This window comes from Onychostoma macrolepis, chromosome 14 (assembly GCF_012432095.1).
Source record: "Onychostoma macrolepis isolate SWU-2019 chromosome 14, ASM1243209v1, whole genome shotgun sequence".
NCBI classification, from domain to species: domain Eukaryota; kingdom Metazoa; phylum Chordata; class Actinopteri; order Cypriniformes; family Cyprinidae; genus Onychostoma; species Onychostoma macrolepis.
Window position 1 is genome coordinate 20,777,608 of NC_081168.1, and position 128,937 is coordinate 20,906,544.

General features: G+C 36.0%; 2 protein-coding genes across 7 annotated transcripts; both read left to right on the plus strand.

The window, feature by feature from the left end:
* Positions 1-14,678: 14,678 nt before the first annotated feature.
* Positions 14,679-39,105, plus strand: tlx2 (T cell leukemia homeobox 2). Of its 5 annotated transcripts, XM_058797035.1 has the most exons (6): positions 14,679-14,791; positions 23,017-23,439; positions 27,315-28,505; positions 34,812-35,049; positions 37,133-37,313; positions 37,814-39,096. In XM_058797035.1, exons 3-6 carry the CDS (start codon positions 28,025-28,027, stop codon positions 37,823-37,825), a joined length of 912 nt encoding a protein of 303 aa, XP_058653018.1. In that variant the 5' UTR covers positions 14,679-14,791; positions 23,017-23,439; positions 27,315-28,024; the 3' UTR covers positions 37,826-39,096. The 5 variants fall into 5 exon arrangements, with proteins under 5 accessions (XP_058653018.1, XP_058653013.1, XP_058653015.1 ...); XM_058797030.1 differs by having other exon boundaries at positions 37,133-39,105; XM_058797032.1 differs by having other exon boundaries at positions 23,017-23,233; positions 37,133-39,105.
* Positions 39,106-44,979: 5,874 nt separating this feature from the next.
* Positions 44,980-108,357, plus strand: LOC131553083 (nucleophosmin-like). Of its 2 annotated transcripts, none has more exons than XM_058797451.1 (13): positions 44,980-45,131; positions 45,519-45,601; positions 46,180-46,299; positions 51,496-51,589; positions 52,720-52,829; positions 53,915-54,000; positions 54,098-54,164; positions 56,611-56,691; positions 69,634-69,741; positions 72,194-72,268; positions 100,091-100,253; positions 105,310-105,416; positions 106,730-108,357. In XM_058797451.1, exons 1-13 carry the CDS (start codon positions 45,083-45,085, stop codon positions 107,006-107,008), a joined length of 1,422 nt encoding a protein of 473 aa, XP_058653434.1. In that variant the 5' UTR covers positions 44,980-45,082; the 3' UTR covers positions 107,009-108,357. The 2 variants fall into 2 exon arrangements, with proteins under 2 accessions (XP_058653434.1, XP_058653433.1); XM_058797450.1 differs by having other exon boundaries at positions 100,091-100,262; positions 106,730-108,356.
* Positions 108,358-128,937: the final 20,580 nt, after the last annotated feature.

The following is a 128,937-nucleotide window of genomic DNA, read 5'->3' on the forward strand; positions in this document are numbered from 1 at the left end:
CCCGCTGCACATACCTGCTGCCTGATTAGCTCTTCCTGCACCGTGCAGACTAACAATGCATGCTGTAGTTGCGCTTACAAATTACACAGCTATATTTAAACACATTGAAAAGCGTGCAAACGGTACATGTTACAAACACACCTGCTGCGAAGTAGAAGCAACGTGTTATTAGCTTTGAATATTTTGCTCTCAGGCTTCAGGTTCTTGTTATGAATTCCTATAAATGTTTTGTTCTATCAGGTGTGCTTTGGTGGAATTTATGCATCGGCCATTCACACAGTGCAGCTCAATCCGGCTGTTACTTCGCTTCTGCTGAATTCTGTTCTGTACACCAAGAGTTCAGTTATTTATGACAATAACAACAAGTGACAGAATGGATTGTGCACCATTCAGAATTGAAATGAATTTCCATTTAATTCCTGATTTTAAATTGAGGTAACAAACAAGATGTAGAATTTAAGGAGGTGCAGTTAAGGCTGGCCGCACGGATTTTAAGGCCGATTTGCACCCCCGAACTATCGGGGGGTGTGGCCCGATTTGCGGCTTGTCGCAAGCGATTTTTTTTTTTGTCCAAAAATCCTCTATTGTGTGGTGTCATTACGATTATTTATCTGTTCCCGATCGAGACGGAGCGTCGCCGAACTTAAATGGTAAATATCAAACATGTTTGATATTTTTTATTTATTTTATTTTATTTTATTTTATTTTTTTTCATGTTTTTTTTTTTTTTTCATGTTTGATATTTAGGACTCTTCATAGGGCTGCCTCTGAGGTGATACCCGCGATAGCATGAGAGCGTGTCACCTACCGGATGTTGCGTGCTTCTGCAGCTAAAACCTGGCAGCCACAAACATGACATAAGAGCAGAGAATACGGGTGCGCAACAGACTTCCGTATTCTGCTAACCAGGTCTCGTTGCTTCCGGTTCACGCGTTTTGCAAGTGCCCGTTAAATATGAAGCTTTTTTACTCAAGATGCCTTCAAAGTAGACACTAAAGATAATCATAACCAATGTCCATCACATATGTGGATTGATATATAAAAGTTTAAAATTTTTATTCTTTTCAATAACATTTATATACAAAAGTCGAATAAAACGTCAACAATAAAAACAGCTAGCTGATTTAACTGATTACCTTAAAAGTCCATTGATATCGCCATTTTTTAATACTGCTATCAATACGTTCTCCGACAAGCGGAAGCGATGAGACCTGTTTTCCGGGTTTGGTTAGGTGACTTAGGTTTTAAAATCGTTTAAGATTTGAAAATCGTCTAGTGTGCAGCCAGCTTAAAACAGACTGAAAAACCTTCATATAGCCTATATAATTTTCATACCTTCATAATATATACCTTTATTTTTAATCTTTATATATATAATGTTTTATATAAATTTATCAGTTAATAAAATCCTATTAATGTTTCATTAATATTTTTTTTAAATTATTATTTTTATGTTTTACACATACTATGAAATATTCTGATACACTTCAACATGTGTGTGGTTTTAGTCACATAATATTGAAATTTCCAAATTAAACATTTGTATTAAATAAAATATTCATGATTAAATAATATTGTTTGTTTATTTCTTTACTTTTCACAGACTACAACTTCGTATTTGTGAGGTTTTAGCCACACAAATAATATTTAACATAACATAAATTACATATTTGTACTAAATAATAAAATAACATTCTTATAATAAAATAAATAATAGTAATAAACATAATAATGTAATTGCCTAAAAGTTAATTATTAGAAAAAAAATTACTAAAATGTATTATCTAATATTATTATTCATGTTTATTCATATTTATTTTTTGATATCATAACATTTTATAAAATTATGCCAATATTTATATAGCTGAAATTGTTTTACATTTGATGGTGAAAGAAATTACAGTAAAACTATGATGGCTTTTTCAACAGCATTAAACTGTTACACATTAAATCTTATCAGAAATATTGGATTCTACATATCAGAGAACAAAAATTAATTTGTGACCCTTTGTAGACTAACGAAATTGTGTTCTTTTTGGTAGCGACTATGTTGAGTTTTTTTGTAATGTGGCTGATTCCATTCGAATTGACACTCATTAAAGGCATAGTTCCATCTGAAAATTTAATATATAACGGAAGTCAATGGGAACAGAAAATGTTATCAACATTCTTCAAAATATCTTCTTTTGTCTTCTACAGAAGAAAGAAATGCATATAGGTTTGGAACGACATGACAGAATTAAAGGTGCAGTAGGAGATCTTGGAAAATGCTAACTTTAGCCTGATAGCACTGAAAGCAAACGTCCCACCCTCCCTGCAATCGCTGTCCAAAGCCACGCCCCCTGAACGCATACACTCATCACTACATCAGCGGATCCCAATTCCAGTCCTCACTAAACTTCAACGGATTTCCCCTGCTCAGGGAGTAGGGAGCAAAGAACACTGTGTAGGTAGCATGTCAATCGAAACACAGTTCATGCACGTAGCTCTCTTCCAACGAGCTGGTTATCTGATTCAGATGTGTGCTAACTAAGTGAGACATGCTAAATATGTGAGGACTGGAATTGGGAACTGCTGGGCTACATCATGTGTCATTCACCGGTGAGAAAACTTTACAGCACAGTTAGTAAAAGTACTACAATACCAGGAAGGAAGATCGGGTTGTTGATGTTTGTCTGCCATTCTCGCTCTGTTTGCAATAGCGTACGTGAACGTGCTGATGATGTATCCTGTCTGTGCGAACAGGGTGCGCAGAGGTATGCAAATACATACGTTGACAGGCAGTTAGGAAAGCAAATTAAAACACTCGGACCGAGCATTTTGATTGGACAAACATTTCTTGGTCCTACACCTTCCACAGAATATATAAATACAGATAAATTTAGACCACTTAACTTAATGATTGCTATCGGGATGTGAAGAGACTTTCAACCAGCATAACAAAAAATGTTTCTGAAGACAATCACCTATTGCACCTTTAATATAATTTAATATAAACATTCTGAAAAATGTTTTCCCAGAAGTAAATTGCAATTTTATATTTCAACCACAGATGTCGATAGAGAACCCCGAATTACAAGTCTGATTACTGGCTATGGTATCAATCACTGCAGTGTTACCAAAGATATAATTTAGGGGATTTACTATTCCATTCAGATGCGATAAATGTCACGCCCAAAACTGTGTACATGACCTCTAAGACGCCACTCAAGTGCCCTCGAATCCATTCCACGTAATATGTCACTGACAAATGTGTCTCTTTCTGCAGCGGTGGTTTTCTCTGACCGTATCCAGGTGATAAAACAGAAAAAGGTCGGTGTCAGAAGAGAAGACAAAAAGATCTGACAGTTACTGCCATAACATGAGAGGCATCTTAACTTGCCCATAAATGTGTTTGCGTTGGAGAGAATAGCTTAATGCTATTGGAGCTCTGTCACTCTGGCTGCAGCACCGTGAGATGAAGCGTTTAGCGCTTAGCCGAGGTGTTTCATTTCTGACAGCCGAGCCGCAATCAAAACCCCAGTGTGAGAGGGATGACTGACAGCTTTTAATGAACAGAGGCCGGGAACAGTGTATGAGAGAGTGAAAGAGACACAGAGAAAGAAGGAGAAGGGATTAGAGGTCTTCATACTGAACATGGCCTTGTGACATATAGCGATGCACACGGCAGCCGATCATAACACCATTACCATATTAACATGATGGATGAACAAAGACGACGAGCGGCGACCCTGGTGTTAAATAACTAAAAAGAGCTGCCCAGGTGAAAATAGGACCTTTCAAAACATTCAAAAGTTTTGGGTCAGTAAATTGTAGAGAAATTTATACTTTAATTCAGCTAGAATGCATTAAATAGAGCAAAATTGAAAGTAAAGAAATTTACGTTTAAAAAAGATTTCTATTTCAAATAAATGCTGTTTTTGTGAACTTTCTATTCATCCAAAAATCATGAGAAAACTCTTTCTGTCTCTCTGTGTGAATGAATGATGCAGACGCGCTGATTTGTTTACTATACAGAAGCATGCATGACACTCGCTGTGTTTTTAGTCTCTGCTGCCTCAGTGTATGAGCAGATGAACACATGAACACAATCTCCAGAACTGCTCTGAGAGTCACTTCATGAGCATTATACCATTTCTTTTGAGAAAAACTATCATCATAGACAAACAGAAACTTAAAGGTCTTCACAAGACCAAAAAGGTTCGATTTAACTTGAAGAAACTGTGACAGAAATATATTACTTAATGTAATGATACTACTATTATTACTAATAAAATTCTTATTAAAACATTATTTTTAAAGGAATATTTACCAGAAAGAAAAAAAAATTCCCAGAAATATTTATAAAATATTAATTACCATAAAATGTAAATAGCCTACACAACACAGTATTTCTGAAATAAATAAAAAATATAAATAAATAAATAAAATAATATATTGTTTTTTTATAAAAATCAATTAATTACAGATGCTTTTGATTATTAAAATGTAATGAAACCATTAAAATGGAATTCAGAATTTTTTTTTAAATTGTGTATGATTTCAATGAATTAGACATGCTTTTTGATTAATATTTTTAATTTAACAATTAAAACAGAAATATAAAAAAACTAACCGACCACAAATGCTTGAACTGTAGTGTATATTAAAGTTTTGATATTGTGAAATCTGAACAGATCTCCTCTGAAACTCTAGTGAAGACAGGTATTTTTCTCAGGAAAAACATCTGAGAAGAAGATTTCATCAACAGTCTTAATTTAATCTCATATCAATCAGGAAAGAAAACTGAGAAATTAAAGAGATTTCATTTGCGAATCATTTGTGTTGTGCAACGTAGGAATCACAACCAAACATTAATAGCTAAAAAGGAGGCCAAGAGGTTGGGGTTTGGGTAAGTATGGGAGAACCTAAAGTTCATGCTGAAACATGTCTTTTATCACACAATGGGATTTATTCACTAACAGCAGCATCTAATGGCTTTTATAAAGATGAGGCCTTATTCTGAAAGAAAACCTGTATATCTTTGAAAAGAAATGAGATTAATACGCACATCAACACCACGAATAAGCTCTAAATATTAAACGTGGAGTTTGACAACTGATAGGAGCTCTGGGCGATTTCATCTTTAAATCATATTGAGACATTTCATCAGGTAGAGATTAATCTGAACATCAGACAACACACACATGGGCCGCCCACCATCTCTGACGGTATGACGCATCACAGGACATACAGAGCTAAAGGAGAGCACTTATCTAACCTGCTTCTAATTTGCCTGGATGTTTTTTCATAACCTGGCCACCTGGAAATAAACGTTTACAAGATATTAGGTTGATACAAAAAGCTTTTGAGAATGAAATAATTATTGAAGTTAATAATATCAAATCTCAGTTAAAAGATACTCAGTTTTGTTTGTAACGTAATCATTTATTCATCCATTTATGTATAGAGCACATTCAAAACAACATTTGCATGCTAAAGTGCTATACAAAGTCGATTTAAAATCTATTTAAAATAGATTTATATATTTTTAATTTTATTTAATTAAAAAAATACATGTAAAGGGTCAGTTCAATCAAATAAAGATATTTTGAAGATTGTTTTGTCCATACAGAGAAAGTAAAAGTCATATTTTTATTTTTATATTTTTAAATATAATCAAATTGGCTATACAATTCATTTCAACATTACTTCTTTTCTTTTCTGCTGACTTAAAAAAATTCAGGTTGAGTCTCGTAAATAGTTGAAATTGGTTACATTAATTTGTGAGGTACAGTTTTCTTTTTATCTTTCCTTTTTTTTTTTTTTGTACAGTGAAAAAACACAAAAACAATGCATAGATGGTCTCTTCCTGTCTTAAGTGATCGTTTTGGCCATAATAAGCTACAATATGGATAAACCATGTGCCATTGTGAAGAGTGTGTGACTGTATGTGTGCATGATTGTGAGTGCGCTCCATGTTGGTAGGTGTGTGGGATGAGGATGGTACAACACAGCTGCAGGAATATCATGTTTCAGACATAATCAGAACAGATTGACTCCTGATTGCCTCAGTGTTGGATCAAACACATTTCAGCTCCCATTCACACACACACACACACACACACAACCATGTGCACAAATAATATGCTACAGCAAATAATTCAAACTCAAAAAGGTTGTCACTCAAACACCAAGATTTTAAGTTTTTCACTACAAATGCACCATTTAGTTAATTTCCTCACAGGAGTCTCACATCATCAGGACTCTAATGAGTTCTAATTATCAGCATATGCATCATTTAGTCATCGCTCGCCTGGATTTAATTCTCTCATTTTTTATTTCTTGCTGTTTTATGCTCTTTCAAACCTGTGTGTCAAACAGCATTTACCATTTCATCCAAGCATTTACTCAAAATGTTACAGAGGATTAACAAATAGGAGATGGGATTGTAATGGATCATCAGATGAGACATGTTCAGACTCATCTTTAACACACCATCAAAAGCATGTGAAGGCTCTCTTACTCAGTTTTACCAAACTGCTGAAGATTGTTTGCATGACACGCTGACACCAGAGTGGCTAACGACCAGCACGGTGAAACAAAACCATGGTGGTGCTGCTTGGATTTCTGCAAACGCCCCCAGCTTGGGACCTTCGGGGCCGGGCGTGAAGGTAAAAAACCCCGGGCCTCATCTATCAACCAAACCATCACAAAACATCGGGGTTCCTCACATCCTGAGCTTTCATCTGGAGATCATAATCTTCCCGTTTCCCAAGTAACAAATGAGGGCGCTACAAAAGACAATTGGTTTTGCGGATCTGCGCTACACTGATCATGGCAAAGCCTCCCGGGTGCTGAGCTGTCTTTTAATTCATTAGGGCCTAATGGTTGTGAGTGTGTGAAGTCAAATGTGTGGAAAAACAGCTTTACGGCTCGGTAGTTAATGGCTGGAGATGATCAATCCGTCAACGTACAGAACAACTTCTCCTTAATTAAGGTTAAAGGCCACAATCATGCATATACAGTACATACTGCATATGTTTGTGCTACAGACAAACATTTGACCTTAAAAGTTATGCTTTTATTTTACTAAGTGATATTTTTGTGCAATAATAAAACAGACATAAACAAAATACCTCAGACGTACATCAAAGAAGGGAGATGAGCCATATCTAGAGACCAGAATATCACAGAAACTTGAGGACAGGCTCTTTTGACTTAGACCAGTAAACAAACACCTAGGCAAGTTTTGTCTTTATTTGAAAACATCTGAAGTCATCTTGAGGCCCCCTAGTGGGCCCCGGGCTTGAGAACTACTGGTCTGATAGGTCTAACTCAATCATGGCGCAGCTGATTGGTTCTTTTCTTATCAGCAGCCAATGAGCTCGCTGCTCAACATTCAAATACTCAGCTAGTGTTTGCTGTAGTTGCAGCACACTTCAGAAACCCTCCACCTTCCCCAGCTCCACCTGTATAGATCTGCTACAGGGTAATTCATGTATGCTATATATATGTGGGTTATTCATACATGTAATATGTACAGCAGCATGTCTGTGGATGTATTGGCAGTAGCAAGTCTCGTTACTTGTTAGCAGCGTAGCAGATCTATTCCATCAAGACCAAAAACATTAAAGGGTTAGTTCACCGTTTCAACTGTTATAAAATATGCCAATCAAAGACTCACTTTGCATAACACTTTCTTTTAAGTCTTGATTTCATATTATTAATATGATTAACCATTTCTTCAATTCTACTTTAGAGACAAGCATCAGCTTAAATTTCAGAAAATACAAGTGCAGATGATTACAGGAAACCAGCATATGTGGGTGCTGCCTCCAGAAACTGAGGTTCCCATTCTCACAAAAAAAGACAACAACCCCAACCTTCTCTAATCATCCCTTTATAACGTGAGTGAAAAGACGGAAGAATGACAAATCCAAAGGCTTTGTGAAAGAAGTGATGTTTACATTCCTTCTCTGGCTTTTCTTAAGTGCTTTAATGATTTTAAGGTGTGTGTGTGATGAGGGTGTGTTGGCGTTACACTTACTGGAAGCAACTGTATAGAGGTATCATGGTACAGTGATGGTATCAGAAAACACTGTAATATAATGACAGATACACACCATGATACTGAATGATTACCAAGGTACTTAATTTATATATCATGATATTTACATAGTACTCCAACTATGTAATCATAAAGATGAATGTCAAAAAAAAAAAAAAAAAAGAAAAAAAAAAAAGAAATCAACTAAACAAAAATTAAAATACATAAAAAAATAAATAGTATTTTCAAATAAATCTGGATATTTTTAAAACTAATATTTCACCTGTAAGATTGATTCACTTACACTTTTTGTGTTTATTTAAATATGCTATACATTTGTAAATTGCTTTATTTTTTTCCTGTTTAAGTTGCCAAATACAAAAAAAAAAAACTAATTCAGCCATAATTGTTTTTCTTTTCTTTTTTTTTAATTATTATTTTTCCATGCTCTCTGAACCTCACAATTATTTGCATCAAATTGTTTGCTTCCTTTACTTCATAAATTACATCTTAGTGAGTTTTAATTATTATTAAAATAAATTCATTTATAATAATTATTAAAATTAATTATTTTCCTTGTTTTCTAGGAAAAAAAAATCTCTAAAAAATCCTTAAAACAAGATCAATTAATTTAAGAAGCAACACTGCAGGAGATAACTTGTTTATAATTAAAGTGAAAAATATGCCAGTGTGATAAGACAAAATACATTATACAATACACATTTCAACTGTTTTTAAATATTTTAACTGGAAAGTAAGACAAAATAAATGTATAATTAACTTTTTAAAAATTCAGCATATACTGAAACATAAAGGCGACAAAATGTGTGCTAGAGGTCTTACTGTTCATAATTCATGTAGAACAAAACATGAAAGTCTATTGAAATATTGTGAACAGACATTATTTTACTCCGAAATTCAAACCTGCTATTTTAAAAATCTAGGTCATTTCAAGATGAAGAAAATGTCAAAATGTCCTTCCAAGCTTCTATCAAACACACTAAAGTCATTTCACTATGACATACTTACAGAGCCACGATGAGGGTGTATGAAACAGATCATGCCTCTATTAGTCATTCATTACTTTCCTCTGATCTCTGACACTACAAAAGACAAGCAGCTTCCTTACGTTTCACTTGCTTGCACACAAGCACACATGTACATGCATGCACACGTACACACACACACACACACACACACACACAGACTGACGAGCACTCAGCATCCTCAGCTGTCAGCACAGGGTCTGCACGGGTTCGAGGGCTGACGAGTGGAAGAAGATATGGAGAGAGGTGCAGGGGGGTGCTTTGGAATTAAATTGTCAGTAGTGGGACCGACAGGCGACGAAACAACTGGAGAGGTGAGACAGCTGACAGGGTGAGACAGCAGAAGTCTGAGCGGCCCTCCTACAGCTCTCAACAGACCCGTCAGCGTGACGGAGGATGAAAGAGTAACAGAGAGAGGTTTGCATATAGTGTCTCTGATTTCTATATTGAATCCACTCAGTGTCTTTCATTTTATATGAACCTGAAGACGTGTGAAGTTTAAGAGCACAAAAGGTTGAGTTACAGACTTTAAGCTGCTACGAGATGACAGGTCATAAACCTGCTTTTATACATTTTATGATAGTTTATTCCACTGTTATTTTATTATAATCTACTTTATTATTAAATCCACCTCTGCATGCAAAAACAGAATGAGCCATGACTGGTTGCTTATGCAATAAGCAAAAGAAAAAAAAAAGAAAAAAAAAGTTACATTAAAGATAGATATTAAACCAAATGCTAATATAATTGATTATACAATGAGTCAGTATCTAAAATGACTTTTAAAATAGGAGTTCTGATGCTATACAAAAAGATTTTTTATGATTATGAAATTAAATCAAGATTTATTGGTGGTTTAGATTTTTCTGGCTATTAGTCTACATCTTTTAACTCTGAAGTCATATATAAGCTAGTGTACTCTTAAAAGCTGGATACATATATATATATATATATATATATATAGCAAATACACTATTTGAGAGAGAGAGAATATATTTTAAAATGTAATTTATTGCTGTGATGCAAAGCTGAATTTTCAGCATCATTCTAATATGCTGATTTGCTGCTCAAGAAACATTTCTTATTATTATCAGTGTTGAAAATGGTTGTGTTGCTAAATATTTTTGTGAAAGTGTGATATATATTTAGAAAGTTCAAATAGAAAGTATAAAGTTCAAAAGAACAGCGTTAATTTGAAACAGAACTCTAATGTAACATTTTAAATGTCCTTACTTTCAGTTTTTATCAAGTTAATGGATCTTTGGATTATTTAATTATTTAATTAACACCTCAATCATAATAATAATCATCATCACTAATAAAGCAGCTATTTCCAGGTAAGGATCCTGCAATGTCACATCAGGAATTCTTCAATATGCAATGAACCAACTCGATAGTACTAAACGGCAAAAATGTTTCCTGTTAAAAGAACCATATTCTGTCGGTTTTAATCAAACCACAGCACAGCTCTCTCAGTGCAGCGCTCATGCAGCTGTGTGACTGGGCTTAGTCAAAGAATGCTGGTAGTGTCTTGCAACACCTGCACGGATCACTGACCTCTCTTTTAACAACATGAGACAGACGAATCAAGCTAATCAACTTGCCATATTTAAAACCTCTCATAAATCTGCAGGCTTTATATTGAAGGTACTTCCTTTATTTTGTATCTGGTTACCGAGGCGTGTTCTGCTGCTCTCTCTCTGCCTTTGCAACTAATGCATTTTCCTCCTGGACCGAGCGAGGTCTGCACGACTGGGCAGCTTCACATCAATGTGTTGAAAATGAACACTACTTCACTTGGGCTTAATCCAGATATTTCTTCCTTGACATTTTTATGGAAGGTCCAAGCAGAAGAGTATTGAAGTTGCATTACACTGGAACAAAACAAGCCTTTAGCTACAGTAGCCAAGAATCTGGGCTCAGAGAGCAAGCGCAGATGTGCGAGATCAGATTTCAGGTGAGGCTGGAAGCGCCTGTGAAGAAACTGCATGTCTCCACAAACACGAGAGGTGAGAAAAGCTTAAAGTTTCCACAAATGGGATCCGTTGGCCTGTAACAGTAGTAGCGCTAATAGCTAAGCCAGTTGTAGAGCAACAATGGATTCAGAGGATTAATCTTCAGACTCTGCAAACACAAACATGGCTGCCAAATGTAAGCCCAGACACAGATGAAAATGCCCTTCGGCCAGCGTGAGATCATGGCGGCCCTGGTCTCAGCGCTCCAGTGCAGTCGGGACAAGTGGATTGACCTCGTTTCTGTAACATGAGAAAGAGCAGCACTCTGGAATCCACAAACTTTCATCTTGCCAGTCAAAGCCTTTCACCGCAGTCACCTCAAAGGGTGCGTCAGCCGTCACGTATCTGCTGAGTGGATGAGCAGAGACCTGTGCTCTGACTCACGCACGCCAACAAATCTCTGCACTCAGGAAAGAGAAGATACTTTGAATGTTGAATGTCTTGCCTGAAAATGTAAAACAACGTTTACAACTACGGTTAAAGAACGGTAGATAGAACGATGGACAGAATGATAGATAGAATGATAGAACAATGGAACAATCGATGGCTAATATATATAGTAAAAATAACAGTTTAACACACAAACACGTTTTACCCTCTCTCTCTCTCTATATATACATACTCTCTCTCTCTCTATATAGGCCTATATATACAGTATATACACATATACACATATACACACACATACATATATACAGAATATATATATACACATACATATATGTATGTGTATATATGTGTGTGTGTATATATACATATACATATATATATATATATATATTGTTATATAATGTTAATATTCTTAAATATAACTAATATATTGTGAAAATTGTCAAATTTATTATATATATAGGCCTACACACACAAACACGTTTTACTATATGAAGAGTTCATTTGCAAAAACCGATAAACGCCTCTTTAAAAAAAAAAGAAAGTCTCCACATATAGAGCGATCTGAACCCTAAACACGTTTTATCAAAAAAGCCGGTATTGTCCACTTCCAAGGCATCGCGAGTTCACATTTTACTGCAGAACAAGCGCCCTTGTTGTTTTTGAACAGAAGTCGATAAATCCATTCTAGCGAATCAGCGCACTGTATTCATTTGAACTCTTCATATATATTTTACTTCATATATATATTTGTCAGCTCTAATAAAAAACACAAGAAATAAAGTCACAATTAAAAGTATATATAGTTTTCATGATAACCTAGTAGAAAGTTAATTATTAAGTTAACAGTCCAAAAACATCAAAAATAAACACTAAAACTCACGATATTAGTGCCATCACAAGAACATGCATAAATACACACACACACACACAAATCTCACAATATGACTTTGTATCCCACATTTTCATAATTGCAACTAGCCTATTTCTCACAATGTGACCATTTCTTGTTTTACACTTTATCTCACAATGACCTTTTTTTTCAAAAGTCTAATCTGAGGCAGAAATGGACTTCTATAATTTAGTTTTACAAATACGTTCATATTAAAAAAGAAAAACCGCTCACGTATTTAATTTTTTGTGTGTCTTTGAATAAGCAGAATGAACTTTGACCTCACTAACCCTCATCACTCATAACCGAGGTCAAATGCAGTCCAAATCGTGTTAATTCTTTTCATCAGCAACATTTCTGTGTGGTTTTGCATCAATAAACAACATGTCTTAAAAATTGAAAAGAAAAATGGCAATGACAGACATACAGTAAAAGTAAAACGGTTGTGATTCCCCTTCTTGAGCATGTTTGGCATTCGTCAGATTCCATCGAATCGGTTCTTTCCGAGGCCGATCAGACCTGTTGATGTGCCGAGATATTCTGGCAGCTACAGGTCCGTTTTATGAGTATTTGTGTGGTGAGGTGAAGCGTGAAGCAAAAGAGCTCAGACTCACCCTTTAACCGCTGTCAATCCACTGCTGTGTCATCACTCATCACTCATCAAAGTTTGCAACAGCAGTACAGTTCTACAGGGTTCACCTGCAGTGAGAAGCTTCTATTGACATGAGTTACCTGACTGATCGCTCACACGTGTGCAAACACACAGAGGCTTGTACACACATTCACAAAAGTGCAAACACAAACATATAATCTCACGCACCTAAAATACAAACATCAAACATTCAGTTACAGGCAAACAAGCACATACTCGCAAATGACAAGGGTTTTGATGCCATCTGAGAGATTTTTTTTTTTTTTTTTTTAATGAAGGATAAAAAATCCTTAATGTGCTGGTGTTTTCAACAACCCAGTAAACTATGCTGAAAATTTCTTTAGGTCCCAAGGCCCACAGGCCACATTCAGTGTGTGAGATGTTTTCATTTGACATGTAAACAGTTTATCCTTAAATCTAGCATGCAAATTAATTTCCACTTTCTGTACTGTGGTTATTCTGTAATTTACTTAAAGGATTGCTAGACTGTAGTCAGATAAATAAATTAAATTACAACAGTATGACTTTATATATTTATTTATATTATTAATTATAATTATAATCACGAAGAAATGCCCAGATGAAAATCACTAACTGGATTTCTGCACTTTAGTTTACCTGTAATTTTCTTAAAGGTTTCCTTAACAGTAGCATAATAAATATAAGAATAAAAAGTAACATTTATTATAAAAAATATACATAATATACATATATATTTCAAATATATATATATTTCGTATGTACTGTATATATATCTGATTGAAATTTACTTTTTCACTCACCAGCCAATTTGGCTACTAAATTTTTAAGTTGCCGGCCATTCATAATTTCTACTAGCCAAAAAAAAAAAGAAAAAAGAAAGAAAGAAAGAAACCAACAGCTTGAGGCTGTCTACACTGGATGTGACACAGCGACCGTTGCAAATCATTTCGTGTCAGTACTAGGGGTGCGTGATATTGACAAAAAAAAAAAAATCTCAGTATTTTCTGTGATTTTATTGATAAAGATAATTATAATTATCTTTATCAATAAAATCCCAGAAAATATTGAGATTTTTTTTTTTTTTTCTATAGACGATATTTTGCTGAGTGTTATTGTGCTGGTATCTTAAGGACTACCGTGGACAGCTGACTCCTTAATTTTTTGATATTCTTCATATTCTGTGTGGTCAGTGATAGAAATTAATCTTTTCCAATAAGTTTAAATTGATTTTTACCTTTTATGGGCATTTTTATTTTTTTATTTTTTTTTGATGAAAGTGCGCATCATCTCTTGAGTCAAATTCTTACATTTAATCAGTCAATAATAATAATAATAATAATAATAATAATAATAATACATTTAGGCTGTTACTAAAATGATATCAGCATCAACAAAGTTCATCTTTGCAGAAGTTGCATATGAAGTGGCATTTAGATGTATTTACACCTTAATGCAGCTTAGAGGGACATGGAATGCTTTAACCTGCAGTTACAAATGCATAAATAATGTTTTGATATTTTAAACATGAAATGTTGAATACTGATATTTGAAAATATTTAGAAAAATGAAAAGATACTTTAAATGTAAAATTAAAACCACCAGCAGGTGGCATCAAGTCACTGTTAAGTGAGTCATTGCGATTGAACTGAATCATTTAAACGGTTGATTCATTCAGGAACGAAACACTGTCATGTTGCTCAGAGAACTAAAACAGTGCTGTGGCTGTGCTTGGAATGATTTTTGTTGGCGAAATAGAGCAAAAACAGCCAATATGGTGTCTAAAACGTAAGTATCTTGATATTAACCTGTTTTTTTATTTAACTGTTTTATAAAATCAATATCACATTTGTAATCATGCTGAGTTTTTAAGAAAAAACGGCACTCTTCGTGTGTCATTAGCAATATGAAATGATATAAATATATGCATTTTTTGCCCCCTTATCTTGAATTATGTGATCATTCATATTAATAGACTGAATCATGCAGTGAAAGAACGCACTCTAGCGACTTCATCACGTTGCGTGTTTTATTTGGCTTTTGCAATATACTCGATAATGTCTCACGAGTTCAGTATTTGCGCTAAACATGCGCAGATTTGGCTTGCATGAACTTCCCCAAGACATTAATGAGTGAACATAATTTTCAAAAAGTAACCTGCCAAATCGTTACCCGCCACAGCTGCATGATTTTTACCCGCATTTGGCGGGTGTTAATTTCAAACCCTGTATATATATATATATATATATATATATATATATATTCAGTGGCGGCTGCTGGTCTTTCAAAGAGGGGAAGCTCATTTTCGGCCTACATCATAAAAATTGTCCATTTATTTATATGTAAATTCTGCCCTATGTTCCTTTTCAAGAAAATGCTCTGTGACCCTGTCGTACCAACTAGGCGTCTTTTCCAGTGACGCTAGCCTAGCCTACTGTATGAATGAATGAATGAACAAACAATCTAAAAAAAAAAAGATATTAAACTCGATGGAGGAAATGTGGGAATTAGGTTAAACTGAAACAAGGAATATGGTGTATAATAGGGTTGTCACGATACCATAAAAATATCTTACGATACTATACCAGCTTAATTTATAATTCAATTCTACAAAATGAATCAAAATTTAATAAATAAATAGATGTAAGTGAAAACAGACGATATTATTCTCTGAATACTTAATTAATGTGAATGAATGACTAGCTATTGTTATCCATGAAATGATCTAAACAAAACTCATCTTAGCACTGAATAATGCACAGAAGCTGCATGAAGTGACATTTAGATGTGGCATTTATTCATTTAGACTATATTTATGATTGCATAAATAATGTTATGAGATTAATGTTTTAAATACTAAATTCTGAATATAGAAATATGTTGGAAAATAATGTAATATGCCTACTTTTAGACGGGAAACTTAAAAACGGCCAGCAGGTGGCAGAAGTTCGTGATTGAATCACTGAGTCATTCAAACGATTCTTTCAAAACGGCTGAATCCTTCAGGAGCGAATCAAATGACTGTTTTTATGAATGGCTCAGTGAATCAGTGATTCGCCCAAATCAGCGTGGATTTGGATCAAACACAGAAACGAAACAAAAACAGCACTCTTTCTCGTGTCATATTGCCAAAGTGTCAGGAGCATTTTTTGCTCGCATATTTTGAAATTTCCGAGTTAGCAGCATGTATATTAAAACATAACATTATAAATGAATAAAAATATATATAATGATTGATAAGAACCAAGTGCAAAGCCGCGATGGGACTGAGCTCCAATAGCTTCAGCGTCAGCGACTTTTTATAGAACAAAATCGCTGTCAATCAAAAGGAGATACAGACCGTCCAATCATCACGCAGAAGCCCGGAGTCCGGGCCAGCCCACTCCTCCATTCACTCCCAGAGACGAGCGTCCGGGGGCGGGACATAATCGCAGCATTTATCCAATGACCGTCTAGTTTGGAAGCACTGAAAAAAACTGTTCAAAGCAGCCCCATTGAAGTCAATGGACGCTCGGCTTCAACAGAGAAATACACTGAAGCTACGGGAATGTATGAGAAGGAAATCGAGTCCGACCTGCTATATGTAGCTGATTCTGAACGAACTCCTCTTGGAGATGAACGTGTTCTAACGCATTTTTAGTCAAATAAAATGTTAACACAATAGTACCTACATATTTGACCATTAATTTCTTGACATTATAGGGGAAGCCGAGCTCCCCTTGCAGTCTTAAAGAAATCCCCACTGATATATGTTACTATATCTTAATGTTACTTTTTATATTCTTATATATATATATATATATATATATGTGTGTGTGTGTGTGTGTGACCATGGACCACAAAACCAGTCATAAGGGTCAATATTTTTAAATTGAGATTTATCCTGAATTAATAAGCTTTCTATTGATGTATGGTTTGTTAGGATAGGAACATTTTTGGCTGAGATACAACTATTTGAAAATCTGAAATCTGAGGGTGCAAAAAAAAAAAAATCGCCTTTAAAGTTGTCAAAATGAAGTTCTTAGCAATGCATATTACTAATCAAATATTAAGTTTTGATATATTTACAGTAGGAAATTTACAAAATATCTTCATGGAACATGATCTTTACTTAATATCCTAATGATTTTTGGCATTAAAGAAAAATTGATCATTTTGACCCATACAATGTATTGTTGGCTATTGCTACAAATAAACCCGTGCTGCTTATATGACTTGTTTTGTGGTCCAGGGTCACATATATTATAATGGCCCTCATAAAAGAGCCATACGACATTAGAACGGTGTGTCGTCTCTGACTACACCAGTTCAGTCTTCTGAGCTGCAATCATTTCCTCGTTAGGCGTTAATGCATTCCTTTCCCCGTCCCACTGCAGGGCTCAAGCTGAGTTTATTTTAACTCTCTTAATTAGAGAGGGGACAAAATATTCCGTACCAGACACTCCTACAGAGCAGCAAAGCAAGCCTAAACACAAATACTGTTCATTAGATTTGTCCTTTTGCTTCCACCACGACTGGTTCTGCCACTGCAGGGTGACCGGATCGATTTGGCGGTGTTTGTGAAGACATAATGAAGTCCTCAGACGGTGTGTTCTTATAGAGTTAAGCAGGGCAGAGGCCACTAGCAGACTAGCTGTTACTCTCAGATTTATTAGACTCAGCCTGGAGGTCCTACCGTGAACCATAATAAATGATATCAAAGCGGCCGTATTTCTAGATAACTACATTATCAGCTAAAATCTCACCTCGGGATCTCCAGGATAATATATATTATTGATCTGCGCACCTTTTTAATCAAACATACATGAAATGGACTGATCAAGAACTTTGCTAACACACCTTTGGGCCTGTTCTAAAACGGGTTGCAAATGTTGGCCTGCATGAAAAACGTCTCCTCAAACGACCCTTCTTTTATCTGATAAAATATATATATATATATACTACCACTCAAACATCTGGACACTCTGCTCATACTTCATTATTACTTTTGATAATAAAGGTGTAAATATTTAATTTTGGGCCATTCAGGATGTTGATGAGTTTGTTTCTTCATCAGAACAGATTTGGAGAAATGTAGCATTACATCACTTGCTCAGCAATGGATCCTCTGAAGTGAATGGGTGCCGTCAGAATGTTGTCATTCATAATGACAGCTTTTGTACCTTTTTTTCTGAGAGTTTATAACACAAACGGAATTAAAACTCTTACATTTGAGCTTCTTCCTTGTATTGATCACATCTCTGAACATCATGCAGTGCGTCCTGGCATGCTTTTAAAAACTGTAATGAAGTAGTATGATGGACACTTGTATCTTCTCAAACTCATCCAATAAAAATTATAATAAATAATTTTACCTTTGTAAAGAAATTTTTACTTGTGGAGAGATTATCTTTGACTCTTTTGGAGTTGTAAGGTTTTTAAGACCACGAGAACCATAAATCCCAAACTAAAATCTCTCTCTCTCTCTCTCTCTCTCTCTCTCTCTATATATATATATATATGAGTGTGTGTGTGTGTGTGTGTATGAATATATAAATTAAATTAAATCACAGAATCACACTATTTTTTTTAATAGAAAACTGAAATAGCATTTTCTTGTTAACTCTAATAACCTTTGTTTTACTCACTTTACAAGTAAAAAAAATAAAAAATAAAAATTTTCTGCCAAATTACTGTATGATGAATTATCCCAAACCATTACATCAAATAACAGCACTTTTTAAACTACTTCAGAGCTAAATGAATGATAAAATGAATTTGTTGCATCAACATCATGCAACAACACTACAGCGCATTTCATTACAGTATAACTAATACCCGTTGCATGCTTAAAATGCAGGTGGGGCATGTGGAACATTCTTCCACATGATTGAAAATGAAGTGAACATGAAAGTAAAGCGCATTCATTTACTTTAAATCCATTAAAATGGAGGGAAAATGCTTGTGCTTGCAAGTTGTAAACTCTTCCACTGCCTCTCTCTCTCTCTCTCATGATGCATGAGGGCTTATTTGCGCGAGCTCATTATGATTAATAACACGCGCGCTGTGGATGCTCCCATTGTCGTGAGAGAAAATGGAAAATGCAATTACTCGTTTGAGATGGCTGGGAAAACAGGACTCGCCAAAGACTGACTGTAGCTATTGGAAACAGCAAGATAAAATGGCACGAAATTAAACAGCGTAGGACCCTCAGACGACAGGGCCAGATTATTGAAGTCCAGTCTATAACCATTACAGTGGGAGTCTACATTAATGTTGGGTAACACTTTACATGCTGAACATCTAAAAGCATGTTGCATTAATTAATGATTATAGTAATAAAAATAACAATGTGCAATTAAAGCAACCCCACAAAACAATTGCCTATATAGTGTGACCTAATTATAGGATGATACAGGATTCTACTAAAATGATCCATGAAAACGCAATTAAGAGTGAAGTTATCAAAGAATGGTCTTGTGAAATTAAATATTTAATTTTGGGCCATTCAGGATGTAGATGAGTTTGTTTCTTCATCGGAACAGATTTGGAGAAATGTAGCATTACATCACTTGCTCAGCAATGGATCCTCTGCGGTGAATGGGTGCCGTCAGAATGAGAGTCCAAAAAGATGATAAAAACATCACAATAATCCACAAGACTCCAGCTCATCAATTAATGTATTTGAAACTAAAAGCTGTGTGCTTATAAGAAACAAATCCATCATTAAGGTGTTTTTATGTACAAACCATTGCTTCTGGCAAAAATTTGAGTCCTATATCCATAATATTGCTTTCTGCAGTAAAAAAGTTGTCTCGTCTGAATCAGGAGAGAAATATGTACAGATCAGTCAGTATTTACAAGTCCAAACAGTCCAAAATGGTTCTAAACGATCGTGTTTTTAATGTGAGAGGACAACAGGAAACAAACTTTTCACTGGAGGAAACACTGTTATGGATTGTGGACTGGTGCTTAAAATCTCTTAATCATGGATTTGTTTATTACAAACATGCAGCTTTTTACTTCACAAGACAGATGGACTGGAGTGGTGTGGGTTACTTGTTGATTCTTGTGATGTTTTTATCAGCTGAACTCTCATTCTGACGGCACCCATTCACTACAGAGGATCTATTGGTGAGCAAATGATGATGAAACATCAACCTCTGTGATGGCCCGAAGGTACATACATTTTAATTTGTGGGTGAATTATTTCTTTAAGGTGTTAATTTTACTTTTTATTTACATATTTACTGTGCAAAACTAACTTACTGCATATTCGTAATCTGTATTTTGAGTAAATGCTTGTAATTATAGTGACACGGACACTGTCTTACCCAAATATAAGTCATATTATGAAGTACCTTCACCTTGATATATAGGCAAAAAATAAAATAAAATCGTAAAAAATTCAAAGACAAAGTGCAAATGATGATGTATTATTCTTCACCCCTATTTTACCCTGAGATATATGCACTGTCTTCCCAATATTTCATGCAAATGCCTTGTAATTAAAGTCATTCAGTGCTGTCATATGATTTGCTATAAGGCCAGTTTGATAGACACCTTATTGAGTTAATGCTGCTAGGACTCATTCCAAAAGCTGTAAATTGCAAGGCCATCAATCTCAGCTAGTGTTTTTCCTCACTCAAAGGGAGTCATCAATTAGGAGGCTGGTGCTCCCTGTGTTTTGGCCCAGACGCTGGGTCCCCCCCCCACATCTAATACAACAGGCCTGTCTGTGCTGAGACTGTGCAGGGATGGAGAAGACAGAAAGAGAGAGAGAGTGCAAGAAGAGGGGGGCTGTATGATAGACAGCACTAAGCCTGAGGGTACATCATTATTACCAAAACCCCTCTCTCCCTCTCTTTCTCTCTCTCTTCACTCCTGCTCCACCATGTATATATCTGTATTTTCTCTCGGTTTCTCTCTTGTAATAAATAAATAAATAAAATAATATATTTAACTATTACTACTAAATTAACTATTTTGAAAATAATCAAATAAGAAGAACAATAAGTCTACAGGTTTGATTTATTATTAAGAAAATTAAATCATTAATAATAAGAATAGTTATTTTATTGTTATTATTAATAATAAAAAATTTAAATTATATTTTATACTAAGTTATACAAAGTTATATATATTTTTTTTAATATCTGAAAGGAGTCGATGAAGACATTTTGTGTGTGTGTGTGTGTGTGTGTATCTCTCTCTCTCATATACACAATAAACTTAATTTATCAAGTTTATTAACACAAATATAATAATAAATAAAAGTGATCAATTATTATTATTATTATTATTATTAATAAATCATTATTATTTTACTATTTTTTTAATTGTATTTTATAACAATTTATACCCTTTTTTAATGTCTGAATATGTGTTTTTTTTTTTATGACCGAAAAATTCAACACAATGGCGCAACACTTTTTGTAGTTCAGGTATTGCGTATAAATACTTTTTGAGATGCTTAGCATTTCATTTGCACTCATGGTGTTTTAAATTGGATATCATGTGCCATTTGAATAGTAACAGAGACAGGCCTGCACGTGTCACGCGCAAAATGCTTAGGACGCGCTTCTTGCAGCAGGAACAAAAGAGAGTGAACAAACTCTTATTGTTACATACATTTGAACATTTCCCGTCTGTTTTGATTAAGCTGGCCCATGCCACCCCTCCCCCGGGTTACCACCCCCGCAGGTGGCTGGCAGAAGGTCCCTCTCCGCGCGGAGCCCGTGGGCATCAGCGCTGAGTCCGTGCCGGTGGCGGCTGGTGGACGAAATTAAATTACTGCTCGCGGTTTGTAAACAACACAAAGCCAATGATACGCTTAATTACGCTTTTGACACTTCAACGAGACGCTTGTAGAAACGCGATCGGAACGAAAGACACAAAAGATGGATTACAAGACACACAATAATGGTTGAAGCAGATGCGTTTAAATTAAACAAGTTTCATTGTCTTGCAACTCTTCAGGAAAAAGAGCGACAAGATCTATCTATCTATCTATCTATCTATCTATCTATCGATTCTGTTTACCCCTGCTTTCAGAGAGCCATATCAAAATAGGTTTGATTAATTTCGTTATCAATAAGTAAACTAATTATAGTCCTTTTAAACTTTGGTTTCGTGTTCAATGCATATTTTAACCACGTAGACAAAACTTAACCCAATTAAAATGAAGCAACAATCACTCTTATATGGGAATTGTGTCCTATATTTCCTAACATTTCAACTTTTTCATACTTAAAACGCTAAATGGGGATTTTCATTAAATATGCAATCATGAATATATATAAACTTGAACAAAAGAATGCATGACACGTTTAAATATGCTGAAAACAGAATTCATGTCTGTGCAAAGATTCCATTCCATAAGATCACATTTGAAAATTAATTTAATTAATAAACCAAAACACACAAATAATTACACAAATACATATATTTTAGTGAGGCATGTTTTCATTTGTTTACACGAGCTGTACAAGAGGAATAAATTTACTGCCAGAAATGTCCTGAACTGTTTTAAGGAAATGTGGAATGCATGTTTAAAAAAAAATGTTTATTCGTTTTGCTTTTTTTAAACTGTATTTTATTTTATTTTATTTTTTTATTTAAATCACGTGCAATTATCTCCCCTAAATAGTTTATTTATCGAACAAAACGAAAAGCTTGATTTAAGTGGATAAAAAAATGATAATATGTCAAGTTAATCAAAATACAACAACAACAAAATAAATAAATAATAAATAAAAAGACAGTATAGCAATAGAATTCCGTTTTAATGTCAAGTATATTTTCTCTTATTTATTCCATTCACTCATTCGGCAATAATAATAATAATAATAATAATAAAACAGAACGTGAAAACTACTGCTCGAAATAAACTGGCTACATCCAAAAACGAAACAAAACTATTTTTCTTCTTCCTTTACCATCTCCTTTTTTTCCCTCAACGCCCTCTGCGCGCAAAATTCATATCGACAAAGCGAATAAAACAATTCATTATTCCAACACTTTATCTGTTTCAGGTCACACAAGACCTTGCGATATTATCCTGCTCCCCTGCCCTCACACCTCTCATTTAGTCCACATTACCAGATGACGTATCGGAGATCCCCGTGCGCTCCTAGCGCTTTTCCCTTTTGGCGGTCCGTCCAGTTGAAGCCGTCTGATCGGGCAAGGAGGCGCCAGGTTCTCCCGGGGGAGAGAGAAAGTCAAGGACTGCAGCTCGAGATGCAGAATAACGTAATTCAATCTGCTCTGAATTCAACCTAATTACAGCAGAAAGCACAACAGTCATGGGAAGGATGGAGAATGGTGCAATGGATGCGAATCCCCACTTTGACAGGCTCATCGGCGCGCGCATACACATAAGCAAACACACACAAGCGCGCGCACACACATGCATTTGAGGGGCACAAGGCCAAGATGCACACGAGGAAATGCTGAAGGTAAAAGGATGTACTGACACTAAGAGGCGCTGGGATCAGCCAAAGCTGTTCCGCCATTTCTCTGTTGAATGACACCAACTCAAGACCTGAAGTGTCCATTTACAGCTTAACCTAATTACATTAAGAACATTAAACCAAATTAAAAAGAAATAATAATAATATGCATACTACAACTACTACTAATAATAATAATAATGTTACATTTACAATTTCTAAATTATAATACTACATAATAACAATTCTAATACAATCATATATAAATTATATTGTTTATTAATAACAGTAGTACTAGTAGTAATAATAAAAAATAAACAAAATCATTTTTATAGGACTGATAATGCAAATAACATTATTTTTTCTAATTTATATTATAATATATTAGTAATAGTTTTGAAATGTTAATAATAACAATTTTATAATAATATATAAAATACATTATTTAATACTAGAAAATTATATTATTTATTAATAGGAGTGATAGTAGCAATAATAATATTATTAATAGCATTATATTTATTATTTATTACAAATATAATGTATAAATACAAATTATTTATAAAATACCAATAATAATAATAACAACACATTTTTTTTAGACTTTATTATAAATTATATTCATAATAATTTATAAATATATGAATAAATTATATTATTAATGTGGCTTGTTCCGCAACAGATTGCAGTGTTTATTAAAAAACGGCAAAACCAAACTAACAGTAGCAGTAAAGTGTAAAAGATCGTCTTGCATTTAAAGTGAAAAACAGATGCATTACACAGTCAATCCTCATAATCTATAGATGGATGCAGCTGTGATGGGTGGGATTTTCCTTTCAAACACACGTGCCGGGTTCATATTGAACACGGCCGGCAGGTGTTCAGGCAATACATTTAAATGGCTGTTTGTCACGTTGTTTTTGTTTGATTATTTCCCTTTTAAAATCTAAAAAAATATCTCGACATCAATTTGCATAGATTGACAGCCAGTGTAAATAACTGGCAAAAAAGAGGCTGTGAGTAGCTACTTTGCTACTGACTCATCTCATTCTTTATGTAGCGTTGTAATCGCCATTTGTCATGAGCTGTGCTGCTTGGTATCGCCTTCCAATCCCTGTGGCACCATATTGAGCAAACACTATCGCAGTTGTTTGCAAATCTCCAAAAGCGCACTGAAACAGGTTACACCCGGGAGGGCGGCGGGTCACCGAATCTGTTGAAAGGCGAACTGTGACAAATTCTTTTTGTCTTCGCTTTGTCTTTATACTTTATTATCAGCACCGCCTGGAGATTCCGATTTATCAATGACCCTATATACACTCAACAACCTTGCCAAGACATCACCTGCGGGCAACCAGCTATAAGGGCTTTTATATTAGGCTTTCAACCCGGAGACCACGGTAGGAAGGCCGTTTTAGAAAGATTTAGGCACCAACTAAATTAGGTTTTAAAAACCAAGTTGTTCGTTTTAGACACATACGGTTTCAAACATCATTAGTAGCTATCTACAAAAGTTAGCCTATAGATGACATGTTAGCCGGTGTGTGCTAACTAGCATTGCGGGGTAACCATGGCAACCGCAGCTCGATCGGTTTCAGTAGCTAAAACGTAATTAGCCCAGGTATTATATCAAAATCACAATATACAGAACTTAGTGACTCTTAGAAAGTTTGTTTTATAGGCTTTCACAATATCCCGGCATGCATTTCGGATTTTCTCGTCTGCAAATAGCGATTTGATTCTTGATTCTACATTGCAATGTTTTAACAGGACATTAATTGGATGGATTTTAGAATAAACACTCCTTTGCACCTAATGAAATGAAACAAGAGTTGGGTAGGCGCGGTTTGTCAGGTTCAATAATTTGAGCGCTTCTTAGTGTTAAAAATAATTACAATTTAAACCAATTAGTAACCATTAGATAATATTTTGCCTCCGCGCGAAAATGTAATTGTATTTAACATTCAGTGCTGACAAAAACAACTGGAGAACGCTGGGTACCGTTTGCTTCTGGAATTTAATTCAACTCAATAACAGGAAGAGAGAAAGCAATTAAAATATTTTCAGCACAGTTCATTTAGTCCGATAATAACTGTGGTTAAAATAAAGCAATCTTCGGGAAAATAACTGCTGGAGGAATATGAATGTGCAAGAAATTAGATCTACAATTGCGTATGTGTGTATAGAACACAAAATGGCATTAGGGCGAAATCATGGAAATGAAAACCAGGGAATAATAGTTAATCCTGACTGTTAATTATGATTGAGTTCGTTCTTAATTTCTTAACTGCCTCGTGATGAAGACAGACTCGGTCGTGTCTGATCATTATGACCTCAGATGGGCCTTTAAGACCGTGATGCTCTAGAGCTGCACGTCTGAGCGCCATCATCACTCTGCCCAACGAAACCTAATCATCGTTTCTGAAAAACGTCTTCAATCAAGGTTTAGATATACAACGATCATCTTTTTCGTGTTTGAGAAAACCCCCCGCGTTATGATAGGCCTGTAGCCTAACGATGAGATGCTGTTGTTGCACAACACGACCTCGTGCTGTTAAAAAGCCACGACTCCGGGTTGCTTTATTCGATATCATTGAGAACCAACAACATGTTTTCCTGCTATTGAGACACACACAAGAGCGCTTATTATTGATACAGCTCTGTATTCAGAAAATTGATTTTTATGCTTCCCTCTAGCCACTTGGTGCTGTGGAGAAATATTTTTATTTGTGCGAAAGCTGAAATAAGTACGTAATAAAACGATGATATATTAAATTCGTTTTCCTTGCTTTCAGGTTTTATTATGCGCCATTTTTCATTTTTATTGAATTGAAAGCGGAGAATCTTCCACTGTAGCTTCGGGCGAAAAAAGGTTAAATTATTTGCGCCAATCACACTGGCTTCTGCATCACTAAAGGCAACTGATGCTTCTCTGGCTTCACCCTTTTATTTTACGCAGCCAAAGGCTAGTGCACTTCAATGAAATTCAGTTTCATTTGATTAAGCAAACGCATTGCCATGTGTAAAGCTGCATGTTTCTGTACCCTTGACAAAACCTGAAGAGCTTTTTTCTGAATTGATCTAAACATTTTGGCCTTTATTCCTTGGGATAATTAACAGCATCAACCCTGTGGTTTACAAGCTATTTTGATGTGTTATTTTCACAACATTAAAGAAATGAAGCTTGCTTTTAATTATTATTATTATTACAACAACCCAATGTCAATAGTATTCCTGCTCAAATTCAGTGTATTTTAACTTGACAATTCACTTTCTTACAAGAGTCAGTGTAAGGTGAATTGGCAGGTGAACTGTCCCTATACCATATTCTATAAAAATTCGGATGTAAAAAAAAATTAATAAAAAACTAAATAAATAAAAATAGTTAGTGAGTAGGCCTACACAAAGTGGCGTAAGCATGAAGTAAAACAAAATAACCTGCACCTTTAAAAACGTAAACTGTATAATACAAAAATGATTAGGAAATTAATACAAAAAAATATATAAATACTAAATAGATATCATCAATAGCAATACGTTAGTCAATATGACTTTTCATAAAAAAGTCAAAATGTGATATTGTATGTGATAAAATTGACCTTGGCTCGCAGTCATGTTGTTTTTCCTGTCACATGACAACAAAATGGCTTCCTGCAAGTTGGTTACACCACACGGACTTTACTTTGGCATAATTTTTTTTTTCTTTTCTCCAAAATATTAATGTTTTTAAAACACCAAAAAAGAAACTTCACTGCTTATTCTTAAAAAAAAAAAAAAAGACAAAAAAAAGACAAAAAAAAAAAAGATTATTGTATATCAAACTACTTATGTCACATCTGCTTACATTTTTTTTATAATTCCACCACTGCTCTGTTTTCTAGGAACATGAAACATTATGTTTTTCAACGTGAACGACAACACAACAGCCCTGGTGAAAAACAGAAGCGGCTTCTTTAAGAGAGGGGTGCGGGCGCGAGGCATTGTCTCTACAGAAGTGCGCAAGAGCCAATGGAGAGGCGTGTGACAGAGTTTGGGCAGAAGGGGTTTGTCTCACCTGCTGGAAATCACTTCAAGAGGAGCGTGAACAGGACATTTTCAGCTCACGACAATTAATATGCACGTATCGGACAGTTAACACTTCACTTTAGATAACAGTGATGAGCTCAAGTCTGGGCCGTGCGCCTTTCTGAGGTACGGCACCACTCCAGAAACGCGTCCGGTTTGTTTGCTACAACTTGGCAACTCATCACTTCGGGATTTAACTGAGCGCGGAGCCCTTTCTACTGTCGAGTTGCTTTTTTTTTAGGCATCATCATGGAACTGAAAAAGATGCAAGACGCACTCAATGCAAGAAAGTGTTGGATAATGCTGAATTAATCGTGAAGGAGTCAATGTGATTTCTGTTCTTCACTGTTTTTGTACATCAAATGGCAGCGATATAAAATTGCATGGGCTCTCAGCACTCCAAGGAAGAATATTTGTTTGTTAAAAATAAATTCTGTACCTTTGGGAATAAATCGTGTTGCGTTGAAGTTTTAGGAATTAAACATCGCAACCTTCCAAGCTGTGCGCAACAGAAAGAACCGCGACGATGGAGCACACGGGGATCGAAGAGGTGAACCAGACGCACCAGCAGCACGAACCCATCAGCTTTGGAATAGATCAGATTCTCAATGGCTCGGACCAGCCGAGTAGTTGCATGCTGCCGAGCAGAACCGGAGACCCGGACTACGCGCTCGCGCCGAACGTCTATGCCAACGGCTACAACAGCGTGTACAATCCGGCCTGTTCGATGGCGGCGGGACTTGCAGGTTCCTACAACGTAAACATGAACATGAATGTCAGCATGAATATGAACGTTAACGTGAACTCAGGGAATGCAGGTGGTGTCATCCGCGTCCCGGCCCACAGACCCATGCCACCCGCACCTCACCCGCCGACTTCTGCCCATCCACCGGGCATCGCGGCGGGGATACCCACCATGCACACGGTACCCAGCATGGGCAGCCCCGCCAGCTTCACGTTCCCCTGGATGGAGAGCAGCAGAAGATTTGCCAAAGATCGGCTGACCGGTAAGACAGCACTGCCAAAAGTAGGCTGAGTCTTGCTTATGTTAGAGAAAAAAAAAGAAGGTATAATTATGACCAACATCAACAAAGACGGACGATTCATTTGTTTCTATTTGACTTTTAGGGTCATCAACGTTATCTGCTAACAATGAGAAAATTGCTTTATTTTCTCGGAACGTTTTTTACGTAGCCAAAAGATTATTATTATTATTTTTAAATTGCAGATTTCGCAGTGATTTTCTTATAGGCTAAATTAAGACGACAAATTACAAAAAAAATTGCAGACGTTGTAAAAGCAGCAGTGGTCCAATTAACAGAAACAAACAAAAAATAGGCCTATATATAAAATAACTGCTACGGTATGTTTTGAACTGAAATTACTTGCACTGTTACTTTTAAAATAGAAAAAATACGTCTCAAGATTACAAGAATAAATGATATATTATTACTGTAAGATATAAAGGATTTTAAAACTAAAACCTCTTATTTTTCAAACCTCCATTTCTACTAAAATATTTTTTTGACTCAGTGCCGTATCTATAAGAAATAGTCGGTCTCATGCATTTACATTTATTTATTTAGTAGAAGCTTTTAATCAAAGCAACTTAAAAATAAGGAATACAACAAGCGATTCATTTTACGTATTCACGTTTAAATAGGCTACAGTAATATGTAATGGCATATATAATAATTTTGTATACGTAGAAATATATTTAATATGCCCATATAATTTTATTTTATTTTAGAATACTTTTTTTGTTTGTTTTTATTTTTTAGAGCCAAATGTATTTTACTCTAAAATTAATTTTCATTATTATTATTATTTTAAGTCTAGAATGTTATTTTTTATTGCCATTATTAGGTGTTTATATTTAAGTCGACGTTTTTCTTTTTCTCTGCTAAAACACATCTCTGCATTGTGCTTGAATTAATATCGGAAATCCTTTAAACACTCCAGTAGCTTTACCCCTCGACACATCTGAAAATTGAGGAGTAACACTAGACAATCTCTTAAAGCAGCACAATAATTAATTTTATTTGAGAGAGGCCATGATGTTGGATTGAACTCAGGCGCACAGTAGAACCAACATCATCTCGGCCTGTGGATATTACACGTGTGTATTGCTCATAAAAACACAGTGGCTTTCAAAATCACAGTTTCTTGTGGAATGGTTTTATGACACCAAGTCACGTCTATATTCTTGAGCTACTGTCTCTGTGGGCCTTTAGGACAAATGAATCATGATACAGTGGTTGCAGGGAGCTAAATGTTGCCACAGCCAGTGGTAATGCGTAATGGCATGTTGACAAATCGTTTTAATCTACGCAAACGTAATACCAATAGAGATCCAACAGAGGACGATTTTGGATAACATTTCCAAGTGGGACAAAAAAAAAAGAAAAGAAAAAGAACGTTTCTGATAAATAGCATTGCCTGTGCTTGATTACAGAAAATGAAACAATTATATTTGTATTATATTAATGCTCTTTTAATATATACGTTTTAATATAGAATTTTAATGCATACTTTAGTAAATAAATTCCAAATCATGAATAAGAAAATATATGCATCACGTTATTTGTGTCTCGTCTGTATTCGTAACATCCTCCTCCTTTTGGTCGGTTCGCGTCTTCAAATGACGTCACTCATAGTGAGATGAAAATGAAGAAGAATATGGATTTCTGCGCATTAAATATTCAGAATTCCGCTCTATTCTCATTAATTATTCAAATGAGAGAATGATATGTCAACTGCAAAAGCTCTTTTGTAAATATGCTTATCAATTTTACTCATAGTCACTTTGGGCCACTCGTTTATTATATTTTATCTCTTCCGTGCCTTTGAATTGCGCTGGATACAAGGTAACGCAGGACATATTTCAGATTTTTAAACAAAATTGTATGTATGCTTAATACTGTAAATGTATGTAGCCTAACTATAAAAATTACAAAATATAAATAAACATATCTATAAACAAAGAAAAAAAATTGAAATCACTTTTTCTTTTTTTCTTTTTTTTCTTTTTGCATCAAACACCCCTAAGACGGTCTTTTAATTTTCAAGATATTTACATTAAATTGTACTAAATTTATAAGTTACAGTAGTAGTTTAAAAATTGCAATTATTTTGGTGCCTTTCTCCAAGCGTCATCCAAAGGAACCAGAGCCACTTATTAGTAATAATGCACAAGTCACGATGCCTGTCTGAAATAGGTTTCTCTTTTTCCAACTATTTTCTCCGTCAGCTTGAATTGCATGTCTGCATTACACCACAAGTGTCAAGGCGCGTAAAGGTGCACGGACAGGCCTGAGACTCGATATGCACTGCAGGCCGGACATATCATGCCGGATTGGGAGGCGATGAAAGGCTATACCACATGTTTTTTTGTTAATTGACTCCTTGGCAGTTTGCAAGTTTATAAAAATCCAGAAATGCATAAACAGATCAGTCGCTCTCCGGTCAATAAACACAGGTGCTCTGGTGATGGTAACGGCCTTTACGCACGGCTTTTCTGTTCCTGTTAAAGAGCACTGGTGACAACTGCGGCGTGCAAGGAGGTGTAAATATAACTCTGGAAATACAATAAATGCTACAATCGACCATTTTCAAATATACCACAATCTGCATTGACACGAGAAAACCGCACGTGTCGGTGTCTTAATTCAAACGGTCTGCATTTGTTTCCCCGCGTGCTCTGAAAAGACACAGTTGCTTGCACTGATTCGCATAACAGTATATTCATCAGTAGGTAAATTTATTTGTATTACCGCTGCTGGTGGGGGCTGTTGGGTCCAGCTGCATCACAACAAGGGGCAGGTGATGGTCGTAATCTGATATCACTGGCCTTGGAGAAATTGGAAAATGAAATTGCATGTGGATGCCCCTCTATCTGAAATGACAATAATGATCTTTCCCACCCATAAATACAAATGATTATGAAACTGAGACTAGGCAGCGTAGCCATGGTGACAGTGTCTGAAGGGACGACGAGGCTCTCGAGCGGACGGTTTATGGCTTTTCCTGACAATTATTTTATTTTATTCGATATTTCAATTCCCAGCATGAGAGAAAATTTAAAGGCACATTCTGTTTTGCCTCACTGCGCGTAAATAGCGACAAATGCCCATGTTATATTTCAATATCGCGCTTTGAATCCATTACATGTATATTTATTAGATTTCTACAAAGGTAATATGCGCAATGGGAAAGGCAGGCGCTGTCGCATGAAGGTGATATCACGTATAACTGATTTTATTACTGGCCGAATATTCTCTAAGGCAAGCTTTGATTTTTTGATGTGCTCACCATAAATTTTATTACACAGACTTATCATTTAGAATTCCCTCTGCTGTCGAGACTGAATACGGGGATTGTTTTTGTTTCTATTTGACCCACATATGTATCTGCGGAGGAGTGTTCCTGGGAAATGTGTTATTTGTTCGTTCGGCAATCTGCATACCTGACATATAGTAGAAAAGAATAAATAAATAAATAACTCCGATTAAGCTAAGCTGTGACCACGTCGAGAAACATTCCACTTTAGCTACGGAGACATAAACTAAGTGTATCATCTAAAACACATTTTAAAAACATAAATGAATTAATTGCTCTTGATAATGTTCATGTCAAACGTTCTAGAATCATTACCCGTGTGCTTAAGTGATGATGACGCGTGCCGCCTGTCACTCAAGATCAGCGCTTTAATTAAAAGCAATCAAATCTAATTACGCAAAGGAATGAAGAGTCTATGCGCTTAATCCAATCAGAAGCCTTTTTACTTGCTCGTCTAATAAAATATGACAAATAAACGAACGATCTCAGCATAAAATAAAATATCTAGCCTAAAATAAAATAATGACACCTTTTTTTTTAATTATTATTATCTGTTATAACGATAAATTCAGTTGCATCTCTGAGGTTGCTCAAAACAGATTCAATGTCAGACTGACTTCATGACAGACCTTGAGGAATCCCAATGTGACTAGTGTGAACTGCTGAGAAGTTCTTCTGAGAGCCACCGACGAATCTTGAATTACACAAGAACGTGAATGAATGTAGTTGAGTAGCCAAGAACAGACTTTTACAGATCTCCAACATGGTATTATCTGAACTCCAACCTGCCAAACAGAAAACTGGCTCTCTGTCTTCACACATGGCCAGCCAACCATTGCAAGACCCAAGTTCAGCCACAAGAATAACAAAACACATTGAGCGAAGGTCACTCTCTCGGTTTACTCGATTAAAAACAGGTTGCACAGTGAAGTGAGTGTTCTCCAATTATTTTGTTATTCTGGTCTAATTCCTTAATTTCATTTTCTCATTTTATAAGATTTGTGTCTATATAAACGATGCAATATAATATTTTGTTAATCTCTCTGCTTTATTTATTTATTTATTTATTTTCTACAGAATCGCATCTATACTGTCCTTGTAAACATTTTCTTCAGATGTTCAATATTAATTTTGGCTTCTGCTGAATCAAACAGATATTTTTCCATACAGAATACATACAGTGCAGCGGAAGCCAAAATTAAAATTATTTTTAAAATTGGACCCCCCCCCCCATTTATAGCTTTGCAGAACATATCACACAAAATCATATTTTACTTACTACTAAATTGAAAAAAAAAAAAATTTTTTAACTTTTTAATAACATACTGATATATGAACATAGAAATTTATATTCAGGATGTAACAAGCATATGTGAGGGGCAAAATTCATATTAGAGCTGATGAATGACTTTTTCCAGTGGTTGATTCTTATATTACATTTGGTCCTATTAATCTTGAATGTGTACATCCTTATTCACCAAATGGTAAGGATAGTTTGCCACACGCTGCTAATGTAGCATCAGAATTCAGATGCTATTCGAAATGTGCAAATTAACATCCCTGTGCACTATAAACATGTGCAACCTGTGATGTACCTGTTTATGTTTTTTTTTAATTCAGGTGCACAAACAAAACATTAGGACAACATACCGTCACCAAATCAATGTTTCTTAGACACCTATCCGCCACTTAGTGGCCTTGACTGGGTTCCAGTACCCTTGTGGTCCCCATAAATACTTAAAAAAATAAATAAATTTGATATATGTATAGCAAACAGTATTTGGTTTAATGCTTATATACTTTTATAACGTCACATAGGCTATAGTGTCAAATTGGGCTCACATGCATCTATGAAAGGTGCCAAACTGTTCACATTAGTTATTCACAGCTGCTTCTACTAGGAACATTGGTGGGGGAAAGAAAAACAGGAAGGAGGGGAAAGGTGAAAGAAATTCAAATAAATGCATACAAAGAATTCTGAATACAAAAATCAAGACCTCTGTTGTAAAACCATGAATAATGGATAAACAATACAGAAGGACTGAATGAGAAATGAGCCCGAGTTGACTGCTGCTAGCACTTTGTGTGATATAAACCTGAAATGCAATTTGTCCATGTATGTGCTGAAGTTAAAGGTGATGGACATCATGACCGCCCTTTAAAAAAGACGCTCAAAATTCAAGTTCGACTGAGGAAACCATAACAACGGAACACTATGTTCAGTTCAGGAAACGAATCACAAATTCAAATCACCTAAAACGCGCATTGTTAGAAACGTATTTAAGTGTGCATCGAAATATCGTAATATGTTTGTTTTGATCTATCACATTAAATACATATTACAGAATATACACGTGTATGTTGAGCCCGGTCTCATGAAAATGCGTATAAATAGTATGCCAAATAAAAACGAAAACTCGTGGTATTGATACGCAAAAATGGACTTTGGCGTGCATATGATACGCATCTACCCCACAACCCTAATCCTACCCATCGCGTAGCATATACACGCCAAAGTCCATTTTTGAGTATCAATACCACGAGTTTTGTTTTTATTTGGCGTACTATTTATACGCACTTTCATGAGATCGGGTTGGTATGTTAATAGACTCAGAAAGACCACCACCAGGAATGATCCTCCTGGCGTTTGTTTGTTCTTGCCCTAATGACCATGAATTTACTTCCACTGTTAAGACGGTATAGTCTATCTAATGCCATTAAGATTTCCAAAATACATTAAAGACACTGAAAATAAAAACTTTGCAATAACGTTCTTTTTTTTTGTTCCAGAAACTGATTTGCATTTATATAATATAAAATTATAATTATATTAATATAAAATTATTTTAATCAAGATTTCATGACATTACTAATTCTACATAAATATAATGGCTCTTCGTGAATATTCTTCTTCTCAGTGTTATTGAATGCAAGTGTTTTTCACCTACACTCACACCTAAATCCTGTTTTTTCAGCTGCTCTTTCACCGTTCTCCGTGACACGACGGATCGGTCATCCGTACCAGAACCGAACTCCACCGAAACGGAAAAAGCCCCGCACGTCGTTCAGCCGCGTGCAGATCTGTGAGCTGGAGAAACGCTTCCACCGGCAGAAGTACCTGGCGTCCGCGGAGCGCGCCACGCTCGCCAAGGCCTTGAAGATGACAGACGCTCAGGTCAAAACCTGGTTTCAAAACAGAAGAACAAAATGGAGGTAAGTGAAAACATGTTCGATTTAAAATGGATTATTTTAAACACAACCTCTCGTCCAAGTATAGAAAATAATAGCCATATAGGAGTAGTTTTTTTTTGTGTTCAGGAGACTAACCTATATTAATTATTTCGATTAGGCTACATCTGAATCCAAGGCTTTCAAATTCGTTTTGTTGGCAATATCTGATGATAAAATTCCCTAAAGCAGCTAATTTAAGTGAGAAGGGCGTTTAAGGCCTAATGGAAAAATGCTACTGTAAGTTTGCAGAGGTTTGCATTTTATTTGTTTATTTATTTTGCATTGGACACCAATTGTCTTGACCAAGCAGAAACGTTCCAGCTCTTAAAAGGCTGTGTGGAAACTTGCTGTCCATGCAGTACTGAACCTATACTTCTGAATAATTGAGAGCATGTCCATCCTTTCCCCATAATCTACTCAACCTTTTGCTGTTGGCTCTTTTGGAGCAAATAAGTGCCCAATCTAATTAAGAGCAGGCTTACTTACCTTTGGTTTTACCAACAGGCTGCAATAGGCAGACGAGAGCTGGCTGATCGTGATTTATTTATAATGAAGCTGAGTCATGGCCTTTAACAAATAAAAATTTATTATGGTTGTTTCAGTATGCCTACTCATCAATATTTATGGGGCTCAACTTAATTCAGCAGTTATCTGTATCTGCTGAAAGCTGCTGGGAAACATTCATTAGCGCGGTCACTTTGCTTTTAGATTGCCTCTTAGGAATGAAATTCTGGTAAATCTTACCTCACAACTGGATACCAACCAAACCTGAATATCAATAGCAACACTGAAAACAGTTTGTTTGAGAATTAATTCAGATGTCACGAATGCATGAAATCATACATCCTGTCTTCATCCTCCATGACAAAATCTGTCCGCCATGAGGGTCTCCATACCTGCCGCCCGGCGTCCATTAGCCACACATCACAGCTAAATGCATCACTGTAATGTGATTGCACTTGGCTCATTTGATCACAGGCTTGTTACCCGTAAGATCGACACACAAATACATCCTTCATTCTCAAAGTGTCTCTAGACTACAGTTGAATATTTTACATCACAACAAACCTGGAAAACCTGAAGTGGAAGGAACACAGTTTCTGTTCGCATTTTCCATGTCGTTAGTGATCAGTGAACCATTTCTCATTTTAAATGTGATAAAATATTAAAATAGGATATTATAAGTATGGTAATTCTTTAATTTATTTCAAGAAAAAAATAACAATACACATTTGTATTTGAATGACAAATTACCCTATATAATCATCCCAAACAATTTACAAAAATCCTTTTGATGGTGCAAAAAAATAAGTAAATAAAATAAATAAATTTAATTCATGTTTCCTGACAAAATTTGGCTGTTTGTTGTTACTCCTGTTTCGAAATTCTGAAAGTCTGCCCTAGCTGTGTCTTCTAACCTTGAAAAGGGGATAACAAATCAACTTGTTTTCATTCAAATTGAACAAACTTGTGGTAAATTTGACATTAAAGGGACCCAACAATTAGAATTCTGTCTTTGCTTTGTCGTCATACAGTTTTTTTTTTTGTCCATACAATGAAAATCACACTGACAAATGGCACAAGGTTGAGTAAATGATGATAAAATGTTAATTTTTGAGAGAACTATCCCTTTAAGTTATTGCAGCTGGTAGAAGGATTAATCATATTTGATCTATCAAAGTGCATATCAGGTCCCCGGACCAATAAAATAGCATTTATTCATTGTTTTGTCATGTACTGTTATATAATAATACCCACATCTTTACGCTGACAGCTCCAATAGGCTCCTCATGTGTACATTCAAGGCATTATTAAATGTACAGAACCATTAACATTCATGCGTTTCATTCAAAATGACTTTAGTCATAACACACACATTGTTATTTTTCACAAAGGCATGACATGTCTTGTGTATGCGGAGAGCTCAGATCTCTCAAGGTAATTAAAAACAGCCTAGGACCTGCACCAGATAAACATGTTAGTTGACATAATCCGCTTTTGTATTTGAAAAGGGTCTCTGTCACTGCACATCATGTTGACTTCAGTCATGTGTCTCTGATGACAGGAGGCAGACTGCTGAGGAGAGAGAGGCTGAGCGACAGCAAGCCAACCGTCTGATGCTGCAGCTACAACAGGAGGCCTTTCAGAAGACCCTGAGTCAGCCGCTCCAACAAGACCCTCTCTGCCTACACAACTCCTCGCTTTACGCCCTGCAGAACTTACAGCCTTGGGCAGAAGACAACAAGGTGACGTCCGTCACCTCAGTCGCATCTGTGGTCTGACCCACAACTCTCATGTGTGCTAGTTAATTGAGAAAGGATTTTATAGGATGCCAATTAGAACTTAATTTAGGCGGATCTCTGACATTCTCACTTGGACTCACTTCATGAGCATCTGTACCAAGCCATACTTTTTTTTCTGTGAGATGGTAGAAGAGATCTAGCTGTGCAAAAACATCTTTTCCACTCATTTATGGAAAGATTCTATTCAATTTCCATGATTTTTGACAGGATCAGCTTTGAGCCTGTGATAAAAACGGCTAGAAAAACCCAATAACATATTAAACCGAATTGTATTTTTCTGTGTTTGTTTATCATTTTTCAGAAACATGCATATTTAAGTCTTGGCATGGAACAAAAACCCTAATTAAAGTGGAATGAAAACAAACACACATTTTCATTCCCACCTGAATCTGACTGGTCATTTGCTCGTCCCTTACGCTACATTCTCGTTCCTCTTTCTTCAGCTACCCATCTAAGAGAGGGAGGGGCTTTGTCCTTTCCAACCCAAAACCGCAAAGCTGTCTGATGAATTTCTCCCATCAAGACGGCTGTTTGTCTACGTGCCATTTGGCATCAAGGAGACTGACTCAACCCCAGACTCGTTCATTCTTGTTCTTTTTATTTGTGTTTTTTTTTTCTTTCTTTGGACTTTGTAAGATGTGTTTGTGATGCATGTTCTCTACATTTCCTGTATGAAGAGATGGACTAAAAACTGTTAGTTCTGTCAAGCTGGAGTCCTTCCTAAAATGCACTTTGGAAGCAATTATGGAGGCACTCTCTATGGATTCTTCATGACGTGACGTTTAAAGGTGTTTTATATTAAAAAGAATTGTGACTTCTAAGACTTCCGTTTTATCCTGTGTAAAATTAATTTAGAATTGGTGAAATGTGCCCTTTTTGCAGAACTACCGAATATAGAATAGCAGAACTAATGCTATTCCTACACTCTTAAAAATAAAGGCTCATTATTGGCATTGATAGTTCAATATGAGAACCTTTAACATCTATGGAATCTTTCCATTGCGTTTCTAGTGGAAAACGGTTCTTTAGATTTTAGATGGTTGAGAACTGTTCATTGAAAGGTTCTTTGAGGAACCAAAAATGGTTCTTCTTTGACATTACAGCAAATACACCCTGTTGGAACCTTTATTTTTAAGACTTTAAACTCATTCAATTGGTTGAGCCAATATTGAGCTGATTGGGATGCTAAAACAGAACAATGTTTTGATAGTACCACCACCATTTTTCAGGGAAAACAAACAACAAATGGGTTATTTTAACATTGATAAAAACATGCCACTTTGAATTTTACTACTGCCTATATTTAGCCCAAATCATCATTCATTGTCAACTTGTGAAAACCTGCTGGTGAGAACCTGTGAGTACAGTTTGTATACAAAAAACAAGTCCTTGACAAGTATTTTGAAAGCATTCATCACCCATGTCCACCCAGACACCATAAGGGCGTAAACAACTGATGGGATCTCTGTGAGCCAAGACAGCAGTCAAAACAGCAGTTTCCTCATTGGTTATATCACAGTAGAGTGATGCCCATGTGACACAGGGAGGGGACGTGGAATCATAGCAGTTTTATTCGCAGTAAATGAGCCTTTACATTCTGTTCTACACACGACTGCATCTCCCAGGAAATGCTAAAGCGCTAAACTGATTACAGCGCTCTACAGCCTGTGGCTTACAGAAAAGAACCAGCAGTTGCACAAACCCAGCTGCTGGAAAACAAGCGTCTTTCAACAGGAACAATAATTCTGCTGGATTTGTGTGATTGGCCTGTCTTAAAATTCATTACACATAATCATTTTCCAATTTTGGTCTCAGGCAAGTGAATTAAACACATTAAAATCTTGCAAACTGTTTCTGAAATTACTGAAGACATTCAAATAAAACATTTTTTATATTTTAAATAGATTTTTTTTTATAAAAAGTTATTTGTCTCAGGTAACCAAAAAAGCATTTTGTGTTGTGACTTCCAAATGAACTACTTGTATTTAAGACAAAAATATTATTTAATATGATCGAACAAATCAGGTTGCTAACTAAAGTCAGTTGAAGTAGAAATAGCATTTTTATTTAGTGGATTTAAAAATAAATTAATTAATTAAATAAATATATTAATAAATATATAAGTAAATAAAATACTTTTCCTCAGCTTTCTATGAAGAACTTTCTATTCTTCAAAAATAAATAAATAAATAAATAAAATAAATAAATCCTGAAAATGCTTTTCCACATCAATAATAATAACAAGAATCATTATTCATAAATGAGAACCAGCAATAACTGATAATAATTAGGCAGTAAATCAGCATTAGACTGATCTTGTGAAACTGAAGACTGGAGTAATGTAAAATAAATAAAAGCAAAATAAATTACAGTGAAAAAAGTGTTATATTAAATTGTCATAATGTCACAATATTACTGTTATACAATTATTGGTAAGTACAAGAAGCTATATAATTAAGTACACTTTTAAAAACATAAATAAAAACTTTTGAATGTTAGATTTTTATACTTCAAATATTAGATTTCAATGGAATTTAAATAGTAATAAGTATAAGATATTAAGTAATGTATATTCAATCTAAGAAAAGTCCATAAAAACACAGCTCAATGTAGTCTACCATTAATATAAAAGAATTTTCCACATTTATTTATTACAGGTGTTTTACCCGTATTTTGAATTACGCATTGCATTGCATTGTGTTTTGTTTTAGGTTTGAGGGGAAATGTCTGTAAATTTAACGGAAAACGTACTGGTAATTATCTGCCAAAACATTATCCGTTTTTCTATGGATTTTTTTCTTTTCTTACAGTGTTGATCAAACCTCTCTTTGTTTATGTATTCTCTTCTATTATAAAGCTGTCATCAGATTTATCAGCCTATACCATAGCAAAACAACAATTTGACAACTGTCTGTTTTAGCCATCACACTCCTGGTTTGTTTAGCCAAGTTTGATGCCATCTCGCCTGGTTAAGATCCTGTCAGTGTGAGTCGGTTGCCGCGGTGACGCATCTCCTACCCTCATTTCCTCTGTCAGTCTTCCAGTCGCTTTCATCTTCCTGTCTATTCTGCCATTGCGACGTGACTTGGCTCATTTTACTGAAATTCCTTTCGGCCTCTGTTTTCGAAAACTCTCTATTGTGTTTGGCCACAGGTGCTCTGAGCCTCTCTTTCTCCTGCTGATGTGCCTTTATGCTTTTTTGCCCTATCTACCTGATGGCCCCCACCTCAGCCAATAAAATGTTGCCACACAAGATGAGCGAGAAGCGAGAGGTTAAAGTATCACACTTCTTATCTCACTCAATGTTCCTAGACAGGCTCCTGTTTATCTCACAGACGCTACAAACCAATATGACCTATATGGCCTCCAGTTCTTCACAATAAATCTGTGATTTCAGATTACATCGGATGTCCGACGGTTCAAAGATCAACCGCACTAAACAAACAAATGCATAAACACAGTCCTCAAGAAACAACAATAAGCTTTAGGCTGAACACACAAGAAGAGTGAAAACCATGCATCATGCATACCGTAATCTAAATATCTGTGTTAAATGAAATGTCTTCACTCTTAAAAATAAAGGTGCTTAAAAGGCACTTCACAGCGATGCCATATATAGAAACCATTCAGTCAAAAGTTCTTCAAAGAACCATCTCTTTCTTACCTTTTTATAATCGGAAGAGCCTTCTTTCGCCACAAAGAACCTTTTGGGAAACAGATGTTAAAGGTTCTTTATGGAACCATTTAGACAAAAAAGGCTCTTCTATGGCATCGTGAAGCACCTTTAATTTTAAGAGTGTTGGTGTGCTTCAAATAGACTGTATTGATGTTTTATCTTTATACAGATGCAGTGATGGCTATCTATGTGTCTAGTTACTCAAGTCCTTCGAAAGAATTCAATTTCTTTTTATCAAGAAAAGAATGGAGTACTATGGGACACTCACTACTATACAATTTAATGTAACATAATAAGGCTTTTTCATAGCATCTGTGGTACAATCTCTACCAAATGTCGGGCCATCAAGAGCGTCACCACAGTTAAACAACACACAACGCATCTGATATACCTGTAGTTTTACTGACACATCTAAATGGTAGATCTGCTCATCTGCGTTTGTGAAAATCAGATAGCTGGTTCTCTTCCAGAAAGAGATACAGGTCTGCGAAAACATTTCTGTGAAAGCGAGAAAGTTAGGAAAATATTTGAGAGTATAAAAGACACTTTAGAGACTCTGTAAAGCCTGACATATGAAATAATAATCAGAATAGTCAATAGCACATTTAAGTGAGAATAAGAAGCTCATACCTGAAGAAAAATTTCATTCGGAGGCCAAACCGAGCAATTATTTGCAATTTGGTGCAGATGTTGTTATTTGCATGGCCAAAAAATAAGAAGAAATTCTGATTGTCATGTAAATCAATAAGATTTTTTTTATAACAGTATTACAGACTACTTACATAATATCATAATATACATAATAGCTGTCGGCTGACGCTCTATTTCTCTATTTCTCCCAACAATACTAGCCTATATCTTAATAAGAGGATGTTTCACATTTTAACACTATAGATAGATAGATAGACATAAAGTATGGATAATCATGTCACCCTAAGCTGTTTCAGTCCAGAAAGTTATCTTGAAATATTAATAATATAAATTTCAGTAAAGATTTTTACAGAAGAAAAAAAAAATGCATTAAACACTAAATGTATACAATCAGATAAAAGAAGGCAACAGGTTTTTCAGCAAAGTTTTGATTATGTTGATAATTTAGAGGCTATGATAGAGGATAATTGACCCATTTTACTAATTTGGCATTATCTGGCTGGTAAACAACAAACAAACAAACAAACAAAACCACATAAAAGAAAGATTCATATGATCTCAGTATTTTTAAGTATCCCATGTCTCTGCACACCTGCTAGATATCAGCAAAAAAAAAAAACATGTTGGTCAACCACAACAGTACAGATTCCCTAAGTCCTTAGGTTAATATGACAAATCCTCATGGCATATCCATATTTATACTGTTTTAAGCAAACTTTTAATATTAAAGAGCTTGTCAGAGTACAACCAGTTTTCTGTTGGTAAATACCTCATACTAAAGATGTTTATAAAGGTTGTACCCTCCTTTAGAGGATTTATGAGAAATAATTGTTTATGTGAATATTAAGCAAAGTGTTGACAGGGTCCAGCGATACATATATAAATTAGTGGTGTCAAAATTAGCGCGTTAACTAATTTGAACGTGTTTTCAGTTTAATTTAAAAATATTTAACGCAGTTAACGCAGGGGCGGGGCTACGGTTGGCCACCCCTCTCACAACTGCTGCTTCTGTCACTTTTTCTCTTGACAAGAAGTGCATTTATTCAGTCTCAGAGCGTCTTTACGACCACACCAAACGGGAGACGTTTCAGACGCGCGCTCCACTTCACTTCAGCGCCAGGCGCGAGTCAAACGAGCGCGGAAACGGTACTGGGCTCGCCTCTTCCACTGCACGCACAAAGGCGCCGGCGCGCGCTGTAGCCTGTATTCTTTCATATCAAAGCGCGAAATAAACTACGTGCATGCAATGTTGTGGTCAGTTAAGTCATGAAGTTACCAAAAAGGCGATTAAAGCTGCCTTAAAATTGTGCATGCATGTAATATATTTTATATGAGTCACATTTATGAACATGTCTCTAAAATGGTTTTCAAAAGTGTTCTGGAGCAGCCCAGCACTGTCTCCCCCATCTAACACACCCGATTCAACTCGTTAGCTCATTACTAGAGACTTTAAGACCTGAAGTGGGTCAGAAACGTTGATGAGAGTTGAGAGAAAATACTATGCGTGTCAGATCCGTGTCATGTTCAGCAGCCAGCGGCAGCTCTTAAAGAAATAACACAGCCAAAATAACCTAATAACCAGCTGTTGTTCTTTACAGAACAAAAGAAAAAAAAAAAAAAAAAAAGAGGAAATCAATAACTTTTATAGCTTTAAGGATTCATCTGTATTTAATTTAGAATTTAGTGTTTGATAACTTCAATTTCTGTATATTTCTGCTGAAGGGCGCAGGTAAATATGACATGTATTATAATGGGTTTATGCGAAGATTGTTTTAAGTTCACTTAAATTAGAAGTTACTTTTTAAAGTCTAATAAATGTTAAAATTGATAGCTCTCAATTATACTGTAATGTTGAATGGCTATAGTTCATAGTCTATATGACTAGTCTAGGCTACAGTCAGAAGGGCAATTTTATAGATAAATCAGTATTATTGGTGTCAGTGATACCTTCAGTCATAAAAATGTTGTTTGTACATTCATTTGAAGATTGAATGTGAAATTATTGCAATATAAAAGTATATTTAAATACTTTAATGTTAGGTGGGATTAAACGCGATTAATTTCAGAAAAATGTGCAATTATTATAATTTTTTTAATCGATTGAAAGCACTATTATAAATATGTCATTTTTACAGAGCTCTCTAGAGTTGTGTAAAACCCTGAGATCCGACAGGCATGCCTGTGTTTTGGGGTGTGTAATCAGACCGGCATGTCTTTATGTGTATACGGGTCACTCGCGTTAAAGTGCTGCCTGTTTTGAACCGTTTTCTTTCAAGATGGCTGTTTTCACCAAGAGCCTGCATGAAGGGTGGAAGCGATTATCTTCGTACTTTTTTTTATGGCTGTCACCTTTAACAAAGCAAAAAGCTTTGTTCTTGTGAATGGGAAATCAAGTAAATCCTCTTAAGAGTGTAATAAATAGTCGAGAAGCGACAAGGCCTAGTGAACTTTAGAGCAGAGCGTCAGGCGCGAGTTCGAAACGAAGCTTCGAAACCTTAATGATTCTTTTGATGTTTCGATTCAATGCTTCGGAGCGCGTTTAGCTCACTAAGGGTGTTTTCACACCTGTAGATCGATTGCTTTGTTCCGAAACAGGGATTAAAATTATTACAATGTTGCTTTTTTATTGTTGGTGCCGTTTGCTTTCACACGGCAAAGTTTCTAAAGGAACCAAAATTGTTAATACAAGTCACGTGCGAGTAAACTGTCCTCTCATTGGTCCACGGAGCTGGAATGACATGATTAATTTGGAAAGAGGCAAAACAAACTCTCTTGAGTAGAACATTCTATAAAGGTCTTAACATTTTGTTTGTTAGTGTTTTTCAAGCTTGTGAACAAATGAAGTGGTGCTACAAAATACACATTACAAAGACAAATTGATCTTTAATGATATATTTCTAATATAATTTATACTAACAATTATTTTGCAGAATTAAAACAAACAAACAAAAAAACATTGGGAAGACAATATTCTTCTAATTATTATTATTATTATTATTATTATTATTATTATTATTATTTTAATTGGGATAGATGCCAAGTTGCATCAAATCATCACAATAAAGCATTTGGCTCATTATATTAATATTATATATTATTTTGGAAAAAAGACTACAGAGGACAAGTGGTTTGGAGAAAAATGAAAGGATGGATGAACAAACAGAGGCAAGTGTACTGAATAGTTATTATATGGCGTCATCTGGCGGATAAATTTGGTACTGAAAGCAAGATAAAGCAAACAAAAGGGCAGTTTACTTTACCACCAAGGGTGAATGCTATTGGACGACTCGTACAAAAGCCCGCCCACTGTGCGCTCTCATTCGTCCGTTCAAATGTCAATCCACACGCCGGAACTACGATTAACAGGACCCTCTGTGGCGCAAAAATGGAGGATAACATTAAAGATCTCAGCCGACCTCAGATGTATTTATTTGGTGAGCTGAAATAAAACCTCATGTTGCATAATCATATATATGCGATAATCAGTATTATGCATTCATATGACATGCGTCTGCTTCAGTATTGCTGTGCAATAAAAGAGTTGTGGCTAATGCAGTTAGCCTCATGCATAGAGTTTTCCTTTGTTTATAGCCTAATGTTGATGTGAGCGCAGATGTAATTTTCTTTTTAAAATATTCTGGGCAAGAGGAGTAGGAGTATTTCTTTCCCCCTTTGTTTATTATGATCTCGTGTCTACAGCCTTTATAAAGAATTTTGTATAGTATGTGGATGTTGTTTGTAAAAATGTAAATTTTAGTGGAAAAAACATCCATGTATACAACATTAATAAATAAAACATAATTTGTGACTTCTTCCTACAGGTTGCTCGTTGAAAGCTGATAAGAAAGAGCACAAAGTCGAGTTGGATGATGATGAGGCTGAACATCAGTTGTCACTCAAAGCGGTGAGGAAGATGAAATAATGAAATGTTATTAAAATGACTCACTATTACAGATATTCAGTCCTGCATTGAATAGTTTAATCAGTTCTACCTTAAAGATAAATGCAGAAGTTGTGAGGTGCAGTCATTCTAGTCTTAACTAATCTATTTTATTTGTTCTTTATATTCTGTAGCACTTTAAAGAATAATAGTCTTGTTCTCTATAGTTCTATTCCATTCTGTTCTTATATATATATATATATATATGATATTAAACCCTAATTAATTCTTTACTCCTGGAAAAATGAACGATTAAATTATTTTATTTTTTTCATGTTTGCTGAATTCATTTATGAAATCATTAATTATAAATTATTTCACTAAAACCACTTACCTAGTGTTTACTTTAAAGTTCATATAATTATTAGTAACGAACTATTCTATTCTATTCTATTATAACATTGCTTTCAGTTCTGTATTAGGAATATTGTTGTCATTGTTCATCATAAATGTACTAATGAACTATCTTGTAGATGAATCATTTTGATTGTCCATAAACTCACATTAACAAACCAGTTTCCTCTCTTCCCGTGTGTTCTCAGGTGTGTTTGGGCGCTGAGGCGGAGGATAAATTCCACACCGTGGAGATGGAGGGATTGACTTACGATGGTAAAACAACCAAAATCACTCTTGCTGTACTGAAGCCGTCTGTTCTGCCTTCTGTAAGTGTTCTAGTCTCCATTCTTTACAAAGTTTTATGTATCATGAACAGAAACGTGCAATGCTCAACTGTGTATCCATCTACCTAATTATAAATATATCATCCATAAGTTCTTCTGCTAGGCTTTGGTTATTAAAAGTGCAGTGACTGTTTTTGTTCACTTGATTTGGTTCAGTAACTCTTTATTTTACAGCGTCCTTGTTATGCATTTTACGCGTGCTTACTATAGTAGTAGACCTTAGTCAGATTAGACATTATATTGAATTTAACGTAAATGAAAACGAGGCTGTAAAGGTCTTTACAATAGCACGCACTCTACGAAGTTCCTAGATCATGTAATCTTCACAACTTCCAAAGCTGTTTTATGGAGTTTTTGTTTAAATAATTGGTATTGGTATGTTTTAAACAATAGTACACAATCCATTAATGCATAATTACAAGCAACTAACCCTAAACCAAACCCTAACTCTATTGTAAGTACATACTGATAATTGATATTAATCTGCATTTAAGGCAATACACCCCAGGTTAACAGGTTAAAAAAACTTACTAACAGACACCACCATTAAAGACACTTTTATTTCATTTTATTGGCTTGTTAGAGCCAAAAGTTTTATAGAGGGGAATTTGACAAAGGATTCAATATTTGTACACATCTCTATGAATATGGATAGGTATGTAAGCGTTACTGAAAAGGAGATTTCTCGCTCATTGCAGGAGAAAAACAAATTTTGAGAAAACCGCCTTTAAAAATATGTTAAAATCGTAGTTGAAATCATTAGACACAAATAAATTAAGTGAAATGAAATGAAGTGTATTTTCTTTGTTGTCCTTCCGCTAGTCCAGTGTTTCCCAACCTTTTTTCTGCCGCGGCACAGTTTTGATATGTAAAAAAATCTCACGGCACACCACTAAGCATTGTAATAAATATATATAGAAAGAGGGAAAGGTCCCCCAATAATTAAACATTGCGTCTTCAGAGTTGGTATTTGGGGTTTATATATGATCAGACACTTGCACTTAATTTCTTAAAATCATACTCAAATGGAGTTAACAAGGTTTTTGACGACCGATTGACAGAGATCTGTGTTTTGTCCATCATTAGAATGGCCGCATCTGAGCATCACATTTTCATTAGTTTGCAGTTTTAAAGTTTATTGTAGCTATATGGGCACTCAGTTTCTCTTGTTGTTAAATACATTTGACCAAAATCTCACGATAGATAGAAGACGAACCGCTATGCACAGGATATTTAAAACGTACAAAAGTGTATTGGCTACAACTAGACAGCAAATGCTAAGACAGACTGCTCTTTAAACATACAAAAACATTAGCCTTTATAGACATTGTTTCTTGAGTAAAGGAAACGCTGCTCTTATTCAAACATCAGTTATTTACCCTTGCATTGTGAAGAAGTAGGCGTCTGCCTTCAAACTGCGCGGCGCTTCATTCTGAATGGAGGCGGGGTGGAGTTATGAGGTTTGACTGACAATTTGAGGATCCAATGGCATTACGAGGTTTAGTCACAAGCTCTTTTGAATGCTTTTCATTGGTTAAATATTTGTAAACCCCACAAACAGACATAACGATGACCAATAGCACTGATTTACAATAATAATAACAAAATATAATAGAGATATGGAAGTTTTAGATAATTTTCCACGGCACACCCGACAACCCGTCACGTGTGGTTGGGAAACACTGCGCTAGTCTGCAAAAACACGTTATGAGACCAAAATGGCAAAACTGATCAGTGCATGGAAAAAAAACAAAAAAAACAATGTTTTTGCCTGTAGGTTCCCCAAATTAATATTGCAGACAAGACTACAAGTTTACTCTAATTCGTTTTGTAAATAAAAAAGAGATTACTAAAAGCCAGTTGTTATTATGCTCGCAATAACATCTTGTATATGTATTTATACTGTGGAGGGATGCCTGTTATGGGTGTTTTATGGTATTGGAAGAATGTGTCTAATAAAAATTCCAGCTGTGCCGAGGCTGGTCAAGTTGTGATTGACAGATTGTTTTTTTGAAGAGGCTGGGCCATCGTTGCATCATCAGGACAGCAGGCACAAGCTCTCCATGACATCAGCACATATTGGCCTCTGTTTTATATCAGCTATGGAAAATGTGAGCATTTCCAAAGAGCTCTGGGAGGAATCTATGTTTTATGGCTTTTTATGGTTTGCAACTCTATTTGTGTTCTGATAGATACCAACTGCTGGTTTGATTAGTACAGTGGGTTGAGTTTTTAATGCTGGTATGCTCATTTTGACACTTGAGGTCATCTATTTTAGGGCATAGCTGCTGTTTTGTCCAAATCTGTAAGCCCTTTTTGTGTTATTTCAACCCTGTCTGTAAGATCTTGGATTTTGTTCAGTTTATTCAATCCCAAAATTAGAAAACGCCCCGGGATATGTGACTCGAGCAATAATTGTACCTTAATTACAAGGTTTTGTCTCTATTGCTCGGGAGACAATCAACTCATCAGTCAGCGTTTGTGTTGAAACAGATCATCTGAGATGATTTTGGACGTGAGGGATTGTTCGCCATTCAACGTAATTACAACAGTTACATAGCTGTCATTTAAAGCATTAAGCAGACCATCGCGCCCTCAGCTGTTTACATCTGGTTGCCATCGATGCAAGTGCCGTTGCCTGGCGCAGTGGAATGTTCATTCAGAATTTTTGGCTGTGGCTTGTATTTCGCGAGTTGCGCAATTGTACTGATGTTTAGCTGAAGGCCTGTCTCAGATGTACTGGCATGGAGTGATCAGGACAGATCCCAGTCGTGAATTCTTTCTGAGAAACCAATCTTGTTCGGTTGTTTGTGGTGGGAATCATTTAGTGTTGGGCGGTATGAGCAAAAATTTATATCACGGTATTTTTCAAAATTATACCGGTTTTGCGGTATATGACAGTATTTATTTTTTTCATTTAACCACATTTTCTACTGACTGAGAGAGGAAAAACTGCAGTAGATTGACTTGATGAGCGAATATTGTAGAAAAATTCCACACTAAATAGTGACTAAACACGAATATAGTGCTAAAGTCGCGCTCGTGTGTGTGAGACGCGGGCGGTGGATATTGTGGATGAGTTCTTCTGTGTCATCATGTTCTACTAGTTCTACAGCTTCAGAACTTTCACGCTTAGTAACACATACAGCTGTGTCCTCGCCACAATGCAATAGTGAAAAGAGACCCCTCTCAAACAGTGTCGCGTTCCAAAAGTTATTTAAATGACACCGGTATTAAGTATTTTAAAAATTCATATCATAAGAAAAATAAACACCGGTATTCGGTATGAACCGGTATATCGCCCAGCACTATCATTTATTATCTGATTTTAGTACAAAATTGTCTAATAATAAACACTTAGTAGTTTGTTTTAATATTCAATAATTTACAATACTTGGGTTTTCAGTGGTTTTGAAGGAAGTCTGTTATGCTTACCAAAGTTTAGAGCTGCTTAGAGCGATTAAAGGGTTACTCTACCCCAAAATGAACATTTTGTCATTAATCACTTACCCTCATGTCGTTCCAAACCCGTACAAGCTTTGTTTGTCTTCGGAACACAATTTAAGATATTTTGGATGAAAACCAGGAGGCTTTTGACTGTCCCATTGACTGCCAAACAATTAACACTGTCAAGACCCAGAAAAGTATGAAAGACATCGGCAAAATAATTGTACGCAAAGAAAACAAAAATAACGACTTGATTCAACAATTCTCTCCTCTGCGTCAGCATGGCGACATTTTGGAGAATATCCGCTGGATGCAAACTGCGTACGCTGTTCTGTGTCAGCCGCACCGCACGAATACACTGTTTTTGTTTAAATCAAAGCGTAACTTTACTCATAACATTACAGTTGAACCACTGATGGCAGATCTTCAGACTATTCTGAAGATGTTTTTTATACTTTTCTGGGTCTTGACAGTGTTAATTGTTTGGCAGTCAATGGGACAGTCACAAGCCTCCCGGTTTTCATCCAAAATATCTTAAAATGTGTTCAGAAGATGAACAAAGCTTTTACGGGTTTGGAACGACATGGGGGAAGTGATTAATGGAGTAAAATTTTAATCGTTAAAAGATATCACAATCTCGATTCAAACACTCATGCGATCCCATTTTTAAATGACAACGATTCGCCCTTGTCTGTTAAACCTTTGAAAAAAACGGAAAATAAACCCAGCTTCACAAACAGTCTTTAAACTACACAATATTATTTCTGTCTTACAGTCATTCATATTATCACAAAAATACTGGGATGAAAGTTTATAGTTTAGATATAAACATTGATGTCAATGGTAGCGCTCAAATCTTTTGAACGTAGGCCTATCTGGTGCTTCAAATAACATGTGTCGAATGCATTAAGTGACTGTTAAAAAATGTGTTTGTCATTGAATCATTCATTCAAGAGATTTGTTCAAAAATGCTGATTGATCCAGTAATGAAACAAGTGAAGTTTTTATGAGTCATTGAATCATTCGTTCAAACCGCTTTTTGATAATTTTAATATAAAAAATTGGTGTATTAAATATATTTTAAAAACATATATATTAAATGTTTAATGATTCATTCAAATTAATAGACATCAACAATAATATTTTGTCACAGTATTTTGTTTAGTTCAGAATCATGGGAGAATCGTGATCTTTATTTGAGACCAAAAAAAATTATCCAGAATCGTGCAGCTCTACCAAAGCTGCATTTATTTGATCAAAAATGCAGTAAAAATGGTAATATTGTTAAATGTTATTACAATTTGGAATAACTGTTTTCTATTTTAGAATATTTTAAATTGTAATTGATTCCTGTGATGCAAAGCTGAATTTTCAGCTTTGTCACCATATTGTGTTACACCAAATACGCAAAATAATGATCTTTAAAATAGAATCATATGACCCCTTTAATGCGTCCTTGGTGAATAAAAGCATTACTTTCTTTCGAAAAAAAAGAAAATTGCTGCCCCCAAGCTTTTGTATGGTTGTGTAGGTTAAGTTTTAAAACGGAGCCTCTATGTGGCAAGTTCAAGATGTTTGATTTTCGTTTAATAAGCTATGTTCTGTGTTCTAAACAGTTTTTCTTTTTGTTCTAAAAGTAGACCATGAGTAAGATGTTTTGATATTGTTGTGTTTGATCATTCTCACCTAGTTTGGATTACAACAATATGTGTGTCTACATTTTCCATCTAGCTAAGTCTGGGAGGTTTTGAGGTCACGCCTCCTGTGTCCTTTCGCCTGCAGTCTGGAGGGGGGCCGGTCTACATCAGCGGTCAGCATTTCGTCAGTGAGTACCTTTTGTCTTTTCTCATTTGTTAGGACTGAACATGACCAGGGGTGCGTTTCCCAAAAACATCGTTAGCCAACTATGGTCGCAAGTTCCGTCGTTACCAGCATAGTTCAACGATTCAGTGTTTCCCGAAACCATAGTTCAAACGAACGTTCGCAATCAGCGTCACAAACTTACGTGGTTTGAACTACAGCTCTTGACCTGTGGTTAGAAGCATAGTTTCTTGTTAGTAAGATATATGGGCTTAAATAAATATGCTCTTGGGCACAACAAGCAAGCTAACATGCAGCAGTATCTGTATCTTCCATTCTATCTCAATAGAAATGCATTTTAATTATGTATTTTTGCTCATCCATTGTAAGCGCCGTTTTTGAAAAGTGGGCATGTGCATAAACCCAGGAGTATGACGTTAGAGGGAAGCCGCGATGAACCAAACATCAAATAAAGCAAAATGACAGGGAGCAAAAAATAGTGAATTAGTCAGTACGTGCCATATTCAATACAGTAGCATCTTGGAGATCTCTAATCAGTTAAATAGCAGAAGTTATTCCTCCACCACATGCGTGTGACGTCATTAACAATGGCCCTATGTTGTTTAACTAATGTGGTTCAAACGACGGAGATGCGACCGTGTTTGGGAAACAGTCGTGACTAGCTAGTTCATTTCCAAAACAATGCATCGTACTATGGTGGTTAATCAGCGAGTTATGCCGTTGTTGGGAATGCACCCCAGTTTAGGAAAACCATTTCCCAGATGTGTCTTTTGCCTCTCTTGTTTACTCTTCTCTTCTCTCTGATGAAATGATCCTTTCAACCTGTTGCGACGTCCAAGGGAGTAATCCGGCCGTCTGAAAGGGCCCTTCACTCTCCATACGGACTCAAAATGAATTAACCGGCACCATGTGACACCATTTTCTCTGATATAAGCACTTCCATATGCTTGCACATGCTGTTCAGACACTCTCAGCATGTCAGTTCTATTCTCGGGATATTAAATGAGTGCAGCATTTACGCTTCCACTTATATATGTCAGACTGGTTTTGTCACAAAACGTGGACATGTGAAGTTGTTTTGTTTTTATTTAAATCAAAGTTATTGATGTCTGGAGATCTCTGTGGTTTGCTCAGGTGTGAAGGAATCAGAGGATGAGGAGGATGAGGAGGAGGAGGAGGAGGAGGAGAATAATACATCACCAGTGAAGAGACCGTCCAACATGACCCTTGCAAAAGTGCCTCAGGTGAGCTCTCACATCAAACCACTCAATAGTTAATGATGTTTACACACAATTCATTAAAAAACTATGAAATGATGACTGTTTTGTGGTGCAATACACATAAAACTCCCTTAAGATAATCAGACATGGATACTTAATGCGCCAAAAAAAAAAAAAATCTTTCTTGATATTCTTGTCTTGTTTTCCAGTACAATATCTATACATTCTTAAAGATACAGTTACTTTAGTCTTTTTTAAGTCTTTTTTTTTTTTTCTAAAAAATGTTTCAAAATTAAGAGAGTTCATGCTTAAAACAAGAAGAAAAAAAAATCTAACAATAGAGTAAAAAAGAAAAAAAAAAAATCAGGTTTTCACTTTTAAGGAAGTATATCATTTTCTATTTTAAGCATAAACTCACTTCATTTTGATGCATTTTTCAGAAAAAAAGACCTAATATCTTTAGTCATTTTGCTTCTCTAGTAAATGTATCTTGATTTAAGAATGTTTAGATATTTGTACTGGTGATAAAAAAAAAAATAATAATAAGGAAGATGACCATTTTTGTAGTGTATTTATCACAGACAATGTGGTGCTTGCTTTCTTTTGTTAATAAGAAATGAAAAGGGTTTAACTAAGTGTCCAGAAACATTAAAAGAGAAACTATGAGGTTGCCCTGTTGACTTTTGTGGAATCTCAATAAAGAGACACATTGTTCAATACACACTTAATCCTCTAGATAAGTGTCTGAGACAAGCAACAGCTTGTCATCGATGTGATACACAGGGAGTCTGTTTGAAATCTTTTGTCAGAGTGTTGAAATGATCCCAGAATTCTTATTGAAGCAGAAAGCCATGAGAAGCTGTCACAGTGTTTTTACTCGGGTTAAATGGTGTTGTTGTGATTTACCTATGATGAAATCACTGTCATACTTATTTTTAGTGGCTTATTGCTTTAATAGAATAGCAGCAATGACAAGATAAAACACAAATTAATGCATTAATAAAAAATAGCATGATAATACTTGTCTCTAGCATCTCACTAGTCACTTCCTTACAGATTTTACTGCCGGAATGCTCAATGTTTCCAATGATTGTGTTCCGTCATTTCAGAAAAAGTTGAAAATGGACTCGGATGAAGACGAGGATGAGGATAGTGATGATGATGACGATGATGATGATGATGATGATGATGACGAGTGAGAACTCATGTTTGTTCAGTGTTAACTTTTTCATTTATGTTTTTATTTGTTTGAGAAATGTCTTCATTTCTTCATGTCTTCTCTTTCTTTTTAGTGATGACGACAAAGAGGTAAAGGCTGTTGAAAAGAGCCCCTCAAAACCCCTCAAAACCACTCAAAAAGTGAGTCTTGTTCTTTTTTTACCATGCATACAATTAGAAAAGAGGAAAGGTTGTGTATTACAGTGCCGTTCAAAAGTTTGGGGTCGAAAAGATTTTTAATGCTTTGGAAAGGAGTTTCATATGCTCATCAAAGCTGCATTTATTTAATCAAAAATACAGCAAAGCAGTAATATTGTGAAATTATTATTATTATTAATAATATACAATTTAAAATACTGTTTTAATATATTTTAAAATGTAATTTATTCTTGATGCAAAACTGAATTTTTTGCATTTTTTATTTATCTACTGAAACCCTTTGTAACATTCTAAAAGTCTTTACTGTCACTTTGGATCAATATAATGTATCCTTGCTAAATAAAAGTATTAATTTACTCAGGAAAAATCCTACTGACCACAAACCTTTGAACAGTATTATGTTAAAGTGCTGCACGTTAGCACTGTTGTCCTGAATGAAGCCCAGTGACCAGTAGGTGCCAGTCTCTGCCTGAGACAGAAGATTTTGCATCACATATTCATCACCACCTGTTATTATCCCATCAACGTTAAGAGCACATTACATTCTGTCTGTCTCTTCATATAACACACATTCTTCCTCCTTCATGTTACCTCAGTGACTTCTCATCTTTATCATGTCTTGTTTGCATCCTTTCTTCATCCGTCTGTATTCATAGACGCTTTCTCTCTGTCTGGATTGTAATGATCACGTGCACTGGTAAGATTCACAGACAGCCTGACTTCACCTCTCTACCCATCACTTGCTTGTTTGGGGTCAGAAAACGAATACTTTTATTCAGCAAGGATGCGTTAAATTAATCAAAAGTGACAGTAAAGACATTTATAATGTTACAAAAGGTTTCTTTTTCAAATAAATGATCAAATACATTTTTTTAACGTTTCATCAAAGAATCTTGAAAAATGTGTCATGGTTTCCAGTACAGTAGTAGAGCTGTTTTTAACATTGATGATACTAAGAAATGTTTCTTGAGCAGTAAATCAGCATATTAGAATGATTTCTGAAGGATCATGTGACACTGAAGACTGGAGTAATGATGCTGAAAATTCAGCTTTGATCACAGGAATAAATTACACTTTAAAAATATATTTAAATAGAAAACAGTTATTTTAAATTGCAGTAATATTACTATCTTTACTGTATTTGTGATTGAATAAATGGAGCTTTGGTGAGCATAAGAGACTTCTTTCAAAAACATAAAAAAAAAAAATAAATCTTACAAACTTTTGATGTGTAGTCTATTTATAATCTAAAACAGAGATCCACTATCCTGCGACGTTTATTTCCAACCTTCTTCAGCACACCTGTAAGTGTATTTTCAATCAATTCTGAAGAGCTTGATTAGCTGCATCAGGTGTGTTTGATTAGGGTTGGAGCTAAACTTTGCAGGACAGTGGGTCCCCAGGAGCAGGGTTGAAGACCTTTGATCTAAAATGTATGTAAATTAATGTAGTTAAAATCAAAAACTCAACTAATTATGCACCATTAAAACACAGTGGAAATAAACTGAAATTGACAACCACAATAAAAGCTAATAACCCTGCTGTGTGTACGTGTATTAAAATGTTTGAGAGCGCGTGACTGTGTGTGTTTGTATGTGTGTTTAGAGATCAAAGCGGGTACATACCTGCTCTGTGAGGGCTGATTCTTGCCCTGAGGAGAGACGACAGACGAGCACTTCTGTCACACGCTCCACATCCTCTCTCATCCCCCCATCCTGAATGCTTTCTTCTCTTCTCACAGCTTTTCAATCTCTCGCTCTCTCTTTCTTTAGCCGTCTCAAGATCTATCTTTGAACCTGTTCATTTTGCTGGAAACACTTTCTATGAAGTCTGTTTATGATTATTAATTTGTGCTACAGTGTTCAAATAACACATTAGGTCTTATAATGTACTCTAACTTTGTTCCTGAGAAAAATAGCAACCATATAATTAGTTATAAGATGGTGATTTACATTATCAGTGTTGCTTATAAAGCCTAATATTGTGTGTGTGTGTGTATAGATTCATAGAAAGTGTACAGTACCCATTCAAATTTCTTTATTTCAACCTTTTTTACTCGTCTTTCTTCCACTGTTTGTTTTTCTCTCTGGGGTATAGAGTTATAGGGCAATGACAGTGTACTGTGGTCCCATTAGGCCGTGACTAGACAGGCTGCGCTTTCTACAAATTACTGCTCTCTTTCATCACGGCTCTCTGACAGCCGACTGAAATAAACATCTGAGAAGCGTATTGTGTTACATCACTGAAGAGCAAAGCCGTCACAATCACTCAATTCACAAACATTATCCGCTGTTATGATTCTAACACTGAGCATGACAGGTGACTGGAGCGGCTCTGTCTTTGACACGCGTTAAATATTTTCTCTGCACATTTTAACCTGGGATTGCAATGTGTCTCTCTTTTTCTTTCTCTCTGTCCATTTTTCCAGACCCCAGAGAAGAAGAGTGCAGATAAGCAGAACGGCTCTCCAGACAAGAAATCCGGGACATCAGGGAAGCCCCAAACACGGGTAAGTTATGATTTATTTAAAAAAAAATAAAAAAATAGTGTTGTCAAACAATTAATCGCATCCAAAATAAAAGTTTTTGTTTACATAATGTATGTATGTGTACTGTGTATATTTGTTATGTGTATATATAAATACACACACATGCATGTGTATATTAAATGTATTTATTTATAATATAAATTATATGAATATAAATACAGACATGTAAATATTTTCAAAATATATACTGGATGTGTGTGTATTTATATATACATAATAAATATACACAGAACACACATTTTATGCAAACAAAAACTTTTACTTTGGATGAGATTAATCGTTTGACAGCACTAAAAAAATAAAATAGATGTGGTCAGTATGACAAAAATCTTCAAAGCAATCATGTTATTACTAATTTTACTTAATGGTAATGGCGTAATATAACAATACAGCCATTTTTGGCTGGTAAAATGGTTTTAATATTTAATATGCATGCATATATGTGGGTAATTAAGCAAACTTAAGTTTCTTTTTCAGATGAAATGTAAAACCTATTTTTATCTTATTTGGTATTTGATGGATGCAAACCAAAAGATAAGATTATTTGTAATAAATGAAGTCTGGCATTAGTGCAAAAACAGCTTCACATTATGTAACACTTTGGTAAAGAAAACAAACCAGTTCTGATGTACATTGAAAGGTTTTTCTATGGTTATACAGTATATACTGTCATACTGATCAGGTCTGCTTCAGGATAAGTTTGTTTGGGTCACGGCAAGATGTAGGAGCCGTCTGGGTTTCAGGTTTTGGTATTCAGTCCACGTCCCATTTCCAAGCCGTGCCAACCAAAAGCCAAAGTCTACCAGTGGGTGCCAGAGGTAATTCTTACCAAACGTCCAGGTGCAGTTTAGGACGCCGACGACATGGCAGCCTCACAGAGAAATCCACAGGATAATGAGACGGCCTGTCTTTGTTTACGATCCGCCAACACCGCCAAAAGCAAAATGTGAATTAGACCAGCAGTACCCCTAAAGATAGATGTGTGCTACAGCATTCAAAACTCCAGCTGTGATTAGCTGAAAACCGCCCAGTCTTGGGAGGACACGACGATCCTGAAGCCATTATTTCTTTATTTCTGTATTTTTTTATTTATTTTTTGCACTCAATGCACTTAATACACCTTTAATAATCAAGCATTTTAGAGAAAAACATCTTGACATTCAAAGCTTTTCTTTTAGGTCATGGAAAAGGGCCATTGTATTTTCCCATGCAAGGAAATGGTGAAGCGCTCTTAACTAGCTGCTGGTGGCAACAATCCCAAAACGCCCAATTTGAAGGGTCATTTGTGGTCTGCTTTAAAACAACAAACTACTCACAAAGCCACGGCCTTCTGGCAGGGTGACCGATGTTGGGAATCTGAAATGCATTCACCAGACTTTCTTCTAATCACATATTTTCCTTCTTTGACCGGTGCACATGCAGTAGTGTGGGGTTGAATTTTCTTTGATGTAGATTTTTTTTTTTTTTTTGCTGTAATTGTGGAGCTGAATCAGAAAGATAAAGGAGTAGGAACGCTACGCACAGTAAAAGTTCTTCAAAGACATCTAGAGAAATAGCAGTCATCCACACAGAACGCAAGAACAGTGTGAACTTGAGAGAGAAGTTGAGCGCACAAATTGGGTTACTGAAGTAAAAATTCATTTTGTCATAAATTTATTTATGTGTGTGCTTTAAATATATTTTCTATTTTTTTTTTTTTTTCTACACTCCATAGGGCATAATGCCAAAGCAAAAGCCAAATTTGTGATAGCTTAAAAAGAAAAAGCTGAAATATTACTATCATACTCTTTACTATGACATTAATGACAACTGAGATCCCACAGTGTGACATGATCATCATGTTCGTACAGTCTGACATTAATGACAACTGAGATCCCACAGTGTGACATGATCATCATGTTCGTACAGTCTGACATTAATGACAACTGAGATCCCACAGTGTGACATGATCATCATGTTCGTACAGTCTGACATTAATGACAACTGAGATCCCACAGTGTGACATGATCATCATGTTCGTACAGTCTGACATTAATGACAACTGAGATCCCACAGTGTGACATGATCATCATGTTCGTACAGTCTGACATTAATGACAACTGAGATCCCACAGTGTGACATGATCATCATGTTCGTACAGTCTGACATTAATGACAACTGAGATCCCACAGTGTGACATGATCATCATGTTCGTACAGTCTGACATTAATGACAACTGAGATCCCACAGTGTGACATGATCATCATGTTCGTACAGTCTGACATTAATGACAACTGAGATCCCACAGTGTGACATGATCATCATGTTCGTACAGTCTGACATTAATGACAACTGAGATCCCACAGTGTGACATGATCATCATGTTCGTACAGTCTGACATTAATGACAACTGAGATCCCACAGTGTGACATGATCATCATGTTCGTACAGTCTGACATTAATGACAACTGAGATCCCACAGTGTGACATGATCATCATGTTCGTACAGTCTGACATTAATGACAACTGAGATCCCACAGTGTGACATGATCATCATGTTCGTACAGTCTGACATTAATGACAACTGAGATCCCACAGTGTGACATGATCATCATGTTCGTACAGTCTGACATTAATGACAACTGAGATCCCACAGTGTGACATGATCATCATGTTCGTACAGTCTGACATTAATGACAACTGAGATCCCACAGTGTGACATGATCATCATGTTCGTACAGTCTGACATTAATGACAACTGAGATCCCACAGTGTGACATGATCATCATGTTCGTACAGTCTGACATTAATGACAACTGAGATCCCACAGTGTGACATGATCATCATGTTCGTACAGTCTGACATTAATGACAACTGAGATCCCACAGTGTGACATGATCATCATGTTCGTACAGTCTGACATTAATGACAACTGAGATCCCACAGTGTGACATGATCATCATGTTCGTACAGTCTGACATTAATGACAACTGAGATCCCACAGTGTGACATGATCATCATGTTCGTACAGTCTGACATTAATGACAACTGAGATCCCACAGTGTGACATGATCATCATGTTCGTACAGTCTGACATTAATGACAACTGAGATCCCACAGTGTGACATGATCATCATGTTCGTACAGTCTGACATTAATGACAACTGAGATCCCACAGTGTGACATGATCATCATGTTCGTACAGTCTGACATTAATGACAACTGAGATCCCACAGTGTGACATGATCATCATGTTCGTACAGTCTGACATTAATGACAACTGAGATCCCACAGTGTGACATGATCATCATGTTCGTACAGTCTGACATTAATGACAACTGAGATCCCACAGTGTGACATGATCATCATGTTCGTACAGTCTGACATTAATGACAACTGAGATCCCACAGTGTGACATGATCATCATGTTCGTACAGTCTGACATTAATGACAACTGAGATCCCACAGTGTGACATGATCATCATGTTCGTACAGTCTGACATTAATGACAACTGAGATCCCACAGTGTGACATGATCATCATGTTCGTACAGTCTGACATTAATGACAACTGAGATCCCACAGTGTGACATGATCATCATGTTCGTACAGTCTGACATTAATGACAACTGAGATCCCACAGTGTGACATGATCATCATGTTCGTACAGTCTGACATTAATGACAACTGAGATCCCACAGTGTGACATGATCATCATGTTCGTACAGTCTGACATTAATGACAACTGAGATCCCACAGTGTGACATGATCATCATGTTCGTACAGTCTGACATTAATGACAACTGAGATCCCACAGTGTGACATGATCATCATGTTCGTACAGTCTGACATTAATGACAACTGAGATCCCACAGTGTGACATGATCATCATGTTCGTACAGTCTGACATTAATGACAACTGAGATCCCACAGTGTGACATGATCATCATGTTCGTACAGTCTGACATTAATGACAACTGAGATCCCACAGTGTGACATGATCATCATGTTCGTACAGTCTGACATTAATGACAACTGAGATCCCACAGTGTGACATGATCATCATGTTCGTACAGTCTGACATTAATGACAACTGAGATCCCACAGTGTGACATGATCATCATGTTCGTACAGTCTGACATTAATGACAACTGAGATCCCACAGTGTGACATGATCATCATGTTCGTACAGTCTGACATTAATGACAACTGAGATCCCACAGTGTGACATGATCATCATGTTCGTACAGTCTGACATTAATGACAACTGAGATCCCACAGTGTGACATGATCATCATGTTCGTACAGTCTGACATTAATGACAACTGAGATCCCACAGTGTGACATGATCATCATGTTCGTACAGTCTGACATTAATGACAACTGAGATCCCACAGTGTGACATGATCATCATGTTCGTACAGTCTGACATTAATGACAACTGAGATCCCACAGTGTGACATGATCATCATGTTCGTACAGTCTGACATTAATGACAACTGAGATCCCACAGTGTGACATGATCATCATGTTCGTACAGTCTGACATTAATGACAACTGAGATCCCACAGTGTGACATGATCATCATGTTCGTACAGTCTGACATTAATGACAACTGAGATCCCACAGTGTGACATGATCATCATGTTCGTACAGTCTGACATTAATGACAACTGAGATCCCACAGTGTGACATGATCATCATGTTCGTACAGTCTGACATTAATGACAACTGAGATCCCACAGTGTGACATGATCATCATGTTCGTACAGTCTGACATTAATGACAACTGAGATCCCACAGTGTGACATGATCATCATGTTCGTACAGTCTGACATTAATGACAACTGAGATCCCACAGTGTGACATGATCATCATGTTCGTACAGTCTGACATTAATGACAACTGAGATCCCACAGTGTGACATGATCATCATGTTCGTACAGTCTGACATTAATGACAACTGAGATCCCACAGTGTGACATGATCATCATGTTCGTACAGTCTGACATTAATGACAACTGAGATCCCACAGTGTGACATGATCATCATGTTCGTACAGTCTGACATTAATGACAACTGAGATCCCACAGTGTGACATGATCATCATGTTCGTACAGTCTGACATTAATGACAACTGAGATCCCACAGTGTGACATGATCATCATGTTCGTACAGTCTGACATTAATGACAACTGAGATCCCACAGTGTGACATGATCATCATGTTCGTACAGTCTGACATTAATGACAACTGAGATCCCACAGTGTGACATGATCATCATGTTCGTACAGTCTGACAAGTACAGTCCTAAAGGACTTTTAAAAAATCGCACAGTGTGAGCCCGGCTTAGTCACAGAAGGTCATTACTGAAAGGTGTGGCTGTTTACAGAGTGCTGTATCAAAGCATATTAAATGCAAAGTTGACTGGAAGGAAGAATTTGGGTAGGAAAAGGTGCACAAGCAACAGGGATGACCGCAAGCTTGAGAATACAGTCAAGCAAAGCTGATTCAAACACTTGGGAGAGCTTCACAAGGAGAGAACTGAAGCTGGAGTCAGTGCATCAAGAGTCACCACGCTCAGATGTCTTCAGGAAAAGGGCTAACAAGCCACTTCTGAACCAGAGACAACGTCAGAAGCATCTTACCTGGGCTGTGGAGAAAAAGAACTGGACTGTTGCTCAGTGGTCCAAAGTCCTCTTTTCAGATGAAAGTAAATTTTACATTTTATTTGGAAATCAAGGTCCCAGAGTCTGAAGGAAGAGTGGAGAGGCACAGAATCCATGTTGCTTGAAGTCCAGTGTGAAGTTTCCACAGTCAGTGATGATTTGGGCTGCCATGTCATCTGCTGGTGTTGGTCCACTGTGTTTTCTGAAGTCCACAGTCAACGCAGCCATCTACCGGGAAATTTTAGAGCACTTCATGCTTCCTTCTGTTGACAAGCTTTATGGAGATGCTGATTTCATTTTCCAGCAGGACTTGGCACCTGCCCACACTGCCAAAGGTACCAAAAGCTGGTTCAATGACCATAGTGTTACTGTGCTTGATTGGCCAGCAAACTCGCCTGACCTGAACCCCATAGAGAATCTGTGGGATATTGTCAAGAGGAAGATGAGAGACACCAGACCCAATAATGCAGATGAGCTGAAGGCCACTATCAGAGCAACCTGGGCTCTCATAACACCTGAGCAGTGCCACAGACTGATCGACTCCATGCCACGCCGCATTGCTGCAGTAATTCAGGCAAAAGGAGCCCCAACTAAGTATTGAGTGCTGTACATGCTCATACTTTTCATTTTCATACTTTTCAGTTGGCCAAGATTTCTAAAAATCCTTTCTTTTTATTGGTCTTAAGTAATATTCTAATATTTTGAGATACTGATTTTTGACTTTCATGAGCTGTAAGCTCTAATCATCAAAATTAAAAGAAATAAACATTTGAAATATATCAGTCTGTGTGTAATGAATGAATATAATATACAAGTTTCACTTTTTGAATGGAATTAGTGAAATAAATCAACTTTTTGATGATATTCTAATTATATGACCAGCACCTGTATATAGTATAGACATATTTAAAAAAAATAACTAACAAAAATGACAATTTTAAATGAAAATACTAAATATTAAAATTTAATTCAAATTAATAAAAAATATAGTATACTATACTATATTGGTACTAAAATAACAGTAAGGACTGAGTTAAAGTCTGAATACTGATTTGATATTTTAGTGTTTTTTGTGACGTTTTATATTGTACTGCAGTTTCTGATTTGATTACATTATTCGTTGTGTTCCATGGGAAGAGAAGTCTATTACCTTATAAAAGGACACAGCTTTGTCAAATACTTCTTTACAGAAAATAAAATGTTTTTGTGTTGCAGTTCATCACAGAGCTTTCATCACTAAAGGCAGTTTTGTCTTTATGGAGAAAATTAATGGAGGAAAAAGAGTCAAACCAATGACAATTTAAAAAGTGGGCGGTCACTGTTGCGCTCTATTGAGTGCTTGATGAATTACCAGATTTAAATATGCCCAAAAATGTCCATCAGGCTTTGCCTTTCACACATCCCAAAGCGATTTCACAAACCAAATGACCAATTACCTAAGTGGGCAAGTTTTTTGCAGGTGACAAACAAAGGCGAGACTGAACTTTCACCACTTTAAATTTAAATTTGTCTGACCTCTGACCCCTAGAACACACCCCTGCAGGACAGGTTTAAATCTTTACAGGGTGACCTTTGGTCTTGGCATTCAAACCCGGACCACCTTTAACAAGTAAGCACCCACACAATGTGTGAAACATCCCTTAACAATGTCAAAATGAGTTTCCCATCATTCCCGCTGGCAGTTCACTTGACCTAACAATGTAAGACTCAGTAAGCATGTTATTAGCATCTTAGATGCCTGACGTGAGGAGCACTAATTACCTACTGTTATAGAAACACCCGGGGGGCTGTGTGTGTGTGTGTGTGTGTGAGTGTGTGTGTGCACCCACATTTGGCTAATTCCATAATGGCCATGTTGTGGTGCAAGACATGGTTGTTAAAACACCTGACGAGATTAGACAGTCAAGTAGACATCCTCCCATCTTTCTCAAACTATGGCACTTTTTACACTTCTGCTTCCGGTAGGGATACTCCTACTCGTCCTTCTCTGCACCCTTGTTTCCGGTGGCCACTCCTCTGCCATTAGAAATCATTAGGGCTTGGTGTTGGGTGTCCCTGCAGGCCATGAGGCGAGCGGAAATCGAGTGCTCTGTCATTAGAGCATGGCAGACGTTGCATTTCTTAACAATTTGCAATCTCCCAGCAGAGAACTGTATATCTGTATGAATGCATGAAGAAAAATCGCTTGCATTTCACACTGACATGCACTAGCAGTTGTGGAATGCTCTGTGAGACTGTATTTGCGTGTAGAAACAAGTTTAGTACAATAGTATGGAACTGTAAGATGCCTTCATCTGTGAATGGCATGTGCGCTGTCATAAACTATACAAGAATATTCATGCCTAAAGTCCAGTTAGTTTTATGTTAGTCAGCCTCAGCCACAATGCAAACAGACTGCTCATTGAGCATCTTATGGCAAAGGATTCCTCCAAATGGCAGTCTCTATTCTGATTGGCTAATTTCTGCCAGTTTTATGCACATTTGTATTATCTGCTTTGTCAAATTTCAGATTCACCTGCCCATTGTGTTAAAAAGTGAATTGGACAGATGTTGATTTAAATTTGTAACATTTAAAATTAATCTATATGTTAAAGTTCTACTTTTCTTTTTTCCTTTTATTCAGAAAGGATGCATTAAATTGATTAAAAGTGACAGTGAACACATTTATAATGCTACAAAAGATTTCTGTTTCACATAAATTATCCTTAAGAATTTTTAATCAATCCAAAAATCTTTTAAAAAAGGTATCATGGTTTCCATAAAAAAATTTGAAACTATATTTAATATTGATAACAATAAGAAAATAAATATAAATTACTTTTTAAAATATATTCAAATAGAAAGCAGTTATTTAAAATTGTAATAATATTTTACAATATTACCATTTTACTGCATTTTTGATCAAATAAATGCGGTCTTGGTGAGAAAAAGACACTTCTTTGAAAAAGAATGACTCCAAACTTTTGACCACCGGAAATACATTTATGCATTTGGCAGGTGCTTTTATCCATATTACATTCAAGGTATGCATTTTATCAGTTCATTCATTCCCTATGCCATAAAATATAATCATTATATTTGAATCAGAATGAGAAAATGAAGTGGCTGTTAACTGAGTTGTTATGCACTTAGTCAGAAATCTGCCAGAGCATGCAATTATTTGAGAGTGGATGCCAAGAAGAGCCTGAGAAGACGGCTCTATGGACACTTGTAAAATCGATTCCTATTAGGCAGCTGAGACAGTTACCTGTCCTAACATACATAAAAACTGCATTAGTGTAATAGAGCTGCGAACAATTTGCAAGATCATTGGTAATGTCCCTGGTTGTTAAAGGTCAGTAAAGTTTTGAAGTCACACGCTCGATTATGCTCAGTGGAGTCGCGTTTGTGTTTGTGTGTATTGAGGACAGCTGATTACATCAAATGCTAGCGTGCTAATGATTAAGTGCCGTCCCCTGGCATCTGTAATCAGTGTCTGGCGTAGATTAAAAAGCTCGCTGCGCTCTCTGTCTGTCAGCTGTCTTGACTCTACAGCTGTCCTTTCCCAACACACAAAAACGCCCTGCTATATAATGACTGCACCACACCGGGCCTCTCTGGCCTTCTGCCAGTCCTGTGTGTGTGTGTGTGTGTGTGTGTTGTGAGTGCATTTGTCCTTTAATCTGATACCTTTTGATCTATCGCATGCTCGTCAATCGCTACAGAGGAAAAGGGGATTATTTATTTTGTTCTTACAAAGAAAGACTGGAAGACATTGTCCATTACTTTGTTCCTCCTTCACTTTCTTCTTTCATCTAGCAGGACCAAAAGTTCTGGAGGATTCTTGTGGGATGTTTACCTGTTCGCCTTGAAGCTGAACTGGTGCACAATGATGCATCTAGAGATGCTTTGGTTTTGTGGTGTTTTCACCAAATTTAGTCAAAAAAAGAAGAAACTCTGTTCTTTTTGTTTTCACACTGTGCTTGGCCCTAAAACTGGTCTCAGGTCTTATTTTGGTCAATTTTAGTTTCTTTTCACAAACTTTACATTTTTACTGGGAAAATTTAATTTGCATTAATTTCTTTAATGCAAACTGTTTAAAATGTGTTTGTGTGTATAGTGTTGTAGTATTCGTTCATATATTTGTTGATATTTTGAATTACTTTTCATTTTAATTTTAGTTGAAGTTTTAGTAATTATATAATGCAATAATGTATATGTATGTATGAATTTAGCTCGTTTATTTCAGTTTTTATTAATTTTAGTTTCCAAGGCAATAAACTAATTTTACTCTAATTTTCAAGTTTGTTTATATAATATTTATATTTTAGGTTTACTTCAACTTTATTTAAATTAATTTCAATGAATGAAGATTCAATTTATGTATTTATTTATTCTTAACGATAACAATGAATTCAGCTAATGCAGCTTCCATTTGTTCATGTCCTGAGGCCATAAAAAGTAGTAAAATATGTATAAATCAAAATGTATCTTTTAGTAACTTCTTTTTTAAAGAATAGATATTAGAGATGTAATAATCACACCACCTCTCAAGATGGTCTCAGTTGGGTTCACTTTAAAGGGCACTGAGGTCATTTGCAGCATTCATATATTCACATATGCCAGAAATCTTCATGCTTTACGTCTCCATTTCTTTCTTGTTCCATTTTTTTCACTTACTGTGTAAAACAAGGCTCTGTCCATCAGTGTAACCCTACAATCAGTGTGGATTCCTGGCTGGGCTGCATGCATGGACAGGCCAGTGTGTGTTTGCCTGTGTGTGTGTGTGTGTGTGTGAGAGAGAGAGAGAGAGCTTATATCAGTCTGCAGAGGGATAGTATCTCTCTGCTGAAAGCTGGACACACACCTGTGCGCAATGAGCACACACAGACACAGACCCTCTCTTTTAGAGGGTGGACACCAGATTCTTTAGTGAAGCTGTAATAATACAGACATTTACCCTCACAATCTCTCAGACCTTCTGTACTATGACAGAGTATCAGAGAGCACATAAACATTTTACTTTCAAAGCACCAACACAGACACCGTTTACACCTGTAAACTTTCCTGGCTTTGAAAGAAAATTACCATCCGATGTAGTCACGAAATCAGAGATCCGCCCTCCTAAACACGATCACAAGAGGTCACAGGAGACGCTTCTAGCATCTGCTACAGCACCTGTGTGTACTTGAGGTAAACTGACTTCAAACACGAACTGTGTCCAAAACCTGAAAAATCATTCACAGGGACACTCATAAACAGCCTAAATTTAGATTTATGTATTTGAATTGCATATAAAATTTCCATCCATTTGGAATGCATTAACATGAACAAATGAATAACCTTAATGTGATGCATATTTGCCATTCAGTCATAAATGAAATGGGTAAGAAACAGGCAAAAATCATGGCATAGTTTATATTAATAATTTGCATATATTTGATTTTATTTAAATAAGCATATTTAAGCGCAGAATCAGCATAAATCTGTTAAAGGGTTAGTTCACCCCAAAATGAAAATTCTGTCATTAATTACTCACCCTCATGTCGTTCCAAACCCATCGTTTCATCTTCGGAACACAAATTAAGATATTTTTGATGGAATCTGAAAGCTCTCTGACCCTCCGTAGACAGCAACGCAACTGTAATGTTTAAAGCGTGCGGATGCGTTGTGAAGACAGTAACTCAGGGGAGAAGAGTTGTTGAATAAAGGCATTTTTGTTTTCTTTGCGCACAAAAAGTATTCTTGTAGCTTCGCAAATTGAACGTGTTTGTATGTTTCTGGACCTGGGAACATTACAGTTGCGTTGCTGTATACGGAGGGTCAGAGAGCTCTCAGATTCCATCAAAAATATCTTAATTTGTGTTCCGAAGATGAACGAAGGTCTTACGGGTTTGGAACGACATGAGGGTGAGTAATTAATGACAGAATTTTCATTTTGGGGTGAACTATCCCTTTAATTGTGAAAACAATTTCATTTACAATTAGCATCCTTAAAATATGGCTAAAATATATTTATGGAAAAATCAAGATTTAGTTCAAATGTATGAGATTAAAAATAATTGATTTATTGAGGATAAATGTATAAACCAGGTTATTGTGTATTTAAAAAAAAATGTAGTCTGTTACTATTACAGAAATCTTACCTGATTCTTAACAGTTTAATTTATGTATGATTATAAATAAGCATCACAAAGTTTGTTAAAACTGTAATCGAAATGGATGAAAATTTTAAATGCTACTCATACATATTTTCTTCAACATTTTTGAGTGCGATGTAAGGTGCATCCAATATTTTTGGTTTCTGTGATGGAAATGATAAAAATGGCATTGGCCACATTTCCTTTCTTTTTCTTATTTTTACTGAGAAAAAAGCACTGTAGCCAGTTAATATTCACTTAGTTATCTCTAAAGCTCCCTTGCATTTGTACTCACAATTTTTTTCTTCTAACAAAAAAGTCAGTAAATTGCAAAAATGACTCTGAAAAGTGAAATTATGTCTGAAAACCTGCAGGGTCCTTGGTTATTATATTAATGGACATTAATCTAGTTTAAAAGTGTTTTTGTGGCCACAGTGTGTAATCATGTTAATGGTGCTGATACATTAAGTTATTGATCTCTGTATAACATGAGGGTGTTTGGAAATGATAGTCTTGTCACTGAAAAACAAGTCATTTATTCCTCCTCTTGGCAGAGCGTCCCGTCCCCCCGCCACATCTAAGAGCTTCGGGCTTGTCTTCTCCTGCATGGAAGCAATAAAAGGATCATTTGAACCTCTTCCAAATTTGTCAAAGGGTGCTGTCATTAGTGCAGAGGTCTGTGGGCCAGACTAGGCCGCTGGTTATTAAGGCTAAATGGGTCAAGGAGCCTGATGGTGTATGTTACGAATAAGAATAAACATTTTTGATTGTACATGGCCTTCTGTTGTCAATATCTAGCATGATGTTTGAAATCCAATGCTATTAGATGAAAACAGAATTTGAGCTGAATGAAGACAGTGTTGTCTGCTGTTGAGGTGCTTTATACTGAATTGATACATTATACATAATTGACCATTTTTGCAACATCAGCAATGTTATTGAACTTCACTGAATCATCATCGAATAGCAGAATTTGGGTTTGTCTCATATTTGATGAAGTTTGCATAATTGTCATTTTCCTCTTTGTGAATGTGGAGCTGCTGTTAAATTACTTGCATTGTAGAAAGCACTACTATATAAATAAAAGTTAACTTGAACTTTTCTAGATTAAAAGAATTAGCATTTTTCTTGTTTCAGACACCACAGAAAGTAAAAGACAAGTCTGCAGCAGGGCCTTCTGGGAAGTCTCCCAGCACTCCCAGCCTGAGCGAGGTCAAAAGCAAACTTTCATCAGCAGCTAAAGAGGTACATATTCTCTTTCACTTTGATATTTGTCTCTCTGCTGCATGTGAATGCATTTTTTTCTGTAATCACACACATGCTTTAGCCCTGACATATATACATGCATGCATACAAACAAACACACACACACACACATGCTGTGTGTTAACAGCAATAAGTACGCCGACTTAGTAGATGATGAGGTGGTCAAACGTTAATGAGGTGTCTGAGTTAAAGGCCGGAGGGGGGATGACCTCATCGTATCAGGATTATCCAGTCTTTCTGAGTCCACCTGCTCACTTCCTCAATCAGTTCCCAAATGCACCCCTGACCACTAACCCTCTTCATCCTCACATCCTCACATCCTCAGATCCATAAGAGCCTCCTGATCTTTGTGAGTCTCTCATTACATTGCTATGTTTTTGAACCCAGTACTGATCCTTTAAATGTTATATGACTGCATGCAAACACACCATGCAGTGAGATGCTGTACGATTTTTTTCATAATGTGAATTTACCGCACATGCGATATGCCATGTGTCATTCTTTGTTCAGTTTGTCAAAACGAACTACACAAGGTATAAACCATGAGTCTATAATAAATATATGCACGTCAGCACCACCTATATAATTGTTCAATAGTTTGGGGTTGGTACAAATGTTTTATGTTTTTTGAAAGAAATCTTATGTTTAAAGAAGTCTTATGGTCACCAAGGCTGTATTTATTTGATCAGAAATACAGTAAAAAGTAATACTGTGAAATGATTACAATGTGAAAAACTAATTTCTATTTGGATATATTTTAAAATGCAATTTATTCCTGTGATGCAAAGCTGAATTTTCAGCATCATTACTCCAGTCTTCAGTGTCACATGATCCTTCAGAAATCATTCTAATATGCTGATTTCTGCTCAGAAACATTTTTTATTATTATCAATGTTGAAAACAGTGTTGCAGCTTAATCTTTTTGTGGAAACTATGATTATTGATTATGAAAAGGACATTTTTCAGAATGTTTTGATGAATAGAATGATCAAAAGAAGAGCATTTATTTAAAATACACTGGCGTTTAAAAGTTTGGGATCAGTAAGATTTTTAATGTTTTTTTTTTTTATGCTCATCAAGGTTGTATTTATTTGATCAAAAATATAGGAAAAAATAATAATTTTGTGAAATATTATTGCAATTTAAAATAACAGTTTTCTATTTTAATATACTTTAAATTATAATCTATTCCTGTGAAGCAAAGCTGAATTTTCAGCATCATTACTCCAGTCTTCAGTGTCACATGATCCTTCAGAAATCATTCTAATATGCTGATTTATTATCAGTGTTGGAAACAGTTGTGCTGTTTTATATTTTTTGGGACCTGTGATACTTTTCAGGATTTTTTGATAAATAAAAAGTTAAAAAAGAACAGTGTTTATTCAAAATCGAAATTTTATGTTACAATATACGCTACTATTCAAAAGTTTGTGGTCAGTAATTGTTTTTTTTTTTTTAATTAATACTTTTATGCAAGGATGTGTTAAATGGATTCTTTTGAACTTTTTATTCAAAAAGAATCAAAGAAAAAATGATCACAGGTTCCAAAAAATAAATTCCAAAAAATATTAAGCACCACAACAGTTTCAACACTGATAATAAATCAGCATATTAGAATGATTTCTGAAGGATCATGTGACACTGAAGACTGGAGTAATGATGCTGAAAATGCAATATTAAAAAGTATATTAAAAGAGGAAACCAATATTAGAAATTGCAATAAATGTCTCAAAACATCTTACAGTTTTTTTTTCTGCATTTTTGATCAAATAAACACAGCCTTGATGAGCATAAGAGACTCCAATGAAAAACATTAGAATCTGATCCCAAAATTTTGAATGTCATTGTAGATATCTTGGCAACATTATAAATGTCTTTACTGTCACTTTTGGCCAATTTAATGCATCTTTGCTGAATGAAAGTATTAATTTCTTTAGAAAGTATTAAAAAAATTCTTACTGATCTCCAACTTTTGAATGGTAGTGCACATACTGAGGAGACTAGTCAACTATTGTCTGTGACAATCAACAGCAGGTTGAAAAAACCCTTAAGATTCCTTATAGACATCTCTACGCTAGTTGTACACTTCTAGAATGCTAGAAACAGAAGAGCGAGATGAATAGTATGTTGTGCTGTAATATCTAGTTTAAAACTGGAAGGATACAACGGATGGATTGTGTTGAGCAGATATGATGATTTGTGTCCGTGTGATTTCATTCGGTCTGCTGTAGATAAGGGGAACTGGAATTACTGTAAAGGCCACAAAAAATGTGAGTTCACTGAAGTGTGTCCAACACCCAACGACTCACGCTGTTCATCACGGCAGCAGTGCTCTGGCTTCGAATCAGGATGATCTCAACACTTAGCAGAGAGACACAAGTGATGAAAAAGGGCCATTTCATTTCTACAAAAATATGTTTCTCTGAAACAGGGGAAGCCACTTCCAAAGACGGAACAGAAGTTTGAGAACTACGCTAGAAGCGCTTACAAGATCTCCGATAAACAAGTGAGTATCGCTGCTTTCATTAAGCACTGTCACCCTCTGGCTGGAGTATTTCTAGTGTTCGCACGTTGCGTAAAAAGCATGTATGGCCCTGACAAAATTTATCAACACTTCTAAGAGGTCTTTTATGTAAGAAATGTCCACTTAAAAGATTAAGACGCTTCAGCTCAGAAGATGAGACATTCCTCAGCCGGCGAAGAGATACCAAAGCATCAGGCTTGATATATACTCTATTATGCGAAGGGAAACTTAACTATGTCCAGTTCAACATAGTTATATGGGTAGTTGACAAATAAAAATTGGTTCTGTGTCCTATAGTGTGACATAGCAAAATGTAGAAAAAAAAAAACTTAACATACAGCTAACATGAGAAAAAATGTATCTTCATTCTTAGAGTAACAAATAGCTTGAGAGAGGTTTATCTTCAATGTTAGAGTTTTTTTTTAAAAGAATTTCCGTCATACCATAGGACACATTGATACGTCAACTACCCATATGCGTTCTTGCATTACTGGGAAGTAACAAAACTCAAGGCAGTGTTATTGTAGTGTCATTGATATACTAATATAGTTTTTATTAATATTTTGAATAAGTTTTTATTTTTATGTTTTTAATTTTTAGTAGGTTTTATTGATTTTATTGTTGTTTATTAAATTTATTTTTTTATTTTTTTCAGTGTTAGTTATTTGAGTACATCAAGTTAAACTACATGTAAATAGGAAATGTTAACTTGGCAACTAGCTAAAATGAAATAACTTTTTGCTTTTTTATATTTTATTTTATTTCAGGAGTTAGTTAATATTTTATGTTTTTTTTTTCATTTTAATTTTAGTTAAAGTTTTTGTAATTTAGTTGTGTCTTTATCATTTTTATTCATTTAAATTGTCAATATATTTTATTAATTTTTATTTCAGTTTTATTCATTTTAGTACATCAGAATTAAACAAAAAACATCAAATTAAACTAAATAAAATATTAAGAATAAGTTTTAGGTTTTTTTTTTGTTGTTGTTTTTTTTTTATTTTAGTTGGCTTTATTATTTCAAGTAATGAAAATGTAGTTTTTCTGGTTTAGGTTTAGTTTTTTTCAGGGTTTTGACTGCTCATTTGCACAACAATGGCGTTTTGTGGGCCTGAAAATGCAAACTCTTCATGTATAATGCAGTATTTTAGTCGGATCTGTGTGAACGGGTGTTGTACGTGAAACCTTTCAAAAATGTGCATCATTGTTATATAAATATACCATCAGTTACTTACAATAACCCTACCTTAAGAGGGTGATAGAGTTACCTTTAAATAGTGAAATAATCACATCTACATTCAATTTGAGTATATTTTAGGCCTTAGCATCTTCTGTCTTAGTGGGTCGTTTGGGGGTGGCATACTGAGATCTTCCTGCCGCTCTCTTTTTTTTTTTTATCAGCAAATGAAATATGTACTGATTGACCTCTTGGCGTTCAAAAGAACAGGAGAGAGCTGTCATGCCTGACATCTTTAGCTGTGATTTAAATCCCTCCTTCACTCATTCCTTTCTCGCTGTCTCTTAGTCTAGAGCTTTTTTTGCATTCGTATGTGTCAGGCTGGGTGTTGACCTGAAATATTGCAATAGTCTAAAGCAGCCCTCACAAATGGCCACGTTTGGGTCAAAAGAGAAAAATCTCTCTTTTAACTAAAGCGCACGATCATGTCTGCTGTAGCTCCTCTTTTGTCAGGATGAATTACACACGAGAGAGTCCAAATGTCTGTGTGTATTAGTGGTACTAACGGGGTGGATCTTACAAAAACACATTGTACCCTAATATTTTTTCTTTGTGATCTTATTTTTATCCATTTAAGCATATTTTAAATTCAAATTCATTTATTTGGCAGACACTTTTATCCAAAGTGACTTACATTCAAGGTTTAAAAATGGCTCCGTTTCCTGGGAATCAAACCCGCGACTTTGGTGTCTGCTTTTTGAGCTGCAGGAACGCACATTAAAACACATGACCCTTTTTTTCATTAGCCCTAAAAATCAGTTTGTATGTTATACAAGTACTACATCATGCCATTATTTGTTTTATGGCATTGCAGCTGTGAAAATTGGTTTTCTTTTGCATTTACATTTCTCCTGCTTAATGGTCCCAGTATTTGCTGTTCCAAAACCTAGTGAGCTGCATATCTAGACAGCATTTTAAAAAGTATTGTAGATATTTGTCGACCGATATGGTTAAATTCAGTTTCTATATTTATTTTAATTAGGAAACTGTTTGAAAATGAAATAAAAATAAATCTGTACAATAGACAGATTTATGCTTTACTTAGCAACTTCTTGATTCTGTGATCCTATTATACTATAGTATTTTCAACTATTTCAACTTTTTGTGTTTTTATTTTTTATACTCATCATAGTCAAGTCTCCTGTGCACTTCACTCGAGGAGCACTATTTATATGTGTTGCTGCCTATGAAGACGGTTCCAGATCACTTCTGAGGTCCCATTTCAGTTGGGATGCTGCCTTGGAAAGTATGCAGCATGGCAGCTCACTAGGATTTGGAACAGAGTTTAGATGTTTTTGTGTTCTGGTCTGTAATGAGTTATGAGCTATTTGATGCATTGCGCCCTGTGAGTCTGTTCTAGAAACAAGGCTGGAGCGTGCCCTTGCAGCGCAGGTGTCCTTTCAGATGTACAACGGGTGGAGCATGTATGTGTGTGTGTGTGTGTGTGCGAGTGTGCTTTCAAGCAAAAACGGCTTTGGGAGCACAGCAGGCAAAGAGGTGTGAGACATATCTTTGTCAGAGAGAGGCACTAGTCATACCCTCTGGTATGTACAACGACTGCACCCCCTTCCTCTGGTCTCGGCGCTGTAGTTATACCCCAGACGCACCACTAATGTGGAGCTTTTCGTCCAAACTGACTCACACGGCTCTAATTATTAAGCATCCAAATGAGTCGCTACATCAGAGAAACTCTGTTCCAGCTTCACCAACTCATCCTTTTCCCCCTCCTCTCTCTCTCTCTCTCTCTCTCTCTCCCCCCATTTTTTTTCTTGCAGGTGATCAAAGACCTTTGGAACTTTTTACAATCACTAAAAAAGTAATGGCTGCTCTGCGTCCCGGTGCAGCAGAAGTCTGGGCTGAGCCAGTAACGGCACTTCAGCTGTGCGATCTGGCCTCTTCCCGTCTTAACGCGATCCGCCTGCTCTTCTCTCACTTTAAAGATGGATAGAGCAGAAGGAACCTCAGCAATGGCAGAGATAACATGCTTCATGTTTTATATATGTTTTTCTTTTTTTAATTATGGATTTTTTTGTCAAGTCCACAGTGGTTTCTTAGAAGAACATTTAATGGGATGTTGTGCTAAGGCAGTTATAATTTTAAAAGCGAACTAAGGGTGAATCTCACTAAATCTTATCAACTTGTGCAGGTCATATTTCATCTCAAAATTCTAAAGAAATTATATTTTGCATGAAGTAAATGAAGCCTGTTTTGGACTAAACAAATGTTTTTCGTTATGATTTTTCAAAAGACTTGAACACATTTCCCCCAATTATCATAATGCACAAAAAAAAGTAATGTGGAAGAAAAACAAATGGTAAAGTATTTATACGTCATGGATTGATTTGTGTTAGAGATGATAATTTATGGTGATTAAAACATATAGTAATCATGGTAATTAAAAAAAAAATACAGTATAAAATAAGTTTAATTGTATTATTTTATAGTAATAGAAATCATCATTAAAAATAATGTGGGAAAAAGTGATATTAATGCAATAATGTTAATGGTCATTAAAATAGGCTTTGTTTTTTTGAATGCAAAATATAATTTCCTTTATTTTCTTTTGCTTTTTGGGTAAAATTTGATCCTGGGTGTTTTTGTGAGCATCGCTCTTAAATATAAAACCAGTGGTGCTGGTTTATTACAATTTTATTTAATTTTTTTGTGAGGCCATTTAAAAAAAGAAAAGAAACAACAACACTTGAACATTATCTTAAGCGAAATAGTTTTTTCACAGCCCAAGACCAGTTTGCTTCTTGTGCATATTTGAAACCATAATCACTGTAAATCGTCCCCTTAATTTCTTCATATGAAGATGGCAGCTGAAGTGTAATAATGTTAAAGATTCAGTCGGATTCTGAGTGTTCCGTCTGATTGAAGATACCGTCTAGTTCACAGTGTTCCGTGCAGCCCTCAGGATTCTGTCTTGCAGCAATTCCAATGGCCTTCAACGTTTAAACTAGTATTTACAATTATCTTAAGTGCTATAGACTCTCCCATAAAAATCCTCTTGAGAAGCACTGCCAGACTATTATACCTTGTTAAAAAGATGAATGTTAGTCCATGGTTTAGGTCATTAAAAAAAGATGTTTAGTTGATTTCAAACTTTAAAATCATGCTTTCGCTATTTTATGTTTTTGTCATATCAGTTGTTTTATTTTTGCACTAAGCCATTTTAATTTGTTTGCGCTAATAGATAAAACCGTTAAATATATGTAGGTGTTTTTTTGAAAGCAGAAGAATCAGTCCTTGAGCTGTTTTAATTAGTTTTGTTCTGTGAAATTGGTACAAGCGTGATTTTTTTTTTTTTCCCCACAATGTATATGCTGCAAACAAGCAGTGCATTTCAACAACACTATATTGTTCCATTATGATCAACAAAAAACTGTTTATAATGCAGTCGCGCAGTGCTGCTGCTTTGTTGATGTCGATTTCATTGAGAGCAATTTAATTTTGTTGCATCATTCTGCTCGCTTGCAGTGTTAGATTGGTTTCCTTTCTTGGATGGAAATGGAAGTAATCCAGCTTTAGTTAATCTGTGAAATAAATACTGTATAACAACTTTTTGTCTGTGAATTATAACATTGTGAAGTTGCCTATACTCCACCTTTGGATGAACGTAACCAAGTGCACCGCTAAGGTGTTGTTGTGACTGCTAACATCAAAGCCCGGAGGCGAGATCATGTTCTTACCGCATAAAGTTTTCAGAACAAGACATCTGGCTAGACTAACACAAAAAACTATATTGTATACCTTTCTAATCTGAAAATGCTCAGTGCAATGCCTCATTCATATGTATGTTGCATCGCACAGTTGCGCCATGCATCTTTATTTTTGTGTCCTGCTATAATAATTTAATTTACAAATAACAGGTGTTAATTGATTGATTTAATTGATTATTACACCTACATAACCTCTGAACCTTGAATCAGAAGCAGCTCTGATGAACTAAATTTTAGATGATGCTCTAAATTCTTGTAACACTCGCCAACAAAGACCATACAGAGCACAAATTTACAGTTTTTTTTTTTTTTTCAATCTCAGCAATCATTTCTCCTGCTCCTGAAAGTCTCCAACGTGAGGTGTTCACCTGATTGACTTGTTTCAAGAAACAGAGTTTTCTGTTCTATCATTGTCTGTAACAGAAAGAATAAAAGTGTCAGCTGAAACATACTGTTGCATTTTCTTTCTGCGCTTTTTTTCTCAATGTCTGAAACGATTTGTGGGAAAATGTACCATTGATCAACATGTTTCGTAAACTCTGGAACCTGGTCCAGTTCATGGCCATTATGGCTAAACAAACATAGGCTATATGTTACCACAAAATATAAGTTTCTGAATTATACATACAATGTGATTATTTTACAGCTCTAATTTTTCAGGTGCTTTCTGAGGAGAGTAAAGTTTAGAAGAGAAGAAAGTTACATTCATCAGCAGATTGTCTCAAATGAAGAGATCCGTCACAAACTCTCCAAAAGTAAGGTACTTTTACTTGATTTTTAAATTTTTTTTTTATTCTTAATGTCTTTGTATATGGTTTTGTTTGATCCTTCCTTGTAAATTTTGTCCTGAAGTTGCTTTTCTAGTTCAGTTTGGAAATTACTGTTCATGCATTCACCACATGGTGGCGATAATGGCTTATGATGACAGTGTATTTTGATTTATGGAAAGTTCGTTCCCTCTGTACTGTAAGGGACAATTAATCAGCCTCTCACCTGGATGACGCCCCTTCATTATGCCTGCTGACACTTATACTTCCTGTTGTCAGAGTCTACAGCAGGAAGTGAGCTCAGCAGACAGGGTGTGTGTGAGGGGAGTGGAGGGTGGAGGGTGGAGGGGGCAAGAGTTGAAGTATTACTGTGTGGAATTCCCCCTGTTTCCCAAGTGTGAGGAATTCCAGATCTGCGCACACTCCAGGCAGAATCATGGATGAAGGAGAACGTACAGAAATTCCACCTGAAGCTATTCCAATCGGCGGTTGGTAGGAATTAAGAAAGATTTTTTTTCTGATTCAGCTGTATGACTGAAATGTCCAGTCATGACTACACAAACAACAGTGTCAGCAAGATCATGTTGGGAACAGAAATCATTTTGATCCCATTTAATAATGGGACAGATGCAGCTGTCCTGCTTGTTGCCCGTTAGTGTTTAACTGTGCAAACGTCAGCTCTTTACCATCTCTGTGTTCACTAGAACATGTATCAGAAGGATTTATCAGACCCTTTTCCTTGCATGATCTTAGACTATTATGGTTTTGCGCATTTTAGGACATATATACTGTAAGAAACGGCCATTTCTTTGTAAATATTAGTGACACTTGCTAGAATAATTTCTATAATTTGTAGTAAATCCTACTCCACTTTTTCAATATAGGCCTATCCAAGATTTCAAAGGCCCCTCAGATTATCTTTGAATGCAAATTTCCTTAAAAATATTTGTATCTTTGAGCTTTCAGGTGCATGTTTATGAGTGGGTTTTCAGAAATCACCCCAACTCCTCTTGTCATTTGAAACTCCTTTGATTTCTTATTTAAAAAAAAAAAAAAAAGTCATACCATGATAGCATATGTGTGATAGTTGTGCATTAGGTTGGGATTTCAACTCTTGTTCCTTTGTACACTAAATTATATATATAATTCTCGTAAAAGGAGTTATGAAGTGTTTTTGTTTTCTTATTTATGCATTGACTGCCACTGGTGCCGCCTTGTAGTAAAATTAGGGCATGATGCTCCTGCATACAGGTAAGAAAAACAGGTGTAGAATTGAGATTTTCTTGAGATTTCCTTGAAAGAAAGCGGTATGAGAACTCTGAACATCATGCAGATTTTTTGTATGTATGTAATACTCTGATGTGCAATATACAGCCAGAGTTGCATGGGAAGACTGTGTCACAATGATATGCGCTGAAACTTGACCTTCCATCCATTGTGATGAATGAACTGGAAGCGACGTCATCCGACATCTTTAACGTCTCCTTCTTGACTCATTATTTGATCAGGCTGCCAAAAATGAGGACATTTTTGCACAAACTTGGATTAAAAATCGCAAAATATCAGTATTAACTTCTGAGATGGTAACTGAATTAAGCATGCAACATAATGAGTCATGTGAAATTAATGTAGTGTGCTGCTGTTTGAAATGTTTATGGTTGCATAAAGCATACTTTCGCATACTAGTTTATTTTATGGTTACAGGTGCAGTGGAACCAGTTTAGTCCCTTCCTCAATGGGCTTCCATCTCTTCCAAAACCTAGCAAGCTGCTTTTGTAGGCATCATGCACATCACACATACATACAAAGGGCCTAAATTAAAGATTTGTGTAATTGGATTGCATATAAATTTTCCATCCATTTGGATTAATAATACCTAATACGATGCATTTTTAGTCACAAATAAGATTTGTGTATGACTGAATAACAGATAAGATTGCAGCAACAGTAATAATAAACTAAAAATGTGTTTAAAATTTTAAATACACAATAACCAGGTTTATATATTTATCACCTATAAATCAAATTTGTTTCAATCTCATACAATTTAACTAATTGAAGATTGCTGGTGTATATTTGCATTTTCTTACATTTTACCTGAATAAATTTAATGATTTGAACAACTGTATGCATTTTGAAAATATGATTATTTAAAATAAACTTAAATATATGTATATAGTTAATAATAAACCATGATTTTTTTTTTCAGTGCAAATAAACCATGCTTATATTGAGCAAATATGTCCTGTTTCATTTATGTATGACTGGCGAATATGCATCGCAATACGTTTTTTTTTTTATGTTAAAACTCTGTAATCCAAATAGATGGATGTTTTATGTGCAATACAAATACATAAATCTATTTTTTATTTAAATTCTGGCATGCTTTAGGTGCAAAGGTCATGCAGTACAAATATCCTACCTTCTAAAATACTTTCTTTTGAGAAAATTACATGTAAATGGATAATGCATTGTGCCAAGCTCAGGATAGCAGCCAAATTAATTGTAATGTCAATTCTAAATGTGACTATATTGACTAGTATTTGGGAATTATATACCAAAATATATATATATGTATGTATGTATGTATATATGTGTGTGTGTGTGTGTGTGTGTGTCATTTTACGCTTATTAGGACACTGTTTTTAGTTTAGTAAAATTCAAAACAAACCTCTATAAAGATAATAAATTTTGCATCTGGTGGGCTATATTTATAATGCAAGTTGTTGCCTGTGCAGTGAGTTCCAGTTCAGTTATCATGCTCCCTTAAAAGGTAGCTGTCCATGTAGTCAGTAGACAGTTCTGGAACAGAGCCTAAGTCTCACAGTAAGTTGCTCCAGTTAGTGCTCTATATGGAAAGATGCAGCGCTGAACCTGTCTGATATACCTGGGCCAGGTAAAACAAAGAATTCATGCTCACGGTGATAAAACAGACTGCTGAAGTGCAGAGGAGACAGATTTGTAAACATTGACTGTGGGAGAGTGAAGGAATGGCAACTTGGCATGTTTATCGGGAACCCTCTGGGCAAAAACTGGTTGGATCAAGGCTGATTAAATGTTTGACGTAACTTCAGTTTCAGCTGTCATGAGCTTGGCAGTCTCATTTGGGTCCTCAGAGCTGTGATAATGAGTGATTGAGTCGGACCCGGACACCAGTATTCATCAGAACATGGGTCAAGCATTAGCCTATATGCCAATTTATCTGCACTCACATTGTTTGAAGTACAGACCAAAAATCAAGTAGGTATTCACTGGTAGGCTACTCTTCTGCTTAAAGGTCATGCCAAATTTGACATCAACGATGCCGAACGCCATTGTTACCTGTTACTTATTGTGTTGGTGCAAGTTTAAAAATGTGGCAGTGGAAATAAGCTATTCCTGCACCATTCCTGAAAGTGCCAAATCGAACCCAAAGTCATGGGTTTTGTTCTCAAGAAATGCATGAACTGATAAAAATGTTCTGGTTTTTGAGGATGAGGGAATAATGTCATACAACCGGTCCATACTGACATCTGTCAGTTGACAAGATTCAACCAAGATGCAGGTGAATTTGCAATAAAACCATAGAATTCAGTTGAACTGGACCTTTGATGTAACGAACAAAGGTTTCTTTTGCATATTAAGAAGAACTAATAAGGATTTAACCATTGTTTTTGCACAATCAAACCAGAATAGACGTACGTTTTTTGGTTTTGCAACGCACCAGTTGAAAATCACATCACTTCATGTGAGAAGGAGCGAGTGAACTGAAACTTTTTGAACTGGTTTTTCTCTCTCTTGCTCTCTTGTGAGACTCTTTAGACTTCTAGATTACTGGCAGCTTTTCATTTTTACAAGGTTTTTGGGGACAAACGCTGTACAACAATACCATACATTTCAGAGTTCATTCTTTTTTGCTGACCAGAAAAGTCTAACCTAATTTATCATCTCCGCAACATGTGTTCCATCTGTTCCATTGGTTCATTAGTAGCAAACTAAGCTCTTAACTGTTTCATTAACATTGCGAGCTTGTGGAACTGTTCACTTTCCCACAGTCTCCAGCTATGCCTGTGCTGGCGTGAACTTTCTCTCAGGTAGCATGGGCCTCTGGAGGAACACATTGCATAATCCTTTCCTCATCGATGGAAAAAAAGAATGCCTGAAGTATGAGATGGAGGGACTAATTATTCTGCAATATCACACTGGAATCTGCACTGAAGCAGGGTCTGCGCGTCGTGTGCGAACGTGGCCTCGATTTCCCAGCAACTGAACAAGGTTGGATTCAGGGGGTAAACGCTCGCTTTAGGAATATTTGTATTGTATTGTATATAATTGCATTTTTTTGATGTTTCTGAAAGAAGTCTCCTATGCTCACCCCAGCCTTAAGTTTTCTCTCATTTTAGTGTATTTGCATGTTTGTGTGAGTATTATTGCCAACATGTCTAAGTGTTCGTTTACATGCTGTTTCTCTTTTCTTTCAGAGCTGCTCTGTGTGTATTTCGCTGTAAGAGGTCAGGTACATCAAAAACGACATGTTAACACACTGTCTAGATACAGCCCAAAAAAAGCAAAGAAGCATTTCAACTATTTGTGGAGAGCTTTCAGAATGGAAGTGGAACAATACGATAGCCCGAGGGGAAAATAAGTGATCGTGCTGGTATGTTTAGATTAGACAGAGAGGAAGCCATCATTGTCATTGTCAGATTTCTGTTTTTTTATACTGCGCTGAGCTTTGACATTCTATCCTGTTCTAATCTGTTAGAATGACACCTAAACCACTGTTTCTATCTCTCTCAAAGCAGTGCATTTTCTCAATGGTGTGTTTATTGTGAACGTTTGCGTAATATATGCTTGCTTTTAGAGAATTTTTTTTAAGTTCCTCTTTTATATCATCACGTCTTAAAGGTGTCTGTGTAGGACAATTTGTGAAGTGGTAAAGACCGAGCTGCCAGTTTTGAGAGAGGAGGCCAAGCTTTATTAATAAGAGACAAGGTGCGCTTCCCTTAACATGTGCCAACATGTGAGTGCATTACCTTCTCGGCTGGCTATGGCAGAGATGTGAGTTGCATTCCTCTGCCCACAAAAACCCTCGGCTCTGAGCACTGAGAGGCATTAGAGGCAAGGGCCAGTTTGGAAGGGATTTCATTTCAGGTTTTAATAACTCGTCAGTGGTTTTTTAGAAGCTGCTGTGTGGTTAGTTTGTGGTTACTCCTGTAAAACTTTATGAATCATGGGTTTTTGTTAACAGCCAAAGGGCTGTTCCTCAATCTTGATCTACTGATGGCCAATCCAAGCGCAGATCTCAACAATAAGGGTGGCTTGATGGCCCAGGGTGGGTGTGAAAGTCTTTCAGGCCCTTTGATAGAACCAGCATCACCCTACACTCTACAAAAGAAGGGGTTTTTGCAGTGATGCCAGAGAAGAACCATTTTGGGTTCCTTAAATAAGCTTTCAGTTACACAGTTTCAGTTACATAGTATGAAATAACCAGATAATAATGGAACCATAAAGAACATTTGTTCTGTACTGATTTTTAACAACATCTGAAGTTTTTTTTATGCTTTGCAATGCATAAACGTTTACAGTGCAAGACTGAGTCTTTGAATGATTTGTGACAGTCTTGCACTGTAAAAAAATGTTTTCCAAGTTGGATTTTTATTTATTTTTTAGTAGTTTTTAATAAAATGGTATATCATATATATATATATATATATATATATATAATGGTATATATACTTCAAAATTTCATGTTTAATTCAATGTGTTGCTGCTTCTTTGTAAAGTAAATCATACAAATCCTTTTTTTTTTTTCCAGTGTGGAAGCATCAAACAAATCAGTAATGTTTTTTTTTTTCAGTGAAAGTTTATAAATTCATAAGTTACATAAGACGTTTAAAAACAATTAAAAATTAGCTATTGGCTATTATAGCAAGCATAGTGAATTTATTTATCTAATTGTTTAGTATAATAATAGTAATAATAATATTTTTTGTTTATTTATTTATAATATTATTAAATATAATTGTGTGTGCGTGTGTATAGGGGATGGGGGCGTGACGTCACTGCTCTAGCGCCGCGGTGGCTGATGGGAAAAATCGCCATTTTGTGAGGCCACTTGTTGCGACGCGCCGAGGAAGTTGTATATTGAACCTGTTTTAAATAGGATACAGAAATTGAATAAAGTGTAAATCAACATATTAAAGTTATTCAACAAAACATTATTTAGTCAAGAGCAGTGAGGGATTTCTTCTGTTTTTTGTTGTTTGATTAACATTAATGACAGACGGCACAGCTTTATTAGGCTGCTGTCACAAGACCTGTTTCACGGATCCAATACTTATACATATGCGTTTTCTTTCGCAACTTAAGACAAAACTGACAATGCTTATGAGGATACTCGCCAGGACGACCATTTTGACATTATTTTGTGTGTATTTGGCCACTTAAGCGCAACAAGCTGTGTTTGTTTGTTCGCAGCGCGCGCTTTGGATGCGACTGCAGCGCACAGAAAAGCGCCTCTCGAGCGCACGAGTACCGAAAGACTTAAAAAGTCGTGCAAATAATACATTTATGTGACGATGCAACAATGACCCATTAGGCAATTGACAATTCTGTCAGCTGTACCGAAACGCGAGCTAAAGTCTTGTATCGCAGCGTGCAGCAGATGTGAAGAGAAGGTCAAAGAGAGAGGACGCGGTGCAGCTGAATCACTCGCGCTGTTTTCAAATGACTGGTTGTGTGAATTTATTTACTCATCTAACCTACACGCTATATTGAATAAATGTTTTGCAGGAATTTCCCTCATTTTAAACTCGAAAGCTGCGGGAATATATGCGCAATATCCCACACCGAAATTCAGGACCTGATTAAGCATAATTCTGTACATAGAATTGTGAAACATGACTTTTCCAAAACTTTCTGGCTTTATTTATTTTTCCAAAAGTTTACAGGCCTGGAAATTGCTGTTTTAAAATTACATGACTTTTCCAGGTTTTTCATGACCGTATATGAACCCTGAATGTGACGATCGGGTGCGGTTATCTAAATCAAAATCAGGCCAAAATATAGGTGCGGGTGTTTGGCCATCTTTTCCAGGTACCGTTTTCTTGCGTCCGTTAGAAGTTTGTCTCTGTATAGTACATTTTTTCTTTTAATCGACTTTTCAACATTGTTTTTCATGTGGTTGTTTTAAGTCTCGCCCAATGTGGCCTCACAATATGGCGGCGCCCTCTTGTTTACGTCCCAGAATGCACTGCGCAGTGACGTCGGTTGCCAAGCTCTCTCTCTCTCTCTCTCTCTCTCTCTCTATATATATATATATATGCGTGTGTGTATATATGTTTGTGTTTGTGTTTTTTTTTTTTTTTTTTGCTAATTCATTCAATAAAACATGTATATTCAATACTCAGTTTTTTCTAACAAACAAAACATATTGTTAACAATATAGGTTCATGCAAAGGAACTAAACCTACATGTTAAACCAGATCACTTTCTTAGTCCTGTTATCCAGAAGTTGTGGTGGCTGTTTCTGTGTGGAAGTACTGAACTATTGTTATGCTAATTGACTATCAGTGTTTTAGAGAGTTGGTTAGATTCATTCACTTCCAAAATGAGCAGGACAAAAAAGCCATATATTTACCTACAAAGACCCCTTTAGCTTTTGAAATTCCCCCTGCATTACTGCGAACAATTTTGTTTTAGCGTTTTCCAGATACATTAGCTAGCTTTTGAAACGGTGCAGCTAAAAAGGGCCATTTGTCACTCCTAAGCATCTCCTGAGTGAAATAAAGTGAGCGATATTTGTGCAGATTGTGGTCCCAGTGGTTTTTGCGGTTCTGCACTTCAAACACGCTCAGCCCCGGGTCGCATGGGGCACCTGTAGCTCTTAGAGAATGATGGGATGAGGTTTGGGTTTTTTTCCTTCTTGACTGAGTTCTGGAGACTCTTATCGAGATGAATTGAACCCATTTGCTGCTAAATGGTGCGTGACACGCCATGTGATTTGCAGGCTTTTTGTTACGAAGCGAAGGCCTCTATCTATCGTTACAACTTGGCCAGGTTGATCCCGACAACCTGAGACTTACCATACGAGCAGTGAAATGAGAAGAGCGCAGAAATGTGAATCAGACAAAATAATCATTGTAGGCTTGAAGCGGGAATGAGGTCATACGTAAACACCTGGTATGGATCACCTTTTGTTGAGGAAGAGAATTTGAGATTAATTTACTACAGTATTTACTAAATGCAAAACTCTTGTTTGAGCTTAGCGATTAGCACACGTTCTGACATGTCTTTTCATGACCCTGTTCACCCTGTCTTCTCTTATTAAATTTCCACGGTACCTCTTAATAAAAAAGCAAATAAGTAAATGCAGTACTCTTTACTAGTAAGCAAAACAAAAGTGTGATAAAGTCAAATCTGTGAATGTATTACTGAAATAATGTTGCTGTGAAATGAATCCAGAGGAGGCAGACTGTGATCCCTAATTACCACATTAAGTCTCGCTGCTGTGGAGAGAGAAGGGTGGTTGTTTGTAATAGTGTACTTACCGTCAAGGCCTTCCCCTTTAGCACACTTTTCAACCGATAAACCATTATATAGACTATTTAAAAAAACTTCAGTTGAAGTAGACACCTAAATCTAATCACAGCAACATTTCTGTAGCATCCAATGCTTCATCTAGTCTCACGCAGCTGGACTTTTGGCTTAACATAAAGTCTGGTCCATTTCACAGGTTATAGAGCCCAAAAGTCGGGTTCCAGAAGTAAAGATCTCATTAATTTTCTTCATAGTGGAATAGATTTTTAACAGTAACTTTAAAACCGTTAAAAGCAGACCTACTCCGTGCTACTGCCATCAGCCCACATTATTTAAATTTAGTTTTGAATAATTGTTAAACATTCAAGTGTGGTCACATTTACCTTTGCTCTGTGAAATTTTCAATAGTAATATGTACAATTGGGAGTTTTCCATGAATGCAAAAACGTTCCCCACTCAGATTTCCTTCATGTTCAAACTGCTCATGCGAATTTGTCACGCTGACCGACAGAAAGCTGTTTGGTTTGAACGTGACTTCATGCATCTGACTTTATGCTACTGACAATAGATAATGGACCAATGGTCAATATTTCACTGAAATTCCACTAATGTGATCCCACCGCTGATTCTTCAAAGAAATATAAACAAATCAGATAATTGTTAATTGTGACAAGCAAATCCCACCAAAATAAATATTTAGTGCCCATCAACTTTCATGAAGCATTGTGAATCATGTAATCGATTAAGTCTCCCTACGCTCTCTCTCTCTCTCTCTCTCTCTCTGTACTGTATGTGTGTATATATATATATATATATATATATGCACATTTTGTAATAAACTTACAATATATTGTTTCTATATACATAATTGTAATGTCAGTTCTTTAAGTCATTTTTTGTCTGATTTTCCTTTTTAATTTTTTGTCTTCAAGTCAAAGTTTGTAATGTTGTGATTCAATTCGTAGCTATTTTTTAATTCCTATGGAAAAGATATATAATATGGAAACATACTTACCAAGATCACTGAAAAAGTGGACATAAAGCACTCTATTCTGGTCAAAAACCGCCCACTTAAACATTGACATGACATGCAACCAACCACTGGTTTTGGATTAACATAAAATTTTGTGAATATATATAAACCGTAAAAAAAAAAAAAAACTGTGAAATATAACGTAAAAAAAAAAAAAAAAAGACAGCTGTAGTTGCAAGAACTTTACCATAAAATATACAGTAGCAGCATGAAAGGTCACACAAAGACATTTGGGAATGTCAATTCATGGTTTTTCACCATAAATTATAAGATGATTTGTTGTTTTTCACTTCTAAAAACTGTAAATTTAACAGTACTTTATAGTATGTACCATTAGATTGTGAACTGTTCTGAATGTAATGTTAGAACTTACCATTAACCAATCAACATGTTTTTACCATAGCATTTTTACAGTATTTTACCATTAAAATTACAACAATTTTTACAGTGTATGGAAATGAATAGTGGAAATTCATGTATGTGGACTACTAACTTTTCCTTTTCTGTTCCACAAAAGAAACAAAGTCGTGCAGGTTTTGAGCAAGTAAATGATGACACTAACTAGCTATTCCCTTAAAATTGTGAATCTCTCAGGAAAGTGGTCTTTTCATCTGTGTCCTCCTCAGAAAACATCTGCAACCGAAAGCCAGACAGGTATTTTAAGAGTTGATTGGTCATGGATGGTTTTCTCTCTCTATCTAACTCTCTCTCTCTCTCTCTCTCTGTTGCTGAAAGCCCAGAGGCTAGTATTTCACTGATTACAGAGTGGCCATATGTGAATGGTTGTTTGTGTATTGACAGAACAAAGGAAACGCAGGCTCTAAGGAGGTGTTAGACAGGGGAATGGATCAGACCAGCCCATAAAGTGCCCGGGAGGGGGGACTAGACTAGTCCATTGAGTTCAAGCTGGTTTCAGCTAGCTGGAGGGACACACACAGTACACCTCCAGCACACTTCTCAGAAAAGTGTGTGTGTGTGTGTGTGTGTGTGTGTGTGTGTGTGTGTGTGATTATACACAGGGGTGAGATGGTGTAAGAGAATACACCTGAGATTGCGTGAATTCAAACCAAAGAATATGGCTCGTTCCAGTGTTGTCTGCTTTCCCCGAACAAAGCTTCTCTGTTTTAAAACAGTAAAGTGCCCTTAGATGACCCAAGCTGGAAGCAAAGGTAGTGTTTACTGTAATCGGAGATACTGTTTTTATATAATTGAGCATTGTGAGGACAAGGCTTCTGTTCGGGACCGGTGGGTGACACTACTTCATTGTATTTTATTAAATAGATGATGTAAACAAGGTTATCTGGCCCACATCCAGAGCCGAGTAATTCTCTTGACTGACAACGCAAATTTCGTCCATCAACACTTCAGACGTTTCGACTCTTTCTTGCCTCATTGCGAAGATTGAAGGCGTCACGGTGTAATTACAGCAATCAACTCACTTACGGCATCCAATTTAGTACATTTCGCATTTAACCCAATGTCTTTAAATCGCAACCCAAGATGTGATTCGCCACCACCGTCCGGCCTCCGCCGAAGTGCCAAAGAAACCTGCTGTTCCCAAACCAATTACTCTCTCCGGTTTGAAACATCTACTCTATTGTGACAAGCTCTGACAGCCCGGCTCTTTAAAATCTATTAAACTCCACTCCGCAAAAACGACTGTGGAATAATTAAGGAGAGCCGAGTTCACCGAGCCATGGAAATTGATGCAGTCATGAAAATAAAAACATATGTTAGCAGCTAGTGGCAAGGGAGCCGTACCGAGAGTTTATGACGTTGGACGGGGAACGTAGAGCAAGAGGGGAAATATCATCATTAGCGCCATGCTGCGCAGCCTGGTCGCGGGCCGTGCTAATGCTTTCTATGCGCCGGCCAGGATTTGCACTGCACTGACAGAGCAATTATCAACTTCGGTTGCCAAGGCAGCATCACCTTCTCAGACCCATCGACCACGACATCCCCCCCCGACCTTCAAACGCTCCTCACCCCCCACACGCTCCTGTTCCCACCCACACACCTATCCAACATCACACACGCCGCGTCCTGCACTTCAGTGGACTTCTAAACGGTTCCATGCAGTCGACGTGTGACGGGGGACAAATTACGAATGCGTACACACCCTCAAAGCAACATCAAGGCTTTGATTCCCCCACACACCCTCTCTGTCACCTTCAGAGTCCGACACGACATGACCCTACAGCGACCTACCAGGGGTTTGAAACCTGGGATTGACCATTGCTGTGCTGATAGATAGATAGATAGATAGATAGATAGATAGATAGATAGATAGATAGATAGATAGATAGATAGATAGATAGAGAGAGAGAGAGATAGGAATTTATCTATAGACATTTATCTGTATTTCATTATTTTGCGTAATTTATGTTTATCTAAAAGAACAGTTTTTCATTGGATTGCATGGATCAATGGATGGAAGGCTGTTCTAAACAAAACTGAATGAAAACACTTCAGCTATTATCAGTAAACTATAATAAAAACGTGTATTAATATCTATTTGAGTGATTCTGAGAACGTAAAGTTGAGTTACTCAGTTCAAAAGTAAAAATAAAAACTCAAACTGGCTCCATATGTACAAAAGCTGTTACTAGTACCACACCTTTGTACCTTTACCTATAAAGGGTGCATTTTAGTACCTTAAAGGTACATATTTCTACCTACAGTGTACATATTAGTACCTAAATGGTTCATATTAGTAACTTTTGAAAAGGTATTTCTCCAGTGACGGTTGGAGAGTGTACACAAATATTTAACCCACAAAAGTCATGTTTTGTGGAGAATCCTTTACACTTTATAATCTCCAAACATTGCCTCTAGGTTCTTAGAAGCTTCTGTTACCTCTTTACTGGAATCTGAGCCCATTCCTCACATTAAAAAAGCTTCTAGATCACTGATAATCTTTGGTTTCCGTGTTGCCACTGCTTTCTTCAAATCCCACAAAAGATTTTCAGTGAGATTTAAATCTGGAGACTGCGCAGGAGAGGCCACTTAAGATCATTCTAGGACCAATCTCTAAACTAGGTTTTGGTAGATTTGGATGCATACTTGGGATCATTGACATGCTGATTATCAAGCTTCAGTCTGTACACTGAAGGTATGACATTCTCTGCCAAAATGATCCGATACTTCTAAGAATTCATGATGTCTTTCAAAGAGTCAGTATTTCCTGTTTGACCGTGGTGTTAAAGTGGTTCTTCTGGTCATAAACCTTGCTTTTTTTGCACCAGACATACCGCTGATCCATGGGTTCAGAAATTTCAGTTTGGTCTCACTACTCATTAAAACGTACTCCGGTATATGCAAATTCAGTTAGGTCGGCCTTTATGATGTTCTTGGTCAAGAGTGCTGTTCAACGTCTTATTGACCTTGATGAAATTATGCTTTTTGTGCACAACTCGGACAGTTTTCTGTGGTAAAATACATTTCAATAGCAAAAGTTTTAGTAATTTTTTTTTTTTCCCCTAATTTTTCCTTATTTTCAAGAGTGTAATAAAACAACTTTTGTCTTGGCCATTTCTGCTACTCTACTTTCGCACGTGCTTGTGGTAATTCTATGTATTTGTAGCAGTTTCCATTTTTTTTCTACCTTGCTAATAAGTGATTTAAAAACAGCAATGTTGAATAGAGATTGAATAATTAAGACATAGCTGTGTTATGAAAAATTACTCAAAAATACTACATTATATATTGATATCACATTTATTATGCCGCTAAATTTCTAAAGATGCATTTTAAAATCTCTGGATCTTAAAAGCTTACATTTGTAATTTTTTTATAAAAAGTACCCAAATTATAAGAGTATTACAAATAATAGAAACTATTTTAAAAATGGTTTAAAATTTTGGTGAAAATGATTATTATGTGAATGAAGTAAGGGGGAAAAAATGCCAAAAGTACAAAAATGTTACAAAATTATTTACATTTGTGTTATGCATAGTAAAAACAGGTAAATTATTTTTGCTTTACTTTTGTTTACAGATAAACTTTTAATCCATTGTGCGAGACACTGATAAGAGTTCTTTCTCTTCGCACACTGGACTCAAAAAGCCCATCAGATATCAATCAGCCAATTAGGTCTCTCCATCACCTTCAAATTCAATAGGACACAGATGCTGTGACTCCCTCCATCTATACGTTTGTGTCAGAGATGAAAGCGGAAGCAGGGAGGAAGCTGGGTGTGTCGGAGGTGTTCTGACACTAATGTGGTACACTGGGCTTTACTTCCAGAACTGTGAAGTTACTCTGTCAAGCTTTAAAAGGTCTTGTAAAGCCTTTGAACAACTGTGCGTGACCTTTTTTGCCTGCTTTATTAAGCTTCAGAGACACAGAAGTTGCACAGTGTTGCTAACTTTCATTACACCGATGCACCGAGGACACACTGTTTTTATTATTTTTTTTTAGGCCTCAGTTTTGTGCAGAATGCCTTGATCTGACAAATTTATCTTTTTTTAATGCATTCTATCCTGTCATTAAGCCGCTTTGACTAATGATCCTTTGTTGTTTAGTTAAATCACTCCTCAGTCCACTTAACCGCTGCACATACAAAGTGTGACCCACTTTAAGGTTTAGCAGTTTTTCACAAGTTAAAAGTGTGATGTAGACCTCTCCAGCTCTCCCAGGAATAACTGCTGGAATCTATCGCTCATTCGTTTTGTCTTTATTCTTCCAAGTAGTGCAATTCTAATAAATAACAAAGACCATTTAAACACAACTATGTCTATGCTTCACACTAGACAAATGAATTTGGCCCTCACTGTAGCATAAGTTGCACTTGGAATTCGCCACGTGAATAATTAATACTCTGTAAGACAGATGCGGTATCCAAAGCTTTGAATATTCAGAAAGATCTAGCCACTTCCGAATTCAAGAGAATGCCAGAGTGTAACTTCCTATTCGTTAGATCTGCGTGTCCCAATCTCGGCCTTGTTGCAGGAAATGTTCTGTAGGTTGTCATATTGCCAAAGCCTCCCTTGATCTTTTTTGGATGATGACGGACTAATCTTTGTGTTCGCTTCTTCATTGAAACCGCTTTTGTTTTGGTTGTTCCCAAATGGATAATTGTGAGCTTACAGCATGGTCCAGGTGATCCACTTCAAAGGAAATTCACTTCACTCGACATCAGCCTTCCTGATTTATAGGTTAGTGTTTTATTTTTGTACATTATTATTTTATATTATATAGGAGCTTGCATGCATAAAAAAAATAAGCATGCAAAACAAGAAAGAGCACATGCTAAATGGAAGAAAAAAGAACAATAGAATTAAATTTGGTGTTAATGAAGTGTGCTCTTTTTTTCTCCTTTTTTCCGACTACCTTCTTATGGCATGTGCTGTCCTAGGCCAGACTTTAAAGTAATTCATCAGATTCTTAATAGATATATTGGACATCAACACAGTCTGAGGTTGTTTGTAATAGTCTGAACAAGCAAACATGTCAACTGGACCATGTTGTTTTACACCACATGCTTTGTCAGTTTTTAATGACTAAAATAAATCTAAGCTGTGCTTTGTAAATGATAGATTGCGGTAAAAAGTAAAAGCAGTAATGTAAATGAGTAAATGTTTCTTTTTTCTCTGATTGCAGCTGAGAAAAGGGCTGTTGAGGGAATAAACTTGCAGCTGGCAGGGGGCATGTTCAGAAGACCTTGTAAACACATTCACACCTCTGATGCATTTCAATGCCCGTTGACTTATAGCACAATATTGAGTTCGACGAGCACTTGCATTTCAATACCGTCTGGGAGGAATCAACAAACTCCACCAATAAAACACTTTCAGGTTTGGGAAGTTGACAAACGAGTTGAATGAGGGTAATCAGTGAATGGACTTCTTTTTCTTTTTTTTTCTTTTTTTTTTTTAAATACTTAAATTTTGTTGCATCATAAACTACTACATCTTAGAGATATATTTTACCCCTCTACCTCAAAAAAATAAAAATAAATAAATAAATACAGATTTATTTATTACTTTTTTTTAATAAGAAAGCCATTTGTTGTCACGTGATATGAAAATCATTAAACAAAGACAGTGAGCCAAGGTAATTAAAAATGAATAAATATAAAATATATTTATATATAATTATATTTTATAATATAGTTTATATATAAGTTTACACAACTTTTAGATTCACTAAATTAAAATAATTGTAATTTTCTTCGCCCACCATCATGGCGATAAAGATAACATTTTTTAATAACTTCGCATGTGTCTAATACCTGATCCCTTTTATTATCTCTGCCATCCTTATTTGTCTTTCATCCAAGTATTACTTTATGATGAATTATTTTAATGATTATTATGTTTTTAATCGATATTATTAAAATAATTATAAGAATATTTTTATTTAATCATTTATTGAAACTGAATGACCTTGGCTCGTATTATATTGTCAGTAGTAGTAGTAGTAGTAGTATGCATTTAAACGTTTTTTAAAAAGTGAGCGTAACGCCTCTTTCTCTTTACCCCATCCGATGAGAATTTGGTTATCTCAACACCGCGTGTCTGGTTTTGCTCAACTGAAATGCACCTGTTTACGAGTTCGTATGTGAAATCCGCAAGGAATTCTCACAGATTCCCATCGAATCGACGAAAGAGTTTAAGAAACTACGAGAAGCGCAAAGGAAACTGCTCAGACAGAAGAAAGACGCATTCCGCGCACCGATGGACTCTCTCAGATCACCCTATCAGGTGCAAAACCACTGACAGGTTTCCACCCACCACCAACCCAAAACCCCTCAGTGCGCTCCAGCCCTCCTCGGCACACATACAGACAGTCCCGTACCATCACCCAGCGCTCTTCCAGGATTTGCCACGGGTCTGTGCGCCTTTTATGTACAAACGACTCGGATAACAGTGAAGCAACAACTAAAGAACAGACTTCTAACCGCAACTCATCTATCCTGACTTGTTGGGAAAGTTTTCCCTCTCCAAACAATGGACACGGGAAGCTTGGAATGATCCACGTAAGGTGTGTGCTTTCAGGTGACTTCGGCAGGTACGAACGGAATTTATCTTTTCGTCTCGCATACTGGATCAAGAGTAAGCACTAAAGGTCGCGGATTGTTCACCGAGGAGGAGACACCCCGCTTCAGCCTTTCTTACCAATTCAATCTTTGCGCGCTTTGGCGAGAGAGCGCAGCGCGCGCGGACCGCGGAGAAGCGGGGACACCACGGGGAAGACACTTATTTGCGTTTATTCAGCTCTTTTTCAAACAAGAAACAGCCTCATGCTGCTTCCAGCGGCACATTTACACTTCCTTCATCTCTCTTTTCCTTGGGATTGCACCTCTCCTCCGGGATTTTGTGTGTGAGACAGTGGCGGGGCTCCGCGCGGCACTTACTGGAGCGGCAAACGCTGGAAACAGGTGTATTTGACCAAGATGTCTGGTCTGCCGTCAAGGTTCATCTACGTGTAAGGAATATTTTTAATAATCAGTTTGATTCACGTTGAGTTCGTACATTCTTGCCAATAGAAGTCGCTCAAAGCCAGGTTTAAGATGAACTGCTACATTTTTATCTGGTGTAATTGCTTGTGATTCACCACTCCTTACTTCCCTTCTGTCTCTCCCTCTCATTCTCTCTCTCTCTCTCTTTCCAGGTGTTTACATTTTCTGGTCCTCTACTTCCAGTTGCAGGTAAGTCTGGCTGTTTCACTGTCGTCATGAATCTGGATTAAGGCAGGGATTATGAGGATGTGCCGCCGGTGCGCAAACACAAAGCTTGTTTAATTTGTTGTCTTAAGGTTTTTGAAAACAGGGGTATGGGAAATCTACACCCCAGAGGCTATAAAATTAAAAAAAGAGTCTTTGGGTTTGTTGGTGGTCTTGCAAGAGGAATTGAATTTATTTTTCTCTAAAAGTCTGGGTTTTCCTTTTGTGCTTTTTTGTGTTTGACCATGAATCTAGTAATTCATAAATAGTCATAATTATTTCAGTTCAGAATAGTTTGTAAAGTCATGTTTTGACTGATTTCACGCTGAATACTAAAATAAGCGATTTGTGAGACATTTACGTTTTATGAACTCGGTGACCTTCTAGGTTGGATGAACATTGACCATAAAATTAAATTGAAATTAAATGAATTGCATATTAAATACGGTTAAGATTAGTTTGAACAAAACCCACAAAAATGAATAAAACACATATTTGCTACATTCAAGTAAGTGTATACGAGAAGTATATACATAAATAGTTTGCATAAACTATATGCATCCAAAGTAATAAATCTAAAGAGACTAAGAAGTGGCCTTTTTTTTTTCCTTTTAAAAGCTGTTAAAGTAAGACTAGCTGCAATCTCAGACTCTCCCAAGACTTTGAGTAAGGTGACTAATCCTTTGAATTCAACCGACAAAATATACCTAACACATAAGTAATTAGATATCTGCAGTTCCTTAAATCCGTCTTTACTGACAGATGTACATTCCTCACAAGGCGGGAACGGCTTAATGAGAGACTTTTTTTCTCCTGGCAAATGGGTCAAGGCATTGTGATTATAAAACTTGCATCAGAATGTTGTAATAGAAGGGGGCGATCACCGCTCAAACCAGGAACAAAAGCCACCGCTTCGAAGAAAACGAGACCCTTGTTGGTTATATAATTCTGTGCGTTCAGTTTTGTTCCAAAGCAGTTGGCACAAACAAGGCTTTAGTGTGGCAGTGATGACAGTAGTTCTTCTTTAGGTCATTGATAGACAGAGTACAAGTATCGCTTGCTTCTACTGCTAACCGTAGCCTTCGCTGTTGTTGTAGGTTCTCCTTGAGAAAACAAACAAAGTTGTTATTAAGGAGATGCAGTGAAAGACGGCGTGATAAGCACAGTTTAAGTGGCGGTGCACTGAAGCGTTGTTTCCTGAGATGCATCCTGCGCAGAGAGTGGTGTCTGCAGATAGGGCCTATCTGACATGCAAGAGTGCTCGGGACGGGGCCGGGCTTTTGAAGTCGCCATGAGATTCGTTTGCCTAGGTTGGCTTTGAAGGGAGTCGGGCGGCGTGATAAAAATGTTTGGCCGTGGCTCGCTCCCTGCATAGGCATGCCCTCTGCCTTCCCGCTCTTGTCCGTACGCAACTGTCTACAAAACACACCTCTGTGTCTGACTTGATGGCCAGATTTCAGAGTAAATCCTTCCGAGGAGAGGCTGTGTGTGCGCGGAGTTGCGTCTATGTGTGTGTGTGTGTGTGTGTGTGTACCTGTTTTTCTATTCAGGTGGGGACTTAAACCTGAATACACACAGACTCATGGTGATTCGTGTTACGGTGGGGACCTCAATTTAGGGTAAACAAGCTAATAAATCACACAGAATGAAGTTTTTTGAAAATCTAAAAATGCAGAAAGTTTCCTGTAAGGGGTAGGTTTAGGTGTAGGGTTGGTGTAGGGCAATATAGTAGAAAAAGCATTACGCCTATGGAGAGTCCCCACAAGGATAGCAAACCAGACGTGTGTGTGTGTGTGTGTTTGTGAGCTGAAATCGGCCAAGAGCTTAGAATTAACCTTGATTCTGTAATAAACTGAGTTGTTTTTGATGTAAAAGGGACCAACGTATGATGACTCCTGTTTGGATGTAATCTATGTATTCATCTAGGAAAATAAAATGTATAACAACGACTGAAATTAATACAGTTTATTTTCTAGAAGATGTTAGGGTATCTAATTTGAACTCATATGTGTGTAGTTTTTTCACAACTATGTTGTGACATGTCCTTTGGTTTGTTGAACACTGCAGATCTTTAAAAGTTATTTTTAACTTTCAGGATTCAGGATGTAGTTTTACATCCAAACCACTATGAATGATCACCTTTTACCTTTTTGCATAATTCTATATGACTGTCCTAAATGCCATTGTGTTTTTTGTTTATTATAGCATACATTCAAAAGTTCTTCTCCAGTATATTTATCAATAAATGCTACCATTCGAAAGTCTGGGGTCAGTAAGATTTTTATTTTTATTAATTTATTTTATTTATTAATTTTATAAATATATGCTACCATTTGAAAGTTTGGGGTCACTAAGATTTTTTTATGTGTTTATTTTATTTATTTATTTATTTATTTATTTTGTTAAATAAATTAATACTTTTATTCAGCAAGGATGCATTAAAATGATCAAAAGTAGCAGTTAAGACATTTATAATGTTATAAATATTTGTATTTCAAATAAATGCTGTTCTTTTGAACTTTCTATTAATCAAAGGATCCTGAAAAAAAAAAAATTGTTTTCCAAAACATTTAGCAGCACAACTCACAACCACATTGACAACAATAAAACATTTCTGCTGTAAATTCTACTTTTCAGTACAGGAATAAATCACATTTGAAAATGTATTAATTTAAAATAGTATAATACTGTATTTTTCATCAAATAAATGCAGCCTTGGTGAGCATAAGAAACGTTTTTAAAGAAATTTTAAAAACTTTTTTTTTCATAAAGAAACTGCTTTTTTACTTTCTTATGGGAAAATGGAATAATTACATTGTTTTGAAATGATTTTCATTTGTGATTTAATAATTCCTGCATTAATGGGTTAATTTAGCCAGTTGTGTTGTGCTGATGTATTTCTTAGCAGTCTTGCATTCAGCATGAATCTCTATGGAAGTTTCTTTCTCAACTCTGTTGAAAAGATTATTATTATTTTTTTTTTTTTTGTACCGTAAGCTGCGCTTTTCCCCTCGTGCTCCCTAAATGTCATTAATTAGCCGAGGTTAAAATAACATGGAGTGGAAGCATGTAATGTGAGCGTAATTAACCACCTGAGAGAAGCCACATAAAAGCTCATTACAGGATAATTACCCCTCGTTTCAGCCCGTGAGAGTAGTCTTGGCTGGGACGGAGATTCCAGGGTTTTTAGAGGTATATGTTTTCCTCACATAGGGAAGCATGACAGAAGAGGAGGAGGAAAGATAGGAGGATATTGGATGAGAAGTGGATTGGTGATATTCATATAAAGCCTTGAGTGATTGTGAATGTAAGCGACAGGAGATGCCGTGGCAAGCTATATTGTATTTTATTATGTTAGTGCTTTGTGTGTTTGTACCAGTGCAGCAGTCTTCAGTTGTGTACATGTACTTCCCATACTTACAGGTGTGTATGTGTGATTTATGAGTGTGATTCTTACCTTAGGCAGATATTTGTTTGATGACAGAGTTGGATCTTTCAGGTGGATAATTGCTGGAGACTTGCTTGTGGAAATTGAAAACTTGACTTCTCGGTGTAGCTCCAGGCTCAGTGTATTCAGATGTTTTATTTAGTGAGAGAGAGAGAGAGACGGGCACCAAAACATGCAGGAATTACTGTGATCTGAACTTTCATTGAATTTTTTTATTGCTTGAAACCAAGTCAAGTCAAGTCGCCTTTGTTTATATGGGGCTTTGTACAATACAGTTTGTTTCAAAGCAGTTTTGCAGGAGTTAATAACAGAATCGATTATGCAAACCTTTTCAAAATATAAGTCAAATTCAATTTCTGCTGTAAAGTCAGTTTAGTGTTGATTCAACATGATATTAAAATATGACCCTATTTACTTCGTACACAATACACAATCTTGGTCTTATTGTGACTGTTTCATGGCGGCATGTTTTTCCTAAAAAAAAGTGTGTTATCATAATCTTTCATCAACATGTAAAATAGCTTTTCCTTTGAAACGACTACCACTGTTCTGGCATGTAATGGACACTTTCCAGTCAATTCCCAATTTATGAAATCCCATCCTCTTGTTTTACGTGATGAAAGTAAAATCAGTTATTAATGCCGTTTGACGCACAGAGGATTTTCTTTTCCCCAAAAATTCTAGTTAATGTTGTTGCATTGGACTAAGACTTACTGACTTTGCTCACAAAGCGTATTACAACTTCCCAAAAAAATAGATAATTTTAGTACTTTTTTGGGGGGGTTTCCGCATCTTTGTGGTGTTCCCAGTCAAAAACGACTGGTCTACAAAAAATGGTTTATAAATGTATTATGCAACTGGATTTAAACTTTTTATTGACATGTTTTCTTTCAATTAGCACAGGTTTTGCATTTCTTTTTGTAACTGATTGAGCTGAGCCCATGCATGCTTTTGCACTGAATGCTAATGCCTTTTTTTTTCATTCAAAAACTGAAGTGGTTAAGACCAGGGCTGCTTTTCCCAAAAGCATCCTAACCTAAGTTGAGTGTAGTTTCCTTTGGTGACAGTAGTTCTACGATCAACTCAGGCTTACGATGCTTTTAGGAAACGCAGCCCTGATCAATGAGGCCTACGACCAATCAGTTCCAAAAAGAAATACAAAATCTGTGCTAATTGAAAGAAAACGAGTTAACCAAAAGATAAAATCCAAGATCTGCTGATAATATAGCATACTCTTTATGCTATATTATCACCAAATCTTGGATTTACTAGCAGATGTAAAAGCAGTTTTAAAAAGGCCGGTCATTTTTGACCAGGAGCACCAAATTAGGTAAAGGATTCTGCACAGCAGAAGTGTTAAAATGCATGCTGAATCAAGAAATACATCAACACATTTTGTTCTTGCTGGTTCCAGGAATCTCACCAGAGTTCTGCCGACTTCCGGTTTTACATCGAGAACCACACCAGAGACGACGTGAGTCGGAAGCAGGTGCGGATATATCAGCTCTACAGCCGAACCACTGGGAAACACGTCCAGATCCTGGGCAAGAAGATCAACGCCAATGGAGACGATGGGGGCAAGTACGGTACGGGAGTGTTCCTGTGCTCTGAATAAACCACGCAGGAGAACCTGTAACATTTGACTCAGTTTACAGTCTGCTTTTGAACACATCCAGGCAGAATGATTTAAAGAGAGAGTTCAACCAAAAATGAAATTTCTGTTATCATTTACTCACGCTCATGTCGTTCCAAATTCTGTTTAAGGTCTATATTCAGGTTACAGCCATTTTTTGAATATGATATATATATGGGTGGGAATCAGAATATTACTAAACTTAATCGGGCAATCCGATTGTGGCATGACTCAGTTATAATCAGAATATTGAATGATTCATATTGGAATATTATTGTGCATGTAAGTGTAGTCAGTGGGTTGAATTTGAGAACCAAATCAGTTTGATGCATTGAACAAATCTATTCATAAGTTAGAGAGATCTAACTTTTAAAAAAACTAAACAAAACAAATTCAGACACTTCTACTTCACTCAATGAACTCTCAAGAACACAGATCTTCAGTAAACACATAAATTTCAGGGTCTTTCTCACACTGTCAAGTAAATTGGACCACTTTTATAAAACTTTTATAATACTTGTATGGTTCTTTTTTGTCATTTCAGAGTTTGACAGAACTCATTCACTTTTATCATATTAAAAATAGTTGCAGGATGTTCATCAGAAATCAACATTATGAAAAAAAGTCACACAGGTTCGGAACGACATGAGGGTGGATAAATGATTAAAGACTATTTATTTTTGGAAGAACTATCCCTTTAACAAGTCTTCCTAAATGGCTTTGTTTGTTGCAATCTCTGATTGTGAGCGTGCTTTAATCCGTTTTCTGATATATAGAATCATTAAAGCTACCTCTTACATTTTAATTGACTAAATAATTAGGCTCATTTAATTAATGCATTCCACTAACATAAAGTGTTTAGTACTCTCCATTAGCTCCATTTAACTCATTTTACCGTGTTTAAACACCTTATTTCTCCAGAGAATTCCATCTAGGCCTGCTAATATCATATCTAAGATGAACTTCTTCTCTTTAACATCCAACCTGAGCTGTTATTAATCAAAATGTATCAAAGTATAAACAAAACAAAAACCACAGAACTGATGGGCAGCGTGCCCCAGCGGTACGAGTGTGAGAACAGAGACTCGGAGTGAAGATAAACACACTGAATGCTGCACTTAACTTTGCCGACTGATACAAGCATGTTTATATTTCAGTCTTGTGCTCGTTTGTGTCAGTCAGAGCTGTTCAGCATAAAGATTCCACAACAGACACGACTCCATAAAGCTCTAGTCCTGGATTCCTGCATAATCCTGTTTCTTATGTAGTCTTATAATCCTTTGGGTTTCGAGAGCTCCGTTTCAGTTTTTTTCTTCTTGTATGGAGTTTTATTTTTATGTCTGTGCTTAACTGTAACGCGAGTGAGGAGAAATAATTTAATGTGAGTTGAAGTTTTTGTTCATTTTGTGTCACATTAGATGAACACGGGGAAGCATGTTTAAAAATATTACATTTTAAAGGTAGTTCACCTAAAATGATAATTCTGTCATTATTTACTAACCTACATGTTGGTCCAAACTTGCATGACTATATGTATATTATCCACTGAAAATCCTGATATCGACCTTGCACGTTCATATCTGATTTGTGAATGAATCAGAGGTTTTGAGCAACATTTGGGTGAGTAAATGATCATAGTTTATAGATTTCATTTTTGGGTCAACTATCGCTTTGATTCCCTGTTAATTTGGTCGCTAGTTTGTGCTAATATTCATGTTTTGTGTATGTTAGATGGCGTTTTGATGATCAGGGTTGTGTTCAGAATTGTCATAAATCTTATAATCTTTAAATATCTGTGCCATTAAACTGCATGATGTCAGAAGCTGATCTAAAGGAGAATCGTTACCATAGAAGCAGACATTTTATACTTGTGTTTGCTTGTGATTGCCCTTGTGGCAATGTTGAGAATGCAAAATGTGCTTGCGTCATGCCAGGGTTTCCCAAACTGAATTTTGTGAGTTGACGAAAGGATAATTAATTAAAACATGCATCAATCTATTTTCCATACCGCTTATCCTCTGCAGGATCACGGGGGCTCAATTTTAAAATAAAAACAATAAAAATAAAAATATATTATTTAAATATTTTGTTTGCCTGCATGTCTTCTGACCATTTAACAATATCTGAGTGCCGTGAACATGCCAATGTGTTGTTAAATTATTCAAATATGAATTTAAAATCTCAAGTGGTACTTTAGGTAAATATTTTAGATCAAAGCGGTTCGCCTGAAAAAAAAAAAGTTTGTGAATCTCTTCTTTGCACTCAATAATTGCATTTGAACACAAAACACGACGGCATGTGGAATTGAGCTTGTTTGTTTGCATTCATATAGTTGTGCTTTGATCTTTAATGTTCAGCATTCAGTATTGTTTATGGAAATGTTGGTAATTATACAGCAGGATTAGTTAAAGTGTATTCTAGTTCTGGTAGGATGTAGTATTTTTGGCAGTGCTGGCAGTGTTCTTTATTCAGTTGTCGTTTATAGCAGTGTGAGCTATTGTTTTTAATTCAGCGAGTGTTTACAGCAGTGTTGCTGTTGTTTACTGCTCGAGTGTGTTGGTGTCTGTTAAGCAGTGCAGCATTGGCTGAGCTGATCCTCTATACCTGTGTTAGCATGAGAGGAGGCAGATCCAGGTAAACCCTCACACCTGGCACCTGTGAACTCCATGACACAGACACACACACACACACACACACACACACGCGTGCGCGCACACACTGTGCTCCTCTGTCTCAGCTTTACCCTTGTGTTTCAGCTGTCCTGTCAACATTAATAAGTTCGAACATTCAAAAAACATAAGGAGAGCGGAGCATGTTTTAATCGTGACTCAATTCTGAGCTGCTTTTTTAAAAGTCAGATTGAGTTAACACATCAGATTTATGTCAAATGTGCATTTATGCACATTTCCATTTCCATTGAAAACGTTTGAAGTCAGCAAGATTGTTTTTTCTTTTTAGAAATGATGACTTTTATTCAGAAAAGACACATTAAATCAATCAAAAGTGACAGCAAAGACATTTATGATGTTACAAAAGATTTCTGTTTCAAATCAATGCTTTTCTATTGAACTTTCTATTCATCAAAGAATCCTGAAAAAATGCATCACTGTTTCCACAAAATATTAAGTTATTTTCAACATTGATAATAATATGAATTATTTCTAGATCATCAAATTAGCATATTAGAATGATTTCTGAAGGATCATGTGATCATGAAGACTATATATATATATATATATATATATATATATATATATAGCAGTTTACTATGTCGGTCTGTCTGTCTGTATGTAATCTCTCTCTCTCTTTCTCTATACATAGTAAAACTTTTAAATAGAGAAGTTATTTTAAATTGTAATAATATTTTATAATATTACTATCGTTACTATATTTTTAATCAAATAAAGTCAAGAAAAAAAAATCGTAATGACACCAAACTTTTGATCAGTAGTGTATGTTCAAAGTATATTTAAAGTCAATGTGAATTGCTGTTTGCAACCTGATCTGTGGAGAGTGATATTCAGTGAGATAAAATGTTAGCCAGACTTGATTTTATCCATCAGGAATAAAACTAAATATCCAGTTTCACTTTGTAATGCGTCATGTTACAGAAATAAAATGGGTGGCGAACAGTCTTTCACATTGACTTTAACACAGCTAGTTTCTTGGAATAAAGCAAAAGCAACATAAAAACCTGCGTCTTGTATTTGAACACATTGCTGGATCAGGCCTTGCACTCGTATAACTCATTTATCAGCAAATACTCGCCTTCCCAGAAACATCTCAAAAATGTCTTCGGTTTCACCCCTGTTTGGGATAATAAAACATTCACATTAGTGAAGGTCAGTGTGTCCGGTTGACATCTGTGCTTTAATATTAATAAGCTGCACCAGTAAGAAATCAGCTGGCGTGAGAGATGCACAGATGGTGGGCTGACTGTTTTAAGCATTTGGTTTTAAAGGTACAGAGTTCATTTAAATACAGGAATATTTGCTGTATTTTTCAGGCGTATCTTTCAAAACGTCATGCACTTGTTAAAGGGGTCTGCGCCGCTGAGGAGTGGGATCTTTCCCACCCTCATTTGATCTCAAGTGCCCTGCCGGGATTAGTCGTTCCTCTCATGTTGCCCCGGGCTGTTTTGGAAGGGGACAGTTTTGGTGTTGCTCTCTAAGCCTCTCTGCTTTGAGCACCTTTGAATAGCCCAGTGTGTTAAACAAATGGATCATCCTAACTTTTTGATTGAGTGAGCACGAACTAAAGGCAAGTGGAAACCCAATCCCTGGGGATCTGAACTGCTCCAAGGAGTTTGGCAGATTGCTTCCCCCCAAGAGAGGGACCCTTAACAAAGGTGGTTACAGAGAGAAAGAGAGAGAGAGTTGGGTGTTTTTAGGGGTTGTGAGGGAGCTGTAGTGTATGATGAATCATTACGTTTCTCTCTGTTTTTTGTTTTGTTTTGTTTTTTTAAATAGTTCACATACCAAATGTAGTTTTGAATAAAAAAGTATAGTATGTCATGTACATGAATACATGAAAGTAGTTTTTTTATTTATTTTTTCTCATACAGCTACATAAAATAAGAAATAGTAACTAGTAAAAAAGTGACTAATATTTGCATGGCAATTATTAATAAAATAAAAGAAATAATGTTTAAAAAAAAAAAGTATAAATATGAATAATATAATATATATGTTTTTGACATTAAAAAGTAAAGAGAATTTGTGGGAAATTGTCAGAAATAATGTAAATATGTGTGTGTGTGTGTGTGTGTGTGTGTGTATATTGCATAAATGGTCTTAAAATAAAATATATATTTTACATAAGACAATGAAGCCTGTTTTTATTATTTTATTTTATTTTATTTTAACTATGACCCAGGTGTGTTCTTATCAAATTAACGCAGATATAGTATAGATAGAGTTGTAACAAAATGTATTTAATTCTATGAGCATCATATTGTCTTCCTGAACTTTTAGTAAATTGTGTTTTATTTTTACCCGCAGCTTTACTTGTTGTGGAGACGGAGACATTCGGGAGTCACATTCGAATAAAAGGGAAAGAGAGTGGATACTACATCTGCATGAACAAGAATGGCAAAATTATTGGAAAGGTATGTTTACTATCACACATTGGAACTAAAAATATCAGATTCAAATAGTATTTGATGTTTTCACTGTCTTGCAAACAGGTTTAAAAAACAGGTTTGGGCCACATAAACTATGATATGAATGTAACGAAATAGTTTTTGGTTCCTGTGTGTATGCTTTTGATTTACACATGAGCTTATTTATAATTGCAGTTATGAATATGAATACTTGTGTATTGCATGTTTAGTGTATGTCAATTTGATGTATGAGTTTGTAGTTGGGACCAAAACCACTGCTACTGTAACCGACTCATGATGGTTATATAATGGAGCCAGTCAACGCATATTTTCATACCATCTATTCAAACAAACATGAAATATTGAGGCTGGCTGTTTGAAGTTAAAATTGTCCTTTTTTCCAAGTCCTTGTAACTTGCCATACCACAAACAAATCTTAGTGGAAAGACCAACACCCCCTACATTTGCCATGAATAGGACATTACGTGCTTCACTGGCTTGTTTTGAACTGACCCTAAGTTGAAGGGCCCAATTATTGTGTCTTGTTGGCAAAAGCTGGTCATTCTTTTAAAAACGTTATGCTTTGCAAGACGAGTAGGCGTCTTGTCATTCAATAATTTTATAGTAGATGTGTAAACTGCATATCAGCTTTTAATCAAACTTTGAAACTATTTTGAGATGCACATATTGTGAAATGATAATAAATAGGGTTTTAAAAAGAGGGCGTTTTCTAAATTTTCTTCACTCAAAAGATTATCGAGACAGTTATTTATGGTTATTAATCACTCTCTAAAATAGTTGATTCTGATTGGCCAGTCATTCTGCCGTCATATATTTTTACCCATATTTTATTTTATTTTCTAAATTATTATTTTTTATTTTATTTTATTTTGTTTTATGAGTAGCTGGCTAACAAGTGAGATAATATGGAATTTTATTTTATTTTATTTTATTTTATTTTATTTTATTTTATTTTATTTTATTTTATTTTATTTTATTTTATTTTATTTTATTTTATTTTATTTTATTTTATTTTATTTTATTTTATTTTATTTTATTTTATTTTAGGAAAACTACAACTTGGCTATGTTGCTAATAGATTCTGCAGTATATTTGATATAATATATAGTATTTTTATTTTTAAATCTGTGAGCAGTCATGAACTTTGAGAAAACTATGTTTTATGTTAGGGTTTATATTATGCAGTAATGACTGACAGGCTGTACATGAACTCCCAATGACCAATCAGACCTTCATCTGAGGGGTTGTTCAACAAATGGGCCATTTTTCTGACATGTCATCTTGTCTTTTCTCCTCAGCCCAATGGGAATAACCAAGAGTGCGTTTTCGTGGAGGAATATTTGGAGAACAACTACACAGCGCTGGTTTCGGCCAAGTACAAAGGCTGGTATTTGGGTTTCAACCGAAAGGGTCGACCCAAAAAAGGCTCCAAGACTACGCAAACACAACAGGAAGTGCATTTCATGAAGCGCCACCCCAAAGGAAAAGTGGACCCTCTGGAGGAGTTCCGTTTCACGACGGTAACGAAACGGACACGAAGGGCGCGGCGTTTAAAACCCAACCCCAAAACGAACTGAGACGCTCCCCGTGCTCCTTACCTGACAAACACCTTAATCTAATCCGAAACAGGAGAAGGAAGAGGACACAAATAAACAATGGCTACGGAAAAGAGACAAGAAACTTAAGTTCAAAGATGTTTTATTTTTATATTTTAGAAGCGTCAAGTTTCTCCCAGCTGTTGAATGTGGGTCTTTTTTAAACGTAACTGGTATCTGTTATTTTATTTATACTGGATTAACTAAGGATGACCTATAAGGAACTAGAATCTCCTGCTTTGACACGTTTAAACTCTGGAATAGAGATGAGAGCAAACTGCACCACCTGGGAAACCTTTTATTTTCATTTGTGTTGCCCCCAACAACAAGGATCCAATATTTTCCACTGGAACGGGCTGCCATGGAAACACATAACAGAGTCATGTGACCTTTGCAGGCCTCCATAGGTAAACGTGAAGCTTTGAGTGCAATATTTTGAAGAGCCTCTCTGTGGGATGCCTTTCTCGTCTGAACGGACAGCAGGCCTTCTCTCGGGCCGAATGCACAGAACGCTTCGATATTCTTTGATACAGCTTAGATCGACATGTTTTGACTAGCCAGATATCAGCTTTAGCTGTGGCGATAGTGTGTGTGAGAACTAACAGACGCGAGCCTGGATATGAAGGGACTGGAAGCAGGTTTGGGGAATCGCTCTAATGCTCTACATTTGGATCATGCGTACGTGCTGATTATGCCGTCACCCTAAATGTAAGCTACCAAAATACGTAATGCAAAACCAGGTATGATGTATTGCTCTTTATGTCCCGGACACTCAACAAGTGTCGGTCTTTGACTACTTCCAGGTCATTCAGCCAATGAAATCGGTCCGCCTGACAATCAGTCATGTTCTTTGTGCTCTAGAACGCTTTCTCTCAGTTCTAGAAGGTTTGAGACAGAGGAAATCCCTTCTGCAGACGCTGGACTCCAGCCACTGTTGGTGAGGTCGACTCTCCATATGGGTATAGCTGTAGTATACACTCGTCTATATACTCATCGTCTGTCAGACGTTACTAACAATCATGCCACTCGTACGATTAAATAAATGTATGCAAAAAATAATAATTTTATTACTATTATAAAATATTTATTGCCTTTCTCTGTAAATATGACTTGAATTTATTTGACCTCTGTTAATAATAATAAAAAAGAGGACTATATATGGAAAATGAATATATGTTATGACTGTTTTTGTGGTGTTCGGATATGTGGATGTATGATGAACAATATTACAGTGCTGGAAACTCAACGTTGTATTACATAAAACCTACCTGCTCCTGTAGACAGATGCAGCGTGATTTCATAATCAAATGTGTGGGTCAAAAGACTCCTTTGAGTCTAATGTGTCATTGAAAACAACTAATTCACTTTCTTAACTGTCAAGCTTTCTTCCTTAGTTTTGACAAGTGTATTTTCTGGATTTAAGCATAAACTCACTTCTTTTTGATGCATTTTTTTATATCTTAAGTCATTGTGCTTCTTAAGTTACTATATCTTGATTTAAGAATGTTGAGGTGTTTGTACTGGAAAACAAATGCAAAACACTGAGTTAGAGATTCATTCATTCATTCGTTGCAGTGTGTTTTGTTTTGAAAGCAATGGAAAACTATGGAGCAATTTCACAGATACATCAAAAACAACACTGTAATTTAAATATTTTGATTCAAATTTGAAAATTTAGGTTTGATGATCCCATAAATCCGTAGATCTTAAAAAAAAATATTACTTAAAAGTCTGGAACTCTCTTTTGCTTGTTGCGATCTTTGCTCCTGTATATTTCCAGATAACTGTTGCATATCCTTTATCTTAGCAAGCACAAACTCTTCATTAGCATAATCTCCAAATACATAACACTGAAATCTATAGACACTGAGACAGACAGAGAGAGAGAGAGAGAGAATGTAGCAACTGGGATGCTGAACACTCACATTCAGTGCCATGATAAATAGTGTGCCCAGCTGTGATTTATTCCCATATTTTTAAAAGGAAAATGTCAGATATGTTGTCATGTCAACATTTACTTTTTGTTTAATTTTCAACCAGATGCCACAATTAATCAGCAGTATAATGCAATAAAATGAATCATTATTGCATCCCAAGCAGACATAAGACTTAGGTATAAGACTGTGTATTAGGCTTTAATTCTATGCAAATCATAATATCTCATTATTTAATTTACCGAAACGCAGACATATGCATAGTTTATTAGTAAGCATTGAAGATTTGAAGACCCAAATTTGGAGCCTCGTTCAACTTGTTGCAAGTCAATCTTCACTTTGACTGTGACTGACTGCATAATAAAGAAAAGAGCTTTTAGAGAAGAAGATGGGTCTTGAAACACATTAAACAGGCCCACACGTGTGTGAGTATGTTCTTAGACGGCCGTAACTACTAGGTGTCCGAAGCGTGCTAAACGCAGCGCAAGGGAGTTGGCTTTTGACGCAGAGGTTACGGTTGATAATTTGCCATAGGACACGAGACAAAGAGGCGAATTGCACTGTGGAAGTTGAAGACACGGTCCAGAAAATGTGTCATGGGGAAGTTATGAGGCGTTTAAAGACAGTGAAGAGTTTCTCAGACAACATGGGGATTCAAGGATCATTTAGATTCAAGGTTATATCAACAGAGCCCCTCCTCGCTTTTACATATTACCGCTTTTATGAAATCAATTAGAACCGAAGGGAGTGAAGGAATGCTCAAAGAGAATGTTCGGAAAGGTATTAAGGTCAATGGAACTATTCCTTTTCCAAATGGATTTCCAAAACTTCTGGTATGAAACCTTGTTCTGGGAGAAATTACTTCTGTGGATGACAGCGAGCTCATTAGACAGTCTGCATGAGCCACTAGAGAGAATTTATTCTAATTCTCGATGTGTCAATAACAGACTCGAAGGTGAAACCGAGAGCTCTCGAGCAAAACTTGCTGTCGGGATGGTGGTACATTTTTTAAGCGCTGTAACTCTCCCCCTCCGTGTGTCTCCAAGCTCTTAGGAGTCTTCTTTTGGCAAAGCTCTGAGACTTCGCTCTCCCTTTAAAAAGGAGGATCAGGAATGTAGGGTAAGATGTCTCATAATGTTGTGTTCTGGAATGATGTTTACAGCAGTAGTCAAGCTGAAAGATGGCCGGTTTGAGGGAAAAATGCCTTTTGTTTAACTTCTCACTGATGTTATCAGACGCTCGCTGCAGCGCAGCCACCTACAGCGCGGGGAGACCTGGGGATGTCAGCTGATTTAGATGGCTGACGGATTGTCTTTCTTTTCCCCTTTTTATTATTCCTTCCTTAAGGCTGAATAATAGCAGGCCATATTTTTTTAGATGGGTGTCCTCTCCAAGCTTGAATTACTCGGGCCAGACGGAGCATTCACACACAGGAGTCTGTCCGAGTCTGATGATGTTTAATGCAGCGCTGCTGTTTTGGGTTTTACTTTTGTGCAAAAGTTTTTTTTTCTGCACACATTTTTGGTGATGGGGTGAGTAGGAAGGCTGATGCAAGAGGTGATAAGGCTTCAAAATGTTTTAAAGTTGCTGAAAAATATGTACACATTAAAATGACCTCACGGCACCACACGCAATCTATGTGTTTTTCTATTTCTCACTCTCTAAATGAACACTGTAAAAAGTGATAAGTTGACTTAACTTAAAAAAATTGAGGAAACCCGTTGCCTTAAAATTTTTAAGTAAATGATCATTAAAAAAATAAGTTAAGTGAATTGTCAAGTTCACTTAACGTTTAGAAAAAATTATTTACTTAAAAAAATTGAGGAAACCCGTTGCCTTAAAATTATTAAGTTAAGTCAACTTATCACCTTTTACAGTGAAAGAAAAACAGCTCTGGAAAATACTTGCTAACAAGTCTAATTTTCGTTAACATTTTTCTCCCAGAAAAAAAAGGAAAAGTAGGATATATATTTTATATAATAATAATGGTTGCACTTTATTTTACAGTACGTGCACTTACATGTACTTACAGTGTACCTACCTAAGAAAGTACTTGTAATATAAGGTAACTATATAGGGTAGGGTTAGGGTTAGGTTTAGGGGTAGGTTCAGGGTTAGTTTTTACCTAGTTATTGTAATTACTGTAATAAGTACATAGTATTTACATGAGTAACAGGACTGTAAAATAAATTGCTACCATAATAATATTAATCTTCATATTTTTTAAAAATATATATATAATATAATTTTTCATCAACGTTTATTTTAGTGTTTTGCTTTTCACAGAACAACAGAACGACAACAAAGAAAAAAAAAGAAGAAGATCATTTCAATAATAAAATAAATGAAAATAAAATGTAATAACCTATGACAGAACAACAGAACATTGAGAGACAAATGCATGCAAAGACAAATTCTAATTTAACTGGTCAGGTAATGCATAAACAGGATACAAATTCATAAATGTAGAATGAATCATCATCATTTTAATATTATTCAAAAATAGTAATATTGTTCAAAAATAATATTTTTTCACAAAAATATTAAGCAGCACAACTGTTTTCAACACTTATAATAATAAGAAATGTTTCTTGAGCAGCAAATCAGCATATTAGAATGATTTCTGAAGGATCATGTGACACTGAAGACTGGAGTAGTGATGCTGAAAATTCAGCTTTGCATCACAGGAATAAATTACATTTTAAAATATATTTAAATAGAAAACAGTTATTTTAAATTGTAAAAATATTCCATAATATTACTGTTTTTACTGTACATTTGGTCAAATAAATGCAGCCTTGGTGAGCATAAGAGACGTTTTTCTGTTGTTTTTTCCCCCAAAAACATTTAAAAAATCTTACCGTTGACAAACATTTAAATAATAATCTGACATTTGAACATTAAAGATCAACAAGTGTTTAACTCCAGACTCCTGCCTGCTTTCCTCCTTTGCCGTAACCTTTGATCAGTGTAGGATGATCCTGGAACTGACCCAACATGTTGAAATGAATCATACAATCTCTCTGTAGCCGCTTCTTTCAGGCTCTGTGAACTCACCGCAGCAGCCAACAGCTATTCTTAGGCAACAGAAGCGCTGACTCCATCACAGGAGACTCCAGCAGCGCATGACTGTCTAGGACGCCACTTCTGCTCTCTTTTAGTTGACCAGTCTCTTGCCTTTTAAAAATATTGCACTCTTGGGTCAGCTTTCGGTAAAAGCCGTAACTAAGGGTCATGTTTTCCACGCCTGGTGGCTGCCAGTCAGCACTTGTTTTCTTTCACGAGTGACAAGCAGAAAATAAGGTGCGTGCCGCAGCATGGCGGTCACTGTTGCGCAGAACGTTTCTCAATGGTCGGGTTAGATTGTGCGAGAGGCCAAACGTTCCTCGGATTGCTCTCCTCAGCAACCACACACTTAATAAAGGGCCATGTCAACAGAAATTTGGTGGCCCTCTATTCTCGACACAGAACAACCTTTGTCTCCTTAAATATTATTTCATTTCGCCTCAGGGTTTTGCGGAGGAACAAACACGCGAAACCAAAATAAAGGTTGACCTCTAATATAATCCCAACTGTCACGGCTCTTTGAGTGTCATTCTCCTTTTTTTTCACGAAACCACGCAGACACCGCAAACTTTCGTCTCCCTTCTCAGTGAATCTGACCACAATTGGCCTCCCTGCTCAAACTGTCAAACACACAGAGAGCGTTTTGTGATTCCCTCACTGTCTTTACGACCGTTCACATACGTGTAGTGGAGAACTGTTTTTATAGGATTACATATGTGCCTGTAGAAAACTATTCTGAGAAACATCTGAGATGTGCTTCATGAAAGTCAAGTATTCAAGATCTGTGGAGAACCATTAATGGAAAAAGAAACAACTAGAAAGACGACCAGAATTCCATATATACACTACTGTTCAAAGGTTTGGGGTTGGTAAGTGTCTCTTGACCACCAAGGCTGCATTTGTTTGATCAAAAATACAGTAAAAACAGTAATATTGTGTGAAATATTATTATTATAATATTTTATGATGTTATTTATTCCTGTGAGTCGAAACTGCATTTTCAGCATCGTTACGCCAGTCTTCAGTGTCACATGATCCTTCAGAAATCATTCTAAAATGCTGATTTGCTGATTTGCTGAGAAGCGTTTATTAATATCAATGTTGAAAACTGTGCTGATTAATATTTTTGTGAAACTGTGGAACATTTGTTTCAGGATTGTTGATAATTAGAATGTTCAAAAGAACAGCGTTTATTTGAAATCTTTACTGTCACTTTTAAGTGAATGCATTTTTAAGAAAAAAGAAAAGAAAAATACATAAATAAAAATCCCATTCTCCACAAACTTTTTAGTGGTAGTTTATGTTTTTCCTTCACTTGTGTGAAGTCATTGTGAGTTTGATTTTGCATTCACAACCCATTTCACTGCATGTGACATATTTGACAGGAAAGATACAGGTTGAGTTTATCCATCAGCAATCAGCTGGAACATGAAGAGTTTTTTTTATTAGAAATATTATAAAGGAGTCAGAACTTTATAACTTTTGAGTTTGTAGTGGAAGTATTGAATGGGACGTGGTTTGATTTCTATGAATCACAATGGTAATGCTTCTTTTTCACATCTATTATTACATTAACCTAAATTGCTTCATTTACTATCGGCAAGATTTTATTTAAAAAATGCCTTTTCCATTTTGGCTATTTATTTGCATTATTTTACTCCATTAGCATGATTCAAATCTGTATGCACATGATAGGTCGATCAGCGGAAAAAAATAGGCTACATATTAAAAAATTATAAGGACTTTTATTTTATTTTATTTTATTTTATTTTATTTTATTTTATTTTATTTTATTTTATTTATTTTTTTATTTTTATTTATTTATTTTTTTTTTGAGGGATTTTTCCACCATTTTTGGCATGGAACCTTCTCCCATTCATTAACAATATGAGTGCATGGTCTTTGTATATCTAAAGTCTTTGATAAGACCGGGAACATGTAATACGAAAGTAAATAAGGTCCGTTTTGATGTCATATTGACATACACCTTATTTGCAAGGTAAAAGTGATGCAGTAATTTGTAACTTATATGTGTGAATCTTCTGGTGTCATTCCCTTCCAGTTATTTCACCTGAAAAAACAGTCTCTTATGATACATGATATTACAAACTGCTAGTTGTTATCATATTATTTTAATTTATTATCACAGTCTTAAACACACTGGTTTGTAGCACAAACAGTTTTACTGTTTAATGCACTTGTTATTCTTAGCGGCTAATGATTCGGAAGTCTCACACATTCAATGAAAATAGCTTACTTCTGCATTGCAAAATACGGTGGATATGATTCGTTTGCAATATTCACACAGTTTGTTTCTCTTCACTCTAACACAATCAGGTCAAACTACTCGCCGACCTTGTGTACTCAATGAGCACATAAAATAAATCCCAGTGAGGCTGTCGTCAGCGGGATATTTTGACCACAACATGACAGGGCCGGGCGTTTTTCTGTCTGTCATGAGAGGGGGATGGAGATCGTCTGGTGAGCAGCAGTGTTTGGGCCCTCATGCATGTCCTTCCTCCCGGGGGCCACCAGGGGCCCGAATCCTCTTCTACTGACAGGTGATTCATCTCATTAGTTTCTTTCTTTCTCACTCTCCCTCGCTCTCTCGGGGCTCCTCATTGTCTTGCGATATGAGACGGCTCTTTGTTGTGCGTTGTGCAGGGCTGTAATTAGTGAACTGTGCGCGGGGCGTTTTTTCTCACAGAAATTCTTCAAAATTAATCAGTACTTTCCCACTGATGGCAAAAGCCTCTTGACCCCCCTCCGCCTCTCCAAACAGCCCCTCTCTCCAGCGCAGAGATGCTTTGGGGGAGAATTCCTTTGTTTGTTTTGACAAAAACATATTCTGGGGTCATCGCAGAATTTGAGTCTGGACTCTGTTGATGGTGGAGGACCGAGCTATATGATATCACATCACACATTTATCTATTTATGTGTGCATTGCTTGGAATGCATTAATTCTCGTTTTTCGTTTTCTTTTTTTTTATGTAGGTAATAATAAATCATTTATAGTTTATGTTTATATTACTCATCTTTTAGTATATGTATATATTACTTGTCTTTTAATTATTGTTAATAATAATGTATACATTCACATTTAATTATATTTTAAATTAAATGAAAGTTTTCCTTATTTTATAATTTATTTTAAAACCTTAAACTTATTTTTTTAAATATCTTTTTCAGTTATTTAAAACAGCTTATATGTTACAACATCTATTTCTAAATATATATATATATATATATATAGAAATAGTGTGTGTGTGTGTGTGTGTGTGTGTGTGTGTGTATACAAAAATATTTATATAAATATGAAAACATAATTTGTTAATGCAAAATTTAAAATGAAATCTTGGTCTATTATAATATAGTGTAATAATAATAATAATAATAATAACAATACAATTTTTAGTAGATTAAACATTTTTAACAGTATATAATCATGCAAATTTGTTTGGTCAACTAATGCTTCTGATATATACAGTATGCATGTACCACATGAGCAAATAACTAATAAGCATATATACACATGCACACACATAATACAGTAAAGTCGTCAAATAAACATTTTGTCTATCCAAAGGAATTTCTATATCTTTCTATTTCTCTATCTTTCTCTTATTCTTTCTTTCAGACTTAATTAACATTGAGTGTGTTCATCTATAATCAATGACCTGAAAAGACGAAATGAAGGTCATTAATTTGCAGATATTTAGACATTTGCAGCCAGCGTTATTTCTGCTTTAGTTCTGCGGGTGGCCGGGCCTGGATTATTTTTTTTACCCCACTGCAAATTATTGACGTCACCTCCCAGCTAACGTGTAATTAATCAGAAAAACGAGCCGCTCGTATCAGGTAGCAATATCATCTTGAATGACAAAACCACCTCAACATGAGGTTTTTCGCTTTTCACAATGAGCTTTTATTACAGGGTTCCCAATCACTGCGCTCTTTCTTCATTCATCATCCTAATCCTGCTTTTTAAACACACAGTGTGTTGTTTGTTTTATTAAACGATTAAAGTGCCCTTTTGTTGAAGTCAAATCTCTATGGATGGCCTGATTTTGTGGAAATTTCTCATGCATAAATGGCGAACAAAGACCAGATCAAACTTCTGAAAACTTCAAAAAATAAAATAATTAAATAAATATTCACACTACAGTTATTGCAATAGAATGATGATTAAGGATACTTTGGACGATTAGATCCCAAAGCCCAAAGGTGGAAATAGGAAGTTAAACTAAACTAACGCGAAACCAGCCGGACTTTTCACCTGAGCGTTGATCCAACATGTGTTTTCATAAGCCAAGACAAGCAATCAGCCTTTGTGGCTCTTCTCCAGAGCTAATGATGTCAAGTGAATCTCTCACAAAATCCTCATTTTAACATGGAGAATGACAGACCCCCCCTGAAACAAACCAGGAGACAAATCGAACGAGCCCCCAAAGACCCCTACCGGCTCTCTGTACATATCATATCACTCCACAGGGAGAAAAGAGCTCACTTCTTATTTACGCTGCCGCTTATTGCTAGAATATTGATTTTAATTGCTGCCCTGGATTTCCCGAGCTCGCAAGGACGAGTCAGGGGTCATAGATGATTAATCAACAGAAAGGGACATAATGGAACGGCCCCGATATGCAGGTCAGGGGTTGGACAATGTGAACGTTCAGCTACTTAGCTTCCTTTGCAACTTTGTGACAAAATCTGTTTGCCCAACACCAATTAGGCTGGCTTTCCATGCGCTCCGCTGAATGGGTTTGACAGAGAGGGTCATCCTGCGACGTGACAGCTGGCCTGAGCAGGAACAGGCGGGCCTGTGTCCTCCGCCGCATAATTGGTGTCCCTTGCAACGTGCCGCTTCCCAGGGGCTCGGCTCCCTGTTCCTGTGGAAGCCCTAAATGAGTGGAATCAGGGCTTAATGGGGCTCCTGTGAGTTTTAAACAAACACAGCACAGCCCCCCACTGTTCTACATGCTGCACCCAACAGCAGGGAGTCCCACCGTGGCCCACAGCGACACAGCCCTCGTCACACCGAACACAATTCGGCTACGCTCTTCATCTGTCTGTCTGAGGATGACACGGTGAAAACTGAATATTTGAAGGTTTAAATATACCTTGTGCATCCATCGCTTTAAGTCTGAGCAACTCGTGCTGGATGAAGCCGTGCTACAATCATGTTATCTTGGTCTGTTGTTTTTTTAAACTATTGTTTTAGTCTGACTGAAAACATATGTTTAAAATGCATGTAAACAGTACAGTGCTTGACTAATACAACCGTCATGATCTTTTTACTAATAGGTCATTCCTACTACACTGTAAAAAAAGATTTTTCAAAATTGTAAATAAAGATTATTGGAGTATGTTTTGCAACAAAACACTATTTCAGTTTTTCTACTTAAAATGTTCACATTCATTCAAAGTTACTTGCTGTTTCTTTGCAATTGCTTGTGTAGTTTACTATTCAGCACATTTCCATACCCTTCTAAATCTCTCAATGTATTTTATGAAATGTACACTATAAAATGTATATTTTTGTAGCCTATATGATTATTTATTTATTTATTAGAAGTTAATTATTGGAATGCATTTCATGGGAAAATGCTATTTCAGTCTTTCTTCTTCAAAATTTCACGTTTCATTTAATATGTTACTTGCCGTTTATTTGTAAATATTTGTGAATTTTACTTGCAAGTTGATTAACATTTTTTTCTAAAGTAAATCCAAAACCAATTTTTCAATGTATAACTCACAGTTGTTAACAGAAATCATATTAGTTTTGTCACACAATCAAAAATTGAAAAGAACAAACTGAGACAGACTCAATCCAGAACTGTGGTAACGTCTCCAAGATGCTTCAAGAAACCTACCTGCAAAACTACAGTACTGTGAAAAATTTTAGGCACTTGTGCAAAATGCTGTAAAACGAGGATGCTGTCAAAAATAATGTCATAAATACATTTTCTTTATCAATTAACTTCTATTAACTACATTAAATCAACATTTGGTGTGACCATCCTTTGCATTTAAAACAGCTTTTGCTCTATAGATGCACTTGCGCATAGTTTTTCAGGAAGCTTTGCAGGTAGGTCTCTTGAAGCATCTTGGAGACGTTGCCACAGTTCTTCTGGATTTAGTCGGTCTCAGTTTATTCTGTTTCTTCATGTCATTCCAGACAGACTGGATGATGATGAGATCAGATCTCTGTGTGGAGCACTGGCTGTTTTCAGACTCTTTGTGCAAACAAAAATCTCACTGGATTATTGCAATTAATAGCAAAATGTATGTTTGGAAATGTGAACTGATATTTCCCACTGACACACTACAGCAAAAGATAGAAATAACTGACATAAAACCATTTTTTAGCTGGTGAAAATACTAGCGTTGTAATAATTTTGGCCACCACTATGAAGGGGAGGGGCATTGCTTTTCTAAAATAACCAGCCCAATCTCACGGCAATTCATACACATTTCATGAGGTGGCTAATTTGTACGAATTCGTACAACCTCACTTGTACAAATTCATACGATTTTTGCCAAATCGTACATATTTTACAAGTTGCACAATTTGTATGAATTTGTATGAATGACCTACACCTAACCCCGCCCCTAAACCTACACGTGACTGGGGCTTAGACAAATTGTACACTGTAAAAAAAAAAACCTTGTAAAAAAACAGCAGCTGTGGTTGCTAGAATTTTACTGTAAAAAATACGGTAGCAATGTTTTAGGTTTTACGGTACATATATAGAGGGTGCACAGTGTCATTCATACAAACACTAAACACCATTATGGAAACACACATGAAACTTAAATAATGCAATAAACATTAATTTAACAACATTAGGTGTAACATACAACCCTAATGTGCAAAACTGATAAGAAAAAACTAAGAAGAAACAGTTATTTCAGAAAAAAACAAACAAAAAAAACCCATCAAATTTGAAATGTAATGCAGGGAATTCTGGGAATGTCAATTTACGGTTATTCACTGTAAATTACATGTTCTTTTTCACTTCCAAAAACGGTATACTACCGTAAAATTACATGTAATGTCCAATACAGTTTTTCACCGTATATAGTAGGGGAACTTACCGTTAACCATTTAACAGGTTTTTACTGTAGCCTTTTTACAGTCTTTTACCGATAAATTCACAGTCATTTTTTACAGTGTACAAAATCGTACGAGTGAGGTCGTGCCAATTCGTACGAATTAGCCACCTCATAAAATATGTATGAATTGGTCGTGAGATAGCATTGAAAATAGCCATATTGCTATTACATAACTGCTTACAGATCAGTTTAAGCCCTGATTACTATGTTAATAAAGTCATGTGGATCATTGTATTATAACATCTGCATTGCTTGAAACAACTGATTAATAATCTAGAACAACCACACCAATCAAACTCCAGATCCCTGATAATGCAGTTCTTTCAACTAAAACAGTTAAATATTCTCAAAAATCCACAGCAGAAGTCATGACTGTGTTGCAGGACTTTTCTTTTCGTAGAAATGCTTGAACAACAGGGACATCACAAAGCTTGCATTAGCATGTGCATTACTAATGTGTTGACACAGTCAAGCATGCTGGGAAGTTTTGGGCAGGTCATGGACAGCAGACTACTGGACTTTGATTGCCTGCTTGCTTACCAGCCTTTCTTTCAACACTTGACGGCTTGGATGGTGTTGTGTTGGTGGTGGAGAGTGTTTGAACAGGGTGAAGAGGTCAAGGTGAGAAAGAGCCCAAACCAAACAAAAACCCCTCAGAAGTTCAAACCAACCAGTGACCCTAAACAACTCTACTCAAAAGAAAAAAACAGAAAGATGTATAAAAATGGATTGTAGTGCAGGTTCGTACAGAATAACACACACACAGTGACCCCTGCAACACTCCTTCCTGTGTTTGCTAATGCTAAATGGTACCAGGAACTCATGTGGAGTCTCAGGGCTTCGCAGACTTGCTTTAGGGAATCCATCACTGTAAGAACGTATGCGCAGGTTAGGTTTCCTTTTAATGAAACTGATGAACAACTAATCAAAACTCAGCAGTGGAGGAACTGGGGCAGGCGGGAGCCGGCGGGATCAAGGGGACCGAAGGGACCGGAGAAACATAGCTTGAGATGTATTGTGATCTTGCAGCTGCCTTCTATCTCCAAACCTGGGTCCAAATCGAGGACAGTAAGATGCATTATCTTAACAAAAGGGTCGAAGGGTTCAATTACTATATTTAACCCTCTAAAGCGTGACATATGAAATAAAAGTCTGAAAAATAATTTTGTGAAATGGAAGTTTTCTTTTTTTTCTTTCTTTTTTTAATCTTAAGACAATTATTATTTTTATTTTAAATTTGCATGTGTTGAGTATCATATTTGATTAATCAGGCTCATATAGTATGATATAGGAGAATATGGAGCTCATACTTGATCTCAGTTTTATTCAGAGGCCCAAACTGAGCAAAAAATATGCAATTTAGTTGAATCCAGTAAGTGTTCATCTTGAAATATTACTAGCAATACAAAACTTTACATTTATTCAAATCAGTAAGATTTCACTGCAAAAAGACACGTGCCACAACCTGAAGGAGGGCTATTTTTACTATTATACTCAAAAGATTTTTACTTGGTAAATAATATAAAGTACCAATCTGGCAACAGAGGGCATGCAGTAGACTGTGTACTACAGGTTGTTTCAGGAAAATTTTGATTATGTTGGCAATTTAGAGGCTTTAGAAATAAGGCTTTATAGGGTTAAAAATCATGTCCAGTTTGAGTTGTTGCACATAAATTGATCATAAATTGGCAGTTTTGAAGATTTGCATGTGTAAGCATGATGGTTTTGATGCTTTGACCATGTGAAAATGCTTTCCCACATTCTCCTAGATTCTGTAACGCATGTGTCTGTGAGTCGGGGCTGGTCCTCGTCTCTCTTCTGCGTCTGTGAGAGTTTGGAGTCCACTAATGATTGGGGCCGGATTAATCATTGGCCTGCTGTGGACCCCACCGCTGACTGACTCCTTGTCTTCTACTGCCCTGTGTCTTATCAAAGCTGAGCCTGGAATGTGCCGTCTGCAGTGAAACCGGGGGGCTCGACGTCCCCACCCCTCGCTCACAGCTAACTCCACACACAAAACACCACCAGTTCCTTCAGCAATGCAGAAGCTCACCTGAATGAACCTAGAACAAGTTCCAGTGCACTGAATCTACACAGTATTGATTTATACAACAGCTATGTTTACATGCACTAATTTTCATTACGCCAAATGAATCAGATCTGATTCATATTTTTATTTACTTGTGCGTTTATGTTTTTCAAACATATCCTGTTAAAGTGCCCCATGTTCAGGCCAATGAAAATTTAATTTGGATCAACCTCAGTTGGTCTGACTGAGGTGTTTACATGAAGGCTTTTCAATTTGACTGAATGATCAATTTGACTACTTACAGATTCTTTGGGTGCATGTAAATATAGCTACTAGTGTTTTTATAGCAGTGTATCAAACTTTGGTTTGCGCATTTTTAAGTTGCATTGGATACGTGATGTGACTACGTGAGTTCGGAAGGTGCTGTTTCTTTCTGTTTTTAAGACAAGGACCTTTCAAACATTATGCAAATATGAAAACAATGACACTACAGAAAGATTCGTTTTAATGTTAATTTAATTTAATGTTATATTTTGTTGGAAATTTAAGAGGTTTGTAACTATGCTCCCACTGCATAATTTCAAACTCATAATTATTTCACATTTTATTTATTTATTTGTTTGTTTGTTTGTTTGTTTTAGTTAAGTTGGTGCTCAGCTGGGAAATATGAACTAGATCAATACTTTCATTTATTAACATTGGTGAACATGAACTTTTACTTCTAAACCATTTATTAATCTTAGTAAAACCATTTATTCATCTTAATTTCAACATTTACAAATACAATATTTACAATACAATCAAAATTTGTATTTGTTAACATGAATGCACTTGTGAATTAACAAACAACAATTGTATTTTTGTTAATATTAACAAAGAATACTAATTAAATAAAAAGCTAAAGCTATTTTATTTACAATAGTTTTGTTGATGTTGCATCACAAAACCACTGTAGTACAAAGATCAACAAATATAATAAAACATTTAAGATCAACAAATCATGCATGAAGATAATGCAATAATTCTTATGCAATACATTTTGGACATTTAAGCTCAACAAACAGTGAAACACATCTACTATCAACACTCTACTAAACCCATTTGACACAGTTTTACAGTCCTAACAAGTAACCAGATCAAACTCGGTATGAACTGACCTCACAAAAGCATGCAAACCATAATATACAAATAGTTGTATATCTCTCTTCTTTCAATAGTTCTTCCTTCACTTCAAGTTTTCATTTTGTTTCCAAAATGACATTAAGGTGAGCAATTTAGAGCTTGAATTGAGTCTCAGGATTGAGTTCTTCCTTTGCAGACAGTCCTGTCTACCCCTCATCCTTTAGATTATATGAACATCTAAACTTGTGAACTCTTGTTTGTCTTTGCCCTGGAGGCCTGAAATCTCTCATACGTCTCCCCACTAGCTTGCTTTACCTTTAACCAACATCACACATCAACCTGGGAGGGAAAGAAGCAGGATTAGCCATGAATGATCACTAACACAACAACCAACATCAGGAGGCTGACAGAGGAACTGTACAGAGAGAAAACACACACAAATAAATAGAGTCACACAAAAGTGCACATGCACACAAACACACACTCTGATTGACAGATCACTACAGGAGGGAAATTCCCACACCCTGCGCAATTTGTAGAAAGGCCAGCATGAGCGTGTGCTCACACACACACACACACACACACACACACACGCACACACAAACGCATTAAAACAGACAAACTAACACACAGGGGAATTCACTGAGAATGAATTGTGCCTGTTGATAGTATTTATTTGCATGCAGAATTTGCATTGTTTTAGAACTCAATTCAGTAAAGGAATTATGCAAATGAGGCAATGATGCAAACATAATAGTGCATAGCCTACTCCTTTTGATTATTTTAGGTTTTGTGTTATTGTACTTCGGTCAACTTACACTGTAGGGAAAACACCTCACACTGGTTAAAAGATTGGAATAATTAAGATTTTTAAAATTGTTTCTGAAATAATTTTTTAAGGCTGCATTTATTTTATTAAAAAATACTGTAAAAACAATAATATTGTGAATTTTTTTATTTAAATATATATAAAATAAAAACAACTCTGTACTTTTTTTTCTGTGATGCAAAGCTGAATTTTCAGCATCATTACATTAGTCGTGTCACATGATCCTTCAGAAATCATTCTAATATGGTGACATTGTAATATTGCATTTGTATTTCAGATAACTGTTGAAGTGTCTATTCATCGAAGAATTCAGGAAAAAGTATCAGTTTCCACAAAAATATTAAAAAGCTAAAACATTGATAATTTTCAACATTGATAATAATAATAACAACAGTAAATGTTTCTCGAGTTTCTTTATATTTTTGATCGCATAAATGAGACAAAAACATAAAAAAAATAAAATAAAATAAAACAACAACAAAATTCTTATTCCAAACTTTGACTGGTAGTCATTTTTAATGGTAGTGTAAAAATACATTTGACATTGTTATTTCACAATGTCTCATGAATCGTCACATAATGAATTACTCATAATAAACAGAAAATGCACACAAAGCTCTATATGAATTCAAATTTGAACTGCCTGCTTTGCACAGGAGGCAAGATTGCTTACTTTATCGCATGAGGCAATTAATGATGACTTTTGTGAATAAACCTAATTTAAGTAGCAAGGAAGCATGTTTGTGCTGAAATAAATAATGATTCTGAATATAAGTTATAAGAATATAATAAGAATGCACATATTGCTATTGCAATACTATTTCAGTCTTTCTACTTCAAAATGTAAACGTTTATTTCAATGTGTTTCTTGCAGTTTCTTTGTAATTATTTATCATGTCATTTCGGAGTGAAATCTGTTTCAAATGAAATCCTGCACCGAATTGATTTCAGTGTAGGATCTACAGCTGGATTAAGGTGGTTAGTGAATGACTAAGGTGGTTAGTAAGCATTTAGTGAACTGGCCCCATCATGCATCACCATATGGAGACTTGCTATCTCTCTTTCTCTCTTTGTGTCTGTAGGAAACCGAGCTTGACTTTGCTTTCAAGTCTTGATTTGAATGGAATCCTATGAGGTGAAGCATTCGCTTGCATTACAGTGAATCTCTTTTGGGTCTCCATTTGTCTTTCTACCCCCCTTCGTCTTTTTGCCTTTTCTATCATCCGTCACTACGGACGGACAGCTTGCTAATGAAGGAAACTGAATGGAGTGCGGAGGCATTATCCCGAACTTCTCATCCATTCAGAACGGCTTCTCGTTTAATGGCTTAGGCCACACAATGGCAGATGTAAATAAAGATCAAATGAAAGAGGCCATGACACACTCGAATAGCCAGGGAGAGATGCTATCTGCACAGGCTGATATTCAAAACCTCTTGGGAAGGCGATAAAGGACCTTTCCTTGTTGAAGAGTGTCTACCTTTTTGTTTTAAATGCTGGATTGGGTTACAGAGAAGACTGAACAGGTTATAGAGTTGACTGAGTGTGTGAGCGGAGAGGTTGAGAGAGAGAGAGAAAGAGAGAGAGAGAGAGAGAGAGTTTGAGAGTGAAAACAGACTCTTAACTGTAGGAGGAACTCAAGCAGACAGACAGAAACATGGCAGACCACCCTTACAGTGGTTGTGGTCTACACTGAAAAAAATAAAAAATAAAAATAGTGAAGGATTTAATTTGAAACTATTTTCACTCAGAAATTGCTAGTAAATTTCACAAATAATTACAAAGAAACAGCAAGTAACACAATGAATTAAACGTGAAATTTTGATGTAGAAGACTGAAATAGTATTTTCTTGTACAACATACTTTATTAATCTTTGTTTTAACTTTTAACATTTAATTTTGAAAAATCAATGAACTACTCCAAACAATGAATTTAAGCAAGTCTATTGAAACAATTCATTTTTTTGAACAAAATTAACTTAAATTTAATTTTAAGTGTATGTCTATGTCAGCATACTAAATATGAAAAAACATCATTGCATGCAGTGCATGACAATGAGCAAGCAAAAAAAAAAAAAAAAGAAAAAAGACTGGGACACAGCAAAAGCACAGCTATTTAGAGGTGAGGGAAAAAGTTGATAAAAGAAGTAAGTAGCATATATAAAAGTCATTTTTAAAACACATCTTTTGAGATACATGCTATAGGTATGCAGCTTTGCCAAAATATTTTAAAATGCTATGATGCAAAATTGATGTAAACACAGAGGATGGTAAACAGACAGGACAAAATGTCTAATATTCCAAAATAAAAGTCAGGTTAATGTGAACCTGTTGAATTGCTCTTGTGTTTCTTTGTGCCTCACTAGTTGGATTTTCTTTTAAAGGGATAGTTCACCCAAATGGAAATTCTGTCATTAATTACTTGCCCTCATGTCGTTCTATCTAATTAAAATATCTTAATTTGTGTTCCGATGATGAATGAAGGTCTTATGGGTTTGGAACAACATGAGGGCGAGTAATTAATGACAGAATTTTCATTTTTGGGTGAGCTATCCCTTTAATTTAGTTATGCAGTAAATAGCTAGTGTTTACCATCCTCTGTGTTTACATAAATTAGTGTTTGTTGTTCTAAACTGAACCCCAATGTGTTAAAAGAAGGACAAGCTATTAAAAGAATTACAAATATGGCGGAAGTGCATGAGACAGTTGTGGCTAGAAGGAATAAAACTACGACCGGAAGTGATGAAAGTCTTGCAAAATCTAGTTCACCAGTTGTCTTCTTCACTGTACGTTTCATTTTTTCCTGTAGATCCGGCGGGATTTTAAGAGATTTTGGTTCAAAGGACTTTGTAACAATGTAGGCTGAGATTTTGCATTACTTCCAGCCATAGATGTATCTATTCTAGCCACAACCATATGAGACAGACAGTTAAGTAGAGACGTCCTGGGCTTTAAGTTGTAAATAATATGTAACCTGACGAAAAATATTTATTTAATGTTATCTGTGTTATATTTCATCAATGTGAACTTTATACAGATTTACAGTTAAATGCATCATTTGCAAAAGCATGAGCAACGAAAATGATCATAGCCTCAACACAAAAGGATTAAATTGAATGTCAAATTGAGCTGGACTTCAGCAGGTCTCGTGGAGACAGATAGCATTCAGGCACTTTGTGCTGCTGAGGGCTTTATCTGTCCATCAAGGAACTTCAATCAAAAAGAAGCTTCACTTGAGCGCCGATAAAGCAGCCTTGAGCAGATATACACTAATCTCTGTCCTGTAAAAAACTCACATCGTGTGCCATCACTCAAACGCTCGACGTGAAGGTAGAGTAGCATTCTTGTGTTTTATAGTCTGGGGAAGTACCTACAGGTGTTGCTGTGCAAATATCATCCTACCACATGTTCTGAAATTATTAGAGCAGAGGTTTGCATGACAGCGCTTGGCCCTGGACCGGGAACAGTCAATTTCAGGATGAATCAGCTAAAACAATAACAAACAATGAAATTCCGATCTTTATCATTCATACTGCAGCGTTTCACAACGCCTGTCAGGATTATCGAGGTATCTTAGTCGTGAAGTGAAATCTGTGATGGTATTTAGGAAGTCCCTCATCAGGAGGACTGAATACAGTTCTAATTCATGCTTCCTCAAACAAGCTGGAAATGGCTTTTCTGTCTTGCAAAAAAAATTAAAATAAATAAATAATAAAATAAAATAAAAATAATTAGTATCTGCACATCCGATGTAAACATTAAAAATCCTACATGCATATAATTCAGAAATAGTTTTAAGAAAGCACAAATAGATGTTCTCTTTAATTGACAGGATTACAAAAATCAGGATAAAAAACGATATATGTGACCCTGGACCACAAAACCAGTCATAAGGGTCAATTTTCAGGATAGGACAATATTTGTCCGAGATACAACTATTTGAAAATCTGTAATCTGAGGGTGCCAAAAAATAAAACAAATAAATACAAATGAATATTGAGAAAATCACCTTTAAAGTTGTCCAAATGAAGTCCTTAGCAACGCATATAAAAAAATAATAAAAAATTAAGTTTTGATATATTTACGGTAGGAAATTTACAAAATATCTTCATGGAACATGATCTTTACTTAATATCCAAATGAGTTTTGGCATGAAAGAAAAATGGATAATTTTGAACCACACAATGTATTGTTGGCTATTGCTACAAATATACCTGCGCTACTTATGACTGGTTTTGTGGTCCAGGGTCACATATATTAACAATTTATGTTTTGAATTTTTTATCCTAACGTTTACTACACATTTCTTAAATGTAATAATAATAATTATTATTATTATTACTATATACGTTAATATAAATGTGAACATAAAAAAATGTCAATAATTTTTTTAATAATTTTGATAATTTTTAAAATCAATTTTACATGCATCTTTTATAACCTCATTAGCTGAGAGGAATATTTGCATTTTAAAAATACATTTGTCATATAACAGAACTGAAACAAAGGTTTACACTTTCCCTACACAGGTGTTGGTATTTAAAAAAAAAAAAAGAAAAAAAAAAGTAGACAACCAAAATGTGACATCTTGTAAGCTAAGAACGAGAAAGAGCATTTGGGTGGCATGCTGACAACATCAGCACAAGTAGAAAAAATAATAATAATAAAAATAAATAAATCATGCAAGCTGTTCTCGGGAAGACTTTTGATTTCTGACGAGCGCTGTGTACTAAACGCCTGCCCTCTTCCCGATGCTTGATAGGGACTTTCCACTCTCAGACACTCATTAATCAAAGCAAAACTCATCAAAAAGATGAATGTCACATTTTAGTGATTCATTCCAGCACGAAAAAAATAAAAATGCCGTCCTGCCCTGAAACACTGATTTCACTATTTAGCAATTCAAAGCCAATTTGTAGGTGTTGCTTTGTCGTGTAGCCGCACTGCAGTGATTGATGACAAACCTGTGTTTTCTTTAGCCTATTAAAGGCTGCAGGTTTTCCTGCTCATAAGTTAAACAATAGCAAAGATGTTCAAGACAGGAGTGGTAGAACTGACAAGAAAAACATCTGGGAATATATTTAATATCAATAGGAGATCAGAGGTATAACAGAATTATTAATGAGTTGAATAACAAAAGAAGCAGGAGTCGTCTGTGTTTGATGGCTCTTTTCTTGGCACGGAAAACAACGTTAAATCGCACCAACGAACTCGGGATATTGATGCCTTTTCATTATGATGCACATTCCAAAACATTCACGCGCCTGTTGCAGACTCACTGAAGCTCGGATGACTCAGGAATGATCTCCTCATTGTTGAGAAATCTGTTGGATAAAGCTGGAAAAGTTGAAGGGTGGAAATCCATTTTCTGCCATTCCTTGGCTTGGGGCGTCAGTCTAACCATAACAATATAAAAGAGTATCACTTCACGGTGTCAGAGAAGTGTTGCAGATATGTCCTTCCTTCACTTAAGGAGTATGTGGTTTGGGGCCAGATTCAATTTATGCCTTTGTCTCCTATCCTGGGTTAAGCTGTGTCATTTGTAACCAAGACATAACATGAAACTTGAGGCCTTTTGTTCCAAAGTGCTATTCGGCCCTCTCTCCTTCCCACTGAGTTCACAATTTAATAAAGTCTGGAATATATTCACGCACACTCCATAAACAAAAACTCACCATTTCTCAGCTGCGGTCTGAGGGCCGTATCGTTCTGAACAATCTGTCTCTCTGTCTCAGACTTTACCCTGTCCTTCGGGGAAAAAAGACCGCTTTCATCCGCTTTTATTGTTAAGGAGACAAAATAAGTGAAATTTTGCT

Excerpts from the sequence above, each read along its gene's own strand:
- tlx2 (XM_058797030.1), top strand. The coding sequence starts at position 28,025 with ATGGAGCACACGGGGATCGAAGAGGTGAACCAGACGCACCAGCAGCAC. Across the intron at positions 28,506-34,811 it reads TGCCAAAGATCGGCTGACCG|CTGCTCTTTCACCGTTCTCC; the intron begins GTAAGACAGCAC and ends CTGTTTTTTCAG. Across the intron at positions 35,050-37,132 it reads AACAGAAGAACAAAATGGAG|GAGGCAGACTGCTGAGGAGA; the intron begins GTAAGTGAAAAC and ends CTCTGATGACAG.
- LOC131553083 (XM_058797450.1), top strand. The coding sequence starts at position 45,083 with ATGGAGGATAACATTAAAGATCTCAGCCGACCTCAGATGTATTTATTT. Across the intron at positions 51,590-52,719 it reads CAGCGGTCAGCATTTCGTCA|GTGTGAAGGAATCAGAGGAT; the intron begins GTGAGTACCTTT and ends TGGTTTGCTCAG. Across the intron at positions 72,269-100,090 it reads ACAAGATCTCCGATAAACAA|GAATCTCACCAGAGTTCTGC; the intron begins GTGAGTATCGCT and ends TGCTGGTTCCAG.